The sequence below is a fragment of the Schistocerca americana genome, chromosome 7 (genome assembly GCF_021461395.2).
Source record: "Schistocerca americana isolate TAMUIC-IGC-003095 chromosome 7, iqSchAmer2.1, whole genome shotgun sequence".
In the NCBI taxonomy this organism is placed as follows: Eukaryota; Metazoa; Arthropoda; class Insecta; order Orthoptera; family Acrididae; genus Schistocerca; species Schistocerca americana.
Window position 1 is genome coordinate 287,171,517 of NC_060125.1, and position 144,179 is coordinate 287,315,695.

The 144,179-nt window shown below is 40.3% G+C and overlaps 2 protein-coding genes across 2 annotated transcripts; both read right to left on the bottom strand.

Moving 5' to 3' along the window:
• Positions 1-12,583: 12,583 nt before the first annotated feature.
• Positions 12,584-92,849, bottom strand: LOC124622463 (ubiquitin carboxyl-terminal hydrolase 3-like). The gene is made up of 11 exons (XM_047148166.1): positions 92,631-92,849; positions 92,223-92,370; positions 91,916-92,125; positions 79,592-79,759; positions 79,290-79,517; positions 61,668-61,842; positions 57,662-57,800; positions 40,187-40,305; positions 39,873-40,066; positions 23,289-23,329; positions 12,584-13,093 (listed from the first exon to the last, which is right to left on the bottom strand). Exons 1-11 carry the CDS (start codon positions 92,719-92,721, stop codon positions 12,969-12,971), a joined length of 1,638 nt encoding a protein of 545 aa, XP_047004122.1. The 5' UTR covers positions 92,722-92,849; the 3' UTR covers positions 12,584-12,968.
• Positions 92,850-96,981: 4,132 nt separating this feature from the next.
• LOC124622073 (40S ribosomal protein S17) lies at positions 96,982-106,843 on the bottom strand. Its single transcript, XM_047147647.1, has 4 exons — positions 106,752-106,843; positions 106,418-106,569; positions 98,356-98,527; positions 96,982-97,103 (listed from the first exon to the last, which is right to left on the bottom strand). The coding sequence occupies exons 1-4, from the start codon at positions 106,752-106,754 to the stop codon at positions 97,035-97,037; spliced, it is 396 nt and encodes a 131-aa protein (XP_047003603.1). The 5' UTR covers positions 106,755-106,843; the 3' UTR covers positions 96,982-97,034.
• Positions 106,844-144,179: the final 37,336 nt, after the last annotated feature.

A 144,179-nucleotide genomic window follows, 5' to 3' on the forward strand; every position in this document is an offset into this window, starting at 1 on the left:
CCTTTCCTTAATCTTGCTTCTAAGATAAGTCGTAGGGTCAGTATTGCCTCACGTGTTCCAATATTTCTACAGAATCCAAACTGATCATCCCCGAGGTCCGCTTCTACCAGTTTTTCCATTCGTCTGTAAAGAATTCCTGTTAGTATTTTGCAGCCGTGTCTTATTAAACTGATAGTTCCGTCATTTTCGCATCTGTCAACATCTGCTTTGTTTGGGATTGGCATTATTATATTCTTCTTGAAGTCTGACGGTATTTCGCCGGTCTCATACATCTTGCTCACCAGATGGTAGAGTTTTGTCAGGACTGGCTCTTCCAAGGATGTCAGTAGTTCTAATGGAATGTTGTCTACACCCGGGGCCTTGTTTCGACTCAGGCCTTTCAGTGCTCTGTCAAACTCTTCACGCAGTGTAATATTTCCCATTTCATCTTCATCTACGTCCTCTTCCATTTCCATAATTCTGTCCTCAAGTACATCACCCTTGTACAGACCCTCTGTACACTCCTTCCACCTTTCTGCTTTCCCTCCTTTGCTTAGAACTGGGTTTCCATCTGAGCTCTTGATATTCATACAAGTCCTTCTCTTATCTCCAAAGGTCTCTTTTCTTTTCCTGTAGGCAGTATCTATCTTACCCCTAGTGAGACAAGCCTCTACATCCTTACATTTGTCCTCTAGCCATCCCTGCTTAGCCATTTTGCACTTCCTGTCGATCTCGTTTTTGAGACGTTTATATTCCTTTTTGTGTGCTTCATTTATTGCATTTTTATATTTTCTCCTTTCATCAATTAACTTCAGTATTTCTTCTGTTACACAAGGATTTCTGCCAGCCCTCGTCTTTTTACCTACTTGATCCTCTGCTGCCTTCACTACTTCATCCCTCAGAGCTACCCATTCTTCTTCTACTGTATTTCTTTCCCCTGTTCCTGTCAATTGTTCTCTTATGCTCTCCCTGAAACTCTAGTCAGTTTATCCAGGTCCCATCTCCTTAAATTCCCACGTTTTTGCAGTTCTTCAGTTTTACAGTTCATAACCAATAGATTGTGGTCAGAGTCCACATCTGCCCCTGGAAATCTCTGTCTTACCATTATATAATCTACCTGAAACCTGTCAGTATCTCCAGGCTTCTTCCATGTATACAACCTTCTTTTGTGATTCTTGAACCAAGTGTTAGCTATGATTAAGTTATGCTCTGTGCAAAATTCTACCAGACGACTTCCTCTTTCATTTCTTCACACCAATCCATAACCACCTACCACGTTTCCTTCTCTTCCTTTTCCTACTACCGAATCCCAGTCACCCATGACTATTAAATTTTCGTCTCCCTTCACTATTTTAATAATTTATTTTGTCTTCTCATACATTTCTTCAATTTCTTCGTCATCTGCAGAGCTAGTTGGCATAGAAACTTGTACTACTGTAGTAGGCATGGGATTCGTGTCCTTCTTGGCCACAATAATGCGTTCACTATGCTGTTTGTAGTAGCCTACCCGCACTCCTATTTTTTCATTCATTATTAAACCTACTCCTGCATTACCCCTATTTGATTTTGCATTTATAACCCTGTATTCACCTCACCAAAAGTCTTGTTCCTCTTGCCACCGAATTTCACTAATTCCCACTACATCTAACTTTAACCTATCCATTTCCCTTTTTAAATTTTCTAACCTACCTGCCTGATTAAGGGATCTGACATTCCACACTCCAATCCGTAGAACGCCAGTTTTCTTTCTCCTGATAACGACGTCCCGCCCGGAGATCTGAATGAGGGACTATTTTACCTCCGGAATATTTTACCCAAGAGGACGCCATCATCATTTAATCATACAGTAAAGCTGCATGCCCTCGGGAAAAATTATGGCTGTAGTTTCCACTTGCTTTCAGCCGTTCGCAGTACCAGCGCGGCAAGGTCGTTTTGGTTAGTGTTACAAGGCCAGATCAGTCAATCATCCAGACTGTTGCCCCTGCAACTACTGAAAAGGCTGCTGCTGCCGCCCTTCAGGAACCACACGTTTGTCTGGCCTCTCATCAGGTACCCCTCATTTGTGGTTGCTCCTACGGTACGGCCATCTGTATCGCTGAGGCATGCAAGCCTCCCCACCAACGGCAAGGTCCATGGTTCATGGGGGGGATTGTTTGCAGAGAGAAAAGAAAGAACCTTGTTGCCATACATATCGCTAGTACAACGAGATATTACCTATCAACTATCCTAGCTTTACATCACGAGACGAACACGGTGTCACCGAGCTGATATTTGAAATACATTTCTGTTTTCTCTCTCTGTCTTTCTCTTTTTATTTTTTGAGGAAAGTATTGAGAAGCGCGAGTAATAAGCAAATAGGCATATAATCTATTTACAGTTATTTTCATCGGGATACATAATGCAAAAATATACCTTTTACGTGTATTATTACGTAATTCCAATTTTTGACAGTCAATTCGTGAGCTTGCTCGCATTCAGTGGGGTGAAACCTATCACAGAAGCAAGCAAAACACAAATATTTCTTGCACCATGCGCAACACGCAAACGGAATCTCACTGCACTGACGTGTTATCCGATATATTGCTCGGAAAACATATATGATTCATGTTGCTAAATACAGCTCTATCAGATATCAATTTGGATGCTTACCAAGTGTATAAAAGTATATCTTGAAACACACAGAAAGGCACATAGAGGTATTCAACTGAAACATAGCCATGACCAAGACTGTAACTAGGGCCGACAGCATCGTCGTCTACCACCTTGACAACTCTAACGCTGACAGTGCTCGGCCAGTTACTTACGTTTACTGGTATCAAAGCTACAGCATGAAAACACAAAAATGTTAATAACCCGATGATCATTAACTTTGGGTCCCAGTCATCAGTCGGAAGATTGGTTTTGAACACCGCAGTGCTTTAATAGGCACGACCTTGTTGGAGGTGGTGTGCCATTGCTTTTCTCCGACCTTCGATTTGACTTACCTAGCCAGTTAATAGGGGAACCTACAGTTTCACGTTGCTTTCGGACCACAGTGCAGCTTTGCATTTGTCACATCAAGAAACACTGCCCGAGGGGAAATAAGTGTAAAATGGCACATGAAAATCGTGGGACTGACCAGGGATCGAACCCAAGACCTTTGTATTTGTGGTCTTGCTCTTTACCACTTTGCCTTCTTCTTGGGCTAAAAATTAAGGATGTCTCGTTTGTGCCTGCATTGGCACTTGCGTGTCCCTGCACCAAAGTAAAGAGAACTGAATTGAATGTAGTGCCTTCGAGTTGGCATAAGCAGAAATGGAGAAAAATTAAATCACATAAATGGTCTCTCTCTGATGCCTTTATCGTCATTGCCATTATGCGTCTTATGAGAAAAAACGCACTCTTCATTAAAATAAACATCTTCGTCTTGTTATGCAAATATTTGCGATGTATTTTACATTAAAATTTTACTAAAAAATTTAAAATAGGAGAAGTTTTCCTTTTGTTCACAGCATCTTAATCGCTGAAGAGAAGTTAATCTGAAATTAAACAATATGTGCTTTAAACAAAGTCTTCTTCCTATTAACACAGCAGACTTAGTACCGCGTCCAGTTCCTGTCCTCTTCTACAACTGCATTTAATCGCCGGTGAACAGAGGCAACAAGCTTTCTGATGAATTTGTCACTCTGTGACATCTCTTCCCAAGCAGCTTGAACTGCTTCTGACAACGCTGACTTGGATGTCGGTGCACGTCTTTTGCTCCCAATATTTTTTTCCATCTCTGCCCACACGTTCTCTATAGGATTGAGGTCAACAGCTTTTGGAGGCCATTCCAACAGCTCAATGTCTCCTTTCATCTGAAACCAGTGTCTTACACGATTGGCTGTATGGATTGGGGAACGGTCATGTAGGAAGATAATTCTACCTCCAAGAAATCGCTGACGAACAGAAGGAAGCATAACTGTGACAGACGTCCGGCCACACCTTTGCCTCTGCTGGACATATTTACGGTCGTATCTCGTTCCACTTGGTCGATACACACGGACAGAGCTATTTGGAGCAGTTGAAAATACCTTCTCGTCAGTAAATGTAACTCGGTCTCAGTACGAAAGCGGCTTCCTCTGTAGGCCCGTATGAAATTTAACCTGGCAGCCCTATGTTGCTCTTTCAGCATTTCGTTAACAGCCGATTTCCGTCCATACCTTCCTCCCTCGTAGAGCCGACGAGGTATGGTCGACCTGCTCACTGTTAGCTGCAAGATGTTTTCAATCTCTCTGCAGCTCCTGAAAGAGCCCTCATCACTGAAGCGGAGTATACTCTTGTCCTCAAAAAAATTTAGTGCTGGACTGTGATTCGAAATCGTATTTCCTCTTTCGAGGCTCTGAATCTCTCGGAACAATATAGTTCAATCATTTCGTTCCTTTTCCCAAGACTTCAATCTTCTTTAGGTGTCCTCCAAAGGTAAGTATGTGGGTCCGAATCCTGATCCACTACAAAAATATTCATTATTTCATTTCACGCCCTATCATGTGCACACTGGCCTGCTACTGAAAATTAACGTCATTTTTAATGTCTGTTCATGTGTTGCCAACAATCGCAGTATGTGTCGTTATTTCTGGTCAAACACGCACACTTACTGTTGGTGAGTAAGCAATTGATGCTCATTAAACTATATTCGTGGATGATAAAGAAGGACGATAGGTGTGCGGTTTGATTGTCGCTCAGGCACAAAAATTTGTATCCTTATTTTAGATTCAAATATCTAGCAGCTGGTAAACTTCTCATCATGCGCTTCGTCTTTAAATGCATGCACACTTTGTTACTTCTGAATGGAGGTATATCAGACATCTTTCGTGGTTAGTTAACAGGGACAAAAGGGTCTTGATAGCAGTCCTGGTTTATTACAAAGACTGTCGTCTTTTATTTTCAAGTTTAGATTTGGTTACTGATATTGGCGAAAATTTCGGTAATTCATGACTCTTCATGGGTAGTCAGCAACATGATATAATTAGATTAGATTAGATTTCATTAGACTAATACTTGTTCTATAGATCATGAATACGACATTTTGTAATGATGTGGAACATGTCATTTTAATGAAACATTTCTTTACATACTATGATTCAATTTCTTTACAACAATTTTTTACTCTCTCATTCTTTTGTCTCTCTCTCTCTCTCACACACACACACACACACACACACACACACACACACACACATTCTTTTTTTGTTTTTATTTGTTTGTTGTGTTCGACTATCGGCGAGGCTCGAAAACGACCGGGAATGAGTTTCTTAGTTTTGAGTACACTTACGAACGAAATATAAAAGCTACTATGAGAGTTACTGATTTATGATGCTTAGTTTGCAGTCAGTTCTGAGTGTTATTAGTAACTACGCTCCTGTCCCTAAACCTAGTTACAGAAATGCGAATCAGACGCATTACGTATTCCAGGTCGTAGCAGCCGCGTCTTTGAGAAGCCAGCTATGGTCACTTCCCAGCCTGCTACAGGATTACATCGGTTCGTCTTCCTCCTGCTGGTACTGTAACTGAGATTTGGCAACAAGGCAAGGTATATTTGGCAACTCTGTGATCGATAAGTTACTTCCTAGTGTGCAGGGAAATAAGCCTCAAAGTTTACTTGATTTTTCCTGTCATTTCCATTGAATAATCTGAGTTATTATCGCTTGAGATGTAACAAAAGATTTTTAAACTTACGGTTTTCAGCCCAGGAAAGTTTTTGCACGTGGAAATCGCAACTAATCTCGTCCTTGAAATAGCGGTTTACGAGTTCTTGCCATTATTGGCCTCTTAAGAGGAAGCCAAGCAAAACATCTCTTTGCTATCTCTGTGGTAACGTGCCGACCTGTGAAAAAGCGTCTGTTACGGTTCGCGGTTCCAGACTTGCTGACTGTAAAGTTTTCAACCCTTCTGTGAAAGAGTTATAAGCAGTCAGATCAAACATCGATAAGGAAATCGCAAGAAAATACTTTCGGCTCATAGTGCAACGGTGAAAAACTCACAATACTGCACAACAGATAACGCCTCTTTCCGCTGCTGACAAGCAAATTTTGGGTTTCTAGGAATACATAACTTTATTTATGAAATGCCACATTTGCGTACCTCGTGAGTATGACACAGCATACCAATTAAACACAGACCCAATCGAAATCTAACAAGTAAGTAGTATTTTACTAGTGTAGATAGAGGCAGGCTTGTGTACAGATACTCAGTTTCATTAAAACAGACTTTCGCCATAAGGTTATCGTGGGTACTTTTTATTTCATTTCTTATAATACAGTGCACAATTTGCGTAAGGTTTCTTTTAGAGTTGTTAAAGCAATACTAAACATGAGAGAGATATTAATCATCAATGATATATGCGAATTCTCTGATGTTATCTATAACAGTCTGACAATGCACATGCAGTTTATTGATTATATGAATGTAGAAAACTTGTTCTCGGTTAAATCTGTCAAACAAGGTTTGAAGGAGAATAAAATACCACTATCACACGACAGCTAATGCAGAAATTACTTTTCTGACGTATTTTGGTGCTACGCACTCTCCCCATACATAATACAAAAGTTTCGAGATGCATCTGCTGCCTGGTTGTCTATTAAACTTGAAAAGAACAAAATGTCTCAAAAATTAGCCCTTTTTCCACATATGACTATTTTGGGTTGAGAAGTGAAGGGAATTATGTCCAAAGTTCCATTGGATTGATAACTTCAGCAGACAGCAGAATTGCGGTTTAAAAACTGTAGCAGTCTTATCTATGGTGCACGACGCTTACCGTTACGGTACTAGCTGACACATACCTACAGCAGTTCCACAAGTCAATAACAATTCCTCCAGAACTTCCGCATTCCACAGTGCTGTGAGATAATGCATATGGCCGGATCTAGACTTCTGAGAGACAGACAGTTACCGCTTTTCTTTTGCACTGCACGACGTTTTCAAGAAACAGATAGCGTGACAGAGTAGCTCAAGTGGAAAGGACCACTTCCCATTTAAATATCTGCATCCTATACTGTTGGCAGTTCTGTGTAGGTGGCAGTTACGTGATTTTATTTTGGTGATTACAAAATAGTCGAATGTATGCACTGGGTAGCCGAGGCAGCTAGGTCATGGAAATTCGTTCAACCACGTAAATGAATGTACTCAACATGCTGCAAACCACTACAGGTAGCCTGTGTGTCAGAATTCATATCCAATGTGGCGCAATGGCGTTATGATAGAAAAATGAGTCACAGAGAAGAGGATTTGGTGGTCTGTTGGACTGATGGTAGGTTCATATACTTATGGTCTGGGTTCGATTCCAACTTATGCCAATGATTTTTGATAGGGAGAGACGGATTCTATTCTCTTCTGGCTACCCCAAGTGAAGAAGGTATAATAGCGTTGTGGTCTGAAATTCACATTAAACATGTTACTCCTTCTATACCAAGTAGACGTTACACTTGTATGGATATGGTGTCTGCTCTTACGGACATGTCCGAAAGAATAGACACCATATCCACTTAAGTATAGTATATAGTTCTGGCGATACCGGCCATTACTATCTTCTTCTGTGTGGATGCACACATATTCCCTGAACTCTTATGGGACTTGGTAAGAATGTTGTCCACAAGTAATGAGTGTGTTGGGGTGGGACACTACAAATGTAGTGTGTGGACATACAGGGTGAGAATGTGTTTCTCTCGAGAAGCATGCGTAAGATAGTCCCTGCAGTTGCGCTACCTCCTGTGCCCTCAATGGCTCAGATGGATAGAGTGGCTGCCATGTAAGCTGGGCACACATTTTCACCTGTCCCTGTTGGTATATATCGAAGCCCGTCAGCAGCAGAAGGTAATAACTTAATTCTCATTTCAAGTAGATGTTAGGTTGAACTACAATAAAGTCAGGAGTGGCGACAAGTAGACACTCTATCACCAGTACCTTTTCTTATTTATTTCTTTTGACGAAAAAAAAAAAAAACACTATGTAGGGTTACAGGACACTCATTCCATCTTTTATTTGAGCTTCTCTATGTCGATACAATTGGTTCTGAGCTGGGAATGCAACTCCGATCACCCTTAACGCGGAATTTGATCCCTTCGTGACAATACAGCTCAACTACAATTTGTTGTTTGTTCAAAACTGCAGATTCCACAACATCTCCACGTATTGCATGTCAATGGGTTCGGATCCTGGCCTGACACAAGTTTCATTATGTATTATCAAGCTCTAGCATGAGAACACCTATCTGCTGGTCATTAATAATTTTGATTTTTGATGTATTTTCATTTGTTGTCAACACTAACAATATCTGACTTTTCTGACTCCCAGTGAGACAGAACTATTTGCGAGATCACTGTAAGTTCAAGGATGTTATTCTGAGCTGCTGGTAGAGAAAAAAAGCGGTAGCTGACATCTCATTGTGTGTAGTCATCAATGATATGTGTGGGGTTCACAGTCAGCACTGAACTCTTTGTCATATTATTTCTAGTTCAAACATGCTCACAGGTAGCTGCTGGTGTAACAAACCCATATTTAATGTTCATTTTCTCTAGAATATAACAGAGATAGCGGCCAGGTTGGTGTCCTGGGAAGGGTAAAATTAATGTTTCGTCTCGTCATTTCAGTTAAAACATCTAGCTACTGCTGAGAAAATCCGATATGTCACAGTTGATTGTGCTTCGATATCAATCCAATTAGGTTCTGGTTTCGAATTCCTGTCCAACACAAAGCTTTACCTCACGGCATTTCAAGTACGTTGCTTGAGCAGAAGCAATATTTAACATCTCTCGTAGTTCGTTAACAGGGACAATAGATGCTGGTTAGGAATTTGCGGCCATTAAAAACGTTTACATTATGTAATTTAAAGTTGATATTTGCTAACTGATACTGTTTAAAATTGAGGTACATCACTCTCTGTATGCCTAGTCAGAAATGACTGTTAGTTTCCATCAGTCACAAAGTCTTTGCTTAGTCTGCATGATCTGGGTTTGAATCCATATGCAGAACGAGACAGTTCATCGTGTCATTTTAAGTTCATACACATTCTCAACTAGCTGGTTGTGAATAACTTAAATTTTTACTGTCATTTTGTGTTAAATAATAAGTACGGTATGTTACTTTGAAGAGGAAATTATGAATACGACAAACTTACTACGTGCATTACCTATCTGACGCTATAATGAGAGTGGTAACATTTCAGGTATGTCCTTTATTGTAATAAATGTGAGCTTACAAGTTTTAAGGACAGTCTTATCTCTGATATGGTGTTCTCTGATATTTTTAGTATCATGGTATTACTTTACATCTTAAGTTATTGCAATACAGAGCAGTGTTTTCTAGTGATGACTTGTTAGAACCATTTTCAATAGTCAAACAACTGTACCGAGGAGTGATTAGAGGACCTGCTAGACAGCTGCGTTATGCGGGTTGCATGTGAATCAGACGAAATGCAATTCAGGTCATTCGGATACTTTTGAGCGTGACTGTACAATTGTTGCATATAGTACAACTCATTCTTTGGCACAGCTCAACAGAAATGACTGAAGTTTCCTTGTGTGTTTTCAGGACTTAAAGATTGCACACATGCTATTCCCTTTGAATACTGCACCTCTGTTTATGACTTGGCCTATTCCCCCCAGACTCCCACACTGCAGCATGTTGATATCAGAAGCACTCTCAAGTCTGATTAGGCACACTTTGTAAAAAATGCCTTTAAGACTTCTTAAATATCTCAAGACATTGTGCTCTCATTTCTCAACCTCAGTTACTGCTGTCCAGTGACAGAATGATTTTATGACGCAACAGTTAAATTAGCAAACTCATGGATATCATTTTCCATGAAACTACCTGGCAGTTTAAAACTGTGCTGGATCGAGACACATACTCGGGACATTTACCTTGATATGCAAGTGCTTTACCAAGGAGCCACCCAAGCATAACTTACTACCTAGCCCCTCAGCTTTACTTCTGCCAGTCCCTCTTCTCCTACCTTCCAAACTTCCAGTTGCCTGTGAAGAGAAAGGGCCCGCGATCAAGTCTCAGTCTGGCACATAGTTTTAATCTGCGAAGAAGTTTCATACGAGCGCACAATCCACTGCCGAGTGAAAATTTCATTCTGAATCAGTTTCCATGTCTGAAATACTGGTATTAGTTTACATACACTGCTGGCCATTAATATAGCTACACCAAGAAGAAATGCACATGATAAACGAGTATTCATTGGACAGATATATTATGCTAGAACTGACATCTGATTACATTTTCACGCAATTTGGGTGCATAGATCCTGAGAAATCATTACCCAGAACAACCACCTCTGGCCGTAATAACAGCCTTGATACGACTGGGCATTGAATTAAACAGAGCTTGGATGGCGTGTACAGGTACAGCTGCCCATGCAGCTTCAACACGATACCACACCACAGTTCATCAAGAGTAGTGACTGGCGTATTGTGACGAGCCAGTTGCTCGGCCACAATTGACCAGACGTTTTCAATTGGTGAGAGATCTGGAGAATGTGCTGGACAGGGCAGCAGTCGAACATTTTTTGTATCCAGAAAGGCCCGTACAGGACCTGCAACATGCGGTCGTGCATTATCCTGCTGATATGTAGGGTTTGGCAGGGATCGAATGAAGGGTAGAGCCACGAGTCTTAACACATCTGAATGTAACGTCCACTGTTCAAAGTGCCGTCAATGAGAACAAGAGGTGACCGAGACGTGTAACCAATGGCATCCCATACCATCATGCCGGGTGATACGCCAGTATGGCGATGACGAATACTCGCTTCCAATGTGCGTTCACTGCGATGTCGCCAAACACGGATGCGACCATCAAGACGCTGTGAACAGAACCTGGATTCATCTGAGAAAATAATGTTTTGCCATTCGTGCACCCAGGTTCGTCATTGAGTACACCATCGCAGGCGCTCCTGTCTGTGATGCAGCGTCAAGGGTAACCGCAGCCATGGTCTCCGAGCTGATAGTCTATGCTGTTGCGAACGTCGTCGAACTGTTCGTGCATATGATTGTCGTCTTGCAAACGTCCCCATCTGTTGGGGCTACAATCCGACCTTTATCAAAGTCGGAAACATTATGGTACGCATTTCTCCTCCTTACACGAGGCATCACAACATTGTTTCACCAGGCAACGCCGTTTGTGTATGAGAAATCGGTTGGAAACGTTCCTCATATTAGCATGTTGTAGGTGTCGCCATCAGCGTCAACCTTGTGTGAATGCTCTGAAAAGCTAATCATTTGCGTATCACAGCATCTTCTTCCTGTCAGTTAAATTTCGCGTCTGTAGCACGTCATCTTTGTGATGTAGCAATTTTAATGGCCAGCAGTGTACATAATTCTGTGTATTTCTATGGTGGGTGGAAACAGTTTGGATGTACCTTCAGCTCCTATTTAACATTTGTTGGTTTTGATTTATGTCTGCGATTTGCGTTTCAAAACTGTCTCTCCTCTGCCCCATCTTGTACTAAATAAGTCTTTTCCATTTGTCAAATATTTAGCAATTCTAAGCCGATTTAGAACAAATACAGAGATACAGGACATTGTCATCAACATCCTATGTGGCTGCAAACAGTTTTACACTCTGCAACAAGCATCGATGGAATCACTGGATAGGACATTACACACACCTGCTATCACTTTATCCTCAGGAGTCCACTCTACAGTAGATGGGTATAGAGTAAGCTACACTACCTTTATTGAAGAGAAAATATTCACCCCCCCCCCCCCCCCCCCCCTGCATCACCAAATCCAAGGCTATCACGTCACCCGGTAAATTTGTGTAAGCAATAAAAAGTGAACACAAACTAGAGTGACAGAAAATTTAAGCAAAACAAAACGAATAATTACTGAATTCTATCACAAAAAACTAATCAACTGCTTTTGCTTTTATTTTTCACTATGTACAATTAGTTATGGGCAGATGCCTTGTAGACACCAGTTTTCCATTCACCAGCCTGCTGTGATTATTTTCCAGTAATTTCACTCATTCATCTCTTCTGCCTTAACTTGTTCTTTTTATTCTGAAAGAAGTTTGTGGCCATAAAACTAGAGACTCCTAACTACCTACCTACCTACCTACCTACATATATACACACATATATGGTAAAAACTGAAACATTGTTTGGAATTTATTTTATGGTCAGTATGATGAACATTTAATATGATTAAAAATAGCCTCAGTTTTATGACTGATGGTTTAATATCACATTTCTTTAAAATAGCTTTTTAAAACTAAAACAGTCAATTCCTTTTGGTGTGTTCAAAGACCCAAATAAATAATGTTCTTTAACTTTTTACAAAGAAGGAATTGAAAATTTACAGGTACATACTGTATAGGTGTAAACAGGAGTGTGAAACTCCAGAAAAAAATTCAAATGGGCTAAATACCATCGTCACAGAACATACATCAAAAATACTTCACAACTACGTAAATCCCTCTTCAAATAAGTACATAATTACTTTTAGAAATTCAGTGTACACTTAAATATACATATTTGATGGGATGACAATCAGGAGCATACAATGAAATCTGCAGAACAATAAAGACTGAACTTTTAAATAATGACACCTAAGATACAATCACAATGAGAAATAAGTAGTTTCAATTACGAATGTTTTCTGCAAGTGTATTTTCCTGCAACATCTGAAGAGTAATAGGCAGAGTATTCTAAAAATTCTTATCAGTCTTTAGTCATTTACAGCCTCAGATTCCACACACATTTATACATCATTAACAAATAAATACATTGAAGTTAGATACACAGGAATGTTTATACAGAATATCTGAGCCATAATAAAGCTCTCATAACTTAGGCACAATGAAGCTCTTTCTTAAAGAGCATCATTTCACAAAATAAAACAGAAAAAGCAACACTTCTTGTACTGTATGCCGATATGGTTTCCAGGATAATACTTTTCACAGACAATCCAAGATATTTACTGCAAAGGAGGAGGTTACTGACAGCCAAGCAGCTTCTGAATAGCATTTTGTCACGTGCTCACAGTGGGCAGCCTGAATTCCCGCCTAATATAAAATAATATATAAGGTTTGCACTTTGCGACAACACCACATTCTGTTGGCCTCACTGTACTATCGTTGAAATGGAACCACTGTCCTGTGAACAAAAAAAAATTCATGGTGATTCTCAACTCATTATATACCGAAGTAAAAGACACAAAAGGATCAAAACAGTAATTTTTTATACAATGCTGCTCTCCAACTAACGCATTAGAATGATATAACCACAAAAACTTTTTTATTTATCACTGTTAACCTTTCGGGCAAGGAGCCTGAGTGTATAGTAATGTGCCACACACTTGGTGACCAGTATTAAAGCAGGAGCCTGTTGACTGATACAAAAAGCATACTGGTCTATTATCAACTTGGGAGTGAATTTAGTTTTCTGACGAACTGATGTAAACATATCTTCACACACACAAATAGTGTATTTCACCTCTAAATGATCGTTCACCTCTGAGGAAATGCCTTAAATGCATGAAGCAGTAATTTGCATAGCTTTGCTTCAGAGCAGTTTACTTGAATTTGGAATGAACTTCCCGACAAAAGTGTTAGTATGTGTAACAGTTTTGTCAGTCTGGATAATAACACTGGCAATTTGGCTGAATTGCGGTAGAAACAGTGGCAAGTAAGGATGAGGATAAATATTGTTCTGGAAGTGAAAAGCCAATCAACTCAACTAACTGTAAGAAGTACTTTTAGTGACATATACATCTCATCTCAAATCCAATGAAAGTCTAGTCTTAAAATTATGTTGAACTTCTGAAAATTCACTTGTGCACCTGATCAAGGGTTAAGTCAATTATTATCCACAATTTAGTTATATTTTTTATTATTTTGGTAGTACTGTTGTTTTACATTGATGATGCATGCCTTGTTTATTTGTTGTTATATCTTTGCAATTTTCAAGCTGCTGGGTTAGTTTTGTTATCGCTGCCATGCTGTTAATCATGGCTGCTCCACCGTCCATTTGCACCAAAGAAGAACGACGTTCAGTGATCCATTTTTTTGTGGCTGGAAGGCGTATCAGGGGCAGAAATTCATCGAAGACTTTCGGTACAGTACGAGAACAGTGTTTTGCCACAATGGAGTATCTACGAATGGATTGAAAAATTCCAAAATGGTCGCACAAGTATTATGCACGATGAAGGAGCCGGATGACCGAAACTTACACAAATGAAGAAACCATTGAGTGCTCACGTGAACTGATTCTCTTACACAGATGATTAACTATTGACAAAGTGGCACATCGTCTGCAAATTAGTCACGGTTCTGCCTACGAAATCATCCACAACAGAACTGGGTTTCATAAAGGTTGTGCAAGATGGGTACCAAAACAACTCACACAACTACGTAAACAAACACGCTTAGACATCTGCAAAAACCATTTGGATCAGTATGGTAATGAAGGGGACAACTACTTAGACAGAATCATTACTGGTGACGAAACATGGATCCATCATTATGACCTGGAGAGTAAACGGGAGAGTATGGAATGGAAGAGTAAACGGGAGAGTATGCAACGGAAATGTCCAAATTCGCTGTGCAAAAAAAAGTTCAAGACCCAACTGTCTGCAGGAAAACTGATGCTTACGGTTTTTTAGGACACACAAGGTCCAGTACTAGAACATTATGGGGAAAGGGGTACAACAATGAACAGTGTAAATTACAGTGAGATGCTTACTGCCAAGCTAAGGCCACAATTCGAAGCAAACACCGAGGATTGCTGTCAAAAGGTGTTGTGTTGTTGCACGACGATGCCCGTCCGCATACTGCTGTCCACATTGCTGAAATGCTCCAAAAACTCAAATTTTAAGTATTGTATCATCCTCCATATAGTCCCAATCTAGCCCATTCTGACTATCACTTGTTTGATCCACTCAAACAAGCATTAAGGGGGCGTCGATTTGCCTCAGATGAAGCAATGAAAGAAGCGATGCATTCCTGGCTCACAGCTCAAACGAGAACCTTCTTTTATGAGGGCATCAGGAAGCTTGTACAACAATGGACCAAGTGCTTTGAAACACAAGGAGACTATGTTAAAAAATGATGTAAGTTTCCTATTTGATTAAAAGAACATTTTATAACTACTTTGTGGATAATAACTGACTTATCCTTGTACACCAACAGTTACCAGGACTGATGGACACAATTAATTACAAATCTGGTTTCTGTTGGTCTCCAGGCTTAGACACCTAACTCTTAGAATTATTCATAGACAACCTGTAGTACTCAAATCCTCTTATCACAACAGTCGTAATAATGTTACTTTCATTTGCCTAGTACTGACTGTGAAAACTATGCACTTATTACACGTGAGTTGCCTCTAGCTACTAACCCACAACCTACACGGAAGAGATATTTTAATACTGCTGGGTCAGAAGTAACTAAATCAGAGACCACAGTGCTGCTGAGCCATGGCAATGGCTCCTTATTGATTCTTGCCTGCCTTCCATAGTCGTATGTGTCTATGGTGGCACATTTCCCCTGCGTGTATCAATTCTCCTTGTTAAGCAACACCTCTGGCAGTGCAACAAGGAGGCAGTGGAACATGGTGAGAGCCAGTACGACAAGGGCAAGCAAACAGCTGGGTATGGTGAACCGGAACGACCAGTGGTCTGAACTACCAGCTGCAGCTATGTGTCTCAAGCTCTTGTTTTGGTCATGGCCTTGGTGTTTCTCGCCTGTGGCAATTTTTGGGGAGAAAGCATCCTCCTGTAGGAATTCCATTTATCTTGATGTCATATGTGTCTATGGTGGCACATTTCCCCTGCTTGTATCAATTCTCCTTGTTAGGCAACACCTCTGGCAGTGCAACAAAGAGGCAGTAGAATATGGTGAGAGCCAAGTCGTATACTCCCAGCTTACTTATTTGTTACATAGTTTAATTCTTAATTTCTTTGCGTGTTTTTGGGTACTTGCATTGTTTAATTCAAAAATTTCTGGCGTATTACAGTATTTGAGAGTTGTAGCATCGCGTTTTAGTACCTGAATAGTGTATATTCACGTAGTCGTTTGCCTTCTGTTTTTGTTTTGAACGGCCAGTGTCGGTGGGTCACAGCCAGTGTGCTCCCTGCCGCCATTGGATAAGCAGCTGCCAGCAGCTAGTCGCATACTCCTAGCTCACTTATCTGTTACATAGTTTCGTATAGGAGGTGTAATTTCGAGTTTTAGTTACTGTAATCGTAAATTCAGGCAGATTGTAGCGCAGTTGTTAGGCATTTGTACAGGTTAGTTCATACATTCTTTGCGTGTTTCCCTTGCGTTATTTAGGCACGGACTCGTGTTTCAGTAACTGTTGTTCAACATCAATTCGAATGGACAGGGACTGTGATTGCTGTGTTCAGATGAGGGCTGAGTTGGCATCCTTTCGCTCACAGCTGCAGGCCGTGCTGACCTCGGTCGCGCAGCCTGAGGCTGTTGCCAATGGGCACCACTGTGGGGAGTCGGACTTGGGTATCACGAGGATGTCAAACTCGTCCCGTCTGTCCTCAGATTGGTCTGCCGCTGTGGTTACCCCGGTTGCTGCCCGCAGTGGGGCTGAGCCCTTGTCTGTGGTTGATTGGGAGATCGTTCCAAGGCTCCAGGTGGAGTCATTCCTGATGTAGAAAGGGTTCTTCCGGATGCCATGAAGAGCATAGGGGGCAGCCAGCTGCAGGCGGTGGCACATTTCGGCACTAATGACGTGTGTCGCTTTGGATCTGAGGAAATTCTCTCTGGATTCCAGCGGCTATCTGATTTGGTGAAAGCTGCCGGTCTTGCTTACGAGATGAAGGCAGAGCTCACCATCCGCAGCATCATTGACAGAACCGACTGCGGACCTTTGGTGCAGAGCCAGGTGGAGGGTCTGAATCAGAGGCTCAGACGGTTTTGCGACCGTGTTGGCTGCAGATTCCTTGACTTGCGCCACAGGGTGGTGGGGTTTCGGGTTCCGCTGAATAGGTCAGGAGTTCACTACACTCAGCTGGAGGCTACACGGGTAGCGGAGGCCGTGTGGCGTGGACTACGCGGTTTTTTAGGTTAGAAGGCCTCAGGAAAGTACAGGGTGGGCTGCAATCTCAAAGGGTGCATGGCAAATACAGGACGTGCCTGGATCAAGCAACAGTCGGAATTGTAGTTGTAAATTGTTGCAGTTGTGCTGGGAAATTCCCTGAGCTTCAAGCGCTAATAGAAAGCACAGAAGCTGAAATCGTTATAGGTACAGAAAGCTGGCTAAAGCCTGAAATAAGTTCTGCAGAAATTTTTATGAAGTCTCAGACGGTGTTCAGGAAAGATAGATTAGGCAGATTTGGTGGTGGAATGTTTGTGTCTGTCAGTAGTGGTTTATCTTGTAGTGAAGTCGAAGTAGATATTCCGTGCGAATTGGTACGGGTGGAGGTTATACTTAACAGCCGAACTAAGTTAATAATTGGCTCCTTCTACCGACCCCCAGACTCCGACGATATAGTTACTGAACAGTTCAGAGAAAATTTGAGTCTCGTAACAAATAAATACCCCATTCATACGGTTATAGTTGGTGGGGACTTCAACCTTCCCTCGATATATTGGCAAAAATACTTGTTCAAAACCGGTGGCAGGCAGAAAACATCTTCCGAGATTGTCCTAAATGCTTTCTCCAAAATTATTTCGAGCAGTTAGTCCACGAACCCACGCGAATTGTAAATGGTTGCGAAAACACACTTAACCTCTTAGCCACAAACAATCCAGAGCTAATAGAGAGCATCATGACTGATACAGGGATTAGTGATCACAAGGTCATTGTAGCTAGGCTCAATACCGTTTCTTCCAAATCCACCAGAAACAAATACAAAATAATTTTATTTAAAAAAGCAGATAAAGTGTCACTAGAAGCCTTCCTAAGAGACGATCTCCATTCCTTCCGAACTGACACTGCAAATGTAGACGAGATGTGGCTCAAATTCAAAGATATAGTAGCAACAGCAATTGAGAGATTCATACCTCATAAATTGGTAAGAGATGGAACTGATCCCCCATGGTACACAAAACAGGTCTGAACGCTGTTGCAGAGGCAACGGAAAAAGCATGCAAAGTTCAGAATAACGCAAAATCCCGAAGATTGGCTACAAATTACAGACGTGCGAAATTTGGCACGGACTTCAATGCGAGATGCCTTTAATAGGTTCCACAACGAAACATTGTCTCAAAATTTGGTAGAAAATCGAAGAAATTCTGGTCGTATGTAAAGTACACAAGCGGCAAGACGCAGTCAATACCTTCGCTGCGCAGTGCCCATGGTACTGTTACCGACGACTGTGCCGCTAAAGCGGAGTTATTGAACGCAGTTTTCCAAAATTCCTTCACCAGGGAGGACGAATGGAATATTCCGGAATTTGAAACACGAACAGCTGCTAGCATGAGTTTCTTAGAAGTAGATACCTTAGGGGTTGCGAAGCAACTCAAATCGCTTGATACGGGCAAGTCTTCAGGTCCAGATTGTATACCGATTAGGGTCCTTTCAGATTACGCTGATACAATAGCTCCCTACTTAGCAATCATATACAACCGCTCGCTCACCGACAGATCTGTACCTACAGATTGGAAAATTGCGCAGATCACACCAGTGTTCAAGAAGCGTAGTAGGAGTAATCCATCGAACTACAGACCTATATTATTGACATCGGTTTGCAGTAGGGTTTTGGAGCATATACTGTATTCAAACATTATCAATCACCTCGAAGGGAACGATCTATTGATACGTAATCAGCATAGTTTCAGAAAACATCGTTCTTGTGCAACGCAGCTAGCTCTTTATTCACACGAAGTAATGGCCGCTATCGACAGGGGATCTCAAGTTGATTCCGTATTTCTATATTTCCGGAAAGCTTTTGACACCGTTCCTCACAAGCGACTTCTAATCAAGCTGTGGGCCTATGGGGTATCGTCTCAGTTGTGCGACTGGATTCGTGATTTCCTGTCAGGAAGGTCGCAGTTTGTAGTAATAGACGGCAAATCATCAAGTAAAACTGAAGTGATATCAGGTGTTCCCCAGGGAAGCGTCCTGGGACCTCTGCTCTTCCTGATCTATATAAATGGCCTGGGTGACAATCTGAGCAGTTCTCTTAGGTTGTTCGCAGATGATGCTGTAATTTACCGTCTAGTAAGGTCATCCGAAGACCAGTATCAGTTGCAAAGCGATTTAGAAAAGATCGCTGTATGGTGTGGCAGGTGGCAGTTGACGCTAAATAACGAAAAGTGTGAGGTGATCCACATGAGTTACAAAAGAAATCCATTGGAATTCGATTACTCGATAAATAATACAATTCTCAAGGCTGTCAATTCAACTAAGTACCTGGGTGTAAGAATTACAAACAACTTCAGTTGGAAAGACCACATAGATAATATTGTGGGAAAGGCGAGCCGAAGGTTGCGTTTCATTGTCAGGACATTTAGAAGATTCAACAAGTCCACTAAAGAGACAGCTTACACTACACTCATTCGTCCTCTGTTAGACTACTTCTGCGCAGTGTGGGATCCTTACCAGGTGGGATTGACGGAGGACATCGAAAGGGTGCAAAAAAGGGCAGCTCGTTTTGTATTATCACATAATAGGGGAGAGAGTGTGGCAGATATGATACGCGAGTTGGGATATAAGTCATTAACTTCCGAATGCGAAAATATTTTGTGGAGCCCAACCGACATAGGTAGGAATGATCATCAAAATAAAATAAGAGAAATCAGAGCTTGAACAGAAAGGTTTAGGTGTTAGTTTTTCCCGCGCGCTGTTTGGGAGTGGAATGGTACAGAGATAGTATGATTGTGGTTCGATGAACCCTCTGCCAAGCACTTAAATGTGAATTGCAGAGTAATCACGTAGGTGTAGATGTAGAATTGCCAATGTTCCGACCTGGACTTTCCATTGTTAGTATCATTTTGACACAATGCCAAACTGTAAAAATTCTCAAATTATTTGCTCACTATGCAGCCAAACTACAGAAATGTATGATCACTGGATGACTACCATGAAATGAATGATCTGAACATTATTTCCTCTTGTGTTACTGAACGGATGCTCTCTGGACACATGAATGCAAGAAAATGTTCATAGCAAACAGAAACAAACAAATAACATTAGATTTTTGGTGAACTTCAGGAGCCAGTCACATCATTTAAGTATTTTGCATGTAATACACCATGGCAATAAGAAAGGCAGCAAACATGCCAATGAGTACAAGCAAGGGCATATCTGAATGACACAGTATTGCTTCAGTATTTGGAATCCTCATCAAGTAGGCATGACGGCAGGCACTGAAAGAATTACAAGTGCACAACTAAGATTGTAATAGATAGTTATATACCATACAGAAGGTTAACATAAATACTGAGGAAATAAAAATAAAAATGGCCAGAAAAAAGTTAAGGCTGTTCTTGAGAAACCCTGATTTATACATCTGATATTCCTGGTGCAACAATTCAGTTGGCTCCATCCGATCTCATACATATGAAACTGGAACAGCTCCCATAATCTGATTTATTAATCACTCAATCATACCTAGTTTAATGACTATGAAGTCACATCTTCATGTGAAAAGTGGATGAACCTCAAATTGTGATTAGATTTCCTTGATGGTAAATAATAGATGTCACCTATCTGACTGCTCGAAAGAGACGTATAAAAAAAAAATACACCCACAAGTCATAAAATGACGACCACGAGGCAAGATGTGTTGTGCTGATGTCCTGGACATTTCACCTGGGGTGTCCTCACTCCGCCTTGCTGGGTTTTGTCGTACCTCACGCCCTCTGTCATTTTATGGATGACAAGTGCATTTTTTTTTTGTATGCTAATTTCAAGCAGGATGATGGGCAGTCTATTATTTACCCTCATGGAGATCTAATTACAATTCAGGTTCACCTGTTTTTCCACCTGCAGATGTCATGATGGTCAGTGAACTAGTTACGATTATGGGATTAGTAAATCCATTTCTGGCAGTTGTTGCATTTTTTTTATTACTTGAAATACATTACTGCAGCTGTGGTTGTCCCACATACCATGTTATTTGCAACCAGGAAGTTATCTATCTCAAACATTTGACCGAAGAAAATCAGCCGCTGTGCTGACTAAATCAGAACAGCTGATTTCTGGACACTGTATAGTTGGCAACTAAAAAACTCAAATTTTGTGATAAAGAGAATGTAGACGTGAATTCTGCCACAACATGTGGTTACCTAATAACTGCTGTTACATAGCAAATTGTATTCAGATGAACTATTTTACTTGATATAGTTTGAAACTGCTGCATTTTCCGCATGTAAATATAGAAAATGTAATGTATTTTTGGCTGTAGGTCTGTTGAACATAACCTGGTGAAGCTCAATGTTGGTGCAAGAACATGTCTGCGAAATAGAAAGTGGATGAATGTAAGTATGTACTGGCATGATTGGAGCCTTGTTGATTGTCAATGGCTTAATGGTCTCAATACACATGGTATAACTCAAAGAAGGACTCAGCCATGGGATCTATTATCTTACAAGAAGGAAGGTATGATTGCTGGCTACCTAAAGCTCAAAGTTAGAACTATCACTATGTTCACATGCAACACAACTTCTGAAAGACAAAAACCGAATTTAAGAAACCGTTTCTTGCTGCCATGTTTATACAGGGTGACACAGAGAAACAGGAACATTTCCACAATCCAATAAAACTAGAAGTGATGAAGGAAAGAAATTGCATTCATAGTAATTGAAACCTTACAACTTAGCCATTTATGAAGCATTGATGTCATTTATAATTTTTAAAAATTACATCTTTTACATGGTGTCGCCCTGTATGAATACATTCGTGAACTCTGCTGTTGAGATTCCTAATTGACCGCTGCAACATCTCAGCTGGGATATTGTGAACTGCATCCCGAATTCTCTGTTTTCACTCATCCAGGATTCTTGGTCGAGTCATGTAGGCTTTGCTCCTGAGGTAGCCCCACAAGAAAAAAAAAAAAAAAATCACAAACAGATAAATGTGGCGATCTAATGGGCCAGGGAATGTTACCGAATCGTGAGATCACACAGTTGCCATCCAATTCTTGGAAATATGCCACTGATTGCTGTGCAGTTTGCGATGTCACTTGGTCCTGCTGAAACCAGGCTTCTTGAATGTTTGGGAAGTTGTTCAATGTAGGTGTAACAAAAGTTTGTAATGTCTCCACGTAACGACTGTCATTGACAGTTATTGAGTTTCCCTGTTCATTTGTGAAAAAATACAATCCGACAATCCCATGTAATGAAACATCACACCATACTGCCACTTTACTAGCGTGTGAATGGCGCTCATGAATGTCATTAGGATTTGTGTTTGCCTCAGTAACGGTAGTTCCGTTTATTCACATAACCTGTGAGATGAAAATGTGCCCTCATCTGACATCCACAACTTGTTTAGAAATTCATAGTCATTGTTTATTTTTGTTATCATTTGTTGACAGAATCCTAATCGTAACCAGTAATTGTTGTCCTTCAATTGTCGCACCATCTGTAGTTTGTATGGAAGAAATTTTAAATCAAGATGATGAATTCTGTGAACACTCTCCTAGGACATTCCAACCACTGCTGCTTGCTTACGAACTGAACACCATGGACTCCTTAAGAAAGGTTCGCATACAACATCAAAGTTTGCTGGAGAACACACACTTCTTGGTCGTCCTATTGGTTTCTTCTTGACGGCAGATCCAGTCTCTTCAAAGTTATTACGAAGTTATTAATTCAACATTTTATCGCGTGTTTCGATGGAACGGCATCATGATGAACAGCACCATCCTGAATTATAAAAATGTCGAAACTCCTCTGCACCAACATTTTATAAAACATTTTTATGGCTAACGCATACTGTTGTCCATTCCACTGATCCATAATTACTGAAACGGCGGACTGTTTACTCACTAACTGTCACAAATTCGCAGTGGTGCCACCTGCCCATGGCTGCCACTACCCATTTCAACATTCCCGTTACTCTGTGTCACCCTGTATGTTAAGGACTGAAGCAGTTTTGGTACACTGATAAAATAGTGCATGTGGAAATCTTGAAAGGCTGACATGGCAAGAAGCCACAATTTCTTCACATTAGTATGAAATGTATATTTAAGTTTATAGGCCACAATTTTATTAGCATACACAGGTAGACAAATAAATGTAACTAGTATTTAAATTATAGTTGACTGACCGTTCAGTCCAATTAATCTTTTTAATTTACTGCAAAAATCTTGCTAACCCATTAGCAATAATAAAATGTGAGACATAAGAAAAAAAGGGTAATTCAGTATATTAACAGTAAATGTGCTTACCGTCATTGACTGCAAATGCCGTGTAGTGACCAGAGCCAGCACTGAAATGAAAACACATTATGTAGGTGAACAATTCTATTTACAATTAGCAGAAACTCTAAAACAAATCTTCAACAGCAGAAATCTCAGAGATTATTATATAAATAGTCAGAAGTATCTGTAAAATTCAGCTCCTGTTATTACTCGATCTATGTAAAAATAGCTGCAACTTATTAGTAATCACCCTCATCTTTTTCTAAATTACAACACACAATAACTTTCATTTATGCTGGCTCTATTACTTTATTTAATTCTTCTTTCTTTTGCTAACTGTTTTATGTTATTCTGTCTTTGCTTCCACATTCTCTTTCCTTATATGTGTTAGACACACATTCACACTCCAAATATTTGTAGTATTTCACACGTAAGAGCATTCCTATAACACTGCCCTCAGCTCTTAACAAGTTAACAAGAAACACACACGTAGGATGGTTTGCATGTTTTCACTCTCTCTAAAAAAAGGTTATAGAAGTAAGAAATGTCAAGCATTTTCCAATATAACTCCTAACTCCTTTTTTGCAAGTGAGTTCTTAATCAGCATCAACATACGCTACCTTAGGCATTAATGCCAGTTCTGTAAGTATTGCACCTTTCTTTTGTCTATAAGTTTTTCCATGCAATATACTGAACATTTCCCATTGTGTACGCATTTTGAACTGTACCAAATATTGAGATTCACTGTGACATGTCATTTCAGAACTGAAGACGCCAGTACCTAGGATTTTCACGTACAGGGTGATTATAATTACGGTTAAATTTTCAAAATGCTTTAGAAATAAACATCACTGGTAAGAATGATGTCAAATTACAATGGAATATTATCGGAGAAGGGCGAAAACATATGGCAGAAGAACAAAAAAATAGTGTGAAAATTGATCAATAGACGGTGCTGTATGTGTCAGAATACGTAAATGAAAACACCTGCCATGTGTACAACCCACTGATGTTGGTATAAACACGTCGGGTATGCTACTTTACTTTCATGTTGCGACATTCGCCATGACTGTCTCAATGCAGGACTGCATTCTGCTTGTAAAGCTGTATTACAAGAATGATGACTGTGCACGTATCGCTCTGCTGAAGTTCCGGGCACTGAAGGGTTTGAAAAAAGGCTTTGGTCCAATGACTGCTGTGGGTCTGAAGAAAATGATTCTGAAATTCAAAAACATGGGTTCTTTTGGTGTGCAAACTGGTAGATGGAGGAAACGAATTGATAGTAGATAGTGTCGGAAGTTCCATGCGGCTTTTCGCGGATGATGCTGTAGTATACAGAGAAGTTGCTGCATTAGAAAATTGTAGCGAAATACAGGAAGATCTGCAGCGGATAGGCACTTGGTGCAGGGAGTGGCAACTGACCCTTAACATAGACAAATGTAATGTATTGCGAATACATAGAAAGAAGGATCCTTTATTGTATGATTATATGATAGCGGAACAAACACTGGTAGCAGTTACTTCTGTAAAATATCTGGGAGTATGCGTACGGAACGATTTGAAGTGGAATGATAATATAAAATTAATTGTTGGTAAGGCGGGTACCAAGTTGAGATTCATTGGGAGAGTGCTTAGAAAATGTAGTCCATCAACAAAGGAGGTGGCTTACAAAACACTCGTTCGACCTATACTTGAGTATTGCTCATCAGTGTGGGATCCGTACCAGGTCGGGTTGACGGAGGAGATAGAAAAGATCCAAAGAAGAGCGGCGCGTTTCGTCACCGGGTTATTTGGTAACCGTGATAGCGTTACGGAGATGTTTAATAAACTCAAGTGGCAGACTCTGCAAGAGAGGCGCTCTGCATCGCGGTGTAGCTTGCTCGCCAGGTTTCGAGAGGGTGCGTTTCTGGATGAGGTATCGAATATATTGCTTCCCCCTACCTATACCTCCCGAGGAGATCACGAATGTAAAATTAGAGAGATTAGAGCGCGCACGGAGGCTTTCAGACAGTCGTTCTTCCCGCGAACCATACGCGACTGGAACAGGAAAGGGAGGTAATGACAGTGGCACGTAAAGTGCCCTCCGCCACACACCGTTGGGTGGCTTGCGGAGTATCAATGTAGATGTAGATGTAGATGTAGTGGAAGCACTGGCCACAGCAAAGTAGGAGGAGACAAGTGGTTGTATGCAAACGTGTAGTACACGATGAACTGCCTGAACATTAGACATACCTGTGAACATGGTGCGTAAAACCCTACGAAACATCCTCCTTTGCTATCCATTCGGAATTACCCATGTGCAGAAGTTGCTTTCTGCTGACCTCCCAGCAAGAGAGACCTTTGCTTTAGAATTTCTTTCTCACATGGAAGTGGACAATAATTGGCCGTGGAAGATTTTGTGGACAGACAGAGCCCACTTCTATCTGACAGAATATGTCAATACGCAGAACTGTCGAATATGGGCAACGGAAAATCCACAAGTGAATCAACCAGTATCACTTCATCCTGAAAAGGTCCCTGTGTGGAGTGGGTTTATGGCATAATTTATCATAGGGTGATATTTTTTCGAAGAGACAGATGCTTCCGGTCCTGTTACCTGTATTGTCACTGGTAAGTGCTATGAGTGTCTTTTGCACAGCCACGTCATTCCAGCTCTCCAACAGTGTGGACAGTATCATTTTAATGCAAGATGGTGCACCTCCGCACATCGCACATCCAGTTAAGCAGCTGCTGAAGCAGCCCTTTGGAAATGCTTGAATTATCAGCCGCCATTTCCCTATAGTCTCGCCGTCCTGATTACCTGATCTTGATCCATGTCACTTCTGGCTGTGGGCCTATCTGAAAGATGTGTTCAGTGTTCCGATTGCAAACTTAGCTGCATTTAAGGCACGCATTGCGCAACACATTCTGAACGTGACCCCGGAACACTTCGATTAGTTGTGGAGCTTACTGTTTCTCAATTTCAACTTGTTGCAAAATATGGTGGACAGGATATTAAAAATGTTTTGTGCCAGTCACATGGAAATTAATAATCCGATCTGATTTTGACTGATGCTTTTTACGCGGTTTTTGGTCCCAGGACAATTAAAAGCCAATGTGAGTGATATTTTTTATGCTGTTTTTGGCCTCAGGACAATTAAAAACTGATTTTCCCATCTGATGTAATATGATCTTGCCATGGTGGATGGGCTTATGTAACTAACAGTATCACACCAGTACATCCATGCACACTGAGTGGTACAGTTTGTTTAATGTCAAATGTACACCTTAGGCATTGTTGTATGATTCATCATCTGTAGTTGATCGCTATTAAATTACGATGCTTACAGCCCATTGGGGCTGCCCTCCAGTACCAAATTGGTGATCCCTTGATGCCTCAGAACATCTCCTACCAACCGATCCCTTCTTCTAGTCAAGTTGTGCCACAAACTCCTCTTCTCCCCAATTCTATTCAATACCTCCTCATTAGTTATGTGATCTACCCAACTAATCTTCAGCATTCTTCTGTAGCACCACATTTCGAGATCTTCTATTCTCTTCTTGTCCAAACTAGTTATCGTCCATGTTTCACTTCCATACATGGCTACACTCCATACATATACAGGGTGTATACATGGACAAAGAAAAAAAATTCCCGGATTTTTCCCGGATTTCCCGGTTAAAAATACACTTTCTCCCGGGTGAAAATAAACTATTCCAGTGTTCCTAAGTTACTGTATACTTTTCCTCGGCACTGTAAAACTTATCAGTCATTTGAATGTTTGTGGTTTTATACGCCGATGAAAACAAAACTCGTGGGAGGGGGGGGACACGTTTTGGAAAGATCTTTGATGTGCAGCAACATGTACACTGCATATTTTCGTGTTACCAAGGTATGAATGGGAATTCCGCCAAACACTCCATGTCACTTTCCAAGGAATTGCAATCAAGATTGCGACATGCTTTTGTAAGCCAGTCATAGTTCATGTCACGTGAGCTCGACAGCTGATGACAGTGTAGGACACGTGATGTAGTCAGCCAATAGCAAGATCACTCTTAAGTAGTGCGAACACACAAATAAGAAAAGTTAATGGTTTAAATTAATATACATAGTGTTGCTACAAGAAAAACAAAGGTTTTACATATAATCGTGATCTCTAAGATCAATAAGCTGTAAGAGAAGCTAAGCTTCCACATATAATGTTGATCTTTTTGCGCGTGTTACACTTTGAGATATATCACACTAATGTGTACTACTAAAATTTTTAGTAACGACGTAAGTGTCTGATCTTCTGAGCTCGAAATTCTTCTAGATAGTCTTACTCAAAGAGTTGATTTTTAATTGAGAGTTAAACGCTCTGTGATTTAAGAAATTCATAATACATTATCGCACATAGTTCATCTTATGTAAAAGGAAATTTAAGAACCTTCAACACAATCGAGGCGGGTTTTTAGTTTTTTAATATAATTTAAAGGAAATTTACTTTGAAAGTAACGCTTTTCAAACCACCATATTTTCCCGTGACCTGTTAGAAACTGATTCGTTTCAGCAGTTGCCAGAGAGCGCCATGTAACAGGCGCCACTGCTCTTGGGCAGCTACGATGACGCAGGAAGCTATTACATTCGTACGTGTAAAACATTAAAAGATCTGCAATATGTTACAAAAGAAACAAGGCATCAGAGGATACTTCAAGAGCATCGGAATTTCGTGAACCATACTAAAATACATAATTCGGCTGAATGTACACATTCGTATGTCCAGTTTCGGATGGTAATTTTCTTGATTACCAGTACTGTATTATCTCATGTTTGATTCTTTATTATGACATAATACCATGCGAGCTAGGAGATGGAAAATGTGCACTTGAAATGCAGCGAATAGTTTAAACTAGCCAACAGTGCGAAATGAAACACTTCATTTCAAATAAATTGACTGCCTCAGCGCTAAAGATTAATAAAAGCCAAATCTCTTTAGCAAACCGACAAAAATAAGTTCATTGTTGTGCAAGGTGATTAATGCTTGACTGTCAGAAAGATGGAAATAAAACCTGAAACTAATAACATATTTTAGTTTCCGTAATTATGCGAATGTATTTTAATTCATTTGATAGCTCCAAACCACAGAAATCCGTTTTGTTTTCATTTAATGTGAGGGCAATAAATGAAGAGGAAACAGCAAAATCACTAAACGTAAACACGGGTTACACGGAGACTACCCACCTCCCCACTACAGCTCAGATTTATCTGCGCATCAGCCCCGTATCTACGATATTTCTGAACCGGGACAATAGTAGATAGCGCCACCCAGCCACACATCCATAGGCAGAAGCGGGTGAAGTTACTACCCATACGTGACACAACTGCGCATGCACAAGAGCCCGCCCGCAATTACTCAAACGAGTCTAATGTACACAGCTGTCACGTCACGCTCATCGAAGGCAATTTGTTGTTAGGAGGCATTGCATAGTCTTCCTAAAGCCTTTGACACACTTTGCTGTTGGCAGACGCTTGTATGAGCACTATGTTTTGCTGTTGTATATGGCGCATTTACTGTGCTACTTACGTTTTATTTTCATTATTTTTTTTCTCGTTCATGTTTTGTTGCTGCAGTATTATTCTGCAGAAGCGGGGTACAGTAAAATTATTTGTTGGAGAATTGGTTCTTACCAGGCAAATTCACAAAAATTTCACTGAAAACTAAAACAAAGAAAAATTCCCGGAATTCACAAAAATTCCCGGGTTTTTCCCGGTTTTCTCCCGGATGAAAAAATTCCCGGGTTTTTCCTGGATCTCCTGGTTGTCCCGGGTCGTATACACCCTGATATACTTTCAGAAACGACTTCCTGACACTTAAATCTATACTCGATGTTAACAAATTTCTATTCTTCAGAAACGCTTTCCTTGCCATTGCCAGTCTACATTTTATATCCTCTCTACTTCGACCATCATCAGTTATTTTGCTCCCCAAATAGCAAAACTCCTTTACTACTTTAAGTGTCTCATTTCCTAATCTAATTCCCTCAGCATCTCCCGACTCAATTCAAAATGTTATATAATATTGAAAAAGCTGTTAATACGAATAATACCCAAGACTGGTGTGGTTTCTCGATCGGATTACATCTATTTTGTCACTGTCAGCTATATAAAACAAAATACGCCTTTCTAATATTGCAGCAATTTTGTAACACACATCAAATAAACGAGGCTGTTCTGGCACAGATGGTCATTTTTATAACACGACAAAATATAATTCACGAAGTACCAATATCATATGCCCGTAAGGTCTACTACAAGAGAAAAGCTTTATATTAGGAAATAGTTTCACATTTCATTCACACGCACCAGTTTCTCAAGCAAGAGATCGAAGAGTAGTATTAGAAAATTTTTATATAAATTTTGAATAGTCTTATTCTTTCGTAATCAGTGTGATGTTCCTGTTTCTTCTACTTCCTCGCCTAACAATCTTGTCATCAAGAATTCTCTAGCTATTCCTGCTATTGTCAAAATTTGTTTGCCAATTAACTTCACAAACCCTGCCAGAAGCACAGGTTTAGTTATCTCACGATTATTCTCCGGTTAGGCGTTGTTACGTATTCATGCAACACATTTTTCGCGTTACTTGTACACTATAAGCGTATTCAATAATCAACTTATGAGCCATTCAGAAATCAACTTAAAATGTGTTCAGAAACCTACAGGGATGCATTTCAAAGTCATATGAATAATATATTAAAAACAAAGATTCCATGACTTACCAAACAGGAAAGCGCTGGTAGATAGACACAATAAAAAAACACACACACACAAAATTTCAAGCTTTCGCAACCAACGGTTGCTTCGTAAGGAAAGAGGGAAGGAGAGGGAAAGACGAAAGGATGTGGGTTTTAAGGGAGAGGGTAAGGAGTCATTCCAATCCCGGGAGCGGAAAGACTTACCTTAGGGGGAAAAAAGGACAGGTACACACACACACACACACACACACACACACACACACACACATATATATATACAGACACAAGCAGACATATTTAAAGGCAAGGAGTTTGGGCAGAGATGTCAGTCGAGGCGGAAGTGCAGAGGCAAAGATGATGTTGAATGACAGGTGAGGTATGAGTGGCGGCAACTTGAAATTAGCGGAGGTTGAGGCCTGGTGGATAATGGGAAGAGAGGATATATTGAAGGACGAGTTCCCATCTCCGGAGTTCTGATAGGTTGATGTTAGTGGGTAGTATCCAGATAATCCGGACGGTGTAACACTGTGCCAAGATGTGCTGGCTGTGCACCAAGGCATGTTTAGCTACAGGGTGATCCTCATTACCAACAAACACTGTCTGTCTGTGTCCATTCATGTGAATGGACAGTTTGTTGCTGGTCATTCCCACATAGAAAGCGTCACAGTGTAGGCAGGTCAGTTGGTAAATCACGTGGGTGCTTTCACACGTGGCTCTGCCTTTGATCGTGTACACCTTCCGGGTTACAGGAATGGAGTAGGTTGTGGTGGGAGGGTGCATGGGACAGGTTCTACACCGGGGGCGGTTACAAGGGTAGGAGCCAGAGGGTAGGGAAGGTGGTTTGGGGATTTCATAGGGATGAACCAAGAGGTTACGAAGGTTAGGTGGACAGCGGAAAGACACTCTTGGTGGAGTGAGGAGGATTTCATGAAGGATGGATCTCATTTCGGGGCAGGATTTGAGGAAGTCGTATCCCTGCTGGAGAGCCACATTCAGAGAGTGATCCAGTCCCGGGAAGTATCCTGTCACAAGTGGGGCACTTTTGGGGTTCTTCTGTGAGAGGTTCTGGGTTTGAGGGGATGAGGAAGTGGCTCCGGTTATTTGCTTCTGTACCAGATCGGGAGGGTAGTTGTGGGATGCGAAAGCTGTTTTCAGGTGGTTGGTGTAATGGTTCAGGGATTCAGGACTGGAGCAGATTCGTTTGCCACGAAGGCCTAGGCTGTAGGGAAGGGACCGTTTGATATGGAATGGGTGGCAGCTGTCATAATGGAGGTACTGTTGCTTAATTTACCAACTGACCTGCCTACATTGTGACGCTTTCTATGTGGGTATGACCAGCAACAAACCGTCCATTCACATGAATGGACACAGGCAGACAGTGTTTGTTGGTAATGAGGATCACCCTGTGGCTGAACATGCCTTGGTGCACGGCCAGCACATCTTGGCACAGTGTTACACCGTCCGGGTTATCTGGATACTACCCACTAACACCAACCTATCAGAACTCCGGAGATGGGAACTCGCCCTTCAATATATCCTCTCTCCCCTTATCCACCAGGCCTCAACCTCCGCTAATTTCAAGTTGCCGCCACTCATACCTCACCTGTCATTCAACATCATCTTTGCCTCTGCACTTCCGCCTCGACTGACATCTCTGCCCAAACTCTTTGCTTTAAATATGTCTGCTTGTGTCTGTATATGTGTGTGTGTGTGTGTGTGTGTGTGTGTGTGTGTGTGTGTGTGTGTGTACCTGTCCTTTTTTTCCCCCTAAGATAAGTCTTTCCGCTCCCGGGATTGGAATGTCTCCTTACCCTCTCCCTTAAAACCCACATCCTTTCGTCTTTCCCTCTCCTTCCCTCTTTCCTAACGAAGCAACCGTTGGTTGCGAAAGCTTGAAATTTTGTGTGTGTGTTTTTTTATTGTGTCGATCTACCAGCGCTTTCCTGTTTGGTAAGTCACGGGATCTTTGTTTTTAATATATTTTTCCCATGTGGAATGTTTCTTTCTATTTTATTCATATGAATAATAGATAGACCAATGTGCACTGGATGCTAGGCACTTTGTGAAACAAGGTTTTTCCCCTCAAGAATATGAATTTGGCGCCCCCTTTTCCCAGTAGCATCTGGCTGCTTGCTCCGACCTCTCGCATAGCCAACAGCCACAGCCACATTCCTGTAGCCAGAAGCGGGAGAATCTACTACTCTAACGCGACTCAACTGTGCATGTGCAAGAGCCCCCTCTTAACTGCTAAAACAAATCTAATGTAAATAGTCGTGAAGTGACGCTCATCGGAGGCAATTCATTGGTATGAAGCATTGCATAGTCTTCCTAAAGCCTTTGACACATTTTGCTGTTGGCAGAAGCTTGCATGAGCACTGCAAGTCGTCGTACTGCGGCTTGTATGACATTCATTACGCCAGAGATTGCAATTGTGTGCAGCAAATGATGGCCACCACATTGAACATCTATTGGCCTGACATGTCGGGACACACTCTATTCCACTCCGGAAATGAAAACGGAAACCACGTGTCTACATGTACCTCGCCCCTCATGGTAATGTACATGTGCGTCAGTGAAAAAGACCAATGAAAAGGTGTCAGCATGTGGATGTGATGTGCTGTTCCAGTCTCTTCTGTACCTAAGGGCCATCACCATTCCCTTTGGATCCCTACGTAATTCGGTGCTCTCCGATACACACAATCGAACAGCGCAGGAGTGGTACTCAAGCGTCAACTTTAGGTTACAATATCTCCGGATGTAATTAACATTTTACAATGCAACAAACGGCACTGATTACGTATTTGTTTATATTTTCAGATGTGCTAACAAAACTAACGGGGTTCCATTTAAAAAAATGTAGGTTTGTGTTAAAAAACATACTTCCGTGCATTTTTTTATGGTTTATATTAACCAATTACACTAGCCCCTCTCCTCACGTTCAGTCTGTGGAATCGATTCGTCAGTATTTGATGTGGTTTACGAAATACATCCAGCGGCAATGTTAGGTGTGACACCCTGTATAACAAGTTCTTAGCTATGAACAATTGTGTATGGTGTATCTTTCACTAGTATAGTCACATAAAGAATTTAAGTATAGTGATATGCGATAGTAAAGTGTACAAATACTCATCCTTCAAAAGACGGCAGCAAGGATTCTATGCCATCTCACAAGTAACGAATTATGCAAAGGGGTAGTCAAGAGTAACAAATTATGTATACTGCCACCACTAGTATGGTGCAACAAGCACACCACTTTGTCCCCCAAAGGAACATGCATGGAAAAGTTGTGTGAACTTCATTACTTTCTCAAAGATGCACAGAAAAAAAATGTGAAGGTGTCAATGAATTCAATGGCACTTAAGATGATGTAAACAAACTTCAAAAATATTCCATTATCTCTTTGACAAAACATAAGCGATAATAGAACAAATTTGAACAAGAAAATGAAGTCCCAAATATTCTGATTATGTTCAGGCACTATCAGTAGAGACGTACAGCAGAACTGTTTAATAAGGATACCATATGTCAATCAGATTTTTGTAATTTTTTATATTTATAGCACACCGCCCTGTGGCTCTGTAGCACAACTGTTGCCTGCCATGTGGGTATCCTTTGTCCACTTCCCAGCCAAGGCAAATTTTTAAACAAGGTGTATGCTCTACAAGCCTTTGCACAATGCATTAAAATACATAAGCAAGCAAAAAATAGTAATAAAAAATAAATAACACAATTTAAAAAAAATCAATATCATCAGAGATGGGTAATCGCTGGTCTGAGTTTACTATGGGTCATTAGAATACCGAAGTCATTTAAATATAAAATTCCATCAAATATGTGCTAACATGTTTCTTAAGTGTCATATTTATGAAAATTGCTTGTGAGGGAACACAATAAAAATGCAGTATTTGTTCAGTGTGCTCAATGCCATAAAATTATTGTTTCATGTGTTTTTATGTTGCTCATCGTTGGACCACATGATACCACATCTGTGCTACAAAACATTAACGCAGTCCAAATAAACAGCAATTGATTTTTCATTTTTGTCCTAATTTTTTTAGGATAGTTTGACTATTTAAACACTCTCCATTAACAGCCTTTTATAAAAGATTGGTAATCAGCAATGGGTATGTGCAATGAAATCTGAAATTTTGCATACAATATGTAACTAGAAATAAGATGATACGCATTTTTCATAGATGATGACAACTAGGTGTTAATTAGCATATATTTGATGAATTTTACATTTGAATCATGTAGGTATATAACTGAATGAGAGAAAAAGGGGGGGGGGGGGGGGGCAAAAACAAGACTTGAAATAGCAAGCACCAGTGTCAAGTGATATCTGTGGTTTTTTTTTTAAATATATCTTGCATTTCACAGCAATGTTTAAAAATCCCCACTGGCAGGAACTGAACCCAGGCCATCCCAGGGACAAGCAAGCATTCTACCAAAAAGTCGCAAGGCCCCCCTACTATTTGTCTTAGCTTTAGTGAAATAAAGACAATTTAAAAACTTGAAAGTCAATTTTTTAGAGTTGCATGAACCCGCTTTGAATAACTAAATCAATATTATGAAAAGGGAAGTTGCTACTCACCATACAGAGGAGATGCTGAGTTGCAGATAGGCGCAACAAAAAGACTGTCCCAAATAAAAATTTTGGCCATTAAGGCCTTTGTCAACAATAGACACACACACACACACACACACACACACACACACACACACACACACACACACAGAGCTGCAGTCTCAGGCAACTGAAACCACACACAGTCCTGCGTGCGAGTTGCGTTTGCATTTGTGCACACACGTGTGTGTGTGTGTGTGTGTGTGTGTGTGTGTGTGTTTTGACAAAGGCCTTAATGGCCGAAAGCTTTATTTGCGACAGTCTTTTTGTTGTGCCTATCTGCGACTCAGCACCTCCACTATATTGTAAGTAGTTACTTTCCTTTTCGTAACAGTGTTACATTCCATCCTGAATTTTCCATTGCTTTGGGTAACTAAAATGTAAATGTAAATGTCGCGTGAATAGAGTCTCCCATCGGGTAGACCGTTCGCCGGGGGCAAGTCTTTCTATTTGACGCCACTTCGACGACTTGTGCATCAATGGGGATGAAATTATGATTATTAGGACAACACAATACCCAGTCCCTGAGCGGAGAAAAATCTCCGACCCAGCCGGAAATCAAACCTGGGCCCTTAGGATTGGCATTCCGTTGCACTGACCACACAGCTACCATGGGCGGACTTTGGGTAACTGATAGTTCTGAACATCACGTACTGCAAATATAAAAAGTTACAGACATCCTTTTTCCAGTTGGTCCTGTAAGAAACAACTGGCAGATTCATATTCCCACCTAAACCTTAGGATTTAGCAGTACAGTAGTTTCTACCAATTTAATACTTTATTGAGAAAAAAAATAAATAAATAAATAATAAAAAAAAAAAATCTTTAATGTGCTGGTCCCTGAAATGGGACTATTTCGTAGCACTAAATACAGAACATAAGCTACAAAACATTAATATGGTGGCTGTTCATTTCAGCCACTAATACGACAGCATTTTGCTCAAATTCGTAACACACTGCAAAAATCTTATGTGAGTTTCTATGTATTACATAATTAGTATGCTCCAAAATGTGGATGGTTAGGTTAGGCTAGTGTTGTTTAACGGCCCGTCGACAACGAGGTCATTAGAGACGGAGCGCAAGCTCGGGTTAGGGAAGGATGGGGAAGGAAGTCGGCCGTGCCCTTTCAAAGGAACCATCCCGGCATTTGCCTGAAATGATTTAGGGAAATCACGGAAAACCTAAATCAGGATGGCTGGAGACGGGAGTGAACCGCCGTCCTCCCGAATGAGAGTCCAGTGTGCTAACCACTGCGCCACCACCCAAAATGTGGAATTCTATGTTATGATTCAAAGAACATGTCCCACACCTTGTTCATGTCCTATGTGAGGATGGCTTATGCCAATATTACACATTAAAAGATCTGTTTGTCAAATCTAGGATGACACTCCAACTACTGACAGTAAAGCTGTTATGAATCCCAAGGTTGGTTTGAGCAACACACTGCTTTACTAAACTTGATCCTATTAGAGGTGCTATGCTGCTCTCTTATTTAAATAGTATTACTTTTTGAATCTAGGGCCTACAGTTTAACATGGACTCCAAACCACAGTGCATCTCTACATTTTTTCATATTAACAATCATTGTCAGAGGTGAAAAAAGTGATAGGTGACAGAAAAATCCTTCAGCCACTCATGCTGGAAAAAAAGGCAACAAATGTTAGCCAAAGAACCCAAGACAGAGGCCAACAGGCAACATAACCACAGCCTATTTAAGATACTGTCAAACTACTGCAGTTCACAAGCAAAGATTTTACCTAGTTAGTGTATAAACTCTTTTTTTTTCACGTTATATAGCTCTCAACAAATATGCATACAATAACTTGAACAAAATTGTGCATATTTCTAACACCAGGAGAGACTGGGACTGCCATTTGGCTAAGTGTTTCTCTTAAGTTGTAGATAATAGCCTCATTAGTGGGGATCAAACTGTATAAAAAAATTGGCTTGTTATTTATGGGGAGCTACTTTGAGGTACGATTTAACTAAGTCCTTTCAAGTAAGTATGTTATCTCATCAGTTTTTTCATATCAGAATAAATAATTCATACCTAATTTATGATTGTTATTTCATGGAGTGTCCACTAGTTTTTTGTGACAAATTAAATATATGGCCATAATCCAAAACACCTCGTGTTGGTATTGTGTTATCCAAGGACAAACCAAACATACAACATATACAGTAACCATAGCAGAGAGTGTCACCTGAACAGACCCATACCTACATCTATACTCTGCAAACCACCATAAAGCGTATAGTAGACAGTACGTCCCGTTGTACCAGTGATTAGAGTTTATACCCGTTCCATTCACGTATGGAGCACTGGAAGAATAAATGACTGAATGCCTCTATGCATGCTACAATTATTCAAATCTTATCCTCACGATCCCTTTGTGAGTGATATGTAAGGGATTGTAGTATATTCCTAGAGTTGTCATTTAAAGCCAGTTCTTGAAACTTTGTTTGTAGACTTTCTTGGGATAGTTTATGTCTAAATAGATAAGGAAGTAACTAGGACTCAAAAGTCAACCTTTGTGATGGACTAAAATATAATGCGGATTTGTGTCACCGGAAGTTGTCGTTTAAAGTGATTAAGCATCGATCTTGAGAGCTGAGTGAAACTGAGTTTCCCGATTTTCTTATGTATACTCACAAACTCCTGTATACTTTATAACAGAGTAACAGACTGATCTCTTATGACTCCCATTTTATGGCAGCTTCCATCCAGGAGGTGGTGAGATCCTCCTTACTCGTCTTTGCATAGGCCACAGCCATATAACGCTTGGCTTTATGCTCTAGCAAGAAGACCCTCCAATGTTTTGTGCTTGTGGTGTACAGATTACGGTGCACCACATTTTACTAGACTGTTTTATTTTCAGACTGAGTGGCAGCAGCTGAACTGCCAAAAAATTTGCCTTGTATTTTAAATGACAATTGAATGTGGTATGGCTTTCAAGGCTTTGGAAATTGTCCTCACTGCTTCCTAAAAGTTTAGGGCAATGTTTTTAATGTGGTATCTGGGTAGCTTGCTCATCCATGCCATTTTTGTAACTGATTAGCCAACCAGATACTCCTGCAAATCTGCCTTAGCTTTCCTCTCGTCTTACTTAGACTTAGTTAACAGTTTTAAAACATCTGAACACCATCTTCTGTGATGTGAGAAAGTGTGACTGTGGGTGATCATGGGAGATATTTTATCTCAAATTGCTTTTCATCTCTTTCCTCACATTTTCTCCATTTTAACTACATGTTTTTCTACTAATTTTGTGTGTGTGTGTGTGTGTGTGTGTGTGTGTGTGTGCGCGCGCGCGCGAGCGCGCGTGCGCAAGCATGCGTGCATTTGTTGATAACCCCATCATTGGGATGAAAATCTGCGAAGCTTTCAGTTTTGTCTATATGAATTTTGACAACTTTTACTCCTTAAATTATTTACTTCCACCAGCATTTTTCAATACTATATTTACATGGAAGTAACAAATGGTTGAATGTTTCATAATACTATCTTACTGGCATGTTTGTTCCTCAACAACAGTACTACTGCTACAAATTCCAACAGCACACCGCAACACTGACTACATACTTTACTATAATATTACACTTTCCATGTCATTAGTGTTATACACTGTTTGCAATGGGCATACGCAATATAATAATGGCCCAAAACCTTCTGCATACTACATACTACTAAAGATTCAGAATGTTAATTTTGAGTAAATAGATACCCCAAAGTTGATCGACAGTAATTTCAGATAATAAGCTTCCACCAACAGAGAAATCCAATGCGCCAATGACGAATCTGCACAGGACGACATTTATGAGAGCTGCACCACGCACAGGCAGGAGGAAATCTGACGATACGACCCGCCAAGGAAGGTCCGACTTACACTCGCAAATTCCGGATGGAAATACTGACCAGTTGTACTGTACGTCACATATACCACCCTCTACGGACTCGTGGCTAAGCTGAGTAATAACAGTATCAGTTTAGAAGTGAGGGGATCTTGCAACATGGCGTGTTCATGTTTATATTTACTATATTTCTTGGCTTTTGTAGTACCACTCGATAAGAGCGCTAAATATGGATCGAGCCATGATTTTCTTGATGCGCAAGGAATCTATCACTTGAAAACTGGGTTTACTTCGTAGGAAAACGATGTATGGATGTTTTCCTACCTGCCTGTGACTGGTGCTGCCTTCTGTTGTCAATTTATACAATTATTGCCAAAGGAACATTAGCAAACGTAACAGCTGTTGTCACCAATGGCTGAGCCGGTACGTGATAACACTAACATAATTTCACGCATTTACTTATTCAGTTTCAGTTTCCCAGTGTGCTGTAATTCTGCTGCAACGTCACTTTTGTCATGCAATTTATCGAATGACCAAGAAATTTAGGATGCTCAAGAGAAAGAAATTGCTCAATAACTCACCTCACCCATTTTCTTGAAGAATAATTGTACAATACCACGATTTTAAAATACACGATCTATTAAATAACTAAAGTAAATATGAAAACTAAATCTATACTCCCAGTCTTTTATCAGTATGTATTACTCTTGAAGATATACCACTTACACATGTACCAGTGAAACTTTAAATAAAGGCTTAAATGGCCGTTTTATATGTCTGCCATGCTTCTAAGTGGTCAGTTTTCAAAGTGTTAAAAAGATCTTCAACATGAAGTTCCAAACAACTCACTACAATAACAAATAATTCACACAGAAAATCTGTACACCGAATCTACAACCAAGTAAGAATGGAACATTACATAGCACGTAACAGAAACAAAGTAGAGAATTATATGAAACATTGAAGAACAGTAAATAATTGATCACTATACAGTACTGTTAGAAATGGATCATACTTTGTCAAAATGTGACAGAAAGAGAGAGGAAGGAAGATGTGAGGGCAGAAGACAGAAGAAAATAGGAGAGTTTGCTCAACAGTCAGGTATAAGCTGAAGTAAGGAATTACTTTTGTAACTTTAAAACTCTTGTTGTGTGTGTCATGTTCCCATCTACGAAGACATTTGAAGATTCATACTTCTGCAAAATCATTATTCCAATGTTTCCCTTACTTCTTTGTTTTCAATCAACCTTTAAGATCCTAAACATGAATATTTGTCATTTGCCGATGTAGAAAATTGTCAAATCTGTTTCCTATTTCCTGTTTGAAACATTCATAATTCTCAAAGAAATCCAATATAGAAGTCTTATGTCATGAAAGATAACCCAAAAAAATTACTACTGAGGATGTTTCATTGTAATACTCACCCAGATCCATGATGGACAATAACAGCAGCCAAATCATATAAGTTGCTACCACTTCCTGATCTACGGGTATCGTGCAGATTGCTCAGCACATACTGTGACATGTCTAACGCAGTAACAGGAAATGATATATTTGTATCTATTTTCGTTCTGAAAAAGTTATGCCATCTGAATCTCTTCAAATGAAGACACAACACCTGGAAAACATATATGCACTTTCTGTAAAATCAAACTGTTATTCATTTTAACGTAAATTTATTTTTTCAGTAAGATAAACAAACAGCAAAGACAAATGAAAAAATTGCTCCTACACTTACATTTGGTAGCCGATGAATCCAGAAGCGTTTTGTTGACCGTTGTTTGCTCTTGCAAGTGCTACAGTAATACAGCTCAGTTTCAGCCAGTTCTTCAACTTCTATAAAACTTGTTAAACAATCTGAAATAAAAACAACCTCTTCAATATTAGAATCGTAAAAACAGAAAACAAAATGGACAAGTCCAATAAAATTTTTCGTTAAGATGATTGTTAACTTTTCATCCACTTAATAAAGCATGTAGAGACCTTAGCAAGTCTTGCAAATGATTGCTTACATCTCTTTTCATTTATTTAATGTGTGGGTTTACCATTTATGTGATATATTAGCAACAAGTGTAATGCAGCACACATTTCATTATGGGGATGTTGAAGATTATTACTCTGCAGTGTGGAATTATTGTGGCTGGATCTTAGTGAGGAGTGACCTAGGGACCTGTTTTAATAATGACATTCCAGAACTTACACTCATTGAGTACAAAGTGTCACACAAAGGTTTTGCGGCGCGGCACGCTCCTTTCTACCGCCCTGCCAGTGTCCAGCTATGTTCATTTGTCTAGCTAAAAGCTGTAGTAGAAAATACTAGAGCACTACTGTCTATTGCAGGTCGCAACATACATGGAATTGTCCGGTAAATGGGATGTGGCTAGCTACCGAAATAAAATTTTTAACTTGGCAATGTAAATTTTCAGGTGTATTTTTACGATAAAGATCACAGTTAACACTGCCAAACCCGTACTAAGTGGCAACACGCACACCACAATCACACACGTAGCCAGTTTATGGTATTTACACCCGTTACTGAAGTTAATGGAGTTCACCGGATCGTTTAGTTATGAAAATGCTCGCTCAAATGTTGTGCACTCTGCTCTACACGTAATACCTGTTCCAGTCTTAGTTAAAACCACGTGGCGTGTTGTGCGATCTAACAGTCAAAAGCAATAATTTTGATATTCCGTCCGAAATTCCACACAACTTCCACTATACCGTTCACTTAAATACACTTTGTACTACTTCACGAACTAGTAATTAGCATTTTTCCATGATTTTACAGCACTTTCGTCGAAGCTGCTTTCAATGAGATGTTACTAGTTCGAACCCTCAGCCCCGACCCCCCCCTAGATCACACCAAAGGCTTTGTTCCCAGCATAGATTGACACGAGCCTGCATTTTTCTGATTGGCTGATATCACAAACAGCAAATCAGGTTGCAGTATTATCCCGCGCTAACCCGTGCTTTACTTCAATGACCAATCATAGTAAAACATTTCTTTCTATGGCAATTGCTAAATAAATAAATTTAGAAAAGTATCAATTACAAAATTACTCCTCCTGAAATTATCAATTCATTTGTGTTCTACTCACAATTTATTAGTACCATAAACTGACTGCACATTTAACTATCGTAAATCCCCTGTATAGTTTAACTGGTACTTCGTAAATAAACAAAACAATTTTCATTTACTTCTGTTCTTCTTCACTCGTACAACACTCACACTGCTAATTACTACACATATAAAACAATTATAATTATGCAAATACATTAAATATTAATCGAACATAACTTTACAACATTGTTTTGACTGCGACTGCTAGCACTGTCCGTCAACTGTTGACCTCTGCCGCCTACCAGTACAACTACGTGCAGCTCTGTAACTCAGGTCCATGTCAGTTGGTGACATCTGTCGATGACTCATGCCTATAACGATATCGTCCTAACAAGTGACAGGAGGGATGCGAAGGCGCTACGCCTCAGTTTGTCTTCCGAAAGAGATCAATCACAATAAAAATCACAATAAGAAAATTGATTTTTTGCACTTTTTCTAAGGCATACAGTAACCACAATGTTTCAGTGTATTTATCATCCTTCATAATTTGTCTTCACAATTACAGATAAAATAACCCATTCTGTAAACAGATACAAGCTACCTCCACCGGATAATCTTATTGTGGATTTGTAACAATGTGCAGAATGTTGAAATGAATACTGTAGTTTCTCGTATCCCAGCCCAGTGCGTTGAAAGGCATGGACCTTGATAACAGCCACTACACAGTGCTGCTATAATTTGCGAGCACAGCTGTAGCCACTTCAGTGCTGTCTAGAGCTGTCCTACCAGACTATCAGCACTGCCCTTTAAAGCCAGCAGCACAGTGCTCAGTCAGTCAGTCAGTTGTGATTTCACAGTACTCTAGTACTGATCTTGCTACAAATCACTGTGTCTGGTTCTGGATTCACTATGTCTTAAGTTTCAATCTTGGTTTACTCGTTGGACTCCACTGTGTCACATGGTTATTTCTCCTTCTCTGTTGTTGTCTTTCAGTTTACTTTTAGAAAATTGCTGGTGATGCCCTCAGCCAGTCAACCAGTCCCTGCAGATTCCCAAGTTGTTCCTGGTCTTGACAGATTCTGGTCACTACAGCTGGCAACAAGATAAAAGGACAGCAGTGTCCCTTGAGTACCAAACTTGTGGAGCAGCAACAGCTGCTACTGCAGCAGCAACTGCAACAAGAACAGCATCAGCAGCTGCAGCAAGAGCAAAATGCATTTCTCCTTCTCAATCAGGAAACTCAGCTTTTGAAGGATCAACTGCAGGTTCCATAAAATGGTGGTTGCTCCTCAGGCAGAGCCACCCACCTGTGTTTCCATCTATTAACGAGACCTACGAGTATTAGGACGTGTATTTGCGACAACAGAAACAGCACTTTGCTATTTTCCAGAGTGCAGATGGTGCTCTCCAATGGTTGCTTGCTCTACCCTTCCTGGGCTTCCCCAGAGAAGTTTTTCTCAGTAAAGAAGTTGGTTCAACTCTCTAATCCTGCTGCAACAATTTTTGAGGATATATGTTCCTTGCTTTCAAATTATTGTTTACAACAATTTCATGTGGTCACTCCGTGCCTCGAATTTTGATTTCACTTGTGTAAACCTGGCTTGCAAAACTTCATAGTTACTTCTTTGATTCATGATGCAGTGGTCCAAGCGGCTCCTGATCTGGAAGTATCCACAGAAGCCTTGAAACTGGAAAACCATTCCTTGGATGATTTTTTGAAAACCGCGTACTCTTCTGAGATAATACAGGCAGTAAATTAACAAGTCATGACATGAACCCACATAGGAACTGTCTAGCTGTCGCCTCAGGGGCAGAACACCCTTAAGTCCTTTTCCCGATGGCAGCATCACAATTCATCAATTCCAGACCTGACAATAGCCTCTGAACAGCCACTCACACCCTGTCAGCATAAGCAGTAGGGCCTCCCATCATGTCTGACAGCTTCACATCAATCCGTGTGCAAACTGTACAGATTGTTAGGTGCACCCCACATGTTGTGGGGAAGATGGACATTTCTGGTCAGTCTGTCTAAAACAATTGTGACAGTCTGATCCTGTTCCCTATATGCATCAAAGAACAGTAAACCAACTTCATGCAGTTGTTCCCCAGGGCAATTCTTCCACTACCAAGTTGTTTATCTACCTCACGACTGTGGATGACTGTTTCCAGGTGAACACAAGAGCTAATGTTTCCTTGATAAACCTCCGTATGCTTTTCTGGGGTTCCCTGGCTTGACGCCACCCTACCGTACATTGGTGACATATGGTGATAGTTTATGTCGCCTCCATAGTCGATTCACAATCACTGCTGCATACAAAAAGGTCACTCTACTGTCAATAGTCACTTGGCTGGTAATGTTTTCAGTCCAGATGCCTTCTACCTGTTTGGATTCTGCAAAACTTACGAGACCTCATCTCAGACACGGCTCCCTTCCAGGAACTCAATGACCTCTGTGCCACCTTTGTGCATCTATTCGCGCCTGGCCTGGGATGCACTACAGACAGATTTCCAGGCTTGTACCTCCTGATGTCCAGACGAGATAGCATGTTTCTGCCAGGCACATCCTCTTCCTCTCTCCTTGTGGACAGCCATGAAGCACTAACTCAATTGCCTCCACAAGGCTGGAGTGATTGAAACTGTTAAAACCAGAGTTTGGGCCATACCACAGGTAAGACGATCAAAGTCCAGGCACAGGTGTAAAGCTACTCCATTCCACGTCAAGAGACTCCTCACGAATCTAGTTGGAAGTGAATATTTTTCTGAGATAGACCTTGCCAACAGGTATATACAGGCATCGCTGCATAAGGAATCGCCAACACATTATGGCCATTAACATCCCCTTTGGCTTATATTAATACAAGTGCTTGGCTTTTGGGATCTCTTCTGCTCCTGCAGTCTCCCAGAGGTACTTGGAAGGAACAGTTAACCATGTACATTCCCACTTGTACGGGAGGACTACCTGTGCAAACTTTGTACCCTCTTTACTAAGACGAGTGATGTGGGGCTCAAGTGCCACTTTCACAAATGGCAGGTTTTTCAGGAGCAAGTTGAGTACTTTGGGCACTTGCTAACAAAGACAGGATCCAGCCCTCTGACTGCAAATTTTCTGCTATTCAGTCTTGACACTGCTCCCAAAACTTAGAGGAACTGCAGCCTGATTTTGGGGATGGTTAATTATTATTCCATGTTCCTCTCACAAGTGCCTCACATATGTGTCATCTCAACCAGCTGCAGAAGAAGGGCATTTAAGTACAGGTGGTCAGTTGCCTATGAGCACATTTTCTCACAGCTGAAATGCGCACTGCACTCAGTGCCCCACTCTATGCCCTTTTCTCCATTACATCCCCTGGTTTTTCCCACTGATACTTCTTCCTGTGGCACTGGTGCATAGGAATATTGATGTTACTGAGCAAAGACACTGGCACCCACTCAAAAGAACTACTTGCATACATAAAAATAAGCATTGGTCATTACCTTTGCCATTAAGAAGTACCATGTTTACCTATTTGGAACAAAGTTAACACTCATTACTTATCACTAAGCACTGGTCGCACCCTTTGGGCTATACTCCAGAGGGGTGGCACAACAGTTCCAGCATTGTGGACTTTTCAACTCCTGCAATTATACCATTAGATACAAGCCCACAGAACCACACAAAAATGTGTATGCCCTCTCTCATCTGCCCTCAGGACCCAACCTGGGATTGGACCAACAGGACATCTGTTTCCACATCGACATGGAACAGCAGCATGTCTTTGACAGGTTTCCCATTACTCTAATGCTGCTGTACATGTTGTGACCCCATCTTACAGCAGGTCATGCGCTATGAGCTCCATAGGTGGCACACGTATTTTTTGAAGATCATCAATCCACAACATCCGGCCTGAGCTAGCCTCTCCCTGACCATTTGTCAGTTTTCTCCTATATTCACCTGCTTGACGCGGATGTTGATAACTCACCATCTACCCTGTGCCCTTATGTTTTTAATTCCTTCATTGTGGACATTGGGGTATGTCGCAGATGAAACCCCTTATGCATGGCGACATGCCTAATGGCCAGGACTGAACACAGACGTGGAGGCCATGGAGTGCAGCTGTTCTGCTTGCGTCCGGAACCAGTCTACGCCTCTCCAGTCTCTCAACCCTTGGCCCAGACCCCTGCCGCTCCTGGGACTGCGTTCACCACCTCAACTTTGTTGGCCCTCCTCCTCTTTCTGGGGGGGAGGGGGGGGGAGGGGAGTTACCCCAGCCCGTTAAGTTGGAAAGTACGCCGAAAGGATGGACATTGATGACAACAACAGCCACTAGATGGCACTTCTATGTCCAGCGGGTGCTGCTGCCACTGCTGCGGCAAAAAATGTAGAGAAATGCCCATCCTAGCAGCCTATCAGCACTCCCGAGTGCCCTTTCAAGCCAGCAACGCAGACACTCAGTCAACCAGTCGTGATTTCATTGTGGTTGAGTACTGATCTCATTACACATTGCTGTCTGTTTTTGGATTTCCTGTGTCTTAGGTTCTGATCTTGTCTCATTCTTTGAACTCTCTCTTCCACCATGTCATCAATGTTGTTTGTCCTTCACAGCTGTTGTCTTTCCGTTTGCTCTCAGCAACTCAATTTTGACACCTTCGGGTTGCTGGCCAGTCCCAGCAGAGTCAAGAGTCGTTCCCAGTCTTAATAGATTCCAGTCACAATATAGCTGCCACTAGTTATAATAGAGAACGAATATACCCAAAAAACAAAGATGCTGTGACTTACCAAATGAGACACTGGTAGATAGACACAATAAAAAACACACAAACACATACACAAATTTCAAGTTTTCGCAACCCACAGTTGCTTCATCAGGAAAGAGGGAAGTAGAGGGAAAGACGAAAGGATGTGGGTTTTAAGAGAGGGGGTAAGGAGTCATTCCAATCCCGGGAGCGGAAAGACTTACCTTAGGGGGATAAAGGGACAGGTATACACACACACACACACACACACACACACACACACACACACACACACACACATATATCCATCCGCACATATACAGACACAGGCAGACATATGTAAAGGCCAGTGCTTTCTTGTTTGCTAAGTCACAGCATCTTTGTTTTTTGAATATTTGTTTTCCCATGTGGAATGTTTCTTTCTATTTTATTCAGAACAAATATACCGTTACATTATTGCTTCCTCTCTTCAATAAAATAAAGTTTGTGATGAAGTGAAGAATATTAGAGTTTAACATCCTGTCAATGTCAAGATCGGAGACTGAGCATACACCCAGATGGAGCAATGATGCAGAAGGAAATGTGACACCATCGCATCTTGCGGTTAATGGCAGGAACTCTAATTGCTCTGCATGACATTGAGGTATGGCATTGAAAAAACAATACATACTGTCTGTGTACTCACATCTAGTACCCATTCCCATTGAACAGTCATCACAGTTTAATGTAATGAAATAAACTATGAAATTATCTGCTCAGAAACACAACCCAAAAATAACTGAAAATTGTGGAGTTTTTCTTAATTCTAATCTTACATTATGCCACAAATAGTCATTCACAGCACATCATGGCAGTTTCCTGTCCCTCCTCACAAATCGTTAACTAGATCGTTACAGTAAAACGTAACAGAACAGATCTAAACAATATGTTTGCATAGTCATGTGGGAGTGTGGTCACAGTTACAAAAAGGTAAAAGATAACACGAGGGAATGTGAGGAATTAGCAATACCTTATTAATCAACTCTACGAACAAGGAACAAGAAAGTGAAAGAGGACGATTCAACAGTAGTCATGCACTATGAGAAGGAGAACAACGGGAGCATAAAAACACATAGTAGAAAGTGAAATCAACTGAGTCACCATTTCATGGATGAAGTAGCACTGTATCTAGAATTAGTTCGATTCATTTGTATATATCACTATGTTCTTCAGATCAAATAAGTAGATTCAAGGCACACACATTAACCATGAAGCAGTAGTTAGAAACAGAACTCTGTACACTATACCAAAGATAAACTATCACTACACTAAGTTTGGGATATATTTTATTAATAATACTCTAAATTTAGTACCAATCTTTTTTTTTTTTTTTCTCGTTACTGTTGAAGCATTTCGGGGCTACAACTCCAGTTTCAAGGATTGTACACACATAATACAAGTTAGATCTGATGCTGTTTTTCACTCAACAGCAACAGGAGGACACAGTTGTTTGTTTTACAAGGAAGATGTCTCAGGCAGGATTAAAGAAAGAAATATAACACAGTCCCGTAACAAATTGTCTGTATTTGACGTCCTAACATCTGTCTTCTGCACTGCTGAAGCACCTCCACATTTGCACTTCCATCTTGAAAGATTTAGCATGTTTATGACAGTACTATATGAAGCAAGCAATAAATATTTAACTTATGTTACTCAATTATTATTATTCCCTTTTCTACAGATGGACAAACTAAAATTTAAAAAATTTAGAGGAGTGACAGTTATTTTTTTGGTTCACATTCACATTCAGAATGGTGCCGAAGTATGATTGGTACCTCGCAACAAAACCACAGAAGAGTACAGTGACACCAGAACGGCTCATCTACTTGTGGCTGTGCAGATAGCAGTCAACAATCAAGACGAAACTTCCTGGCAGATTAAAACTGTGTGCCAGACTGACACACAAACTCAGGACCTTTTCCTTTCATGGGCAACAATCAAGATGACAGCATCACCTTAGATAGGCCACCAGTGCACTAAATGTTTAGGCAGACATTAATGTGAACATAATGTCAGTTATTCTTCAAGAGAAGTGTCTTGTACATTAGTCTGTGTAAAGTGAGACTTAAACATTCAGAGACAGTTGGAATTTCTCATAACATTCTTGTGGATTTTGATTATACAAAGTTGAGTAAATCTTTGTGTCTATATTGTATTAAAGTGAATCAACATTTTACATGTTCTGGTTCTGCTCAATCTTCTCTTGGAGTAGAATCACCATTGCGCCAGTGAGTGTATTTTTATACAGCACAACACAGAGTAACTTAAAATATTCATTACAATTTACTGCTACCATTGCTAAGTGTAATTTATACTTGCCAAGAATGTAACCTATTAAGTATAAGGGGCGTTCAAAACAAAATGAGCCGGAGGCATAATTATAGAAACCAGTACCTGTATGTTACAAGTATTGACCCTGGCTGTTGAGACACTTGTCCCACTGTGACGCAAGGCGGTGAACGGCTGGCTCATAAAATTCCTGGGGCTGCGATGTCAACAGTTCCAAGTGTACAGAGGACGTCGTAGTCTGAGGTGAATCGATTGCCTCTAAGAGCTTTTTTAAGGGGACCACAAATGGCCCCCTTCTGATTCACTTCCTGCAGCAAGGGACAACAGTGAATGTCCAGCATTACTCACATACCTTGACCACAAAGCCTCATACAGCCAACACAGTCGTAGCACTCCTGCAGAAATTCAAATGGGAGTTTGTTGGCCACCCTCCCTACGGTCCGGACATCCCTCCCTGTGATTATGCCATTTTTGTGTCACAGTGGGACAAGTGTCTCAACAGCCAGGATCAATACTTCTAACACAAAGGCACTGGTTTCTGTAATTATACCTCTGGCTTGTTTCTTTTTGAATGCCCCTTATACCTCACATTATTTAAGTTTATACATACAAATGAAATGAAGTAAGCTACATTGTGAGTACAACATGAAGGCTAGCGAGAGGGAAGGAGGGGCGCACGCACACGCACGCACACACACACACACACACACACACACACACACACACACACACACACACACACACAGAGAGAGAGAGAGAGAGAGAGAGAGAGAGAGAGAGAGAGACTAGAGTAAGTGAAATGGGATGGAGTGCTTATATTTGAGGCTGAGATAAGGGAATTATGTTTATTAGTTCACATGAGGCTGTTGTATTAAGGTAGTCACTACTGAATCTAGAGAATAATCTTTTGTACTTACTGTCTGTCTCTCTCTGTTTATTCAAAACGTCAGTGGATTGGAAAACCTGTCTGTGTGTTTCTAGAGTCTGTTGAGATTTTTGTGCCTGAGAGTACTATATATGGCAGAGTGAGAGACCTTTATTGATGTTTGGAATACTGGTTGCTGTAATGAAGACGAGTTGCCATTTTATATTTATGACGCCAATTTACAGACAAGGCTGACGTATTTTCAGGTATGGTAAATCATGTCCCTATGAAAGAAACTTTGACAGTCTGGGCATATGATATTGTAAACACCTGGTTCCTTATGTGTATCGAGTTTGTTAAAACTGCAAGGAAGGACATGGTTTATTTTAATTTTTGTGTAATAGCTCATTTTAATACCATATCTTTTTAATTGACTAGAAATTTTATGTTTTCCAATGAATGGAACAACAACAGTTTTCCTCTTCAGTTGGCCAGGAGTGGTTTACAAGCAGTCTTCATGTCTTTGCTAGTATCATTCTTCCCTCAAAGCTATATCTCAACTGACTCCTGTCGTTACTACATACTTCACTTTGTCCAGACATCTCTTTCTTGATCCTCTTACTAGTCCTTCTACCAATCACATCTGGGTATAGTCTCTTTCTTTTCACCCCTTTGTTAGTCGTGGCCAAACCATCTCAAAGAGGCTATTGTCAGTTTTTCTTTCAAGGATTGCACACTCCCGCTTTTTCTGTTTATTTTTTCATTTCCTGAACAATCGCTGATAAGAACAGTTCTGCTGTTCACTGTTTGTACTCTACCTACTTGATTGTTATGCAGGTTTCTTGGCAGGAATGGAATACTAAAATATTGTTTTAGTGTCAGTTGGTAACAAATGCATTGTTTTTATTTCTACTTGTTTCCTTTTTCACATTATTAAGGAGGCTATCAATTGTGTGTGGTAAATATTAATTATTTGTGACTATTTGTCAATTAATACAATTTCATTATGAAAATCATGTTGTGCCATTGGGATGTTCACAGCCTTATTAACCACACTTCTGATCCCACTAGTTTATTCTATCTATAATTGTATTCTTTCCTTATAGAATGAAAATAGGTGTTTTTGTGTGTGGAGAGGGGGGGGGGGGGGGTTCCTATACCTGATAAAGGCAATGCAACTGTTGGAATGTTGAGGTGATTGACTATTTACAAAAAACAGATTTTTCCACAGTTTCCACACAGTGTTTCCTAAAGCAGAACAAAGAAACAATGAAGAACAAAATTTTCCTCTTCACAGCTCAAGAAACTAAAGCACCTTTGTTTTGATAGACCAACCCAAATCGTATAAAGAAGGAGTCCATATTAGACTTGTAGAATTTTCCGGAACAAGCTCAACATTCCCATAAAAACTGTTCTACAATGAAGAAGAGCTACACCTTTGGACACAGTAGATCCACCAAAAACAACAGAGAATTCACTCGTATAACATCCCGTCCGTTGTCTGCCTTGAGCCGGGGCTCGGGATGACTTTCTGAACTCTACCCCTTTTCCTGAACTTCTCCAGTCCTTTTCCTTCACTTCCTCTTCCTTTCCCTTCAACCCTTTTACCAGATGAAGGGGCACTGGCTCTGAAAACTTGTATAACCCAAACCCTTTTTTACAAGATCTCCTGCCACCACTTAGAGAGGAAATTTTTTTAACTATCCAATTATGTAATATATTTTGACAGACGAAATAGATCAACCAGGAGATTCTGATAAACGGGCTTCACGAAATGAGAAACACTGATCACGAACCAATGCAATCGCAAGGATACAGAATTTACAAGGGAATACCAGGGAAAAGAGCAATTAAGCAATGCCTGCAATTCGAAACAGGATTCGTGGTCAACCTCAAAATGATAGATTCCATAATACAATTCAATGCACTATTTCCTAGGCTCTCAACTTTAACTATAAAAGTGGCAAATATAATGTAGTAACACTGTTCACGTTTACGTCGCACTTCACTTAGCGTAGACTGGGACTGTGTCCTAGGCATGCCCGATGTTGACTGACTGGGCATGGCCCGTGCTGTCTGAGTTGTTGTTGTTGTTACGCCGGCAGAGGTCGCGTCCGAATTCTCGCGTGCCCTCTGGTGAACAGGACTCTACTTGCGGCAATTACCGTCCGTGACGCGCCGTGCCGATGTGCGCCTCCCGCAATCTTTCTGGTGGCTACTGCATATAACATACACAATAATAAATGCCCACGCCCCAACTAATGACAAAAATAATAGAAAAGACCGCAGAGAAGATGTGGATGGATTTTGCGAGCTTTTAAATCAGACGTCAACAAAAATCACACCAAAATTTTAATTGGAGACTTTAATGCCCAATTAGGAAGCAAAAAGAAATACAGAGATGTAATTGGGAAATGGCCAGCACAACGAAGAACACACCAGAATGGCATGAGATTGGTGGATTCTGTAGAAACAAGTGACATGATCTCAAAATCAACATACTTCATGAGAAGACCAAATAAACTTAAAACCTGGAAACACCCAGACTGGGCAAAAGGAGAAAGGCAGTTGGATCATGTCTGCATGGATAAGAACTAGCACAAGGAAATCCTGAATGGAACTGACACCGGATTAGATCATAACTTGATAAAAATAAAAATTAAATTCACCCCATGGAGAGAGAAAAAATCCCACCCACAAAAGAAGAGAACCTATGACCCTCATAAATTGATAAATAACAAGGCATATGAAGAACAAACTAAGAATATAAAAATAACAGATGATCTGGATGAAACAATTCACGAATTGAAACAAATAGCTGAACAAGTAGCTCCAATAAATCCTAGGAAAAAACATCAGTGGTGGAATGACAAATGTGATAAAACAGATGAAGATAGACCCCATATCTGGTTAAGGTATCAGAATCAAAGACAGAAGAATCTTACTTGGAACTCACAAAACAAAGAAAGATGATTCAAAAAATATTAAGGAGGGTTAAACCTCAATATAAAAAAATATACTTTCTATGACAGAAGCAAATAGTAAGAACTCAAACTCATGAGATTACTACAAAACATTTAGCAAACAACACTAAAGATATGATCCCCCAACACTAATGCTAAAAGATAAAAACAATACAATGGCCCATAGTGATAGAAGAAACACAGACATTTTAGCATAAACATTTAACGAATTACTAAATTCGAAGGATCCTCCTGAGCTTCTTGAAATAAACACAGAAACTCCAACAAAAACACCCCACTGACAATTCAGGAAGTCGGTGAAGCTTTGAGTGAGCTCGAGAACTATGAAGCAAGTGGAGAAGATCAAACATTTGCAGAACTCTGGAAATACACAGCAGAACCCCTGAAGATATCATTACATCAATGCATAGTTAAAATCTGGGTCGGAGATGAGCTGCCAGACCAATGGACTACATCTGTCATAGACTCATTACACAAAAAGGAGAAAAACCAAATCCGCACAACTACAGAGGCATTTTCTTATTGGATTGCACACACAAAATATTGTCAAGAATTCTCAACAATCACTGTAAAGATCAACTTGAAAAGAAGCTAGGAGAATATCAAGGAGCATTTAGACCCTGGAGAAGCTGCCCAGAACAGATCATCACATTAAAACAAATAATGGATGCCTACAAAAGGAGACAGAAGCACTTAGTCATAACCTTTGTAGACTTCAAAAAAGCTTATGATTGCATCCACAGAGCTTCTATGCTGGACATATTAAAAAATTTTGGACTTCATGCCAAATTAATAAAATTGATAAAATTAATCCTTACAAACACCAAGTCCAAAGTAAAATTCAGAGAGAACTATCTGAGCCATTTATGATTAAAACAGGGTTAAGACAAGGACATGATCTAACACCACTGCTCTTCCACTGTGCTCTTGAATACTTGATGAGAGAATGGTACCAAGAGAATCCTAAAACCTAACAATTGGAACTAAGAAAGATGATATAAACCTAAATTGTTTGGGAATCGCAGATGACTTGGCATTACTAGCTAATACTGTACAAGACGCTAGAAATCAAACAATGAGCCTGCAAAATATTGCACAAAAAGTAGGACTATAAATATCTTTCGAAAAGACTGAGATGATGGTACCAGGCCCACTAGTAATACACCACGAACAGTAGACAACAGAAAAATTAAAACAGTGAAGCAATTTAAATATCTTGGAGAGATTATAACACACAACTTGGATGAAAAACCTGCTGGGCAAGAAATAACCAATAAAATGATAAAAGATCAAAAACTAATATTTTCTGCATACAATAAGAAATGTCTATCAATTCAAACAAAATTAAAACACTACACGATGGTGGTTCAGCCAGAGGTAACATACGCAAGCGAGACTCTTTTTGAAGTCACTAAGAAAAACAGAGTCAACAAAATACTAAAAGTAGAGAGAAGAATAGCTAGAACATGCATAAATAAAAAATACCAAAAGGATGGACAATGGTGGATAGTGCCGAATGAAGCAGTGTACAGAGAACTGGAGCCCATCACAGATATTATACATAGAAAGAGGATTTCTTTCTTTGGCCACATAATAAGGACACCAAAAACCAGATTAGCAAGAAAAATTTTGCAGAAACTGTGGAATCTGAAGCAACAAGTAGGATGGACCAAGGAAATTAAAGAGGATGTGGGAGAACTATATATAACCTTCGATCTGCAAAACAAGACAGAAAATCTCAAGAAACTGAAAGATAAGAAAATAGGATTTAAACCAAAAGTAGACAAACGACACACAATGAAAAGGGTATTTCCCGATGAGGAAAGACAGGAAACAGCAGAACAAATGAAAAGATACTGGGCAGTTAAGAAAGAACGAAACATGGGCTTACTGAAGAAGAGGACCACGAAATGATTGACTAAAGTGGTCCAATGAGGCCATAAAAGCACATAATAACAACAACAATAATAATAATAATGTCAGAGAATTCATTCAGTTAGTCAAAGCCTGGTAGATATTAAATGAAGCTAGACTAGCGTCATTTGATATTTTAAATCTGAATGCAAATGCCCCAGTAAAAATTAGGCATCACCAACAAAAATTTAAATAAATTTAAGACAATTGCAGCAACACAAGTTACGGAAATCCAAGCACTTTTGTTGCAACGTCATAATTTTCAGTTTAATAACAAATTGTATGAACTGCCACTTCTTTTGGCCACGGGATTACGCCTTTTTGGATTGTTAACTGACATTTATATTGATCATTTACAAAAATGCCTTGTTAAAATCATGTATTTGTTAATGAAATAATTTACTTTTATAGGTATGTCGATGACATCATAATACTTTTCCATGGCAATGAAACTGAAGCAGTTCCATTCCAACATCAAATTCACCATCGACCATGAGGTACACATGACATTAAATTTCCTACACCTTAATAGTTTGCACAAAAAACAATACGCACCTTCACTTTACACAAAAAGGAAACAGCTACAGCAGAGGGCACTATTCACAACAGCTTTTTCCATCCCACTCCCAACAAACTAGCAGCATACGGAAGTATGATTAATAGTGCAGCGAACGTACCAATGGCACAATATGATCACGGTGATGAAATAGTATCGATCAAACAAATAAGAACTAATAATGGATATTTAGCACCCACGACTGATCACGCTTGATAGTATTCCATTCACTGGAGGAGCCTCTTAAAAACTGTTGATCACCTCACATAATATGACATTAAAATGAGATGTTACATGAAAAATAAAACAAAGCATGTCCTTCCTCAAAGTTCCAACAAACAGGACAAACACAAGAAACCAGATTTTACTATATTATATGTCCATGTATCACTTTTTATGTAGGTAGGAAGGTACATCATTTGCCATACAATATAATGAACATTGGTCAGCCCTACATTTAAAGATGTATCACAAATCTGAAATGGCAACTACCTTGATGACAGCAAACACAACCTGCTATAGGTAACCCCCTCAGGCACAAAATTCAATATACTACAGGCACTAGAAATATATACACAACAGATTTTTCAACTCACTGACATGCTGAATGATACGTCTCAAACACACCCTCTTATCCTATTCTCATACTCACTGTCACTTTGCAATAGGTTATTTCAATTCATTTTTGTAAATGAACTTAAATAATAAGGGCTCTAAATATTTTTTAATTTTATTTCCTCAATCTATGTAATTGAAATAGTATTAAATTCAGTCCAACACGTCACTGTAATATGAGGTAGATATGTTTCATTTGAGTCATGTGGTCTGCCAAATGTGCTGAATCATTTTGAACTTAAGAGAAAATGTGGAAATTTGTCATAAATGCATGACAAATGTTATGTGGTCATACATAGCAATTTGTTAGAATGCTTTACTATATTTTTCTCATTAACCCCACCTGAGACAGTGTTCCTGTAAAACTAACAACTGTGTCATTGTGTTACTGTTAGTTGAAAGGCAGTGGCAGAGTTAGTACCCATTATGTATACACATTCTTGAAAGTAAAGTTATAGCTCTGAAATTTGTTGGACAGTAATAAGAAAATAAAAATATTGCCACTGAAGGCATAATATCAGAAGTAAAACAAATCCCTCTAGCAGTTAGTCACAGACTACTTAATCTCTATCAATAGCATATCAAAACACTTTTATACACCATTTGTGCTTACACAAACTGAAATGAACACAATGGGACTAGGATGAAAAACAATGCACATTAAGAAGTCATCAGCTGTGACCTTTCTACAAAAAAGAAAGAAGAAAACATAGGATACATACACCAATAATTATTGAAGAACAATAGTTGATTGCATGCTACAAAACTGAAGATCTGTTTACAAGAAAATATTTTACTTGCACTGTCAATGGCAAATTTCAATTTTTAAATCTAGATCATTATGTAATGTGACAAAAAGTTAACAAGAAACTTTTTAATTTTCATTAACCCTTTCGTGGTTGATGGATCATATATGTCCCATAACTTTGAGCGCCAGTTCGAGTGTCGGGATATATGTTACCCAGCTCTGCACGGTGCTGCCATCTACGGACAACTGTACCGAACCTAAGAAAAAAATCGGGACTGCGCTGCAAAGGCAACAGAGTAGCGGTGACTACTTTTGTTGACTGGTGTGTATATATGGCCGCTGCAACGCCACTTATTTGTGTCATTCTTCAGTTTTCATCATTTCTCACTTTCCAGCGATGTCTGAAGTAAGTAATTCATCTTATAAATAACTTAATAATCATTTTTTAGTACAAATACAGTGTGGAATGTACTTCTCAGCGACTGTACTATCTTATAATCGAAATAAAATTAGTTGGACATATGTGTCCCAGCAGACATTATTTGTAAAGATTAGCAAGACAATTGATTAATGGGTATTTATCCAGGAAAAAGAGGGAATCAATGCCCACTTTCTTCCTAGCAAAGAGAGGAGTCTCTAGTGTGCCAGATGACGTCCGGCTCGTGAACGTAGGCAAACATGTACCGAAAGACAGTGGCACTAGGAAGCGATGCAGATTCTGCAGCATAAACTCTAAAGAGAGGAGAACAAAAGTTGTTTGCACTGCTTGTGGTGTACCACTCTGCGCCACACCATGTTTTTCTAAGTTTCATGGCATGTAAAGTTTTGTAAGTATTGATCATGTATCATGAAAACTGAAATGTAATGAATATTTTTTACACTGGCTCTACACAAATAAAAAGATTACATGCATGTATAATTTGTAGTTATTTTATTCTCTGCAAAATCTTGTTTATGGCTAAAAAAATAAAATTACAAAATCAGTTAGTCAGCAGAAAAGGTATCCTGCGAAGGTTCACGGGATATGTGTGTCCCACTTCCTGTTGTGAAAAAATGAAGAACTTAAAAAATATTTTGGTGGTGAAAATATAATAATGGGACTGAAAAGAAACTGTTATCACCTTAATATTTTAAAAATCTGTAAAAAATGAATTTTATCCACGAAAGGGTTAATCCCTATGTCTTGTTGTGGGCATTTCCTAATGTAACTGAGGTAACACTAATGCACCAATGAATGGTTACCGTGAGTGCTTTAAGGACATTTTTGTGTACGGTCATCTTCCTGACAATACATTTCATTATGTGATTGTTTACCTCATGTGTTATAATTAGGTATTCATGTTGTCATTATGAAGGATTTATTTGGCACAAGTAAAGTTTTCCTCTCTTTACAATAATAAAACGAAAAGAATAAATATGATCCACCTGCCTGATATGTTACATGGAGGAATGCCACCCTCATGGTCTTTATACTTTCTGCTGAGCTGAAATTTGTCTGGTATGTCAAGAGAAAGGTCCAGAAAAGGGTCATGTTTCTTTGATTCTGTACTGCAGTTAAGACACCGTACCTGAAACAATTACAGTAATTAATTTCTCTACATTGCACAGCACACACACACACACACACACACACACACACACACACACACACAGAGAGAGAGAGAGAGAGAGAGAGAGAGAGAGAGAGAGCGGGGGCGGGCGAGGGGGGGGGGGGGGGGTATTACCCTGTTTGCCTCCTTCCTTCTATTTCTGTTGCACTTATCATCATTGTATTCTTAAGTTTTTCTGTCATTGCCCATTGTCATATAATCACTTATTCATCGCACTTATGCTAAACATTCTCTGTTCCTTTCGACTTGTGCAGAACAGATTGTTTAACTGGAAGCAATCGAATGTAGTGAAATTATGTTAAAAATCTCATTCAACATCTGAATACAATGTGTTGACTGAAAATTCACTATGATTGAGCTGACCACATGCATAACTTACAGGATCATAAATTCCCCCACTGGTGAATAGTTACCACTTGTATCCATGCATGCCAATTTAATTTTCCCAGTCCACCAATACATCGAAGTCCAAGCCTTCATAAATATTGGGCTTTGAGCCACTGCTGCACTTCCATCAACAATGGACAATAGTAACAACAACTTTAACTCACAGCACAAAGTTTTGAAGAACATGGGTATTACACACAAACGGTGCACGTTTACTGCACATATATCATGTTCAATCAAGGAAATCAGCTGTGGCTGAACACCACGTTTCCAATGACCACACAACGACCTATGAATATCTTCCAGTTCTGTCCACAGTATAACCATTTGTTGATACGGTGGTCGAGCATACTGTAGACATGGCAGGTGACAATATAAACAGCAAGAAAGAGGTATTACCTTTTAAACGCGTCATGGGTATCACTCTTTGCTCTCAGATGAATCCGTAAAACCATGTTTTCTCTTCTTAGCATTCAGATACCTGCCACCAGTTTGTGCATATTTGTACAAGGCACTATTGCAATTTAGTTTACACTACACAAATTTTCTTGTTACACTACACAAATTTTATCCTAGGGATTTGTCGCATCAACTATGTTATCAGTGACAAATGTGTCTCAGTCTTAACAGTGTAATTTATGTCATGTCTGTGTGCCAGTATCAGTTATATGAAGCCAACACAACAATAACACTGATTTAATGGTTACTTTAGATTTGTAAGTTGTGTTCGTGGGTTTTTGCATAGAGAGAGAGGAAGTACAATATCATTCAGACAGTCACTTTTCGCTTCTGGATGAGAATTACGAGATAAAAGCAGAATTTCATGCAGTTTATGATAACCCTTTGAGTACTGACTGTCAAATGAAAATGCGTGAAGCAGTAAAAGCCGTAGGCACATTGATGGGAATGGCGATGTATTTTACACTGGCAATGGAAATATCATAAGTTTGATATGTACTGTCAGCCCTATGCATGCCACGATTGCTGACAGTAGTTGCAGTACCCTACTGTGTTGTTTTTGGGTCAAATTAAGAGAGATGCAAAGGAGTTTTTTGTATCAACACCTTCCCTGTGCTTCAGCTCCTATGGGTCCTGATGCAATTCTTTCCACCCCCATCGGCATGAATTATGGCAACTTCTCAAAACTGCAGAAACAATTATTACGTCAAATTCAAAGCGGTAAAAGGCTCAAAGGTATATACATTTACTCAAATACAATTATGTTATTGCTTGCGTTAAGACCTGATAGCATTTTTTCGTCCTGTTTTCAATCATTTGGGTCTGATGCTGCCCTCGTTTAGTGCCAAACATTACAGAAAATAGGTCACTCATTATTAGTTAGCAGGGTAAAATGTCCCTCAAAAATAACAAAATCAAGAGACAACAAAAATAAGAATGATTTTTCAAGACTCAAGTTGTTGAAAAGTGCAAAATTCATGTAAAAATGATTTTTTAAATTGTTTCCATCAGATGTGTGTTTACCAAAAAAATGTCCGGGGGGTGGGGAGGGGGGGGGGGGGGGGGGAACAAAAAGAAGTTGTTTAGGGGTCAATTCAGGGGCGTCTGGCTGGCCACTACTTCAGCAGTTGCAGAAGTAAGTCACCTTTGCTATTTATAATCCAGCAAGCACCTTGGTGGTCAACTGACATCATACAGAGGTATAATTACACATGCAGGGTTCGCAACAATGGTGAACCCTAGCTGAATTTCAGCTAAGTTTTCGTCAGGTCACCTGTGAGCTGACATGCACGGCACGCGCGACAACAAATCTTCCTCTGCAGGATACGCGTTTTGTTGTCATTATCAATGAAATCTGTATTCTTCATAAGAACCCAGAAACCAAGCAACAATCAAAATAATAGCTTCCTCCTGTTGAGTCCATTCTGAAGAAGGCTATGATTGTTCCATAGGTCAGAGAAGTTATGGTAGCAGTTTTTTGGTAGGTGAAGGGCCTGACGCTCCTAGACTTCTTTGTAAGAAGACATTTGTTCCCAGGAGAATACCACAACAAATAAATAATCAAAATGTGGAACTATGTTTGTAGAATTTAGCACTCTCTTTGATGGAAATAATAGCATTCTGCCTGTTGATTTTAACTAAATATAAGGAAACCAAATCCTGATTCTGTGCAAATTTATACATTTGTTTACACAAATACAAAGTGTTTTACTTCTGTCATCTATTAAGAAGTGTTGACCATCTCATCTTCAGCAAAAACAAACTGCATGTGAATTATCAAACAATGGAAAGTCCTATCTACTATACACAGAAATTTTATGCTTCTGAAATGTGCTTTCCAGACTTAATTAACATCATAATAGGAATGTGTGCAGCACAAGATGGATGAAAATTCCACTTATTAGAGCATTATGAAATGTAGACAACTGCCAAACATTATGAAGAAATACCAGTCCTGGCTAACAAAAGGAGTGCTGAGGACACACTGCAATTCACTGAAGACTATATCATGAATCTTAAGCTTACAAACATACAACAGAAGGCAGAGGAAAATTTGTAGAAACGTCTTATACCTTAACTGAAGTACCTACAGGATATCTGCAAAATAAATGTATTTTCTCAAACAAATGTGTGCACCCTATTTGTTTCTTTAATGGATAGGTCCAATGAACACTGCCTCCATAGTTCAAATGGCTCTGAGCACTATGGGACTTAACATCTGAGGTCATCAGTCCCCTAGCACTTAGAACTACTTAAACGTAACTAACCTAAGGACATCACACACATCCATGCCCGAGGAAGGATTCGAACCTGGGGTCGCGCGGTTGCAGACTGAAGCGCCTAGAACCGCTCGGCCACTCCGGCCAGCACCTTCATAGTGGCTAGTGGCAGACTGTCAGATGGGCAACACAGAATGCATTCAATTTTTATCAGACATTATTCAAAAAAATTCTTTAAATTTGTATGTATATTCAACACAATCTTAAACTGCAGTCATAGAAATTAAACTCAAGGTGCAGAACAGATATGCATTTAATAAGCACAGAACAACAGAATATCTACATTAAGGCTTACAGCATATTCTACTGAACATTTGGGGGCACCTTTCATAATTCTCTCAGTCCCCTTACTGTTGATTTAATTTAATCTCCAATTAGTGATAAATAAGAATGAACTGTACAGAGCTTTTGCAGCTCCACAAAATTACACAACCAGTCACACCAACTGCCATTAACATTGGCAGCTGCTGCCAAATGAGGCTTAATTTCCACCAAAACAGTGTATCTCCACAACACATTTATCTGAGGTGTTTAACAAAAGAAAATTAAAGCATTATAAATACACAATGAAACATACAACCAAACAACACTGTATGCAATACACCCGAAGAATAGGTAACCAATGTAAACTGAGGCAGAATAAACAACAGAATTTATTACCATTTAATAATTATATATATTATATATTGCAGCAACTTACTTCACTCTGCAGTGTTCCCCCAAACACACTGGTGACGATTGATGTACGCCCTTTCTGTAGGGAGATATAAGGGCTCTCCTTCAGAGAAAAGTCGGGCAAAAGGTGCAGCAGTTCCGTGTGTAAGCGATCTAGCATGTATCTTAGAAACTCGTGTGCATCTTGTTGTTGGTAACCCCTAAAAATCAAAACATATTCATGAAGGATGCTACACTACTTGGTGAAAGAATATTACACATATAAATTTTAATGAACTAGGCTGTCACTAACATCTCAGCGTTTGGTTTCCGCATATTGTTGATCGCTACATATCGTCTTCCCACTAAGTATACACAATGGCTAGGACAAAATTCCAAGTTTGGGTTTGAAAATACTGAATTATTTAACTATGTCAGTATCATTCCTGACATATGAAAACCCTGTCTCAGACCAGAAGTCAAACCAGGAACCCTGCCGTTTGCAGGCAACACCCTTACCAAATGAGCTATCCAAGAACGACCCGCAACCTATCTTCACACTTTCTATTCTGTAAACACCTCCCCTTCTTCTTTCCTTACTTCCTAGTTCTCCACCGTAACTTATGTTGACTAGTACTATTGGAACAAAGAAGTTTTTATCCCCTAAGGTATGCAGAAGACCTTTTGTGAAGTTTGGAAAGCAGGAAAGAGACCAGCAGAAGTGAAGCTTTGAGAATATGTCTTGAGCCATGGCTAAATACATTTGTCAATAAGGGCATTGACCATGGAAGGCAAGTTCTGGGTTCAAATCCCAGAAAGGCAAAAAGTGTATTATGCAAGAAAGTTTCAAAGTAGTGCATACCCCAGTGCAGAATGAAAACTTTTTTCTATTATCGGAGGCTATAGCTCGAACAATAAGGGGTGTATCAAAAAGAATCATCCAATTTAACGCATCTACATTTCTGAAACCAATACACACATACAATGAATTTTTTTATTAACAAACACTCAAAAAGTTTTTTTCTCATATCTTTTCATAGGTGTTCAATATGCCCCCCATTGAGATGCATGGAATACGTCAATGCAGTAATCAAATTTTGCGACACTAGCATGTCTTGAGTCACAGCTTCCACAGCTGATGTTATGAGATGTCTCAGTTCATTCATTGCTGTTGGTAATGGAGGCACACAAACAGAGTCTTTTATAAATCCCCACTAGTAATAATCACAGACAGACAGGTCCGGTGACCTTGAAGGCCACTTTTATAAGGCCAAATCATTTGGTCCAGTGTGACCAATCCACTGTTCAGTAATCCTTTGATATAAAAATTCACCCACTTCCATATGCCAGTGTGGCGATGCCCCAGCCTGTTTAAGTTCTCAAGTACATTGAGATATTGTACGGTGGATGTGTTCGACATCTGTGTCCAACAATGGGGGACATGGTCTGCCTGGCAATTTGCTTTTGTGCAAACAGTTTGTTTCTCGGAATTCTTCATGCCAGCGTCTAACGCTCTGTGCTGTACAAGGATCCAAGCTATACCTACTACGAAAGTAATGCTCAACAGTTATCACTGACCCACAATGCACAAACTTTAGAACACAAAACGTTTTCTGTTGTCCAGACATCATTTTTACTAGAACTGAAATGGGCGCACACTGTTGCTACCTAGTGGGAACCAAGTAAAACTCAAGAGTTTGCTCTTTCCAACCATATGCTGTTCATGCACATATCTCAATTAACATAATAGTATGATTTTTGTAAAACCGGATGACTCTTTTTTTATATACCTCGTATAACTCTGTGACTGGTAGAATGCAGTGCAAGGTAATCAGTGTTGCTGGCATGCAGCCACTGGTGCTTCACAAGGCTCTGCACATACTCATTCAAGGAGAGTTCACAATAAACATGTGGCACTCGGAAAGAACTGCAAATGACTGGCAGAAGGCCCATCAAAAATATTAGAACATAAATTGAAGTACAGTAACATGTCCCAGCATGTTTGTGGCCTAATTTTAACACAGAGCTCTAGTTGAGAATCGAGATGGTTGGCAATGCAAGCTGTGTAACATTTTATTAGTGGTGATACTGACACCTTTCAAAGTTGTTTGGAATTTTCATCATTTTTTGGAACAAGAAGGAAGAGATTGTGATTGCAATGATACATTACAGTTCAGTTAATACTGCCAACGTCAAAGAGTGTTGCACTGTAGTTGCTACTTATTTTAAAATACGCTACACATGCGTATGTCATGATTAGGTTGTAACCTGATGAGTTAGCTTAAATTGCAACCACCATAAATGACCATGGCTCCAATACTTTATTAATACATAAGAGAATTTCTTCTTCTGCACTTCAAGGCTAAGGTACTTGTGTCTGGTCCATCTTGACTGCCACCAAATTCTGAGACTTCCTACATCCCTTCTTCTTCTTACCTGGTACAGCATGACCAGATGAGGGATTCTCTCTACCTCTCACTTTGCTAAGAAATCTCACTGCATATTGATTGATGTTTGTTGAGATTATTTTCTACATTGTTGTCCATGTCATAGCTTATGTTCCATCCTAAAAAAGTGGAGCTGGAGTGTTGCTGAAATGGTGTATTATCATTAATTTTAAGTGAGGGAGGGGGTATTCCCCATGGTGAGCCATGATTTTAGTTTTCTTTGTTGACATTCGCTGATTGATGCAATTTATTCAATGCTTTTTGTAGTTCATCTTCACCTTCTACCAAAATGGTAACATCATCTGCACAAATAAGGACATCAACATACTTATTTATATCACACTCTATACCCAGATTTACTTCCTGTCTCCAGTTCTTAATCATCAAGTCAATTTTATATATTATTCTTTTTCTTCACACTGTTGGAAGCTTTTTCTAAGTCAATAAAAGCTACATGTATGTCTGAATTGAATTCTCATCCCCCCGCCCCTCCTCGACCCACCCACTTCCTGAACGGCTTTTCCAGAATCCACCTTGTTCTTCTAATACAAGTGTATCCGATAGGTCCTTAAACATTAATTACTTTTGTACATATTTTACAAGCAGAGTTTATGAGGCTATTTCTTCTGTAATTTTCACAACTGTTTCTTTGATATTTTTTGAAAATTTATATTACTTCTTATATTTTCCAAGTGTTTCGGATTTTACAATGGTGTCAATATTCATTAAATAAATGTAATAATCTAAAATCACAAAAGTGACCGGCTTATTTTAAAAGTTCTATATTAATACAATCTGGTCCACAGGCTTTCCTCTTTTCCATACAAAAAACTACTTGCAGCTCTATTTTGACTGAATCCACTCCACTATTATGTGATGTGATCCCCTTCTCCCCCAATTCTGGATCTTCTATTTGCCACAATTTTTTGAAGAATTCTTTCCACTGACCTTCGGTACTTGTATTTAACCATGCAATAGCTTTCTCTGTTTTACTGAAGTGTGTCATTAGTTCACAGGCAATCCCGTGTATATCTTGTTCTACTTTTGTCACAAAAATATCGCATGACTCTTGGTGGGCTAGCCTGGTTATTTGTTTGGTGTGGTTCCACTTTTGCTGACACTCCAGTTTCTGGTGTTTTATTCTGGAGGCATTTTTGTGGACTCTATCTTCTCCTTCAATAGCCTTTGAGAAGCTTTCATTCTATTCTATCGCTTAAGCCTTGTCCCGCAGTTACACAGGGTCAGCCATCGTTAATCGGATTTGGCATGTTAATGCTGAAGGGGTGGCATTGATAATACTTCTCCAGTGGATAGCTAAAGATATCGATTCGAGACGCAGTCCAGTACATAGTAGTTTTAACCTCACAGAAAGTTTTAACACAGCGGACACTATAGGGGGGGATCTGTAATACTCAACACCATACATTTCACTAATTCCAGATGCTACTGCACTGGAAAGTTTCGAGCTGAAATGGCCAACAGCTGATTTCCTCTCTCTAAGCGATCTTTCCAGTGGAAGTACGTTGCTACACACTTTTACCACGAAAGTGGGAAGAGGATTTATGCTGGAACCACAACCGATCTTTATCATCTTTCCAACCGCAGTTAGTTGACAGTGAATGTTACATGACATGGTCCATTCAGACGGCAAAGTGTTGAAGTTTTCTGGTGAAACCTGTAGCACATTTCATAGGATAATCATATGAAACAACAACTGATAGTAAAAAGTGAAATGGTGACATTACTTCTGGGATATAGCTATTGCTATACTAACAGTAATATTTATATTAAGGTGACACAATTAGCTATAAAAAAACCAAGCTATGAAAAGCAAGTAAATATGAGCTGCAGTTTCACTAGCAGCAAACTGATTGAGATTCTGTTAGCTCCTGCCGCCACCCCATACCCCCCGGGACGGAATTAGTGTACCCCAACTGTCTGCGTCGAGTGTAATCCATGGAATAGTGTGAAAGTGTTCAGATGTCTGCGAGCCGTGTAACTGAGGCGGTACATGGGGACCAGCCTGGTATTCACCTAACGAGATGTGGAAAACCGCCTAAAAACCACATCCAGGCAGGCCGGCACATCGGCCCTCGTCATTAACCCGCCAGGTGGATTCGATCTGGGGCCAGCGCGCCTACCCAAGTCCAGGAAGCAGCGCGTTAGCGCTCTCGGGTACCCTGGCGGTTCCTTTGAGAAGCTTTCATTCCAAACCCTTAATCCTTTCTTTTCCCAAATGCCTTATACCTGTATGCCACTCCCTCTACACATTCTTTAATATTTTGCCATTCTTTCTATGTATCCTGAACAGCTGGAGTGCCTAGCAGATATTTCTATAGCCAACTTTGATGAAATTTCCTATCACTGTCTTGTTGCAGAAGGTACACTTAAAGACACCCTCAAAAGCTTTGTCTGTCTTCTTGGCCTAATTTTCTTTCACTTAGCAGTCATTGTAACTGTTGTGAAGATTAAATAGTGATCAGAACACTTGCCACTTCCTCAGTGTACATGTTCATCTTCAACCTAATCACTATCATTTGCGATTAAGTGTTCTATTAATCATCTTTAAGCCTCACGACTCCATGTAAACTTATGTACCTCTATTTCTTCAAAATGTGTTAATGATATTGAAATCTGTAAAGTCTCTAAGTTCTTTACCATTTTCATTGATGTGTTGTTTTCTGAATGTATCCACAACTCCCAAGATAGCATTTAAGTCTCCACAGATGAGGATCTGGTATCTCTTATTTATGTTGTTTTAGGACCACTTGCAGGTCATCATTGAAGAGTTTTTTGTGTACACAAACCTAAACTGACTACCGTTTTTACTCGAATCTAAGCCGCACTCGAATCTAAGCCACACCTGAAAAATGAGACTCGAAATAAAGGAAAAAAAAAAAATTCCCGAATCTAAGCCGCACGTGAAATTTGAGACTCGAAATTCAAGGGGAGAGAGAAGTTTTAGTCCGCACCTCCAAATCGAAACAAAGTTGGTCCATTGTAATATGAGAGACAATTTAGGTCGGATGAATGATGATACAGCTACAGTTGTTTGGTTCAAGTCATAAGCTTAGCAGTTAAGCTTTATCAGGTAGCCATTGCTATGCGTCAGGCGCTCCGTCTGTATTTATACGGGTACCCTTCCTTTTTCGCCTGCTTCATCTGGTTTGAATTGATTGCTTATTTTTCTTTGATCTGATAAGTGCCATTCTCTTTGTTATAGGTGTCTAAGTCACTCTAAGCTGAAAATGCATTACTGTACTGTGTCATGCATTGCTTGTCGCATTCTGATAATGAGAGTTTACGACCTGTCGCCGCTTGCGGCATGACCTGCTTTTGTGCGCGCTACTGCCACTTACAAATTTAAAAAAATAGAGAGGAATCGTTTCATTGGCGAAACGATGGCAAGAGACTCCTATTTGCTGTTACTTACACTGCTGCTTTCTTTGATAATGATCACCAAGAACCAAATAATAGACTGCGTATGATAGAAGATGTTCTGAACGAGAGTTTAGCAAAAATTTTTCTCCGTTTGAAAATCTTTGCATACGCCTCTTTAGTACATTACATTCTGCACGGAATTTAGAGACATCTTAGATTTAAAAATCTAGTCAGTTGCCGTGCTTCATTTCTGGCTGTATAACTATTAAGCATAAGAATAATACGAATATAAACATGACATGATATGTATATTCTTCAGCGTTTGCTGTTGTCTCACTCTAGTTTCGTAGTTTATTAGGCAGACAGGATTTAAATGAGATAGCAGCAAACACGAAAGGATACATGGGAAAATGTTTATATTCATATTATTCTTATGGTAAAGAGAATACTGCACGTGATTCACAATTAATAAAAGTTACTATTAGCAACCATCTCTTCTCACAGGTAGGAAAAAATTCAGAATGTGGAGTTGGCCATATTGACAAACATCCCGAACAGTCTTGAAAGTCGGATTTTCGTAGTACATTGAAATGCTACTACATTCGAAGACGAACAATACGGAATTTGTCTTTACTTTGTTGGATAATGTATGAAAATGCAGTGGCCGAAACTGGGGGCGGAGAAAAAAGCTCGTCTTCCACCTTTTTTTTTTTAAATTATTTACTGACGCAGAGGTTTTGGTGGCAGTATTTATCTATGTGCCTGCAAAGCATGCCTGTGTAGCGCTGCATATATTCAATGGCATAAGTAGTTGTGGTGGCACCTACAAACATTTTTTAGAACTTCCGCCTACTTTGCACTCGATTCTAAGCCGCAGGCGGATTTTAGGATTACAAAAACTGGAAAAAAAAAAAAGGCTTAGATTCGAGTAAATACGGTAAATAACCTCTATCAGTTTTACATTTACATGTGACTGTTCTTTCACTGATACAAGACTACACTACGTTATAGTTCTTCTAATTTTTCTTTTCCACTTGTTATTCATCAAGATTATCACCTCACATCTCATTCATGTTTTGAGATACTTTTGTATATCATCATGTAAAAAATTCTTTATTTCATTAGTTTGTGTATCTCGTAGAATGTCACATAGGGCCAATGGACGTGGGGAGGTTTTTCAGTTGAATACTTGTTGATACACACATCTTCATTTATATGTCATAAGCCACCCTATTTTGCATCTGTGCGCGAGTGTGGCGGGGGGTCGACTTCTTCTTCTTCTTCTTCTTCTTCCTCTTCTTCATTTCTGAGACTGGTTTGATGCAGTTCCCCACACCACTCTATCCTGCGTGAGCCTAAATAACTACTGCAGCCTACGCTCATTTGAACCCACTTACTGTATCATTTGAAACCACTTACTGTATTTGCCTCATCATCTCCCTCTCCAATTTTTATTCCCACAATTCCCTCCAATGCTAAACTGATGATTCCTTGATGTTCCACAATGTGTCATTCCTTGATGTTCCACAATGTGTCCCATCAACCGATCAAATTCTTTTAGACAAGTTATGCCAAAAAATTATTTTCTTCCCAATAATATTCAGTACCACATCATTAGTTACAAGACCTACCCATATTATCTTTAGTTTTTTCCTGTAGTACCACCATATCAAAAACTTCTATTCTCTTCTTGTCTGAGATCTTTATCATCCACATTTCATTTCACTTCAGTACATGGTTTTACTCCTGACAAATAGCTTGAGCAATGATTCCCTAACACTTAAATCTGTATTCAATGTTAACAATTTTCTCTTTTTAAGAAATGCTTTTCTTGCCATTGCCAATCTTCCTTTCATATTCTCTCTATTTCAGCCAACATAAGTTATTTTATTGCAAACAGCAAAACTCACCAACTACTTTTAGTGGCGTATTTCCTCATCTAATTCCCCCCTTTATCATCATCTGATTTAATTCAACAACTCTCCATTACCCCTGTATTGCTTCTGTCAATGATGATCTGATATATTCCTTTCAAAACGCTGTCTATACCATTTAACAACTCTACTAAGTCCTTTGCTGCCTCTGACAGAAATACATCATTAGCAAACACTAAAATTTTCATTTTTCCCCCTGAACGTTAAATTCCTTCCCGTTTTTTCTTTGCTTTCTTCTACTGATTGTTCAACATAAAGACTGAATGACATCATGGACATGCTATAAACCCGTCTGTCCTTTCTTAACTGCCACTTCCCTTTCATGCACTTTTAAGTCTTTTAACTGCTGTTTGGTTTCTGTACAAACTGTAGATAACATTTTGCTCCTTGTGTTTTACTCCTGCTACCTTCAGAATTTCAAACAGTGTATTCCGGTAAATATTGTTAAAACTTTCTCTAAGTCTACAAATGCTATAAACACAGGTTTGCCTTCTCTTAACCCACACTCTAAAACAAGTCATACGGTCAGTATTGTCTCACACGTTCTTACATTTCTCCAGACCCAAACTGTTCTTCCCTAAGGTCTGCTTTTACCAGTTTTTCCATTCTTCTGCAAATATTTTTTGTCAATATTTTGCAACCATGACTTAGTAAACTGATGGTTTGGTAATATTCACACATCACCACTTGCCTTTTTTGAAATGTTAATTATTGTGCATTTCCTAAAGCCTAAGGTATTTCTCCTGTCTCTTACATCTTGCACCTTATGTGGAACAGTTTTGTCATGTCTGGGTCTCAGAAGGGTATCAGTAATTTTAAGGGATGTCATTTACTCTAGGAGCCTTGTTCTACTTAGCTCTTTCAGTGCTCTGTCATTCTTCCCCATCAACGAAATTAAGAAAAAATTGAATACATCCAAAAATAAAGAAAAATGCCTTGCAACTGTAATAATCTAATGTAGATCCCTTGTACAAAAGACCGTGACCAGCAGTTGACAGAAAGCACAGGTAAAACTGATCTACAAGGAGGGTTGCAGAATTGATCCTCAAAACTACTACCCAATATCCTCGACATCCATTTGTAGTAGAATTCTAGAAAATATTCTGAGCTCATGCATAATGAGGTATCTCTAAAAGAATGACCTCTTCCATACCAACCAGCATGGGTTGCAAAAACACCAAATATGTGAAAGCCCAAGTTGCACTTTTCTCACATGACATCCTGCAAGCAACAGATCAAGGCAGTCATGTGGAAGAAGTATTTCCCGAAAGCAGGATTTCTTGACCTCCAAAAAGCTTTTGACTTAGTACCACACCCCAGCTTCTTATCGAAACTAAGATCATATGGGGGGTATAAAGTGAAATTTTTGATTGGATTGAGGATTTCTTGGTAGAGAGAATACATCATGTTATCTTGGATGGAGATATTAATGACGTTGGTTGGTCGACTGTGGGTAAGGGAGTTAACAGTTATGTTACGAGTCCCTCGCCAAAAGATCCAGAAATGTAAAGTAAGAAAGGCTAGAATGTAATGGACATCAGTTGAATCATCAATAATAAAACAACATGAGAGAAATACTTGAAGCCGCATACAGGCATGCCCGGGACTCTGCACACAGTTCCCCCACAGCTGTCCCACCCCTGATCCATTATAGACAAAGTGTTAAAGATGAGGATAACACCCATAAGTCAACTGAGTGCTACTCCTAAAATGGAAAAAAGCAAGAAATATGATTACGCTCAATGGGAAGGTGAACAGCAGGTATCACAGGGTGATGATAGTAACATGACAATACCATGGAGATTGCTCACAGAGTCATTACATATTAAAACATGGTCAAGGGAGGTCTGTTTAATAAAACAGAGCGTGCAGTTAGGGGTTTTCTGCTCTGCAATTAAAAACACACGTTCCCGGCAACGAATAATGTTCCTAACCAATGGGTGATATGAAAGCATAAACCGTCCTACCCACGCTTTTAGTCATCAACTGGTTGGTTGGTTGGTTTGTTTAAAGAGGGGAGGGGGGATCAAACTACTAGGTCATCAGTCCAGAGTCATCAGTGTGAAGCATAATAGCACCCTGATACTACTGAAAAACTGAAAGGAACACATATGCTGAAGCATAGGTCCTTGAAATTGATTAGTCCTAATTTGTGGCCTGGGTACCAACCAAGGAGAAAAGGGCAAGCGATGGTGCAAGAAAGCAGGGGAACACATTCTGAGGAGAATACACAGAGGTCATGGCAGAGGGCTGCAAGGCACATTCAATGTGGTAACCCCACCTGACGGCAAGCACCAGAGGTTCAAAGACCCTCTTATGCAAAAAGAATGGGATACATTTTAAGATTGGGCATTGTCGAATGGCAATTGCATAGAGAACAAAGAGTTGGTTCCATTCGAACTGAAGATGGAAGATTCCCACTTTGCGAAGAGGACTGTCTACCGGATTAGTCTGGAAAGCACCAGTCGCAAGTCACACAATATGAAGATTGACGGGGTCTAACAATTTCAAAACTGAAGGTGCTGCAGAGTCATAAACCTGGCAACCATAATCCACTCAAGACAACATCAGGAACAGCAAATACGGAGAACAGTAGAACGATCACACCCCAAGATGTGTGGGCAAGTAAGCAGAGAGCGTTAAGCTTCCGTGTGCAGCTAGTCTTTAGCCACGTCAGCTTCTTGTCAAAAAGGAGTCCCAAAGCAGCATCTCAGTGATGCGTACCCAAGAAGTGTTCCGGATCAGAGTCAGCCATGGTATGTTGAAAAAAATGTACAACCCTGATTTTTGCAGCAGACAACTGGAAACACTGGGAAAGGGTGAAAGCAGAGGCTCATCAAATGGCACCTTGTAGCCGGCATTCAGCCAAGGCTACTGAGTGGGAGCTGTACCAAATGCAAAACTCACCAACACACAGCGCAGGGATTAACAGCTGCCCAACAGGGGTGAGCTGAGAGAAGTACTGAATCTAACCCAGAACAACTGGTGGGATAAATATTGACTAATATAAATTGGAAGGTGCCTTTGAAGCCCCAGTCACGGGCACCAAGTAAAAAGTGATGGCCTCATGCAGTGTCATATACCCTTTCTGGTTCAAAAAGGACTGCAACGAAGTGATGACATTTAGAAAAAGCCCACTGGACTGCCATTTCCAACCTAACCAGATGAATGGTTATGGGTTGTCCCTCCCAGAAAACACAGTGATGGGAACAAAAGGCCACGATATTCAAGAACCCAGCATAATCAGTAGGTGACAATCCTTTCAAGCACTTTTCCGAGCACATTAGTAATGCTAATTGGTCAGTAACTGTTGACAAATCTTGGGTTTTTTTCTCGTTTGGGGACTGAAATGAGAATACCACCTTGCAATCACAAAGGGAAGATATCGTAGTGCCAAATAAGGTTGAAGACCTTGAGGAGATGGAGCTGTTGAGTAACATTTAGACGCTGTACAACCAGACAGTGAATGGAATTAGGGTCCAGGACCATATTGTGAACGGACATGCATTCAAGTCATCACTTACACGTCTGGAAGGAAGCTACGGATGAAGAGGCTGCCGGCACCGACACAAGGTGTTCAGTAAGAACTGACATGTCAGTACAAAAACCACCCTGAAGGTAAATATCTGGTATAGCTGTGGCTCTTTGGCACTCCTAAATACTATGGAACTCGGCCGATACCTTTGATGAAGAGGCATACATTCAAAGGGAGGAGACATAGCAGTCCAAGCATTCCTTCAAACTTTGTTGCATTAGACACCGAGCATTAGCACAAAGTTGTTTAAAAGTGATAAGGTTGTTCTGTTACTTGAAACATTGATGATCATGAACAGCTATTGCAATGTCTTTGTTCCACCATGGCATGCTTGGCAATGGAGAGGACATGTAGAAAAGGGAATAGCGGTTCCAGCAGCTGGTGTGATCCGTGTCGTGGACATCTTGCACCAGTGGTATCTGACTAAAGGTGTAAAGGAAACAACAAAGGCATACAACTGTCAGCTGGTTCTTCGAAGCGCCTAATGTAGTAGATGGTCCATCTAGTAGTGGCAAGGAAGTGATAGGATCACCACATCTTGGTCACTGTCACAAAGACTGTCATTTAGTGACCAACATAGCGGAGCCATCAGATTAGTGGAAAAACATCATTAGGTCGATAGCTAGAAAAAAACCCAAATGCTACACTGAAAAAAATGAGCAGGAACCATCACAGAGCAGACACAGTTCACAGTCAATAAGAAGCGGTCAATTAAAAAGCCCCTACCAGAGGAAGTGGTCCTCCTCTACAAGGGGCAGTGTGCACTGAGGACTCCAAATAGAACAAATGAGGAGGAAAGTTTTTGGATTAAAGTGGTAAACTCAATGCATGTTTAACTGGCATACCAGGAGGTAAATAAATACTGCAAATGGTGATTGCTGAGGTATTTTTCCCCCGCTCTGCTTTGCTTCTAATGTGGTATGAAGAGAAATCCACTGACTGACGACATCTGTGCAGATCCTCCTCCTGCCCTCTCAGGGGCCAGCACAGTTCCACCAGAATACACTTTAAACAGACCATTGAGAAATGGTCATAAGCGAACCACGTTTCTTGTGGAGCGACGCAAATTCCAAAAGTGGAGGAAATAAAGTGGTGCAGTTCCAGCAGGTGACAGTAATATAAATTACAATTCCATTGACTGACCATCTCACTGGCGTCCAGGTTACAAGAGAAGGGGACAGGCAGATCAGCCATGCCCCAAGATGACTAATGTGGATGATACCACCTCCCCCTCCTTCACATCTTTGGTGGCTAAGATTCTTGCGAAAGACCTATCCGCAATGTGCTTAGCGATGGATGAAGACGTGCAGCGCTGGAACGCACAGGCCACAGTTCCGCCAGTCACTGGCTGGTGTTAGGTCAAGAAGAGAGATCTCGAGAGGGAGCCCTGTCACCATTTGACACCAGAGGAGGAAGCTGCTTCTCCAGCCTAGAGCAGGAAGTGTTCTCAACGATGGTGCTGAAGGAACCACAGAGAATAATACGATGGAAGAACTGGTTTGGAAAAAATTGACACCTTTCGTGCCTCAGTATACACCTCACCTGTCCACCTTAACTTTTTCGGGGGGGACATTCATTTCAAGGGCTAATATAAAGGCATCTGCATCTAATCTATTACCCTTGGACCACTTTGGATGCACTGTGCAAAAAGTATGCTGCTCTGCTCAAGATTAGCCCACAGCTCCTCGCGTAAAGCATCAGATCTCTGTGGAAAATGTTTCCCTAGACCATAAGCAAAGTTTTGTATTAAGCAGTGGTCAGTGATACGGCACCCAGACGACCACATAACTGAAGAGCTACAGTCTGTGATGCTGAGAAAGCTTTAATAATGATCCTTTAATAATTATCCGCTGCATATTTTTCCCACTGACTGAAACTTCTCCAAATTGATCTTCAATATGCTTAACAAAAAATAATAGCTTTGTTACAATGAAAATATCCCCATCAGTTCCAGAAAATCCTCCATATTGGAAAAAATTTTTCACTTTCATACACCTGGCTTGTCCTTCTTCCCATGGGGTAGCCAGAATACGCAAAGCAGTGGAGTTGTAAGTGGGTACACTGAAATGCCTAGGCCTGTCTGATGAGATGGCTGGATCAGAACAGCCATTATTTTCATGTAATTTAAAATGCTTCATGTGGAAAATGTCTGCCATGATGCCAACCATGCCAATCAATGGTTCTCCCTCACAGGCACAATCCAGCCACAGAAAAGGCTATCTATTAAGACGGCCGTTACCATGTATCCTGATGCCGCAGGACGACGGGCATTTACTCATGGCATGCATGGGTAGCTAGGAGCTCAGGAATTAGCGGTGTAATACCTGTGTTGTCATGGGGCTCAACCAAAAAGGTACATAATTGCGCCAAAATGTTGGAAAGGCTACCGCATTGGCTTTAAAGTGCAGGCAAGTCGATGTGGGTATCGCACACAGATGATCTCTAACAACGAACACAGTACATGCCATTTAAATTGTCCTTCCTCAGATGGCCTACACAACAAGAAAATTTGAAAAATGAAGGTAAAACCCAGAAGGAAACCAAAAATTACTTCAGCCGAAAAGTAATGTAAAGTAATGAGATGCATCCTGAGAAAGGAAAGCAGAACCCAAGGAATATCTGGATTAATGTCAAAGGTTGTCACCTTGGGAAAGAGATTAAGAAAAGGAAGGATAGTCAAAGGTCAATGATTCCAGCACAGAAAAGGAAATAGTGCTGTAACAGCTTGGAGACCCGAGATTTCACACATGTCCTCACAAAAAAGCTGGGAGTCCTCTGACAGAAATTAGTGATGTTGCAGATGATACTAACAGTAACCGCAGACTTTTTGCAAGTGATGAAGTTGTCGACAACAAGGTACAGTCTGAAAAAAAGGTACAAATATTTAGCCCCATTTTGATGAGATTTCAAAGGGGTGTAAAGATGGCAACTTGCTTAAATGTTCTGAAACAGAAAAATGTCCACTTTACAAAATCAATAAACATAGTATCCTGGGACTAAAATATCATAGTTGGAACTGGTCAACTTTTACTGATATAATCTGTCGGCATACTCACGAGTGAGCAGCGCTCTTGGAGAGGGAGTGCCCTTTCCACGAAGGACATTGCAACTGCAAACCCAAAATCAGTTCCCGTTTGCTGTCCTGAAGTGCTGTACAATGTGCAGTGGTTTATGTTGATCCTGCTCATGCAATTTTCGTTACTGATATCAGCTAATTCACTCTGTGTATTTTGAAATGTACTTTGTCATTCAGAAGTGATGGATAAGTTTACGTCTCAAGAAAATGTGCACAATACAAAGAGTAATTATTTTTGAGAAAAAGTGTTCAATTGTCTCTAACATAATTTCAGCTTGTATTAAATAGTTGAAACAAAAGGAACTGTTGGTTACTGTTGTCAGTCCCATACTGCAATTCGTACAAAAGTCAGCACAGCCGCAACAGGATGCATGAGAAAGAAGCATGAAAATAAACCACATGGTTTACTCGAACTGCTAAGACATATGAATTTTGGGAGGTAACTCATCCTTACAGATAGTTATACGAAATTTGAGAAAATGACGGAGGACTTCTTTGTCAAACAAAAACATGTTGTCGACATTATGCAAATTTCCTATTGAAATACAACAACAACAAAATTATTTTCCTTGGCAGACAGTTGTTTTGCACAAGATAATGTGTAAAGAGAGTATTCTCTGGAGAAGATCTGAAGAAGTGAGATTCTGGTAGAGAGAACTGATGTGACTCACCGGCAGTGCAGATACTTTGTTAGAGGTAAGGAAATTAAGAGAGCAAGGTAAAAAGTTCTTTTATATTGACAAAATTGGGTGCACAACATTTCTTGTTGTCTGGGTCCTGGCATTCATGGCATCATGGACAATGTTCCTGGAGGCAACAGGCTTATTGCGGTGAACAGTGCATCTAATAATAGCTTTAATTATTAGTCTCCATCCATGTTATTCTCTTCAAAATATTCCCTGTTACACACTACACACCGATGTCAGTGCATTTTCCGAAGTCCAAAACATTTGTGGTACTATCTTTCAGAGAGCTTTTTATCCTCTCACTGACAAAGTTTTAATTTCATCTAGGCTTGTGAAAGAGTGCCCTAAGTTTTCTTTATTTTGGGGAACAAACAGAAGTCACATGGAGCCAATATGGGAGCTACGGTATCATTAAAATACTGTTTTTCTACGAACATTCACCAACAATGCAACGAAATACAAGCTGTTGCATTATCATGATGCACAATTTCATCTCTATCTTGTGTTTCAGAAGAAGGCATCATTTTTTGTATTCCGCATGGTGTTTACACATTTATCTAAAAATAAATGCTCATCTGCACAATGCATAGCCACAGATTTTAAAATGTGCACCATGGCAGGGCCATTACAACTTCATGAAATAGGCTGTAGAAATGCCTTGTGATGTAGCTGAGTGGGCAGAGTGGGGATTGATTCTCTCATAAGTTTACACACGGACTATACTTGTTGTAACAATTTGTTGGGATATGAAATGCGATGATCACGAATGCTCTATTATAGGTAAAGTAGGTGGCAGACTTCGGTTCACTGTTATAATATTAGGGAAACTCAACCAATTTACACATGGGATACTTACTTACCACTTACGCATCACAACTTACATAACACTTATGCATCACACCCTAAAATATTTCTCGTGTGTGGGACCTGTATCAAAAGAACTGTAAATTCATCAAGGAAGGTGAAGGTGCAAGAAGAAATATTGGCACATTCGAGAAGCAAGAGTGAAGATCTTCCAGGCAATGTAATGAGAAGGGCAGTGGACTTTTAGAAGATTTACAATTTAGTAGAACCTATCTAGCTAACTACGATTGTGATTCAGTTTGAGTTAATGGGAAACAAAGCTCGCAAGGAGGAGAACATACTCCTGAGCAATTTGAAATAAATGTTTCTTGCCATCACAACAGAAATGGAAATAAAGTCAAATTATCAAAATTTTGTGACTTGCATACAAAATTATGTACAGAAGGTTCACTCAATTTGTGCACACAATACATTTTTATGTAATGCGATTGGTGGTGGTAAAGACACAATGAAAGCCAAAAGTTTGATCCTTACCTGAAATGATGCCAAAACGAAAATAGGTGTTTCTGGTCTACTCACATGTACCCTTTTAAGTCATATTAACAACTGCAAATCAGAGGTACAGATTTATAAAAAATGTGTCAAAGAAGGGCACATTTGAAACACTTCTAATTTTTGCTGACTTTAAATGCTGATAATGTAGTGAAAACATTCGTAGCAAATATCAGAACTCAATTATTCTGTGACAGGCAAACAGACAATAAAATGACCAGCAATCATGTTTCTCGTGGCCTTCACCTACTACTTACTGCTTTTTACAGTACAAGGAACATTATTATGACAAAATTTTGAAGCAAGTTTGAAAAGAAACTGTGCCATAGGCACTGCCACTGCTTTGCAAACTTCATTTATGTTACCTCTAAGTTCTGCATAAAAAGCTGTACCAGGATGGCAAAAGCTGCAAAACTCTACCCACGCTAGGTCTAGAACAATGGCTTTCCATATTTGAGGATTTTGCAGAGAAAGTTATAACTTGGAACATATTCAAACGGGTCCTTTGTGGCTCATTCGGAACAAATTGCAACAAAATTAAAGACTGACAGGCTAGAGCACCTTCACGATTGTGTCAACTGGCACAGAATCACCTACAGATCAAAGTCCTGACACACTAATGTCCATATTTAAGCAAGCAATCTATAAAGTAGCCACTGATTTTACTACAATAATGCGAAGTAACAATACAATGTCATACTACAACAAACCTCAAGTTTTACTATTTTTATTCTAAAACTCTGTTCTGCAGATATGGCTGGGGAAGAGAGAGTAACACTCCCATATCCTTCTGCTTACTTTGTTTTCCATACCACTGAAAAGATTAGATTCACTCACTCACTCACTGGCCTGTCCTGCCCATACATAAGTTCATTCTATTTATTATTGTTTCAGTGTAGCTTCAGCTGCCACTGCAGTTTGTGGTGTGTGTGTGTGTGTGTGTGTGTGTGTGTGTGTGTGTGTGTGTGTGTGTGTGTGTGCGCGCGCGTGTGTGTGTGTGTGTGTGTGTGTGTGTTCTTAGACAAAGGCCTTGGAAGCTTATATTGTGATCGTCTTTTGTTGTGCCTATCTGCGGCTCAGCATCTCCACTATATGGTGAGTAACAACCTTCCTTTTCATAATACTGTTATTCATTCATTGATTTTTAACGACTTGTTGGTTTTTATGCCAATCAGCAAATGTATGTCAACTAAATTTGAGATCTATCATGCATGCAAATATTCTTCAAAGGTCTAGGAACCACCCCATCTTACCTGAAACGAGGTACCACCTTCCATATCACAAGAAACAGGGACTCAGGTGAAATGGCGCCCTTAGTGCCACCTTGTGTTAAACTTACAAGAACTTTTCTCAACTCCTCTGCCATTATTGCATCATTCATTTCTCTAAGTGTTCTAGACTGATAAACGCGTCTGCCATTTTGCTTAGTTTTTTCTAGTGATGGCAACTGCTTGAAGTAGCAACAAAATTCTTGAATGTTGCTGAAATGAAAAAGACAATAAAATACTACTCATGTCTCATTACTAAAATTATTAGCAGGAATTTAAAAACTCACCTCAAAGACTGTAGTACTGCATTCATGAAACAGGTATTACCTAAGTTTCTTATACCAACAACTTTCTTCTCCCTCCTTAATTTGGCATTATTATTTTTTGGTTTGTCAACTTTTTCTATATGCTGTTTTTTGTACTTCACTTCACCGTTAACATCTGATGTGGAATACCTATTTAAAATATTGTCTGTATTTCAATCATTAGTGGGTTCAAGTAATAACATTCTTCTTACAATCTGTGTTGTACAAATGAAACTATTAAGTTATTGCTTACCCTCCAACGTTACAAATCCTGTAATAACAATATACATTAATTCAGAATCAACACCACACTGCAAAGCCAACTTTAATCCAGTATACTAACCAAAAATTATACATTGTTCATTAAATTAATTTGAAACAATGGAGAAAATGAACGCATAACATGAATATAATATCATTTAAGGTCTGAAGACCAATTTCTTCTGTAGATTTGTAGATTCAATCCTCTTTTTTGTTCCAGTCATCCATTCTAAGAAGAAATTCAGTGAACTAGTCGGCTGGAGTAGCAATTTCGTAGAAATCTAAATATGTTGACTGGTTTTGAATACATCCGGATTGCTACCAACTTAAGCCATCAGAACTCTGTGTTTAATGCATCCAACATGTCAATAAATGATATTTTATACATTCAACACAGGAAACAATCAAGTGTTCATTAACAGAGTTTTGTGGAAGCATATGCTATGCATACATTGTTGTCTCCTTATTAACAATGGTAGTGTCTACATAGGAATCAATACTGCCCCATGTCATTAGATTTCTCAAAATCAAATACTTCCACCTACCTTTCTCTGAGTGCACAAACAGTTCCTGAACAACAGAGTAAATACCATCACAGTTTCCAAGCTAAATTAGAAGTCTAATTACACTGAAAGTTATTCGACAGTGATCTTGTCAAAAGTCATCCTCTGGGTTGCCCCACACATCTTTCAACGTACTCTCAACATATATTTTCACATAATGAATAAAACCTCAACAACACACAAAATCTCCTTGGAACATTGGTTTGTAAGAGCTGAAAAATTTTCCACCTGGAAGTCAAACCCTTGTTGACTGTAGTCCTTATTAACATCATAAGAACATAAATTTTAGGTGAAGTTTATAACTTAGACTAACAACTTATTAAAGAACCTCACTCTTAAATTTTGCAATTTGTAGATTTGTGTATTACAACAAAATAAAATACAAATTGCTGGTACAGCACAAGCATGAACAGACAGTTTTTAACACAGTGGTAAAATTAACTTGAAGGGGGCTTAGCAATGTTTCAACGCATTTAAATATGCCTTAGACAGTGCTTCAAGTTCTACGAAATATCTGTTACCAGGAAAATATAAGTTATCATAATAGCAATAAAAAAATAAATCCTTTAATGTCCTGTGCCAATTATGAATGAAATTTCTGTTATCAAATGTCACCCAGCAATGGACTCTGAAGCTGAAGCTGAAAGGCAGTTTAGATAAAAATATCAGATGAACATTAAAACAAAATTGTAACTGTGGATATAATGGAAATACCTCTGCTGCACACTCAGAAGCACACCATTAACCAATCACACCTAGAAAACCTGAGAGATCACACGCTTGTATCTAAGTTTTTTACAGGCTTCTATCAAGCAAGTTCATCTTCAGTCTTACACCAGGTATTTACTTGCACGTCTGAATGGATAGATATTAGTAACGATTGACAGCCATCTGAAATTCTAAATTATTTCGCTGAACACAATTGTCTTGGCATTAACATTAAAATTTGTGCCAGGCCAGGACTCGAATCTTGATTTCCCGCTCATCGCAAGCAGTCACCTTAACCACTTCGGCTACCTGTGTATGTCTCTCTGACTGACCCAAACTTCCGTTTATTGCACTGTCTACATCCCTTCACCACAGTCCCCTACTTTCATCATTTAATGCTCAAAGCATTACTCTGAACTCTGCCCCGGTGACAAGACTGAGGAACCAAGACCCATGTTATTATAGTCTTGCGAATGCCCTGGAATTTAATATTTACTTGCATTTCTGGATCTATATATGTTCAATAACAGACAGTATGTCTATAAGTAACACAATTGATGCCAAGATATTTCCATTCAGCAAATTTATTTCAAATTAGAGCATGCAGAAGACATCAACAGAGAAAATTATGGTGTATTCATTACGAGCTCTTGGGCTTTGGGTGATCACTGGTTGGTTGGTTTGGGGGAAGGGACCAAACAGCGAGGTCATCGGTCCCATTTGATTAGGGAAGGATAGGAAAGGAAGTTGGTCGTGCCCTTTAAAAGGGACCATCCCAGCATTTTCTTGAAGTGATTTAGGGAAACCACGGAAAACCTAAATCAGGATGGCCAATCGTGGGATTGAACCAACGTCCGTCCGTCCTGAATGCGAGTCCAGCATGCTAACCACTGCGTCACCTCACTCGATGGGTTATCATTATTGTCAGAAGGTAAAGCTGAAGACATGCTAGGAGAAACCTACTGAAGGACCTCATGGAAAAATAAATTACACACTTTTTCCAAGGGATTGGCACGTCATATATATATGGAGTACAATGCAGATTTTAAGTTCTATAAATTTTGCACATGGTTTAAATTTTGAGGAGAAATTTCCAAAACATGCCATTCCAACAGCAGCAGCTAAAGAAAATAGATAAATAACTGTAGGTTCTAGACATTCCTCACAAACAACTGAATTTATCAGCTCTCAGGCCATTCCACATTAAGTGGACCAGGGGTCTCAGTTCGGCTATTTCCAAATATAATGAAATTTAATAGGAAGGTTCCACAATATCTCAGATGAGAAGAGAAAGTTTCAGCTCGGTATCTCCTTTGATTGCATCTTTACAGCCTCTTGCAGATAAGAGTACCAAGTTTGCATGATCTACGTGCATGCTATAGTGCCAACTTCAGATTACTTCTATGAAAGGTACTTTCAATTTAGAAGGCCCTACTTTTGTATACCAGTACCTAAACAACTTTCTCTGCTTAATAAAAATATATTACTGATTATTATTCTTAATACATCTGGCGACCCCCATATCTTCAGAAATGTCAGAAAATTCATACAATGAGAGCCCATTATTAACTAGCCATTAATCACCATTTTATGGGTGGATTCAGCTAAGAATTTGTAATATGACACTCAGCCATGCTGTGTTCTTGCACTTCTTGTACAACAGCCTCTGTCCTCCTCGATCAAAATATGCGTACCTTTGAAATTCATGAGAATGTTTTTGGTGGACAATTTTAGGTATTTTTGGGGAACCATGTCCTACGAAACTGTCTGTTCTTTAATCTTTTTTTCTTTCTGTATTTACAAAGTACATTCTTTAAGCTTCCGAAGCTACAGAGTTTACACCACACCAACTTACAGATGAAAAACATTCCTCAAAATTATGCTAGAATGCCCATGAGTATACAGAAATTAAAATCTCTGAAAAACATTTTTTGTCAATAAAAATAAAAGTGTAGTTATGTACGAATCAATACCAGCAACAAGCAGCAATAAAACAAAAGAAAATGCAGAATGTTAGAACTTTCAACACACTACACAACTAGAATAACTCTTTCACATTTTAGACTGAATAAATTGCCCATGTTGTCTTGCTCTGATTGTGAGTAAATGTATTGCCTCCCTCCAGATGATATTGGTGGTGATTTTGTGACTTTTAAATATATATGCTGCTCGGAAATCCAGCTCGATGGATGGTAGAAGCAATGTGCAGGACCATGGAGATGAACACAGTTGACAACGCATCATTTTATTGTAATGGAACTTCAGATACACTTCTCACCCAACAAGCACAGTCATACACACATTTACATCTATTCTCTGCAATCCATCATGAAGTGCATGGTGGCAGGCAGTATCATTGTACCAGTTATAACTGTTTCTTTCCGTTCCATTCATGTATGGTGCACAGGAAGAGTGGTTGTCCGAATGATTCTGTGCATGCTGTAATTACTCTAATCTTGTCCTCACAAACCCTATGTGAGTGATAAGTAGGGGGTTTCTGCACATTTCTGAGTTGTCATTTAAAGCCAGTTCTTGAAATTTTGTTGGTGGACTTTCTTGGAATAGTTTATATCTATATTCAAGAGTCTGCCAGTTCAGTTTCTTCAGCATCTGTGTGACACCCCCATGTGCCAAACAAACCTGTGACCATTTGTGCATTCATGACCATACCAGCTACATACTGCTTGCATTTTAATGTTTAAATTGAAACAACTAGAACTTCATCACCTACATTAACTGTAACTGCTGCAGTATCATTGCAAACTCTGCTTACTCTGACATTGTTTAAACAAATGGGCTTGAAACCAGGGATTCTCTCTCGTCCCGGCAATTGTGTGGCCTTTGGCAAACAATCTTTCCTGATCGAACTGAATTTGTTATCTTTCTTCCTGTGTAACAAAAGAAAGTTGGTGCCTAAAATATTACACTTGTAGAATTTAAAGGCATTAAGAAGTGACAACATATGTTTATCTAAATGTTTCTGCAAACTAGTATGAGACGCAAGTATTTTACCTGTTTCTTCAATTCCATCACAAGGAGATTTTCTGTGGCTGGTTGCAAAGACAGCAGGTATACCCATGTCTTTTTCTTGCAGACATATACTGAAAAAAATTCTTATACTGACAGCATATCCACCACTAAAGTAGTAAATGTGCTCAATTTCTCATACTGTTGACTTCATATATTTAATCAGTCTCGTTATGACCACATTAACTGCATGGTATCATGATGAAAGCAATCACAATTAACAGAAATGCTGATGTCCTGTAGTTCTTTACCACCACAGTAAACTACAGAGGAATGCAATGTGGCTGGGCTTTTCTCCCAATGAAACCCTTGAACAACACCTTTAAAAACAAATCGAAACATCACCTCACCATCTTCAATATTTTGTTTCAGGTGCGTCAGATACGGAATTTGATGTTTTGAAATGAAATGTTAGGTTGTCAGGTCATGAATTTTTAGAACCAGTTCATCCATGAACTCTTCTGCAGTTGCATGTCAGGTATCTAGTGTACCCCTGTCACTATGAATCCATTGTTCATCTTTTATCACTTTTGGCACATATTCTTTGAACACATCTGCCACATAAGTTTCCAGTTCAGTTTTTCCATGGCGCTGTTTACAGCATTGCAGCATGAGCTTTCAATTCCGGTAACAGCACGTTTTCTTGATTAGTTCCTTGTAATCACCAACTTTTGTAAGCGTTGCAGCCAACATCAGTTTGGCATGCCGACGCGTTAGAAATACACAAATAGTTTATTTACCAGCAGCACCAACTTGGATACACCACTTTGGCCTGAATTCATTAAATTTTGAGAAGCCTAAATCACTGTGATATTGGTTACAGATAGGTTATGAACATTTCCTTGAAGTTACAAAGTAGGAGCCCTTCTACTCACAAATTTTTTCACCGCCCACTCTCACTTCTATACGTAATTATATTTGCCTCTGCATAGCCAAGACAATTCACCACCTTCACAGTACCTGATGAGAGGATGCTAATCTTATTGATGTTTTTTTCCTTCCCCATCTGCTGGTATTGCCATGACGCCAGCCTCCGTTCTTAATTTCCTTGCCTGTTTCAGCTTTCTTGAAGAAACACTAAATTCTTTTTCTGTTTGTTCTACACTCCAGCTGCTAGGAGCCATAACTGAAATTTCCACCACATGTAACCTATTTACTTCCTTCTGCCTAAACATTTAACGGATACAGATATTACATGACAGCATTAGAGGATTTCAACTAACCTATTTGTTACAATCAGTCAGTAAGGGGCTGCAAGATTCTTAAGAAAATGTGTATTGGTGACAATTGGTTCACTCTGTAAGAGCCAAAAATAATACGTGATAAAGTTGGTGAATACACCAGCCATACGTTTAAGAATTAAGTGTTAAGAAAAGGAAACTGTCCTAGACTATAGTATTCCTTATAGTCCTCAACTAAATGGGAATGCAGAGAGACTATATATGACAATAATGAACAAGGCTACATGAGGGGGGAAAAAAAAAAGAAGAGGATTGCCAAAATGTAAAAAGAACACCTGAGATACCTACAAGTACCAATAATTATGGCATTTTCTTTAAAAAGAAGAAGAAGAAGAAGACGAAGATGACACTATTCATCTAAATGTATATTGTGATGCTGATCATGCGCAAGATTTAAGAGACAGGAAGAGTAGATGTGCACACATTGTTCTCCATAATAGTTTTCACGTCAGCTGGTGTTCCAAGAAGCGAAGTGTAACAGCTACTTCATCAATGAAGCAGAATAAATTTCAGCAGCAGAATGCACTAAAGAAATAAAACACATCAAGATCCCATCACAAGAGTTGTCAAGAAGAAATGTGAAGATCATACCTCATGCAGATAATGTGCTATCCGAACAGTCATATCAGGATAGTTAGACGAATCTAACATATAGACGTGAAATTTGACTACGTCAATGGATAGTACAGTGAAGACTGGTTTGGAATGAAGTGCAACAGTACAAAGCAACAATTAAGCATACTGACCAAAGCTCTGCAAAGATCAAAGTTTGAGAAATTCTGGAATGCTACTGCAAATCAATTACGATAACTTACTAGTTTTACAACAATGTTAAGTGACAACTGTTTAGTGTTTGATTAACTGAAATTGTGAAACTCATGATTTAAATTTATTGAAAACAAACATTGTATTTTATTGGGAGGTTTAAAGTGTTAAAGAACAAATAAAAACATTGTTTGCTGTGTTTTTAAGCGCTGGCAATCATAAAAAAATAATGTGGTATCTAAGAGTTTATATATGAGAACAATATCTGTGTGGTCATTTGTTGTAACAACATAGTAACTTCTGCCATTTCTAATCATATTGTGTGTATTATTACATTTCCAATAAAGTGAACACATTGTTGCTGTTGTGGTCTTCAGTCCTGAGACTGGTTTGATGCAGCTCTCCATGCTGCTCTATCCCGTGCAAGCTTCATCATCTCCCAGTACCTATTGCAACCTACATCCTTCTGAATCTGCATAGGGTATTCATCTCTTGGTCTCCCTTTACGATTTTTACCCTCCACGTTGCCCTCCAATACTAAATTGGTGATCCCTTGATGCCTCAGAACATGTCCTACCAACCGATCCCTTCTTCTTGTCAAGTTGTGCCACAAACTCTTCTTCTCCCCAATCCTATTCAATACTTCCTCATTAGTTACGTGATCTACCCATCTAACCTTCAGCATTCTTCTGTAGCACCAAATTTCAAAAGCTTCTATTCTCTTCTTGTCCAAACTATTTATCGTCCATGTTTCACTTCCATACATGGCTACACTCCATACATATACTTTCAGAAATGACTCCCTGACATTCGAATCTATACTCGATGTCAACAAATTTCTCTTCTTCAGAAACGCTTTCCTTGCCATTGCCATTCTACATTTTATATCCTCTCTACTTCGACCATCATCAGTTATTTTGCTCCCCAAATAGCAAAACTCCTTTACTACTTTAAGTGTCTCATTTCCTAATCTAATTCCCTCAGCATTGCCCGACTTAATTCGACTACATTCCATTATCCTCATTTTGCTTTTGTTGATGTTCATCCTATAACCTCCCTTCAAGACACTGTCCATTCCATTCAACTGCTCTTCCAAGTCCTTTGCTGTCTCTGACAGAATTACAATGTCATCGGCGAACCTCAAAGTTTTTATTTCTTCTCCATGGATTTTAATACCTACTCCGAATTTTTCTTTTGTTTCCTTTACTGCTTGCTCAATATACAGATTGAATAACATCGCGAAGAGGCTATAACCCTGTCTCACTCCCTTCCCAACCACTGCTTCCCTTTCATGTCCCTCGACTCTTATAACTGCCATCTGGTTTCTGTACAAATTGTAAATAGCCTTTCGCTCCCTGCATTTTACCCCCGCCACCTTCAGAATTTGAAAGAGATTATTCCAGTCAACATTGTCAAAAGCTTTCTCCCAAGTCTACAAATGCTATAAGCGTAGGTTTGCCTTTCCCTAATCTTTCTTCTAAGGTAAGTCATAGTGTCAGTATTGCTTCACGTTTCCATATTTCTATGGAATCCAAGCTGATCTTCCCCGAGGTCGGCTTCTACCAGTTTTTCCATTTGTCTGTACAGAATTCGCGTTAGTATTTTGCAGCCGTGACTTATTAAACTGACAGTTCGGTAATTTTGACATCTGTTAACGCCTGCTTTCTTTGGGATTGGAGTTATTATATTCTTCTTGAAGTCTGAGGGCATTTCGCCTGTCTGATGCATTTTGCTCACCAGATGGTAGAGTTTTGTTAGGACTCGCTCTCCCAAGGCTGTCAGTAGTTCTAATGGAATGTTGTCTACTCCCGGGGCCTTGTAATGACTTAGGTCTTTCAGTGCTCTATCAAATTCTTCACGCAGTATCACATCTCCCATTTCATCTTCATCTACATCCTCTTCCATTTCCATAATATTGTCCTCAAGAACATCGCCCTTGTATAGTCCCTCTACATACTCCTTCCACCCTTCTCCTTTCCCTTCTTTGCTTAGAACTGGGTTTCCATCTGAGCCCTTGATATTCATACAAGTGGTTCTCTTATCTCCAAAGGTCTCTTTAATTTTCCTGTAGGCAGTATCTATCCTCCCCCTCTTGAGATAAGCCTCTACATCCTTACATTTGTCCTCTAGCCATCAATGCTTCGCCATTTTGCACTTCCTGTCGATCTCATTTTTGAGACGTTTGTATTCCTTTTTGCCTGCTTCCTTTACTGCATTTTTATATTTTCTCCTTTCATCAATTAAATTCAGTATTTCTTCTATCACCCAAGGATCTCTACTAGCCCTCATCTTTTTACCTACTTGATCCTCTGCTGCCTTCACCACTTCATCCCTCAAAGCTATCCATTCTTCTACTGTATTTCTTTCCCCCATTCTTGTCAATTGTTCCTTTATGCTCTTCCTGAAACTCTCTACAACCTCTGGTTCTTTCAGTTTATCCAGGTCCCATCTCCTTAAATTCCCACCTTTTTGCAGTTTCTTCAGCTTTAATCTACAGTTTGTAACCAATAGATTGTGGTCAGAGTCCACATCTGCCCCTGGAATGTCTTACAATTTAAAACTTGATTCCTAAATCTGTCTTACCATTATATAATCTATCTGAAACCTGTCAGTATCTCCAGGCTTCTTCCATGTATACAACCTCCTTTTATGATTCTTGAACCAAGTGTTAGCTATGATTAAGTTGTGCTCTGTGCAAAATTCTACCAGGCGGCTTCCTCTTTCATTTCTTAGCTCCAATCCATATTCACCTAATACGTTTCCTTCTCTTCCTTTTCCTACTATTGAATTCCAGTCACCCATGACTATTAAATTTTCGTCTCCCTTCACTATCTGAATAATTTCTTTTATCTCATCATACATTTCTTCAATTTCTTCGTCATCTGCAGAGCTAGTTGGCATATAGACTTGTACTACTGTTGTAGGCGTGGGCTTTGTGTCTATCTTGGCAAAGGACTGTTAAAAAAAAAATCCACTGGGTACTCTTACCGCACCAAGTAAGTACATCTACTCATCAGTTATGCATATCATGGGAAACATTACGAAGTACTTCACAAATACTCCTAAACATAATTATGTAACAAGAGCCAGTTGGATTTCCACTGACCAAAGAAAAACAAATAAACTCAAAACTGCATTTTTTTAAAATCAGGAATAAAATTGTCTAACAAACTGCCCAAAGGAATGGTAAAGATTACTGAAATACCTCTGTTAAAATAGGCAGCTAATACATTCTTCAGAAGTTAAGATAATTTAGAGTACTCTGAGCAGTGGTTAATAATGAAAGGGGACAACTGCAGCATCCTATCACATTATAACGCATGATCACAATGTAATGATTTTCAAGAGAATCATGTGTCAAAACTTTAGCAGCTTATTCAACACGGGGGAGGGGGTGAGCTGACTCAGTTTGTAAGGGGAATGAGGGGAGGGCATTCAGATGTGCATGGGGCATAGTTGCATCGATCAGAGTTAGTGTAATGGGCATTAGAAGCACTGCTGCATGCTCTTAGTCCTGCAATCAACATCAGGTGTCCTTAGTGTGTGCAGCAATGAAAGGCAAAGCTATGTTTTATATTACAAATTATATGCAGCAAACAGTGTATGAATCAAAGAAATCTGTACAATAGGAAGCAATTGAATGAGGTAGTGGAGTTGTCAAAATGCTGACTTCATATTCAGGAGGATGAACTTTACTCTGTTCAGCCATCCTGATTTACATTTTCTGTGGTTTTCTCACAAAAATGTCAGGATGGTCCCTTCATCAAGGCCATGGAGAACCACATGCCATATCCTCACGAAAACATACTTTGACATTCACTGTGTATGTATATTTTGAGCTATATACTTTCATTCTGTTTCCAAATCCTGTATCATTGTGAAGTCATTTGCGGATGAATAAATAAACAACTAAATAAAAATAAAATTTCGTCAGCTACAGACACCATTCAACAGTAACCTAGGTTTAAATGACCAACAGATAGGCTATAAAGTTCCAGAACAAAATAACTGGCAACAGGTTCTCCTCTGTAATTATATATAACTGAATTACAATTCAATGAATGGTGTTTTTTTGTGTGAAAAGTAAAAGCTTACTTCTGTTTTTAATAGCACAATTTTGTTACTCAATGTAAGCTGAGGTAAATAACATGAATTCACACAATTAACTTCGAGGTAGGGTAGCATTCAATACTGTTCAAATCATTGTCTAGCCCACCTAAGTAACTTATTTTGGCAATAATACACCACTACATGTTTTCTTTTAGACTTGGGTAAATGGTGTGAACTTGCAAAAAGAAATTAGTGAGAAGAAAAAAATATCAATTTGAAAAGCACTGTTCTGCTTTATTTGATAAATTAAGTAAAAGTAATATGGTGGATATTAAGCCAATTCAACAAATTTTCATAGCAGATGAAGAATATAAGCCTTATGATCACATCCATCCATGCATTTCTCTCTCTCTCTCTCTCTCTCTCTCTCTCTCTCTCTCTCTCATTTACAACCTGGCTGCTGTGTAGTTGGTTCTTTCCACATTGACGAGAACTACCCAACTCAACGGGAACCAAGCACAAACAAATAAGGTTCAGTTGTTTTGAGGTGGAGCCCTAGCATCACAACAGAGAAGAAACCTGTAAGCTGAAAACAAGCCCAAGTGAAGTACACCTGAACACACAGATGTCTCGTCTTTTGCGAGGACAGCAGCAAAAAGTCAAACTGGATGAGGAAAATAGGGGAAATCATCAATATCACCTAAAAAAAATTAATGTGAAAATGAAACCCTCAAAGATTGGAAGAAAGCGAAGAGTGGATTTACAGAAAATGAAATCTGAAATACAAACACAAAATTCAACACTAGGCTGAAAGAAAAATTATACTGGACCAGTCTTGTGATAGCAAACCTCTTTCATAACATAAATCTGATTGTGAAAATGTGGAGTTAAAGAATTATTTAATGACTACAAATGAACTATTTAGAAGATGCAAAGCTTACAGGAAAGAACAACAAAGTCTTACGTTAGGGCTAATAGAACAAAAAGTACAAACGAATATTTGTGCAGCAAACTATATTTTGTTATCTAGGTGTTAAAAGCTACCCCCCCCCCAGCCTTATTTGGAAAGTGCCCCATGGTATAAGTGGTCTCCAAAAAACATACGCTTCAGCTGAAATGTAGAACTGAACATTTTGTTTATTGTTAGGAGCTATGATAAATATTTACACACTGTTGTGGCGAATACTGTTCATTACAAAAAATAAATAAATAAAATAACGAACATGTCATTTTCTACAGGAAAAATTAATAAAATTTTTTTGAAATGTGCCCCTATCTATCAGGTCAGGTCACCTTATTTGAGAACAAAAGTGCAACAGGAAAGTCAGGGCCTACCTTACATGCCACACTGTTCATTCTCAACAGAACAAGTTAATATCAAAAAAATCCAAGTGAACAAACGGCGATGAAATAGATTACTACCCACACATCAAAAAAAGATTATTCTGGCGATGAAATGAAAATATGTCTACCCAATATAAACAACAGGGTCTCTTCAAATGAGACAAAACTGTCAGTCTTTAACACCTTTTCACTATGCTCAACTTGGAAAATCGAGTTTTAGTACACATGCTATAAATGTATTTTCCCTCATTTCATGGAATCATTACGAACTTACGTTTTCCCCCTTTTTCAACTACTTCAACCTTGGACCGGGGTTCCTGATGAATTCTAATAGAGGCATAAAATACCTTTTGCGCGACCTAGGCCGCAAAATCCGGACGTTTTCTTGACTGTCTCTGGGCGTGAGGGACCGAGACTTCCAAGGCTTCCGGTCATTTTCTGCAGTACGACATTCATTTTCTTCATTCGTCTTTGCATCTAATTTGTGAAACAATCGACGAATTCCCTGTAGGACATCTGACTGCGTATCATTCGTTATAAATTCATCACATGTGTAGCTGAAAATTAGATGTACCGAATGACAGTAATGCTGCAGCTTCTAATTTCACCGTAACTCACTGACAACCGTCAAGAGGGTCACTGACCACTACTCACCAAAAAACTGCTAGGGTCTCACAGTCCATACTGAGTGTATGATCACTATGCTGTTCTGAATGATGCTTCGCATGCCCATTAATATAGCGACCGCAATTTATCGTTCCGCAATATAAGCACAGCCACGGACTTTCTGAAGATGAGCATACTGAAAAAAATGTATTGCAACATTACAGGATAGTTTGGTCTCACTATTAGCAAAAAAACATTGCGCACTATTTGTTTTTGTGAGAAAGGGCAAGTTTGCTATTCACACCAATTTTCACTAATAGTTCCCAAAAATATGTGGCATTTTAATTTCAGCGAATATTTTGTTCGTATACGATATCAAAAAATTACAAAGCAGTGCGATAATCACACAATGCAGTCCAGGAGAATTTTATTTCAAAAATAGGAACCCAACCTCACCTGCACATTGCCAATCTCTTATTCCGTCAGAGCTACTTTCATATGCAGATACATGAAATTTCACACTGGATAACAGATGTGGACACTCCATCCTGCGGTTAACAAGAGCCTACATCTGCAGTCAGTCCTTGCCTTTCGCAAATGACACTTCCTCATGAACCAAGTGCGACAACCGCTCCATCGTTAGAACCCAAAGTGCTACGCCAGAGATCTCAAGATTTTGTATCCTTGCGCGGCACCCAAATTACACGGTGGGAGCAATATTTTGTATCTCGCGATAATTTCATGAAATAAAGGAGTAGTTGAGCCTCTTATCAGCTCGAAATATTTTCTAGAGCTGCTTTACTTTCATTATGGAGGCTCTAAACGTAAAACAATAATGACAGCCTGAGAACAAAGAATCAATAATTTTTAAACAGTTCTGAGCGCATTATTTAACACATACAGTCGATACTGACGTAGAAAATCGTTTTCATTACTTAAATTCAACATAAATTCGACAAAATTTTCAGGCAAGGTGAAAATATAGTTTTCGAATCCTTGATTAAAGAAACCATATGGAACAACTTGTACAAGCACAAATGCTCAATAAAAGTTCTCAGTTCCTCACCTCCTTCGAAAATAATTTATTTATAAATAGATACAACACAACAAATACGAACAGCTGCAAATACAGTTATCGTTTTCGTGAGCAACTCACTCTCGCTCAAATGCTGTTGTGCAATTACGACAATGTCTTCGTTGCCTCCAAACAATGAAAGGTGTGTCGTCTTGCCGAAATCAACTATCCCACGCATGGCTCAAAGGGCGATACTCAGTTTTAGAGTAATGCCACTATTTGGTTTCTTTCATGTGAGATTACTATTTGCTTCACAGCATTCGGAAGAGAAAAATATGTCGTTGTGGCTCTGCGGTTGCGTGTGTGGTAACCGCTTCATCGGCATTAAGGGCTTTCGACGCTTCGCTACTTAAAGTTTCGCTTTTCGCCAAACCAGAAATCGGCTAACAGTACTACAGCAATAACAGTGATCGCACCAATTATGAGACAAAGGCAGGTCCTTCTTAAATAAATATGCTTTAGATGAAAATAACTAACAAATCCCACACAACTCTCTCGTAACACTGGACACTACCATTACGTTCGTGGACCACTACCTTCAGTCTCTAGATATGCCATATGTTTCTTGCTACTGCCAGTATTTTATATCCTCTTACGTCAGTTATATTGCTGCCCAAATAATACAGCACATGTACTACTTTTAGTGTCATTTTCTAATCTAATTTCCTCACAGCCAGTTGATTTAACTCTTATACTTCCTCTAATACTAGTTTTGATTTTGTTTATCTTATTCTCTCTTTTCAAAACGCCAGTTCCACTCATTTGCCTTTCTGACGTAATTAGTATCATAGGGAAACAATATATTTTTTCTTCTCCACCTAGAACATAAATTCCCATTTCCTTTGCTGCTTGGTCAGTGTGCAGTGAGCAACACAGGGAATATGCCACAATCCTGTCTCACTCCCTTCTCAACCACTTGCTTATCTATCATATAATTTGGCACCTCTGGTTTCTCCACGTTTTAATTTACCTTCCACTGCTGGTGTTTTATCCCGTATCTTCAAAATTTTGAAAATTTAGTCCAGCTATCACTCCCTGCCTCAATGTAGTCTTAGAGGTTTCATAATTTGACTTCTGTGCTCATAAGAGCAATTTCAAGTTTATTTACACAACACACAATGGGAAAATTTAATATCAACTTTGTTGCTAATGCTGTACCAATAGTTTTGGTAACTGAACAAACCTTACTTAAAATTCAAGAACATTAGTATGAATGCAAATGCTCCCTGGAGTTCACACACAATTAAATAAAAAAAATACTAACACAGCTGGACAGTCTAGAGTCCGAACTGGATAAGTCAATAAATAAGTATGATGACAACTGGTATCTAACCTTGCGAATACTGAGCTATATAACAATTTAGGTACAGAAATAAGCAGGAAAAAAATATTTGACACAAAGTCACTGAAATAACATCTTGAAAAAATGGAGACACTCTCAGAAGTACTGCACAATAGTTCAACACACCCCCCCCCCCCCACCCAAAAAAAAGAAGTGTGCACGAGATATAGGAACAGATGCTTTTATTCCTTTTTGTTCAAACTCAAGTTGCTGATTTTCATATTCCTAGCAACCATATGAGCAGTAAAGGCATAAATTATTGTGCTGAAATCTGTAAATACAAGCATCTCAGTTCTCATAGAACTTCCCACAAATAACACTGACAAGATGAACATCAAGTAATGTTCCCCAATAGTCTTACAGGTCTTTAACCATATTGTGCATCACAAGACTACAACTACTTCAGTTACGAATCTATCATGAAACCACTGTCACCTACATGAAAACATTTAGATGCTGTAGAACAACAGTACTTGGTTGTAACTTGTTATACAAGGCCTTCACTTAATTTCTACAGACAAAATTATTACATTTCAGACAAATTATTACCACATTAAGATACACAGTGAGCAGTCACATTATGTTCTGGTTCAGGAGTTGCACTGCAATGCAAAAGCCGATATGTCACAGCCAAGTCTGGCAAACTTTTTAAACCTGTTGTCAAATGCATGATCAAAATCAGCTCTACCATGTGAAACTGCTGGATCCCGAGTAATTCACAACCCATACCAAACTTGGTTAACTTTTACACAGTGGTTCTCTGTCAATCAGTGAAACTTACTTATGTTTATTACCCTTTAAGTAAATAGATAAAAATAGCAAACTAAAAGAAACACCACTAAAGCCTTCAACCAGATTCTTCCTAAACCCAACATTTATATGCCAATAACACGCAGCTGCAACATTGCAATTAAAACTAATAGAAATATTCTTAGCATCCCCAACAAAATGACTCATTGACTGTAGTGGTAAGAGCAGTGTTGCCAACATGCAGCCAGCCACACTAGACAACACACAGGGTGCACCTACAGAAGAACTGAGACTGCTTCCAGTAGTCAAGGAACTACCACTGGCTGCCTGGATCCTACGAATCAATTCACTTAAATGTCGACTATCACTTATCTAAACGTATAAACAGAGACCATTGCAATTTGCTCCTCTACATTACAGTTACTATCATAAACTACATTGGGTACTGCACTGGGGTTGTAAGGCCAAGCAGAAGAGTAACTGTAGTAATTCCTCAGACTGTAATCTGTCCTGGCTATTTCACTTTCTGCTAAGTTGTAATATAATATTCAACAATAAAAGCACTGAATAGTCAATACACACTCCACCACAATTAAGTGGACCCTAACTGACCACATTACTGCATACCCCATTACTACACTTCAGAGATTGTCCTAGTTTCTGATATTGTGCATTCACAGTAACTGAAAACATACTTCTAGTCAAACAAGTGCTACATGTACTGGTTAATTAATACAAAATTTCACAATGTATTTTGACTTTTTCAAAGAAAAACCAAATTTGAATACTGAACAATAGCATTGCCACCTTAAGTCACAACACTGCAAATAATAGGTATCCCCATTACATTAAATGTGCATTTCTTCAGTTTTTATACTTATATGTCGTCATTATTCCGAATTCCACTGCTATTTATATTTTAACTTACTCTACTGAGTATTTCAAGCATGAATTGGACTTTGCAAAACCTTAAAATCACTAATATTAATTACGATCTACTCTTACAGAACAGCAAAAAAGATGGAATATGTCAATACTCCCCCACTCTACCACTTGATAAATACAACAGCCTCTTCACCATTTGCATGTGCACATTAACTTTCAGCATTTTATTTTGTTTAGTTCCATTTATTTCAGGCCACCTGGTTACAGCAAGACTGCAGTTGGTACAATACACACAGTAGTTGTAGATTAGTTGGGAAAAAAACCTAGCAACACGAGGAGGATTCACTTTACGAAAACGCGGTGGCAAAACAATTTATTTTTAAACCCATTGCATTGTTGCTCTCGTGTATTTTACACATATTGGGTTTGTCAAGGCTAAGATGATAAGAATATGAAGTAATCTGAAATAGTAGGGACTTGGTGTCCTGTCGCTGATGTAGGGACACAGGACAACTATAGAAAAGGTCGAATAATCCCAACAAAAATATAGGCAGGTAGAAATCCTACTTAAGAATTGGTTTTAAGAATTCTGCAAAATGTTACCTACACACTAAAAATTTCCTGCCTTCTTTTCCATCTATAACAACTTATTTTCCTTGTGCCAGCATGTAGTTGGATAGACTTCTTTTCCCCTTAATGAATCACTGCAAATTTTGGGAAATCAAAAGGTCAGCATTTTTATAAATCAATAAAAGTTTCATTATTTGTAAGCTTTATTGATACATAAGCAAATGCAAGTAACAAAAGTTCACGGGCGTCTGCCAAATCCTTGTGTTGCTGGCTGAGTAAGTTGAAGTCCTGTGATGTTGTTGAAGTCCTGTAACAAAATAGATGTTTTAGCTTTTTCCAAGTGTTTGCATTTATAACTGATCAATCCATATTCTACTAAAAACAGTATGAAGACTAATTCCACAGATTAATTTTCTACAATACTAAATCAATCAATCCTAAAAGGAGCCCACCTCAAGATACAATGACAACCAATACAGTAGCGTGCAAATTAATTGGGACAAGCTCATGTCTTACAAGAAATTGAAGTTAGTTAGCTGTAAATTTTATCCGCCAAACTGTTTTACTCTGAGAACTACTACTGTCTTGACTATGAACGATTTCAGGTCCCCTCCAGTTTAGTTAAGTACTCATATACTTAGCAACAGCGTGTGTTATTTCCGTGTGCTCAACACGAAAACTTAGTGTTAAAATGGACATATTGCCTAAGTAACGCAATTAGCAGTTGTCTACAGCAATAAGATAAATTGCCTCTATTGGTGTGGTAAAATCTGATGTTTGACGACTTATTACGGCACATGGTGATACTGCCTCAATGTCCCTGAAGAAGAAAAGCAGATGCGAACGATAATGAAAAACCTCCCCCAACAACTGACAAAACATTACTTAGAGCACATTTCATACTCGCAAGACAAAAGAGAAGCAGGGACCATCAGAGTGATATGTTAGCTACTCAGGTTGAAATTGATGCTTCAACAATATGGCGTAGTGTTCTTGATAGCGGACAGAACACACAAAATCAAATGAAAAGGTTCCAGTTAACAGCATACTGAAATCCAATCAACTATTTGGAATTCCTTTACTCAAGAGTGAATCATTCCTACAGACTTCTGCAAATGGAGGAGGAATATTTCAACACGATCTGGACCCATGTCGCACTTCTAAAGTGGTCAAGACCAACACATTCATGGAAGGAAACAACATTAATGTGTTTCCGTGGCCTGGTAATGCATCATACTTAAATTCCTTAGAGAATCTGTGGAGCATTGTGGAAAGGCATATCCGTTAAATGGACTGTTCTACAAAAGAATGCATGTTAGTAAATGTGGTGAAAGTTTGGTTTCATGGTGAACTACGAAATACTTGCTCTAGCCCGACCTAGTCTATGCCACACATTCAGCTCATTAAAACAAAAGGAGGAGAACACATTAGTTAGTAATATTCAGCAAAGCTACTAATTGTTGCATCTGTATAGTAATAAATGTGCACCATTAGAGCTTAGTCATCTTGTCCCAACTATACTCCACACAACTGTAAGATGTGCAACAAATATTACTCACCAACATCTTCAACATGTCTTTTGTTTCTGGGTCAACTTCAATAATATCCTGCTCCAAAGCAGACACCTCTGGAACATAATTATCACGCCTTTCACGTTCTTCTTCCTGTAGTTTGATTGAAATACCTCTGACTTGGCTATGTCTCAATCGCTTCATGAGATGTGTCACAAATCTGTAACAAGTTAGTGCGCACATGAAATTCTGATGAAAAGCATTCTACTTTCCAGTAAAGCGTATATAAAGCATCAACACACCACAAAAGTAACAACACACCAAACTGGGATAGCATGTATTTCCTATTACGATCCCAAATCGAACAGGATAAAAGAACACACATTACTAAAGACACAAAGTTTAAACTTTGCAACCTTTTTAAGCAACTGAAATATTAGCGTTCTATGTACATGGAATAAGGTTACATGCTCGTACAACATTTGTGTGTCACCTGTGGTGGCTGCTATGCAAGAGCGCACAAGACCATGTGTGTATCCTAATTTTCGTCACCTTGTGGACTGACGTTATTTTTTGTTTGAATGCTGTTAACCATAACACAGATGCTGCAATCTGAAAGATACGGCACTTAAATCTACCGTGCTACAACTCCTCTACACTCGTTGAAACTTGGAATCAGGGTCACAAGCATACTTCAGTTATGTATGTTTTAAGGAGCTCTTGCGCATGTGCAACTCATGTGACGTAATTGCCTCAAAGGCCACACACATGGATTTGATAAATAACAAGCATTGATCACGATGTGCCCTAACAGCCCTTGCCAATCAACTCTTCAGAATACGTCAGTGTCACTAGGTGGTAGCACACTGTGGCAGACTTTTGTTCCCGTTGCTAGGCATAAATCGTACTAGATATGCTAATTCATTCACTATATACTGTAGTAAAATTAGAGCTGACTTCAGTATATGTTAAAGTTGTACTGACAGTGAACTTATTTTGTGGTTTTCTGAATGAGTTATGTTTAACAAGTTACGAGGTTTATCACACATCAATCCTTTTGAGGCACTGAGAATCAAAAGCACATCACCATCAATTGTGAGACTGTAGCACTTAGTCATGCTTCTGGAATCTGCTGATCGTATGGTGAGTCATGTTTATCAATGCTGTAGACCCAAAGTGTATACATGAAAATTAATGAAAAGCTGTATCACTTGTTTTTCTGATATTCACTTAAATGTGGGATTAACAGTGTGCTTTAGGCTCTTATGAACCTCAGTGCTTCATTTCCACTCTGTTCAAGTAACCATGCTGGTAGACGTTACTACTCGAGTTTAAACATTTCCGCAAACTGCACTCTGTTTAGAGTCGGTTGTTTACTGAGTGGGATCAACTTTCGTGTGCAGAGTAAACATGAATTGTGTTGAATCTTTTTTAAATGCTAACAGGAAAGTATAGCTGTAAGGCTGGATCGTAAGTCATGCTTGGGTAGCTCAGTCTGTAGAGTACTTGCTGGCGAAAGGCAAATATGCCAAGTTCAAGTCTTGGTCCGACACACAGCTTTAATCTCCCATGAAGTTTCATACCAGCACACACTATTCTGCAGAATCCCACACTGGGATTAGAAAAGAAAATTACCAGGAAAAGTCAGCCGCAAAGGAACTACGCCCTCTCTGAGCACGCATCCTTTGATTGAGTGACAAAACCAAATAAGCTTGACGACAAGCAAACATTTAACTAAGAAGTGTACAGTTAGCCCACGTTGGGTGGGTGCAGTGTAAGAATATCTGATTTTCTGCCCAGAATTAAATTCATGAGCTAAGTCTACATCTGTTAGGGATGAAAGCACGAAAACTCCCACTTAGACAAAAATGAGAAACAGAGTTGCGAAAGCTTACTAATAATTTCATTATTGCCCTAAACTGTACTTAATTACATACAAAACAACAAAATTTCACCAAGACAACTCTTTCTTTTGTCAGATTCACATTATTATTATTATTATTATTATGTTACTCTTCAGGCTTTCCCGGCAATCTAATGACATCTTGGGTTGTTGGGTGTCCTCCTGGATGTCAGTGTCATACTCGCACGATATTGTGGTAATTTAGCGTGTAACCTTTAGATGCAACTTGAGACTGCTTCTAATGTGGAACTGGTCCAATATTTATGTTTGTAGCACTTCACCAGCAGTTGCAGGCATTCCCTCTGCGGTCTACGCCCACTCACTGCGATCTTCTGGAATGTTGCTGTTCCATTTTTTGTCCGCTGCGGATCTGGATGCTCCTTCTGTAACCTGCATCGACCAGACCCACTCCTGGGTGTTCCATCTTCAGTCTGGTGCATTTGGAATTCTGTCTGAGAACAGGATTTCCCCCTGCGGTCTTCAGTGGGAACACCAAAAACCGCAGCGGATGGAAGAGATAACAGCAACACTCCAGAAGATCACAGAGAGCGGACGCGAACTGCAGAGGGAACACCTGCAACTGCTAGTGGATGGGTAAGGCCACAGGTCCACGCGAGGAGCAGTCTCAAGTTGCACCTGATGAAGGTTATGAGCTACATTACCGAAATATTGTACAAGTACAATGGTGATACCCGGGCCAAGTTATTATTATTATTGCTGGCTGTAGATGTATGGACTCATTAGTAAGCATAAGAATTGTATAGCAGACACTATTAATTTCACACTTAAATTTTTCTGAATCTAAAGATTCATGAACACCTAGAAAGTATACTCTCAAGCCGCCGCTGTGCATCGCACAACTTAGTTGTTGAGCAGTGTGTGGTTACAGTCCACTTCTGAACGTCTCACGACCAAAGTTATTAAAATTTCAACTATGTAGCATGCCTGTCAGCATGTAACTTTGGAAGAGTGTTAAAAACCACCATTTAACCTTGTTTTCATTTGCCGTGCTGTGTTGAGTAAGTTACTGAAACATGATCCAACCCTAACACTCCACAGATAGTATTGAACAAAATTCAAATGGCTCTGAGCACTATGGGACTCAACTGCTGAGGTCATCAGTCCCCTAGAACTTAGAACTGGTTAAACCTAACTAACCTAAGGACATCACAAACATCCATGCCCAAGGCAGGAAGTATTGAACAGCAGTTGAAAATACTGCACACGTCTTCTGAAGGGTATCAAAAAATATTGTGGAGGCAATAAACCCTCAATAACAATAAACACAGCCCCTACAGTAGTAGAACTAACTACTTCAATTACAAGATATACTTTTGATAGACACATCTGTTGCATTTGCTTGTATTAGATTCCTGCTACAGCCACCTTTTAGTCACTTTTTTTTTAAAAAAATATCCAATATTTTGATTTGCATACTAAAGATTTTATGAAAATGGAAAAGTTAAAGTACATATTTCATAAGAAAGAGTCTGGTTTGAACATTTTTTTAGTATTTTGTTTTCTGAAAACTATCAGGAATTTTAAACATCAGTTTAGAGATTATCTATTGAGTATGAGAATTTCAAGCAGATCTGTCCTCCTTAACACTTTCAAAAATATAATGTAATGTTAATTTATTAATGCAGTACAGATAACTATTGCATGTACATCACTGGTTAAGGTGAAACAGGATATGAATAATTTAAGAGTAAAGGTAACAAATTCATCGGCATTAGAGGCCTCTAGTCAGTAACGGGCACATAAATAAGAATGAACTCTTTGCTAGCTTTCAGACAAATTGTTTTTCACGATGGAACATGTACGCACGTGCACACACTCTTCTCTATGGATACACTGTGGCAGCTGACTACAAGTGTATTAGGAGTAGTTGCTGCTACTGAAATTATTTACTATGTATCTAATTTGTTTCTCTAAAATTGCTGCATCATCTTTTCCTCATTACATAAAAAACTAACAGGTTAGTTCTTGTATCATTTGCAAAAAATACATCAGATTTTTCTGTTTACAAGCCTGAAAAACTTTTCATCAGTTCCAGAAGTAATTTCTTTTCTTTTCTTTCAAATCCAGCAGTAATCAACAACTGCTTATTAAGCTGAATGTATTATGCTGGGCTTTTTAATATTCAAATACACGCACAACTAGAATCAGTAACTTAGTTTAGGAGTCTTTAGTGCATTTCAGAGCACTGTACTATTGCCCGTCCCCCCCCCCCCCCCCAAGGTTAGGCCAGGCATGTGAACTGGTAAACGGATGGTACTTACCACAAGCATTTCATTACTTGTTTTATGGATACTCAAGATGCTCTCATGCAACACACCCCTTACCCTCCGACAGTGACCTAATCTATATCAGGTGGACGATGAATAACTTCTTGTACTTCCTCTGAGAAATTGTTTGGGTGAGACATGACCCCTGCCTTTCAGCAGTAGTTGTGTCACAGAACTGACACCATGACAGGCAGTCAACATCGAGGGGTTGGCATTAGCTCTTGCGACAGCCCTGACAACCCACGACCAACTTTAAGAGAGAGAGAGACACTGCTGTATGTGTGAGTAGCAACACCACTGTGCTGACAATACACAACACCAAGGCCAGACCAATCAGATATTGGGGTTCACTCTGTGCATTTGAAGCATACTGGTCAGTCTAAACTCTTGTGTTATTATCTATGACAAACTTTCTTGAGCTGCTGACCCACAATCAAATATGTATTCCGAGTGTTCTCATTATTTTGCTCTAATTCTCAAGACCCACCTATTTCTCAGCATCTGTTCCTAGATAAACCCAATAGTAGTCACATTCTCTTCATCACATTAGGCCGCATTACAAAAACATTAATGCTATACACAATTTTTAAAAATTTTCTACCCAGTGAGACAATGGCTAGCTTGCAAAAAAACTGTGAACATTACCTGGAACAACCATTTGGAGATTACCACTCCAGAACATGACATCCACCAACATAATAAAAGTACCAATTCTAGAAATTAATGATTTGGGATTAATGAGGGGAGGTGAAAACATTAGTATTCGGTCATAAAGGAAACGGAACTGTAGTAGCACAAAAACTACAGGTTGCGATCGTTGCTTGGCACAATTTCCCACCACGCAATTTGATAAATTTTGGTAGAATTTCACATACAGCGTCTATTTAAATAAAGTCTTAGGCAGAACTTTAAATGAAGATTGCCCCCTTTTAGTAATGAGAGTTATTTGATATACACATTGCAGTGTACTTCTCACAATAATGTCAAGTACAATTTGCATTCAAAAACATTTTAGGGGAAGAATACAATGTGCTAGTCACCACACTGTATAGAGTCAACATACACAACATTAAGAACTGTGAGGCTGACACGAAAAGTGAAGACTTCATATTCTATCTTGCAAAGAATGACACGAGTGCATCAACAACAAGAAGTGCGTCACAAGACATGGTTAAGTTCTTATCACAAACTCTTGGCAAACTGCAAAAGCAACAGAAATTTAAAGGAAACCTTTTACTTGAAATCCTAGGTATTTAATATCAGTTTAAAAACAATATTCCTAATTACTAGTGACTACACTGGCAGGAAGGTGCTGACAGAGGAGTGAGCTGCTGTAGCTATACATAGCTCTTAGTATCAAATCAGCGGAGGCACTGTGTAGGGCACTCGGGATAGTTGCAGCGAGGGGCTCAAAGTACTACCAAGGTCCTTGCCCTCGGATGGCAAGTTGTTGTCCACCAGGTAGTGATTGCTCAAGAGCTAGAAGCAAAATTTATTTTTGAGGTACTCCCTCTCAGACAGAACTGGTGGTGGCATTCAATACATCTGAACTCTTCCCTATCTTTGTAATACGTAAGAAGTTAATAATAGGAATTTCCACTTCCCAATCAGTTGTAAGTTTCAAAGTACTTGAAGATGTAAGTTAACTAAAATGATGAATGTAACACGCACGTGCCAAGCTGTTTTAGTTGATGCCACCCACTCCAGTAATGAGGATGAAACGGCAGAGAAAATCTCCAGCTAGCCAGGAATCGAGCCCAGGCCTTTTGCATGACATCCTTCTGCACTGACCACTCAGCTATGGAAGCTGGCTGTTTATAATATTAATAAAAGCAAATAAGCTTCATTTTATGTACACATACAGGCCTACAACACGACCTACCTCTGTCACTAGGTAGAAGGTCAAACTTAAAATCATTATCAATGTAAACTCAAGTAACACTTCTCATCTACATTTTATAAATGCTTGTATGTATGCAGTTCCACTTTTGCTAAAACTCCACAGTTAATATTGCAAAGGGGAGTTCATCAAGAAACTATCAAGTAGCCTATATTATTAATCCGGTAATATGGCAGTATGAACTGGGTTTTAATGGAAAAAGATAAACAATGAACAGCAGGAAATGAACTGAGCTTGATACATCAAACACGGTATAGATAACAGACACTAAACTTGAGATTCTGAGGGTCACACTGCCAGACTAACAATCCATTACAGCATATATTAACTGATAAACCTGTGTGATATTACCCATCACCAATGATGTCTCATCAAGATGGCACACAATTTCTAAATGACAACCAATAACATTACAAATTGCCATGGCATGAAAATATAGTCAAGTCAAAAAGGATTCTTACAAATTTTTCGCAATAAAACTTGTGGAACAATCACAGGAAATCGGATAGGACAAATTAAAATCTATATGGACACATAATAATAATAGTATAATCTACTAAACAAAACAAGCAGAGGAACACTATGAAACAGTTTCAAAATTTTAAGAAATTAGTGCACACGAACTGTAAGTGGTATCAAAAACATCACTCGTGCTATGCAAATTTAGTTTAAAGACAACCTGAAGGCGATGGCAGTACAGAAAGCCAAAAGCTGGTAACAACACAATAGCAACAGATCTCGTGAACTAACAGAAGATGGGATTACAGAAGCATCCAATTCCACCCGTCTGCTTTGAACCACAACATCACCAATACGGAGGAAATGACCATTCCCAATGTCTCAAGTATGGTGCCTATGACATCATTAAATAAACACAACAAACATGAAAATACCTATAAAACCAACAAACCCATCTCCCTCCATAAATATAATTGAACTAACGGGAAGGAATTGGGGGTTTTCGGGTGGGGACGAACTAAATATAAACACACACACACACACACACACACACACACACACACACACACACACACACACACACAAATTAGTAATAAATATATACATTGGAAGTCACATAATATTAACAGGGAGTCTGTGGGGACTCATTTGGGAAAATCAATATAATGTGGAAAACATCAGGAGAAATGAAACAATGATCGCTGGGACAAATCACACTTATCTTCACTCTCTTATGAAATTGGGCATGGTAGATGATTGGGGCTAGCCGAAATGATACAGATAGAAGGTACTCTAATGGCATGGGCAGCTGTTACTCACTGCCAACCTAGACCAATTTCAACAAGCAACACAGAGTTTCAGCTTCTGTACATGAAACATCTAAAAAACGCGAAAATACAAACTACACTTAGAAACGGTAAGGTAACAGAATGGCAACAATTCCAGCACATACTTTATTGTACAATCAAGGCCTCACACAAATTCGCTTCCCAATTGTACCCTATAAACTGTGACCACAGTAAGTGCTCTATAGATAATTCCATCAGTACATACAGCCTGAAACGTACTTTGGAAAATTACAATATCAATTTGTTTGGCATTCATATATGACTAAAACATATTGTGCAGCACACACCTACACATGTCTGTTTACACGCAACTAACCTATCATGAACGACAACACTCAAGACGAAACTGCACGTATTTCCACTTCAATTCTCATAGCTTTTACGTATCTCTTCCTATTCCCATACCAACACACTGCTTCAACGGGTCAAACATTAACGAATGAAAACTAGTGGTCCAAATTACAGATTTTAAAGTTCAAAAACACAACCGAATCACATCAATTATCAAGGAAATCCATTTAATCGGTGGTTTAGTTTAACCAAAAATATGAGATCTGATCCAAGGCGCTACGTATACATTAATATGGTTTAACTTACAATTTACGCAAATATTCAAATTTCGTTTTAATTGAGAATACATGTTCTTTTATCACTGCAATGCGCAAATAAGAAACACCGCACTGAATGGTGTCAGTTGTCTCCATTAACTCACCCCGCAATTTTATTTCTTAGTGGCTTGCTGGGGATAATCGCAATTTCCTCGCATATCCGTTTGTTTGTGTGAAAGTCAAGCGTTAGCTTAGTGTAATATTTCTCGATTATAACACGAGCTGCTTTCTTCACAGTTTTCGTCCTCACACGACCCTAAAACAAAACGTGTATAATGTTAATTCACTTCGTTCTGCAGCAACATTAACCACACAATACAGCAATAAAATAAATAAAAATACTTGTTCTCATGGAACTATTATTAAATAAATATCAACACAGGCTTGATTTACAATTAGATATTCGATTATTTCACGCTATCAACCACAATAACTCACCATGTTGCGAAGCTTTCCGGAAAGACCGACTCGAAAGTATGGCTGACGTTACATCCGCTTCCAATGATACTCAGTACTCGCACTTCAATGTGTTTCAGAGATAATGTAAAGAAAAACCAAGGATTGTAGACCCGACATATATTTTATTTTCGTAGTAAAACATTTTATTTTTAAAACTAATATATAAATTTCTAAAGCAAAAAAGAAAGATAACATTTACTTTTACGAGCCCAAGAAATAATATTTAATGAATCTGTGACGTCACTTTATTTTTTAAAATCAACTTTTACAGAAGAAGAATAATCTGTGTAGCAAACTAAATTTAATGTGGCTGGTTTATTATTAGTTCTTTATGCATCCTTAACCCAGCTGACAGTCCAGCTGGCTTTTCGAAATGATATGAGTGAAGGCAATGATTGTGGTTTCGTTGGTAGACCTGCGTGTGAATGTCAGAAGCATTTGTCCATCAGCGTAGTGATGTGATGCAGTTGGGTTGTGGAGGTTGGTGTGTTCGGTGGTAAGAAATTGTAAGAGGAGAGTGGGTTGCGTGTGTACGTTTCGATATTTCTGAACAATGTCAACATGTTGTTGAGGACAAAAAGATAACGAAATCTGTGAAGCTGTCACTGCACAAGCCATACGGCATTAATGTAAATTTCGTCACTCTAGAGACAGTGCTTTACAAAACAGTGGACAGCTGATTAACATTTTCGGCTGTCTGATTAAAATTTTCAGTATACAGAAGAGGAGGCAAGTATTATGAAACTTGATGCTGATAGTTGTTCAGTTTTAAACACAGCGCTGACGAGAGACAAGTTACATAATGTGTTTGTATACATAATTACAATGTCATTATTCTGTTTTTCAGATTTTAAAACATACTGTTTGAACTGTTAACGACACAACAGTTGAAATGAGGTTTCAGTGGTGTTTAGTGTGTTTGTGTTGTGTGGCAAGCTTTACGTTTGTACGAAGCCGTCAGCAGCCAGTATACATGAACCAGTTTGCTGTGCACGTACCAAGTGGATCCGAAGCTGCAGATGCGGTTGCCGAAAAGCACGGTTTCAGAAATTTGGGACAGGCAAGTATAAATAAATTTTGAGAGAATTACTTAAAATGAAAATGTTAAAAAGAGCCGCTGAAGAGCGAACAATTAGTATTGTTCATGTGCCTGTGAATTTCTGCTATTATCTATTCCATCGTTGATGTCAAGTCACGAATTTCTTGTAGAACATTTTGCGTTGCTGTAGTCACTGTTTCGTGTGATAACACAGATTTAATTCAGTATAATTCTTAGTCGCAATCTCATTGCGTGATTGAAACATGCATTTTATCCCGCCACAAAACTAAGTAAACTTTAGGAGACAACAGCCCAGTGAGCAGCCACCAGTGCGACCAGCTGTTCCCTTTCAAGTCTCTTTAAAGCAGTTGGCATTATGCCAAGCCCGGAGTTCGTACCGAAGGCTTACAGAGGTCAGTTGAGGCAGCGCCCAAACGTGTTTTGCACGTCGTACAACGAAGTGTGTTAGCTTTTATAGCACAGCATTTAAAACATATGCGCTGACATCGAGCTAGTTTTCATCTTCAAAACAAGACGATCAAGTCTTATTGTTAAGAGTACGCAGTTTTCGTTGTTCAATATCAAGTCGACATGTATGTAGCTATAATCAAAGCAGTATTGCTACATCATTCGTTACCTATTCCTGAAAACGTTGTCCTAGAGTAGCCTAAGTCCTGATCAGCGCTGTCAATTCTCTATGCTGAAAAGATTCGCTGGCACTTACCGGTAGTTCGTATTAAAGTATCGAATGTTAAAAAAAACCATTTGCTTGTTTTTTCCTCCTTTGCCACTGTTCACTTGTTTTGTCAGCTGCCGAACAAAGCTGTAGAAAGGTAAATACACGTAGTAAACAGAAAAAATAATTTTGTCTCCTGTGCAGTAGTTACAGATGAAGACTTGCATGGAATATAATTACATCAAACCAGCCTTCGGTCTGAAGATCGCCTTACCTAATTCAAGGTTTTGTGTTTTTTCAGTAGAGTTAACCGGAATAATACGTGGGCATGTAAATAATGAATTAATGTTTCATGTAACTGTGCGTCATTTGACTCGTAATAATAAATTTCTGTACTGTATGTTGTCGATACCGAAAAATCTCTAGTTCGTTGTCTGGCATGTCATGTTAGTTCTTCCGTATTGCCTTGTTTACATAGTTGCGCTCTACACTGAAAACTACTCGACGTGTAAAGCTGAGTTCCTTCGTTTACCAGCTGTCACAGGGATACAAGGCTCCGCGTTACATTCAGAACAAACGTTTGTAATAAGTAACGTTGGTAGCATCATGCTGTATGTCCCAGAGGAAGATAAAGAATATTTATTAAAATGCCCCGTCGCCATAGTATTGATTACTTTTGGGGGGGGGGGGGGGGGCAATTTTAAGAAGGCATGTCATTTCAGGCTTATAATGTATGGAAATTATGGCCGATCACAGCACTGTGGCGAACTGGTACAAGGGTCCTACGTTCGGTTCCCGATGCGGCACATACTTTTGATCCGCCAGGAAGTTTCGTATTGTAGCATTCTTCACTGCCGAGTGAGAATTCATTCTTGTGACAACTTATCACTTGTTTACGTATAATCAGTGTCAAAAACTAATTAGGCTACTTCACTCGAACCTGTTTCGAAATAGTTTGTACGTTACTCGTATTCATGGACGTCCACATTAATTTGTGAAATTTTACGCGGGGATGGGGCACAAGAATCTGAAATTGTCGTTTTTGCTGTAAATGAGTTTGTTTAGAGACGTGCCTTGCCACAATTCCTAGATTTTAATGGTTACACAAAAGAACGTAGGTCCCAGAGAACAGCGTATACACTCATTTACAGAACTGCGTGAGAATAATGCAATGAATAAAAACTCTGTACTCCGGATTGCAGGAGGGAAAGGCGGGCAAATGCCCCCTCTTGCTGCCTCCCACCCCGCCAGTACCACCACCTAGCAGTCGCCTATAATCGAACATGCAGTAATTAGTTCGTTTAGTGAGCACTTGTGATCGCAATTACATATGAACATTTTTGACGTGATAAGCGAAACCATAAAGATGGTGTAGATTTTTTGCAAATAAACATTAAGCATTTTTACGTAGGAGCAGGAAGTTTTTCTCCACCTTAATAAGTGGATTAATGAAAATATTTTGCTTATATGAAGTGAAAGCGCGTTATTCATTAGAAATTTTCCGATCTGTATACTGCGGGATTAATTACAAACCCACATTAAGAAGTATGACAACAGTAATTCGGTGTATTTTCACTGTAATAGCTTGCTCCATAATGCACTAGATCAAGAATGGAAGAGTTAGTTTCCTGGAATTAATAACCTATATATATGGGTGAGAGCACTAATCGACAACGGAGGAAGATGATAGTGTTGTTTACACGCCCGTTTATATTCTTCCTTGTTGACACAGATTATATTAAATACAGCGTACACAGAGGCATTCAGGCAATCGTTCTTCGCGCAGTCCGTACGGAAATACGTGGTGTGCTTCGTATTACCATCTGCCATACATTTCAGAACTTCGCAGAGTTTAGATGAAACTTCGATTTTGTACCTGAGAGCCTGCTCGAAAGCAATATAGTGTGATCCATACAAACAGATTCTTACCGTTGCTAATAATTTTGGCTATAAAGCATTCTAGACCACCACCACCACCTTACTTCTGCACACAGGTAGCACCTTATGTAAGCCCACAACCAGTTCTGTAATAAGTCGTCAGTTGTGAAGTCATTCTTTTTCCTCGTATCATTCGTGCGACGTCCTTGGTTGTTGTTGTGAGCCTTCATGTAAATGAACAATATATAATAATGTTATTAGGAAAATAATTGTTGGACATATGTAATAACACGAGAAATTTTGTGACATTGCTGGAAATAATCACGAACTGCTACTGCAACTGAAGCACTAATCCACGGGTGTCAGAATAGCTCAGTAATTTAAAAGCTATAGTTCATCAAAAGAACGCCCTGTTTTGTAAAAGGCGGAGCTAAAAACGTAACACGTATTCATACCAGAAGCCCTTTTATGTGACCAGTCTCGCTTTACAACTGAAATTTACTGTCGTAATTTGTTTAAAGGACAGCAGCAGTACAGAACAGCGATAAATTAATCGGTGATTAATGGATCTTGTTGCAGGTGTTAGTAGTTACCATTAATTTATTCACATTGAGGGGGCAGAAGTTATTTTTCAGAACAGTCGGCAGACCGGTATGGAGCTGTTGTTTCTCCTGAAACGATACGCATTGTTCTTCCCCTGTAGTTAGACGCGTTTTTATAATTAAAGCGTGTCCATTCAGTTACTGAAGTTGCACTTCATGTAATTGGATCCTCCTCCTCATTATTATTATTATTATTATTATTATTATTATTATTATTTAGAAACATGCAGCGCTCTTCGTCTCGACTAACATTGCGTACTAAGATATGAAGGGATCAAATACGAGGAACTGGTTCAATTTGAATTTGTCGAGCACCTTGGGTTCCCGGCGCCTTTCAGTTCTGTTTTATGACTATCACCTCTGTGGCGGGCTGTCCATAAATCGCAATCATCGGTTGACTGTTTCACATTAATTGCAGAGTGAGCAGAATGGTAGTCGTAATGCTAGTATTAGTCAGGTAAATCGCTAGTGGTACACACATGCGGGCTGGAATTACAGGCCTTAGAATATGGGTATAAGGGACTAATTAGTTCTGCAGGAGCTCAGTAGTAAACAGTAGTCACGCATCGTCGGGTTGGTGGAGCATCGTCGTCGGCGGCGGTGTCCTGTTGCCTCGTTTATTGACAAATTATTTCGTCACTCATCGTCGGGTTCGTCTGCGGCGTCGGCCTCGTCACCTCGTTTGTTAACGAAATTATTTTGTTTAGTAATATACTACAGGCAGCGTTTTTTCTGTGGGTCGTTTGCTTAGTCACCGGACTCCAGTTACCTTGTTTATTCCTGTTATCCTTAATGCTGTCGGCTTTGCTACGTAACGGTGGCTGAAGGAGGAAGTACCGTTCCCTCGCCACTGTGCCTTTTATCCTTGTACCAAGACCCAAGGACAACTGCGGAGTTGAACTAGTGCTCAGCTGCACGTGCTGTTGGCGCTAACGGGACTCCGTCTGTCCAGCGGCCATTGCGAGTCCGGGGAAAGTAAGCGACTTGCAGCAATCCGGGTCGCGCCGGGTCCAACTTCGTGCTTGCAGACTCGGCTTGCTATGCTGCTCCAGCTCGCGTAACCGAATTTCTCTCCCACAGAGTGAGATCAGTCAGATATTCGTACAGCCGGCCATCGTAGATCGTTCACATGAGCGATTTCCTGCATCCATTTGTTTCTCGCGTGGAGGTGTGTGGCGAAGGCAGTTCTCATACGTTGTGGTGTCAACATGTTTGAACAATTGCAAAGAATAAGTTTTATTTCTCTTACGCATTTTTCACTGGTAAGTACAGTTAACCTAAAATTTGAGCATAAATTGCATCTGTAGGCCCATAAGGTTCTGGATGAGATAAATGGTACAAATGGTTAAGTCCAAACCGTATAGCAACAGAAATTGTCCGAAACGTTATTACTGAAGCAGTCAGTAATATAAAAGAACTGATACCAAGGAGTTAATATTTGCATTTATGTGGAATCCTGGTACGATGCACTACCGACTACGGAGGAAATAAGCATGTATATTAAAGGTCTTAGTGGGTGAATGCTAGCGTGTTACTCCTCTGTGTATGATTATATAACTCGGCCGACGGGTGTACTCTGCCCGGGGACTGGGTGTTTGTGTTGTCCTCTTCATTGCACCATTCGTGACAGTGGCTAGATTGGCTTGTGTAAAAATTGGGACTTTATACGGGCGCTGACGACCGCGCAGTTGAACGCCCCAGAAGTCGTCATCGACCAGTGTAGCGGTCACTGTCGGCTGGAGGTGATCCCTCTGCTGTGGGTGCTAACCATATCACCAGCAGCGAAAGTTGGGAAGTTTAGTGAAGGATCAGTCCAACAGTATACTTTCAATTACATTTTCGTACACTTACTGAAGTGTCAGCGAAGTACTCCAGCACGGTCAATTTCTTTTAGCTTTCTTAGAATTTCAACTGCACTTAATTAGCCAAAAATCGATTTTTATCCCTCATAAACAAACATTCTGGTTGAACAAAACATTGTGAATTGTTGCGTGTATGCGAATTTTTTCCTGCTGGAGGTGGCGCACCACCTTAGGAACACGGTAAGGTGGTTGCGGGAAGGAGCAAAACAACTAAGCAGACATCAATACAATACGTACAGAGATCAGTCATGAGATAGCCATATGCGCATAAACATATTCCTGTAGTATCGCTTACACAAAGTATAAAATGGTAGTGCATTGGCGAAGCTCGCATTTGTATTCAGGTGATTCACGTGAGAAGGTTTTCGACGATATTATGGCCGCAAGACGGAATTAACAATTTTCAACATGGTATGTTGATCTGAGCTAGAAGCATTGGACGTTACTTTTCGGAAATCATTAGGGAATTCAATATTCAGAGATCTACAGTGTCAAGTGTGAGCCGAGAATACCAAATTTCAGACATTACTTGTCGCCACGGACAATGCAGTGGCCAATGGACTTCACTTAACGACCGACAGCATCGTTTGCGCAGAGTTGTCAGTGCTAACAAACAAGCAATACTGCTTGAAATAACCGCAGAAATCAATGTGGGGCGTACGGCGAGCGTATCCGTTAGGACAGTGCGACGAAACTGGATGTTTCGGACTATGGTAGCCAACGACCGTTGCGAGTGCCTTTGCTAACAGCACGACATCGCCTGCAGCCTCACTCCTGGGATCGTGACCATTATCGGTTGGACCCTACACGGATACAAAACGGTGTCGAGGTCAGATGGGTCCAGATTTCAGCTAGTTACAGCTGATGGTAGTGTTCCTCTGTCGTAGACCACACGAATCCAAGGACCTACGTGGTCAACGAGGCACTGTGCAATCTGGTGGTGGTTCCATAATGGTGTGGGCTGTGTTTACATGGAATAGACTAGGTCCTCTGGTCCAACGAAACCGATAATTGAATTGAAATTTTTATGCTTTGCTACCTGGAGACCATTTGCAGCCATTCATGAATTTTATGTTGCCAAACAACGATGCGCAATGTTACGGGCCAATGTTACCGGGCCACAGTTTCCTGTGATGGGTTTGAAGAACATGCTGGAGAGCTCGAGGGAATGGTTTGGCCACCTAGATCGCCCGAGATGAATCCCATCGAACATTTCTGGGGCACAACCGAGAGGTCAGTCTGTGCACAAAAACCTGCATCGACGACACATCGGCAATTACAGACGGCTGTAGAGGCAGCGTGGCTAAATATTTCTGCACGGGACTTCCAAGGACTTCATGAGCCCATGGCATATCGAGATGGGCTAGGCAAAAGGAGGTCTTGAATGGGGGGGGGGGGGGGGGGGGGGTTCGCTTAAAGTAAACGCAAGGATGGTTTCTTTGAAAAGGACGTGGTTGATTTTCTTCCGCTTCAATGTATTATCTGCGCTTGTGCTCCATTTCTAATGACTTTGGTGTCGCCAAGTCGTCGAAGCATAAACTTCATTCCTTTCTATTCTAGTTTCCCTATTGTGACAACAGTATCTCCGGTAGTGGAGAGAGTTACTGTCAATGAGCCATTTCATCTTCAACTCCCTTTAAAGTATCTGAATAACGTAGAGCGGCGGTCTCTATTCAAGCACTGAAGACTTAAATAGGAAAAATTTCTAAGCACAAACATACTGACATATTGCGCCCGGTCATTTCTAAAACTGAAGTATACCGATGAGAAGCGGATTCGAATCTATTTTGTTGTATATACAATATTTTGTATTAGTAATTCTATTATGTTTATCCCCATTTCCTGCGGTGTACCTAGTGTACTTCAATTCAAGGAGTTCAAAGTCATAAGATCTCTTACGGAGTAAATTTTCCACTCACTGGCTTGTAGCTGTAAATTATTTTCTTTGATGACCTCTCTTCCATCCTATCTGTGTGGTCTTTCCCCTTCCTTCCGTCGTGTTTTACTTTTTCACTGATGCCGAAAACTAAAATCTCTTGTCTAAAAGTAAGTTCATTGTTTCTTATCGCGCATTGTGTATCATCTGATCTAAAGAACCCCACATATGAGCGACGCCTACAATCAGTCCCTCGGTTAGACACCGCCACACACGGCAGATTCACCTTGCAGTATTTAAACCAGTAAATCGAACGCCAGTGCGTCGTACGGTTCCGCTGTGGGAAATTACACGGCGTGCTAAAGTAACGCCTCCGATTTTTTACGTGAATATCTGAGCTGTTCAGATAAAACAAACGTAATTAAAATACTTTACTCTTCATGTCTACATATGTATTTCTCAAGTCACACTGGCGACGAACGCGTTTCTCCCAACGAGAGCTCAGTTTGTTGATACAGTCACTGTAGAATGTTAGACTGCGTGGACGGAGCAACCAGCTCACCTCTACTTGTACCACTTCATCATTATGAAAGAAGTCCTCGAAGGTATTCATTAAGTTTCGGAAAAGACGAAAATCGGATGGGCCAAGTCCAGACCGTATAGAGGATGATCGATGACAGTGAACCCAAGGCTTCGGATTGTTGCAAATGTTGAGCGCTCATCAGTAGTCTGACATTTTCATGTTGGAGAGGCTGCTCCATATGTGGAGACGAACTCTGTCCTGCTTTCGGTTTTTCTGTGGGTGTCGCAATACCTTGCAGAGTTCACGGCGGTGCCTTTTGGTATGAATTGCACATGCGTCACATCCCGAACATCCCAGAACACAGTGAGTACGATTTTTCCTGATGATGGGATAGTCTTGAACTTTGCTCCGGTCATCCTTTGTGGCGGAACACCATTGATGGTGAACCCAGCTTTCGTTACCTGTCACATTGTTGCTAAGGAGCCCATCACAAACGCTCAAAAAGCGGAAGAAAGTTGACATGTGCGATCCCCACTGTCAGGTGTGAACATTCGGGGCACCCACCAGGCATAGTTTTCTGCACCGGCGTTCTGCAGTGACGGCATGTACACGCTCTCGTGATAGTCTTATTTACCCGAAAGATGTTTGAGTTACCCGGCGATTTCTCTGATGTCATCAGCCCGATTCCGACGAGTCTTGTTGGTTGCCGTACGCGATCGTCCACTCAGAGCTCCGTCACACACGTAGTGGTTAGCACAACCGTTTATTTCAGTACAACCCAACGTTGCATATTACTGATATCGATACAATCAAGTACATACAACCATACGTCCATACAACCATCAGATTTTTCATTCTGCTATGGATTCCTATTGGAGACATGTTTCATGGGCTTAGAAACTCGATTACAACTCGCTGTTCCTCGCGCACCGGCTATACACCGCGACAATTCTGGGCCCCCTAGGGGCAGAGCGTTGCAGTTGGCGTCAGGGAAGCAGGAAAGTCTACAGAGTAATATGCATGCCATACAATATTTCAGCCAATATTGAGAACAGAATAAAAAATTCGGAGACGACATTCAACCACCTTCTTCCTTAATCCAGTATATTTCATACTTCGTATTTCACAAAGGACTTCGGAGTGTGCTTGAACGGAGTGGACATAATCTTGAAAGGAGGGTATAAAAACTTAACAAAACAAAGGTAATGGGATGTAATCGAATTAAATCGGGCAATGCTGAGGAATTCAGAATAGGAAGAGATATTAAAAGTAATAGACGACTTATGCTATTTGACTAGTAAAACAACTTACCTTGGCCGATCTAGAGAGGATATAAAATTTATAATAGACAATACCAAGAAAAGTTTCTGAAGAGAAATTTATTAACATTGGGTATAGATTTGTCAGGGAGCCCTTTCTGGAAGTATTTCGTATAGTGTGTAGCCCTGTATGGAAGTGAAACATGGACGATAAACAGTTTAGACAAGAGAATGGAACCTTTTGAAATGTGGTGCTACAGAAGAATGCTGAAGATTAGATGGGTGGATCGCGTAACTAACGAGGAAGTACAGATGAGAAATTGGTTCACCAAACTGACGAGAAGAAGGAATCCGTTGATAAGGAACCATTCTAGACATCATGGAATCGTCAATTGAGTATGGGAGGAGCGTGTGTGCGGTAAAATCAGCAGAGGGAGACAAGGGCGAGTACTGTAAACAGGTTCCAATGAATGTGGGTTGCAGAAGTAAATCGGAGATCAAGTGGCTTCCAGAGGATGGAGTAGCGTAGAGAGCTGCACCAAGTAAGTTCTGACCGAAAACAATAACAGCATTCCTAATTTAGTAATTTCCCTTTTCCGTTGTCAGTATTCTAGTTACTTTTTCTTTAGCCACATATGAATTCCTTTAGTTTCAAAAGAGTAAGAACAGCCATGGTTATTAATTTTTTTTAAATTTATGTCGTCCCTAATGTTAGTAAAATGAAGGAATCGTATTTTATTTCCAGCGTCCATTTCTTGGAAACATAAAATGTTTCCTAGGAAATGGCGATTTTCTAAACTGAGATTCTGGTTCGTTAATTGCTATGAATGCAGTATTAGTTGTCATTACAAGAAAGAAGTGGGGTTTATTTTCCAGAGCAAATTTAGGGAAGAATTTGCGTGGCGTACCCAAGACGAATATTTAGACCCTTAAATAACGCACTGATTTGCGATCTGCGCTAGAATCAGAGCTGCAGTAGCAAGAGTACTGGAGAATTTAGGTAAGCAGAGGAACTGCACCGGGATTTTTCGCTTCCCTCTCCCTTGGCGTGGCAGGTCACAAAATACTACGGCGAAAGGCGGCCAGGGCGGGCCATCTGGCAGCCGCCGTTGTCGCCGCTCAGTAGAGCCGCTGCCACAGGCCACTTTCATGCCTCGCCTGTTCGCTTTCTAATGTACGAAAATCAGAAAATGTGCGCTGACCTTGATATCATCAATGTATAATGTGGTTATAATTTGTTACAGGATTTCACCTGGAACGGAACTCAGCTGTTTACCCTCATCTCAAAGGGGAATGTTGGAAGTTTTCACTTAGGCCTTATACTGTCTGATCAAAAGTATTCCGAATCCCCTGTGAGATGAAGAATTGGCCACTAGATGTCTGAGGCGGACCCGCAAGCATACAAGGAGGCGGGGAATGTTTGTGTTGTCAGCGGAGAAGCAGTAACAACAGACTGGATACCAGAATGAGATTTCCACTCTGCAGCGGAGTGTGCGTTGATACGAAACTTCCTGGCAGATTAAAACTGTGCCGGACCGAGACTCGAACTCGGGACCCGAGCTAGTCTCGGTCCGGCACGTAGTTTTAATCTGCCGGGAAGTTTCAACAGACTGGATAGGTTAGGAGAACTGTGACTTCGAACATGGACTAATCATCATCGGATTTCACTGGAGTGAGGGGCATACCTACTCGTCTAAAGCTGCCAGATCGACTGTTGAAGATGGGATTGCGAAGGAGAAAGGCGGAGGAACAATCACAGATATACGAAGACCAGACTGAGATGTATTGACGGACGGGGACCGTGGATCATTGCGGAGAGTGTTTGCAAAAAATAGCATGAACTAACGCATAGAATCGTTCCGGCTTTCTTAAGAGGTACCAGCAGTCAAAGAGCGAGAGTCTACATATGCATACCTATCCCTCAAGCAACCGTACGGTGCGTGGCGGAGGATACACCCGTACGACTACTAGTCATTTCCTGAATCAGCAAACAGAGCTAGGGAAAAGACTGTCTATCTCTGTATGAGCCCAAATTCCTCATCTTGTATCATCGTTGTCCTTACGCGAAATGTATGTTGGCAGCAGTAGAATCGGTCAGCAGTGGTTTCAAATCCCAGTTCTCCAAATTTTCTTAGTAGTGTTACTCGAAAATACTTCGTTCCCTCCAGGGTTTCCCATTTGAGTTCCCGAAGCGTCTCTGTTAAGACTTGTCTGTTGTTCGAACTTACCGGTAACAAAGGTAGCAGCCCGCCTCTGAATTGCTTCGATGTCTTCGTTTAATTCGACCTGGTACAGACGTAAATTACACGAGCCGTGCCAAAGAACAGGTCGCACATGCGGTATCCTTTACATTCGAACTAAACTTTCCCAAAATTCTTCCAATAAACCTCGTTCGCCTTTCCTACCACAATCCTCACACGATCGTTCAATTTCATTCCGCTTTGCAAAGTTACACCCATATATAAACGATGGGATTGTGTCAAACAGGACACTACTAATGCTATACCCGAGCATCACGGGTTTGTTTTTCCTACTCATCCGCTTTAACGGAAATTTTTCTGCTTTAGAAGCCAGCTGATACTTAACACACCGATTAGAAGTTGTGACTGTCATCTTTTATCTCCCTACAGTCGCTTATCTTACACATTGCGGTACACATCATCATCAGCGAACAACTGCAGATTGCTGCCCAAACTGTCGAGCAGGTCGTTTACGCATATAGTAAATAATAGTGGTCCTATCACAGTTCACTAGAGCATTCCTGACCATACCCTTGTCTCTGATGAACACTCGGCGCCGAGGACAACATACTGGGTTCTATGACTTTAGTCGTCTTCAAGTCACTCAAATATCTGGGAACCTATGTCGGACACTCTTACCCTCGTTAACGGTCTGCGGTGGGCTTTCCGGAAAGCTAGAAATACGGAGTCTGCCTGTGGCCCTTTAGGCATAGTTCGCAGTATACCAAGTGAGAAAAGGGCAACACAGTTCTGCGCGAGTGATGCTTTATAAAACAGTGCTGATTCTTGGGCATAAGCTCCTAAATTTCAAAAAAACTTATTTTATTCGAACTGAGAACATGGTAAAGGATTTGCTGCAAACCGATGCTAGGGATATTGGCCTGTAATTTTTCTGGTCCGTTCTTTTGCCCTTCTCATATGCCGGAGTTAGTTGCGTTCTTTTCAGTCGCTTGGGACTTCGCGCAGGGCGAGAAGTTCGCGATCAACGCAAGCTAGGTAAATATAATCGAATTGGGATTGCATCCGGACCCGGCGACTTATTTGGGTCACAAGCGACAGTGGAGGACTGGAAACAAGTGATATATCACGCTATTCCCTGTGGCAATCCGATGAAAGGTTTTGGGACTGACGAATGCGAGCAGAATGTTACTTTCCACCATGTGCAATGCCAGCAGTTAAGTACGGAGGAGATGGTGTCAAGATATTGGCGTGTTTTTCGTTGTCGGCATATGGACCCGTTATTACGCTTAAGAAAACGCTAAATATAGAAGGATGTTAACACATCTCAAAGTATTGTGTACTACTTACAGTAGAACAGCTTGGAGCGGTGATCGTACCACCGCGACAGTGTACTGTCATAAAATAACATATCTGAGGCAATGGTTTATGGTAAGTAACATTGCTGGTATGGACAGACATGGAAAATTCATGATCTGAAACGAATGGAACACCTTTCGGATGAATTAGAACGTCAACTTCGCTCTACATCCTAGCGGCCAACATTACTACCTTCTACGGTTTCCGCTCATGTCCAATAAACTGCTTTTCCTCCAGACATGCAGACACGTTGTTGAAAGTGTCCCCAGCAGATTTCAAGCCCCCGTAGAAACGAAAAGTGGACACCCTACATATTAACGTCCATTAATAGCTGTCGCTGCAGCAACAAATAAATAACCAAAAGTAAAAAGTACACGCAGCTAGAACCTTGTCGACGGCAGGTTGCACAAACTGTCCCAAGCAGCTACATACAATTTTAGCCGGAGTAACTGACCAGAGGCTGTTCGGACGAAAAATACTTGTGGGGCCTAAACTCCAATTCTGCTTCTGCGTCACGCTTCCAACAGCAAGAACGATATCACTCGAGGCGTCTGCAGCATGTGCGGCTTACATAAATTACACAAAATATAAAACAGATTTGCAAATAAAATAACAATAAAACTCATTGTCTAAAAGTCACGTGCTATTCATAATCTAAAATCCAAAAGGAGAAAATTTATAGCAAGTAAAAACCCTCACAAATATGAATAACATCCTAATCACAATGCAGTTTAGGAATGCAAAGGGTTATTTAGGTACCAGGTACGTTCAATAAGTAATGCAACACATTTTTTCTCGGCCACGTTTGGTTGCTAAAACGCGGAATTTTTTTATGGGACATAGTGGAATATTCTCGCTTTAGCCCCTGTAGTTTCAGGAAATTACGATAGGTGGCGACGCTGTACGTAGCTTCCAAAATCGCGTCTGTTTAAGGAGGTGGGTTCCAAGTAGAAGAGCTGTAAGTTCCTTTTGGCCAAAAATTAGAGCATTAGAGATTCATAGGCGCTTGCAGAATGTCTACGGAAACCCGCCAGTGATAAAAACCACGGTGAGTCGTTGGGCGAAGCGTGTGTCATCGCAACAAGGTCGCACAACCAAGTCTACTATTCCGCGTGCCTGCAGACCGCACACACATGCGACTCCTGCAATGTTTGAACGTGCGGGCACTTCATTTTAAACACATATCTGTTCAGCTGTAAGACTATGGTGGTAGTGCTGACACACTGGTGCACGAGTGCCCGCTGTATTTCTCGCCGCCTAACAAAAGACCATAATAGAGCAACAAAGGACCCTCTGTGCGGAATTGCTTGCTCGTTAAGAGACGGATGGTAACAGTTTTTGTCGAACATCGTCACAGGCGTTCAAACATGGGCCCGTCACTTCGAACCGGAAACAAAATAGCAATCCGTTGAGCTGCTCCACGCCACTTCTCAGCCTGTAAAGACATGGCGACAGTCTTCTGGGATTATGAAGGGATTATAATGTTTGTCGTCCTCCCTCACTGTGCAGCGATTCTCTTAAGTGTACTGTGCTACTCTCAGGAAACTGGAGAAGCGACTTCAGCGTGCGCGTAGCCACAAAAATGCAAACGAACTTCTTATCTGACAACGCAAGGGCTCACACAAGCTTGCGCACCCGTGAAGAACACAGGAAACTTCAGTGGATTGTTCTTCCTCATCCACCCTACAGCCCGGATCTCGCACCTTCCGATGCCGTCTGTTGGGCCCAGTGGAGTTTACAGTCCGTGGGAAACAGCACGTGGGTGGTGGGGAGGTTACTGGTGTAGCAAGACGTTGGCGCCGACGTCGACGATTGTAGTAATACCACGCGGTCATACAGTCCCCAGTAAAACGATGTAAGGTCGTCGCATTGAACGGAGGTAATGTTGAAAAATAGGATTGTGTAGCCATTGCGTCGCAGAAATTAGAAATTTTGCTCAAAGGTACCTAAAACGATCCTCTGCGATAGTGAAAAGCATGGCGCTCGGCAGCGCTTCAAACAGCAAGGTGTCGACACGTGCGAAAAAACCACTGCTTAATTTGTGAGTTGTAAGACGGCTTAACGATGTCACATTGGCACCACATTTCTGTTCAACGCCATCGTGGACGTCTCACTCAGTGGGAAGGTCGTCATACCCACATTTCACATCTTTTGATGCTTCTGCGATAGTGGTCAGAACCACGACGCCCAGCGTTGAAACCACGCTGTTTACTTACGTGTGACAGACGGAAGCATTTCAGACACCCAACTGCCCAGAATCGACACGAAAAGTACTCATGAGGTGGCATAAAGGGCGTCAACGGAACCATTCCTTCCCTTGGGGCGTTGATTCTCATACTTTTGACCGTTGAAAACTACTGTTTTGATATCCTTGGCAACGTGCGCGACATTGCCGGCACCCCCCCCCCTCCCCCCCTCCCCCTCCCCCTCTCCCCGTCGGATGATTCAATTCTTCCCAGCTCCTAATCTGTGGGCCTGTGGCCTTTCATTCGAATGTGTCGACATCTTGGTGTTGGAAGCGTCACCGACAAGAGGGTGACGTCGCAGGGCTTTTGCACCATTACAAGGGAAGGTTATAGGCACCTTTGACCCAAATTTCAAACTTATGTTTTGGTGGGAGGCAATTATGGGGGCTTTGAAAAAAGTGATGCGATTTTTCTCGCAGTGTAGATCAAATTTTGATGCAGGCTCTTGTTAACTGTACTTGAGCAAAGTCAGATTCTTGCCGTGACAGCACACAGACGAAACACGAGGAAGTCGCCCGCCATGTCCTCCATACCAGACCAGCAGGTCAGGAGGAAACACCTAACACGTCCCTCGAGTCCGGCATTGTTAATGTTTGCGGTCAAGACAAGTCAGTAAAAGTATTTTTGAATATTCCACCGTATGCTCCGTAAACAACGTATAGCTCCTTGCTCCTTGACGTCTGACATTAGTCTGGCGTGGCGTTTCTCAGCACTGACTTTGTCGCTGGAAGTTCATGGGAGTTGGGGGGGGGGGGGGGGGTTTGTAAACTTCGGGCGCAAGATGAAACTATACATAGGGACATCTGGTAAGGTGTCTGTACATGCACATGTGCAGGTGTCAGTTCAGATACCGCGAGCACAGTTCTGTCATCGGAAACCTTTACTTTTCAATATAGCTAAGGCTTTACACAGCTAGTGTTATTTGTACAGACGCTGCCAACCTTGCTATCGTGTGACTATGTAATGCAGAATAATTCCAGTAGTTATCGGTAGATACTGTGTTCATTTTGCTGAGTAGCATTTGAATTATTGGAGGCTAGTGGAGCGGCTTCTCTTACATTGCAAGCGCTGACTCCTTGTGTCGTTTCTCCTTTCTTTTCTAGGCGCTCAGTCGGGAACCGCGCGACTGCTACGGTCGCAGGTTCGAATCCTGCCTCGGGCATGGATGTGTGTGATGTCCTTAGGTTAGTTAGGTTTAAGTAGTTCTAAGTTCTAGGGGACTGATGACCACAGATGTTAAGTCCCATAGTGCTCAGAGCCATTTTCTCCTTTCTTGGTTACTTATATTAAAATCAGAATAGCAGATTGACAGGTATTTACAAGACAGCTACTTTAGCAGCAACCAGAGAATGAGGTGCGTCACACCGTAAACGTAATAGCTGTGATTTGTCTGGATTGTTCATTTTACGCTACAGAATTTCCTAAAGTAGTTGCGAAAGTACGCAGAAAAGTTATGCTAAGCAAACTTAATAATGCACGTTAACTGTTAGGGTGTGTATGTATCCATAACGGAAACGGTCACTCGTTACTGTCACAGCAGTATTGTGTGCTCAAACAAACCGGGACCGACAACATATTCCGCTGTCGTGCTCGACTCCAAATAACTTTTTTATCGAGGTGTAGTGGTAAGCATAAAACGTGAGCTCAGTGGAGGCGCTGCGTAAGACAGGCGGAGTTCGCAATATTTGCACCGCTCTTCTACATGCAGCTATCTACGTGAGGTTATTTCCTTGGTTCCCTCCCTCCCCCGAGCCCCATCCCATAAATCAACAATCCGTTAATAGGGTGAAACGGCAAATGGCCTGAACAATGACCGCTGTATAAAAAAGTTATACAACGACGAGAAATATTAATTCGACCGATAAATGTGTTTGTGAAACTATCTTGGAAATAAATAGTCCTTACCCTCAGAGGCTTTCCAGAAAATACACCCTTTATCTCAAGTCTTTCAGAGCAAGCGCTTATGAAACATCAAAGTAGAATTCAGTGTGTTTGGGGAGGGGGGGGGGGGGGGGGAGAGGAGAGAAAGAGGCGAGAAACAGATGGTCGGTGTCAGCGCGTGCTGATCATTAGTGCACGATGCTTGCTACTCCCACTTCACGTGTTAAGGATACAGTGTTCCCACAATTGGGGAAAATCATCGCCGGTCAAATGCTGTGAGCAATAATGTGTTGATGATGTGGGTCGTCGATGACTATTACTGATCCTAACAACTTACATATGGATTAAAATGCTGAACAGCACCGAACGAGGTGGTGCAGTGATAAGACAGAAGACTCATTATTGGGACGAAGACACTCTATATCTAGATTTTCCGATGTCAAGCTAAACACTTCAGACTAATGGCGGGACTGCTTCTTTGAAAAGGACACGGTTTACTTCCTCCTGTATCATTCACCCAATGAAACGCGCCGTCTCTTAATGACCTCGTGATCGATAGGACGTGAAACTCTAGTCTTCGTTTCTTCCTTGAACAACGGATTAACTGCGATACCGCAAGAACAAACACTAAGCGGATTTCTTTACAGATGCACGTCACTCTCTCCCAGAAGCCTTCCACAAATCAAAGTCGAGGTACCGGTAATGGGTTCCTCAGCCGTCAATTCCTTTAGTAGTATCACTCCTAGATACTACTAAAGAAGCTTCGCATTAAAATTGTAATTGGGTAACTTAAAGTAGAGTTCTTCCTCTGCCATACGCATTGGAGATACAAATACAGGGTAACCCGAAAGTTCGTTAATATTTGAAAATTCAATAAGTCACGATGTAATATAGGTGGAGACGTAAAAATGACAACTGGTTGAAATGACATGCGGTTTTATTGGAACCAAGAAAGGAGCACAAAATCAGCAACAGATGTCGCTTCATATGATGATAAACAGTAATTAGCATAAAAATAGATTTTTAGCAAAGACTATGTTCTTTACAACAAATGTTCATTTCGTCGGCCGTCATTCAACAATATTGGGAGTCGAGAGACAAGTTTTGAACAGTGTATCAGTAGGTATGATTAGAAAATGTCGTTGGATGTTCTTTTAACATCCCTAATACGGTCGGACGATCGCTGTAGATTTGTGTCTTCAGGTAATCGCACGGACTGATGTTTTGGAGAACTGGGAGGCCAAGCATGACTGAAATGACGGCTCAGCACTTGATCTTCACCAAGCCATGTTCGCAGGAGATCTTTCGCACGTGTAGCAATATGGGGTGTAGTGCCATCCTGCACAAGTCGTACTTTTCAGCAGATCTGTATCAGCCAGGCTAGGGACGATGCGACTCTGTAACATACCGGCGTACCTCGCAACCTGCTCGCTGACACTTTGAAAAGCAGCACTGTGCATTTCCTCTAAGAAAAAGTGTATGATCACAATTGATGTGCCAAATTCATACTGTACCGTGACTCTTTCGTCATGCAGTGGGGTTACACCACCGTTCTGATTTTCAGCAGCCCAAATTCTGCAGTCGACCGTGTTGACAGACCCTCGGAGTGTGAAATATCTGAGGGTAATCCCAAAAGTAAGGTCTCTTATTTTTTTTACAAGTACATAGACCGGTTTATTTCTACAGTGGTTTACATCACTTTACAGCTTGAACATTTAGCTATTTTTTGACATAATCACCATTTTTGTGGATGCTGTGGCAGTTTTTGTATGCCCATGTCATACCGGCTCGCCGCCATGCTGTTCAGAAAGTTTTGAACCTCTTCTTTCACCTCGTCGTCGGAGCTGAATCGCTTTGCGGCCAAATGTTCTTTTAACCTAGGGAACAGGTGATAGTCACTCGGCGCTAGGTCAGGACTATAGGGTGGGTGGGTGGGTGGGTGATAGTTCCACTGAAACTGTTGCAGGAGAGCATCGGTTTGCCGAGCGATGTATGGGCGAGCGTTGTTATGGAAATGTTTACGCCCTTGCTCAACATTCTTCTTCTCCGGTTCTGAATTGCCCGTTTGAGTTTTTTCAGTGTGTCGCAGTACCTGTCAGCGTTAATTGTGGTCCCAGCGATTCAGCTCAGACGACGAGGTGAAAGAAGAGGTTCATAACTTTCTGAACAGCATGGCGGCGAGCTGATATGACATGGGCATACAAAAACTGCCACAGCGTCTACAAAAATGCATCGACAGAAATGGTGATTATGTCGAAAAATAGCTAAATGTCCTAGCTGTAAACTGATGTAAACCATTGTAGAAATAAATAGGTCTTTGTATTTATAAAAAAAGAGACCTTTTGGGATAACCCTCGTGCTCCGTCGGTCCGCCACACGTTAGACAACCAATCGTCATGTTTCCCTATTTTTTTCAAGTGCCCACACCGCAAATGCTCTCAGCGTCACAAAATTTGTAGCGAACAGTTAATTATGACACTGGATTTTGCACGGATAGCGATGGAGGGTACGCCTCAGTGCTCTGCAAAGCGGCTGGCCGGCCACTGCGGAGCCATCATCTAAACAACGCGTGGCCGCGACGTGACGATAATTTCCTTCACAGCGGCACTTACCACAGGACTTTTACTCCTTCGAATATCGTTTTTATGGCGATAGGGTAGTAAAGCTGCAGTAGCAGATTATCCATTCTGGTAGTAAATCTTCGCTAATAGTGCCATTTCCGGTAAAGTCAACATCCCACGATCGCTGACGCATATGACTCTCACTACAGCACATTTCATACGCGATTGTCATGCGGCTACTGACGCTGCTGTCCATTGCCATCAGTTGGCCGGTTTTTGCATTAGTTTTTGGTTTCAATAAAATCCCATCTCATCTCAGGCATGTGTTTCAGCTCTACTTACCTACCTACCTACCTACATTATCCCGTGAATTAGCGCATTTTCAAATGTTCACGGACTTGGGGATCACCCTGTATAATTGTAGTAACAAATCTGAAAAACTGGACACAGTGTTGGAAAAAAGTGTGAAAGAAGCCCTGGAACGATTCTGCATCTACACTGGCACTTCGCAAGGCACCTTAGTGTGTGCCGGAGGATACTTTGTGTACCACTTCCACTCCCCGAACCCTTTCCTTTTTCAGTCGCGAATAGTTCCCGGTAACAAAGATTATTGGAAAGCCTCCGTGTGAGCGAATTTCTGTGCTCTTAACTTCTTAGTCTCTTCGCGAGATACACGCTGAAGGAAGCAATATATTAGCTGACACTTTTAGAAACATGTCCTCTCGGAATTTAAATAGTAAAAAACATAGTGATGCAGGACGCATCTGCTGCAGCATCTATATAATCCGTTCATCATAAGAGTAAAACTGATGTAAACAAACACAAACGCGATGATTGGTCAGAAGCCGTAGCACATGTACGCCGGTGGTGTTACGCTCTTGGAAGTAGGTCCTACTTATGTGTTCGATATCTTACTACAAAGTTAGGTTAAATGAAAATTTAATACATTAAAATGTATAACCTGCCATCAACGTTTTTCTTAACCCCGCTTCAGCTACGTAGTTCTAATTTCAAAAATCGTATAGTCACAGCCTCTGTACCGTTGTGCTCTGATCGTCGCGCTGTTAATGCGCATTATGAGAAGGGCTGAGGCTGATTTCTGTTTCGTTGTGAAACACGCGAGGAACACGATTAAAAATGCCGAGGAATACGCTGTTCTTAATGTTTTTCATAAATTTACGGAGATTATTGGCTTTGAAGTTTTCCCAGCGTTGTATATTATGCACTTAGTTGATGAAGTAACCTACATTGAACGTGTAGCGCAGTGGGTAGCGTTATGGTAAATGAACAATGTGCGGTCATTCGTGCATCGTTTTTAATCTCCCCAGTATCATTTTTTCTCGTTCAATTTGAAATACCTACATCTCGGAATTATAGAACTCATTTTTTATTAATAGTATACGTCGTCTAGTTTCTAATCACATATTGAACGCGAAATTCCTGTTTCCATTTCAAATACAAATTCTTAATCATCGATGTTTTATGAAAGACTGTTCATAAAAGTTTTTTAAATTAAGAAAACATAATTCAATTTTTTAAGTTAAAAATGAAAAATCAAATCTTTATTTGGACTATGTCCATAGTTTTATACCACAGTGGCAGAGAACTATCGTAGAAATACGAAAAACGATTTTCACAGCATGGAGCACGTCATACAAATGCTGCATTTTTGCATTTGGTATTGTACCATTACAATATGAACCCAACGGAACTGATTTGTAGCCAAGTTGCGGGATTTGGCCCGAGAAGTAACAAGACTGTTAAGCTGCCAGACGTACTGGAACTAACGCACGCAGCTTTTTCACAAGTCACTGCAGAACGCTGGCGTGATGTCATAAAAGGAGAGAAAATTATGCGGCTGGTTGGTTTCGTGGATTCTGTTGTTGATAGGCTCGTTATCAACGTAACAGGTGACACTTGAACTGAACTGTATTTCTCGGATTCGGATAAGGAAGGAGCTAAGAGATTACCAGACGACTAAGTGGCTTCAATATTTAGCTGTACGGTGAAATCCTTAAATACTCTTACGTTACATACAGCTTATCCAGAAAAATTACCATGTTGCTTAGTCACGAATTTTCATCATTCTTGTTTTTAATTGCAATAGTGAGTTAGCTAAAAACGATAACGTGTTTCGGTTTTCGTCGAAGGATCGTATTGCGGGAGATTTGCAGTGTATTATTTCATTTTCCTTGCAAATTAAATGACATTCGAAGCTGTATTGCTGTATTGCTCTTATTACGTGTGAACTGCAGCTGGCCAAGTCACTGCAGGCTATCTGTACCAGCTGACCGGCCAGTGCTGTCATTTTCAAATGCGCCGGTAAAGCTGTTGTCCGTATTATCGCTAAGACGATGTGCGCGTAACGCACAGCACAAAACGTACCGTTACTATCGTACTTCACAGTACTCAGGACAGCTTGGCTGCAGTCCAACGTGAAACAGAAATCCAATGAGGTTCCAACAAACACGGAATAATACATGGTGCAATGTTTACGTCAGGTTTATTCTTATGATGAACAGATTATACCACTGTAATTGGCAGAGCATTTCCGTGACTCTTACATGCTTACCAAATGAGCCTACAACCGGATGCGCCGCCGCTACTCTTAGGAACTTACCTGTTTCCTCTATCCGTCCTACCTGTCACGAATCACAGATTGGCGAGCATTATTAAAATAATTGTCGAACGAGAATTTTGTACCCTCTTACGTGTGTGGGCTACACAACCTGGGATCACTACAGTGAATCTGTCTGAATCTGCCTTACCTGCAATTCGCTTCATGTTGTCGTGCCATTTTAAATTGCTCTGTACGCAGGCCTAGATATGCAATGGATTTGACTGCTTGCAGTGTTGTGCACTCCTGTAATCAGTTCATTCTTTCAGTAATCTTTCTTTCTGCCCATTCATGTGGAAAACAGGTTTATTGAACGGCTTATGTTTGACATCGGAGTAATTGCTGATACGTTAGTGAAAATCAGTGCCTATATGCTAAAACATACCAGCAGAAGATGAAAGAAGGGAAAGCAGAACTTGCAGTGGGAGAAAAAGTATAATATGGGAACTAATGTGACAATGTTCTCGGTTTGAAATGTATGTGGCCTTCTCTTCCGGCCGCTTATCGTCTGGCTGGCAGTGTAGGCTTCCGCTTTCCTTTACAACTGCGATCTGAGCGAAGATGGACAGCAAAACATTTTACACTCCATTCAAACGAAAGTATAACTCTTCAATCTGTTGTACTACCGTGACATTTGCCAATGCATAGGGGCGGAAGCCCAAGTACAGTGCACATTTCTGCTACTGAGTGCGTTGCTACAGTACCACTTTGCCGTAGTCGTGAATTCCATCAATTAAGTTACTCCATCATTCATGACAGTATGAACAGATAACTAGAAATTTGGTCTAAGAGCGGTGAGTAGTATTAACCCAATTGTTCATGAGGGTACCATGTGCTGAGCTTTAAGCATCGCCAATATTGGTGTTTCAGGAGTGGCTTCATTTCGTCAGGTGACTAAATAAACGCAAATAATTACTCTGGCTCGTAGATTTCGCCATTTCTCTGTTGGCACATGGTCAGTACAGACTGAGAAAATACCATTATTGACAAACACATCTCGCCCTTATTCACACAAAGAATAACTGCTATCGATAGAAATCTCAGACTGATACGTCATTTCTCGGTTTGAAAAGGGGTTTTGCCGCCGTTCCTCACAATCCTATTCTAATCGATCTACGTGCCAATGGAGTACCGTCAAGGTTGTCTGCGACTGAATTCGTGATTTCGTGTCAGAAAGGAGAACGTTCATAGTGAGGGATGCCATTGAGTGAAACAGAAGAGACAACTAGCGTTTCACAAGGATTTGTTAAGTTGCCAAAAGATTTGGGAGACAAAGTGAACAGCTTCCTTCGACTTTTCGTAGACGATGTTGTCGTGAACCGTCTTGTAAAGTCATCAGATAACAAAAGCCAATAGCAAAATAATGTAGAGAAAATATCGGTATCGTGCGAAAAGTGACAACTGACTTTGAAAAGTGAACTGTCTGGTCTTCCACATGAGAACTAAAAAGGATCCGTTAAATTTCCATTGCGCAATAATGAATGTAAATTTCAGCGTCGTCCATTCATTGAAATTACAGTTAACTCCAACTGGACCATATTAAAAATCCTGTGGAGACGATCAACAAAGACGGCATTTTTAGGAAAACACGTACAAGAAGCACCAAATCTACTAAACAGACTTCCTACACCATCGTCTTCTGTCTTCTGCTGTAGCATTGCTGTGCGGTATCATTACCATTTACGACTGCTGGAGGACATCGAAAACTTCAAGAAAGGGCAACTTGTTCTGTATTATCACGAAGTAGGGGGATTGTCAAATGATACGCGCACTTGATTGGCAATATCGAAAACTAAATTGTACAATCCTGGAAATTGAAATAAGAACACCGTGAATTCATTGTCCCAGGAAGGGGAAACTTTGACACATTCCTGGGGTCAGATACATCACATGATCACACTGACAGAACCACAGGCACATAGACACAGGCAACAGAGCATGCACAATGTCGGCACTAGTACAGTGTATATCCACCTTTCGCAGCAATGCAGGCTGCTATTCTCCCATGGAGACGATCGTAGAGATGCTGGATGTAGTCCTGTGGAACGGCTTGCCATGCCATTTCCACCTGGCGCCTCAGTTGGACCAGCGTTCGTGCTGGACGTGCAGACCGCGTGAGACGACGCTTCATCCAGTCCCAAACATGCTCAATGGGGGACAGATCCGGAGATCTTGCTGGCCCGGGTAGTTGACTTACACCTTCTAGAGCACGTTGGGTGGCACGGGATACATGCGGACGTGCATTGTCCTGTTGGAACAGCAAGTTCCCTAGCCGGTTTAGGAATGGTAGAACGATGGGTTCGATGACGGTTTGGATGTACCGTGCACTATTCAGTGTCCCCTCGACGATCACCAGTGGTGTACGGCCAGCGTAGGAGATCGCTCCCCACACCATGATGCCGGGTGTTGGCCCTGTGTGCCTCGGTCGTATGCAGTCCTGATTGTGGCGCTCACCTGCACGGCGCCAAACACGCATACGACCATCATTGGCACCAAGGCAGAAGCGACTCTCATCGCTGAAGACGACACGTCTCCATTCGTCCCTCCATTCACGCCTGTCGCGACACCACTGGAGGTGGGCTGCACGATGTTGGGGCGTGAGCGGAATACGGCCTAACGGTGTGCAGGACCGTAGCCCAGCTTCATGGAGACGGTTGCGAATGGTCCTCGCCGATACCCCAGGAGCAACAGTGTCCCTAATCTGCTGGGAAGTGGCGGTGCGGTCCCCTACGGCACTGCGTGGGACGTCGTTGCGGTCCGGTCCCAGGTCGACGGGCACGTGCACCTTCCGCCGACCACTGGCGACAATATCGATGTACTGTGGAGACCTCACGCCCCACGTGTTGAGCAATTCGGCGGTACGTCCACCCGGCCTCCCGCATGCCCACTGTACGCCCTCGCTCAAAGTCCGTCAACTGCACATACGGTTCACGTCCACGCTGTCGCGGCATGCTACCAGTGTTAAAGACTGCGATGGAGCTCCGTATGCCACGGCAAACTGGCTGACACTGACGGCGGCGGTGCACAAATGCTGCGCAGCTAGCGCCATTCGACGGCCAACACCGCGGTTCCTGGTGTGTCCGCTGTGCCGTGCGTGTGATCATTGCTTGTACAGCCCTCTCGCAGTGTCCGGAGCAAGTATGGGGGGTCTGACATACCGGTGTCAATGTGTTCTTTTTTCCATTTCCAGGAGTGTATTTCGTTGAGTGAGATATTTTCACAAAATTTTGATCACTTTCTCCTCAGACTGCGAAAATGTTTTGTTGACTTCCACGTACATAGGAAGAAAAACCGCCCTAATAAAAAAAGATAAATAAGAAATCGCACGGAGAGAGTTAGGTGTTCATTTCTCTCGGGTGCTACTGAAGGGTGAAACGGTCGAGAAATAGCCTGAAAGGGGTTCTGTGACCCATCTACCAAGCATTTGGATGTGAATTGCATAGTAGTAGATGTAGAATGAAATGTCGATGTTCTCAGCACTGACGAAAACTGACGGTGGGCTAGCGAATCCGGGTGGGGGTTGGGGTAGCGTTAAATTTGCTGTACTTTCGCATACGCTGTAATAGCATAAAAGATAGATAAACCGTAAACCGATAGGAGGTGAGACAAATTTACTGTTTTACGGGGCCGTACTGTTAACAGATTGGGCGAGTCAGGGTGTATGGTTGTCAGTAGTTGTTGAGCTGCTTTAGCTTTCCTTTGGGTTTGTTTTTGGTGACCATATTTGGTTTGTTGAAACTAAAGCACATCCTTTGCGATGCAATAAATTGGATTAAAGACTGCTTGTAAGATCAACTGAGGCTGATGTTGAACTAGTATAGCCTCTGTGCTTCGAAGATTGGTCTTCTCCAGAACGCTCCTGAAGTAAGGGGCACTGAAAGTGGCATACCCTATCCATCTCCAGTGTGCGAAGCCTGCTTTGGCGCATCCAGCCTTTAGTATTGGAAAATTTATTCGGATGTTAATAATTCTTAGTTCACTCATGACATACTTTGTAGAATCTTATGTTTCACACACAAATCCACAAAACAAGTAATTAGTCATTAAGTATACAAAATAACAGAATTATACTTGGATACAAAACTAGAGGACGAAAGCAACTTCTGCATGATGTGTCGCTTACAAGTAACTCATCTCGATGAAACTTGGACCATACCTAGAAAGAACTGTTACTGTATAGTACAGAAAGTAACTGAAAGAAATACGAAGGAAGACGAGCAGAAATCATGCTTCTATTCAGACAATAGTAATCATGTTCGACAATGCTTTGGTACTCTGACACGGGTTGCACCGAGGAACATAGTCCGACATGATAGTTTTGGTGATCAAAGTGTTACGGTGTGTGAAGGCATAATTTTTCATTGGCATACTGACCTCCAGATATTTGACCAAGGGGTACGCTCACTGGACAACGTTACTGTTCGCTGTATTCATATCCCATCTGCATCTTTATGTGGGCGCGTTCGGCCCTGGCTTGATTTTCGTGGATACAATGCACGATCCCATCGAACAGCGAGGAGGAGGAGAAGGTCTTAGAACGAGAGGTTACTCGGCGGATGGACTGGCCTGCCAGTTCTCTATGGTTAAATACCACCGAGCACATGTGGGATGCGACTGGGAGCTATTGCTGCGTGTCCACATCCACCGACGACCCAGCAGTTGTCAACCGGGCTGGTGGCGGAATGGGACGCCCTTCCACAAGAACTCCGTACGATCATACGGCCAGCACGGGAGCACTGCCGTACGTAGTGGTCACACATGGTTTTCTAATTTCCAGGGGACCGTCATATATTACGGTGTCTTTTAATAAATCTGTAATTTCTGTTAGTCTCATAGCGTATTTGTTACCTACTGTACTACACGGGGGTAGCAGTTCTTTCTCGGTATAGTCCAAGTGCCACCAAGCTGTGTTACTTGGCAGTGACATAGCATGCCAAAGCTACTTCCGCCCTTAAGGTTTGCACGCCAGTCCCCAGCGTGGGAACTTCCAAAATCCTTCACGTGATCATAAATGTTCAGAAACCGTAAAAGCGGACATTTTAGGTTGGGCTTTACCATGACTGTTATTCGTATCGAATGAAACAAGTTAACTGTTACCAGTCGATGTTTGTCTTTCCACAACGCGTTTCGAAGTGGATTTACATGTGTTGGTACATGAGTGTTGTTACGACGGCAGGTAACTTGTGGCACTATCTCCGGTGGTACAGGCTCATTTCACTCTCGTAACATAACGCACAAACTGGCATACTTTGTAAACAGTATCCAGACACCATCTTTGTTTGCAATGTGTGACAGTTTGTGTCGTGTGTATTAAGACAGAGAAGGGAGCCTTTTGTTACCGGAGACAGTGCCACAAGTTAAAGCCAAGTCTTAACACAACACACTCACGTCCAGCATAAGCAAATCTACTTGATGGAGGTGCAACCCTTCGAAACAAGTTACGGATAGAAATAAACAGTGACTGGTTAAAGTAAACGTGTTGGCTCATTCGAATTCAGAAACGTCTCTCTCAAAACCAGAAAACGGACGTCTCGCCTTTGTTTATTTGTAAAACAGAGTAACATAGTGCTTTGGGTACAAATGAATGTTATAGTGGTGGATGACGTGATGCAATTCTGGGTACGGGCTCTTTGGTGATGGATTTGCATTTCGAAAGATCCTGGGATTTATCTCAAGCATTTTAATGTGGTGTATGTAAGTTGCCCGTGTCTCAAAGGCTCTGCCATATACAGATTCCACTCGAACTCTAGCGACAAAGTTCGGACTTTCTTCAGGGATATTTCCTGAGCATTTTATTTTAGGGTCTCGTGGTCTCATGTGCCTCTTCAGAGTAATTCCATTTGGTTTGGTTGTTACCCCATTTATTTTTGTTTCTGTGTTAGACTCAAAAGATAGGAACAACAGTGCAAATGTCAACGGTATGTTCCGCGTGTCTCGTTTGGAGCTAAGTATGTTCTATTCATTTCTTCATTCGCATTCCTCTTTCTTAGTAGAAGTTACGTTGTTAAGCGTATTAGTACAGAGCGGTATTTTAGTATGCTCCTGTCAACTTGCACGCAAAAGAAAATTTTCTGGAACTTCCGGATACCACCTCATAGTTTCGGCACAAAGCGGACAGCAAACAAATAACGCTGTGCTCTAATTCGTTTCTTCAAAAATGTCGAAATGGTCACCCTATTCGTTTGCGTTCATAATAAAATTTCAACATAAATCGCAAATTGAAAGGGATACTGACCGCCACCTGGCCCTCATTACGAGGGGTGCCTCGTAATCGACATGGAAAGTAGTGCTGCTATCCAGTCAACTGAACCTTCGTCCCGTAACGTTCTGGTGTGTTACGTCATAGAGCACAAACCGAAAGAGAACAGAAAATTGTCGATATTTGTTTTGTATATTAGTTTTTCGATTGTAAGTTGTGGTGACACACTGGCCTGTACAGCATCCCGACGTCCACGTTAGTCCGAAAGGACAGCAGGGTAGCGCAGTGGTTAGCACACGGGACTAGCATTCGGGAGGACGACGGTTCAAACACGCGTCCAGCCATCCTGATCAAGGTTTTCCGTGATTCCCCTAAATCGCTTAAGGCAATGCCGGGACGGTTCCACCGGAAGGGCACGGTGCCTTTCCTTCTTCATCCTTCTCTAATAAGAGCTTCTGCTCCATCTCGAATGACTTCGTAGTCGACGAGACGTTAAACACTAATTTCCTCCTCCTCCTCCGGTTGAACGGTGACAACTGTTGTCAGGTGGCGAAGCGATTTCGAACACTTCATTTAATCCATCGAATGTTCTGCATCAGTTATTTTCATTTTCCGCGTGTTGCCTGCAGAACATTACTTAACTATTACATAGTGTCGTTTCATTGCTCTCCCGTTTACATGTTTTCCTTCTTTAGATCATTCGACGTATGTTCTTCTTTGTCTCGTTCAGTGCATCCTTCGAAAAGTTCACCAGAATTAACCGATGCTGTGCTTGCTTGACTTCATTAACAACGAACTAAATTTCTTTCTACTCAAGTATTTGCAGGATATTCGATGTTTTGTTCATACAGATTACGCTTTTTGCTCACTGAACATACTTTGTGTGGCTCTTTAGCCGTCTGATTCGCTAAAAAATGTGATATTTAGTTGTTTCTGTAATTGCCTCTATATTTTCGCATTTCTGCCACAAGTGAAGTCAAGAACAATTTAAGATGGCACAGAAATGATGAAATTTGTTTGACTAAGAAGTAAAAAATTCTGAAACCGGGAAGACACCTTCTCTTTTTCTCTTAGTAACATTATTCAACGCTGAAGTCCTGAAATCCCCTTTCTTTTCCGTTCCTCGCTTCTAACACACATTTTCCAATGGAAATCGCTAAGCTTTTGTTCAGTTGCATCCCAGTGGTTTGACATTAAAGATGTGGTTTGATTAACGGGCGTGCATTGTAATATTACGCAACATGCAGAAAAGAGGTAAACACGCTTACTGCGGAAAGCGGCATTGTGTGGAAGTGCTAATGTGACGTCTGAGTGCTGTGAGGATTATCGTGCTGTGTACGGAACGAGGGGCCCATGGGATGGTGGTGGAATAATAATAATAATAATAATAATAATAATAATAATAATAATAATAATAATAATAATAATAATAATAATAATACTGGAACAGAACCATTATAACAGATAAAACACCATATAACAAACCTGACATCATACTCACCAATAAAAAGAAGAAATTAACACAACTAATCGAAATATCCATACCCAAAACAACAAATATAAAAAAGAAAACAGGAGAAAAAATTGAAAAATACATCCAACTGGCTGACGAAGTCCAGGACATGTGGTATCAGGATAAAGTTGACATTATACCAATTATACTATAAACTACAGGAGTCACACCACACAATATCCACCAGTACATCAATGCAATACAGCTACATCCAAACTTATATATACAACTACAGAAATCTGTAATTATTGACACTTGTTCAATTACCCGAAAGTTCCTAAATGCAATGTAACATATACCGTACAGTTAATAGGAAGTCACGCTTGATCAAGGTCCGCGTCACCTTCCATTTTTAACCAGACATAACGTCTGAGACAAGAAAGAAATAATAATATCACGCACTCTTCAATTGATGTATGCGATAATTCGAACTTATGTAGCAGAATATCGTCGAATATTGACCAATAGCACACTATTCACAGGAACGAAATGTAGGCATACACTACCGGATGAGCCTGAAGGGGTGGATGTAGTCTTTGGCCAATAAAAGAGCACGTATCTGCTTATACAGGATGTTTACTTGATATCAGTGTTACGTCATAGGGTAAAACAGGCTCTGCTCAATCATTGTCATGTGAAATAAATCCTGTTTTCATGTTCTTAACATATTTCCAGTAGTCTCCTGTCTGATAAGAATTTTTGAGCTGATTTTAAACTAACTTCCATATCAGATAGAGACTTGAAATTTCATGCGTATCTCGAAACTTGTAATGTAAAATCTCATCAGAATGTTTAAAAATCCATTGAGAAATATCATGCACACAAGAGTAATAGGCATAAATAATACAAATGAAAATTTCAATATAAAACGTTTTAAACTGAACTGAAAAGAACAAATATTCTCCTGGCCCCTTACAGATTCATAAGCCCATCCACATAGTCCTGGAAATTTGTGCTTGTGGCTGTGCAATAATAATTACAATACATGTAAAATTTATAACTAAGAACGTGGGGAACATCCAATAGACATTAGTTCGGTGACTTATTCATTTATGTATTGCTCATGCCCCCACAGTTCTCGTTGTAAATCTTAGTTACGAACATTAAAAAGCACAAATTTTCTGGACCGTCGTTTGGGGCTAGGAGATGTTTTATACCCTTTGAAACATCCCCTTAAAAAAATTATAAATGACTGTGCTGGTAAACTTCTACGTTATTTGATAGTAAGACAGCTGAGTAAAACTGAAGGTACTCAGACATTTCTCTCTTTACTTATTCTGATCAACACTAAACTGGCATACAATATTTTTAGCGTAACGAAACCTGACTCAATAATCCCTACAAAAGAATGGCCCTGACTAACAATAACCTATACCTTTCATGAATCACTTACCTCACAAAAATCTTCGTTACTCGAACTACTGCAATAAATCGAGCGCCAATACTGCCAGCTAAATAAAAGATTCTAACAAGTGAAGGCACTAACTACTGATAGGGATAGTTAGCAAATGAAAGATTTTGATAGAGAAAAAACAATGTATTTACATTAATAATGTTCAAATGTCATAAGTTCATGATATCCAATATTACAAATTTACTCTTCCTGATGGACACACGTCGAGATCGTCCGCTCTCAAAATGCTGCCATTTCCCCCCCGCCCCCCCCCCCCCCCCCCCCATCCACCACTGCTGGCAGCTCACCTCAAACTGTGCAACGCTACGCGCTGTTCACATCCAGCTGCCCAACACTGTTGTTGTGGTCTTCAGTCCTGAGACTGGTTTGATGCAGCTCTTCATGCTACTCCATCCTGTGCAAGCTTCATCATCTCCCAGTACCTATTGCAACCTACATCCTTCTGAATCTGCATAGTGTATTCATCTCATGGTCTCCCTCTACGATTTTTACCCGCCACGCTGCCCTCAAATACTAAACTGGTGATCCTTCGATGCCTCAGAACATATCCTACCAACCGATCCCTTCTTCTTGTCAAGTTGTGCCACAAACTTCTCTTCTCCCCAATCTTATTCAATACTTCCTCATTAGTTATGTGATTTACCCATCTAATCTTCAGCATTCTTCTGTAGCACCAAATTTCAAAAGCTTCTATTCTCTTCTTGTCCAAACTATTTATCGTCCATGTTTCACTTCCATACATGGCTACACTCCATACAAATACTTTCAGAAATGACTTCCTGACTCTTAAATCTGTACTCGATGTTAACAAATTTCTCTTCTTCAGAAACGCTTTCCTTGCCATTGCCATTCTACATTTTACTCGTATAGCCTCTCTACTTCGACCCTCATCAGTTATTTTGCTCCCCAAATAGCAAAACTCCTTTACTACTTTAAGTGTCTCATTTCCTAATCTAATTCCCTCTGCGTCACCCGACTTCATTCGACTACATTCCATTATCCTCGTTTTGCTTTTGTTGATGTTATCTTATACCCTCCTTTCAAGACACTGTCCATTCCGTTCAACTGCTCTTCCAAGTCCTTTGCTGTCTCTGACAGAATGTAAAATGTCATCGGCGAACCTCATCGTTTTTATTTCTTCTCCATGGATTTTAATACCTACTCCGAATTTTTCTTTTGTTTTCTTTACTGCTTGCTCAATATAGACATTGAATAACATCGGGGAGAGGCTACAACCCCGTCCCACTCCCTTCCCAACCACTGCTTCCCTTTCGAGTCCCTCGACTCTTATAACTGCCGTCTGGTTTCTGTACAAATTGTAAATAGCTTTTCGCTCCCTGTATTTTACCCCAGCCACCTTCAGAATTTGAAAGAGAGTATTCCAGTCAACATTGTCAAACGCTTTCTCTAAGTCTACAAATGCTAGAAACGTAGGTTTGCCTTTCCTTAATCTAGCTTCTAAGATAAGTCGTCGGGTTAGTATTGCCTCACGTGTTCCGATATTTCTACGGAATCCAAATTGATCTTCGCCGACGTCCGCTTCTACTAGTTTTTCCATTCGTCTGTAAAGAATTCGGGTTAGTATTTTGCAGCCCAACACTACCATACCAAATATTCCAACAATGCAAACCAGCTACAGACAGCACAGTCGGTGATTTTCATACAGAGCGCTGCGTGGCGTTACCAACCTAACAGCCTACTTACACTTTGTCAGATTCACAAACGTCTTACACTAAAAATTTATTTGTATTTTCATGACTGTTCTTGGTTGTTACTTTCAACGGGGACTGTTAACGGCGTGTGCCGTTTTTAAGATCATTGATACCTTATCGAAGTATGTACCAGCGTTTTAAAGATTTTTAAAAAGGACCCAATTGTAACATGACAAACGTTGACAAATGGTCGGTTGCTTGTAAGTTAATTGTTAGTGTTGTTGTTTGTAACTCGTATAGTAATCATGGGTACAAATAAAGAATACAAAGAGCGATGACGTAGTCATCCCGCTTGTCGTGCGCTGATGTAATCAGTAGATTTTTGCCCTCTATGACCACTTGAAAGGTATACCTCCTCCCCCTATCCGTCTTGTGTGCGCGTGTGCGCCACGTAGTTGCACGGACTTCTCCCCGTGTACCTCGAAAACGTGAAGTATAACTCTGTTTCTATGTGCTCCACCAGTATACAGCAGCCAATGATAACGTTACAATGAACAGTAGCTCCCACAGATAACAACGGTAGGCGAACGTTTTGAAATTTGTTATCTAAATTGTGAGCCTTCAAAGAGAACGTAATATTTACCCGGCTTTCCAACAAGTGAAAACGGAACATGCTGTGCATGCAGCACCACTGCAATAATCGTCTACATTTTTCCATTTTTGACAAAATATAGCACAATCGTGTGCCTTTTTATAATGTTCTCAGTACTCACAGCTGAAGAGCGACGCCAGATACTAACACCTCCATTAGCAATTAAAAAAAGACGCGAAAAAAGGGACGAGAATAACTACATTCGCGTGCCTGCAGCTGTCGAACATTCCAAAGATTTCTGAAATAATGCTGTTGCAGATACAATTCAAATACGAATCTCGGGCAGTAACGTAAATGCAGAAGAGGCATACATTTCAGTAGTTCTTGATTCACTTCGGCGAGTTCAAAGCTGAAGCCGGATCACAAAATTTTTGTGTGGGAGGGGTGGGGAGGAGGAGGAGGAGGAGGAGGAGGAGGAGGAGGAGGAAGAAGAGGGTGTGATAACACTAAATGAGGAGCACGAGCTTTTCGAAAAGAACAAAAGATGAATTCAAAAAGTAACGTACTGCAAGGAAAGAAAAGGAAAATACATTGACATACTAAAAAATTAAAATTCACATAGTTAAATAATGCACAGAGCATTTGAAAATAAACATTCTAGTACTAAATTAAAATATTTATTAATTCTTGGTCACTCCAATGAGTCTGGCGTACATAGCAGTTTTTCGAAGGAGAGTTTCATATTAGAAACGTACTGTCCTTTTTATATGTTTAGCTGAGACCTGTCTCCGTTTTCAAAGCAGCCAGCGGTAGTGTGTAAGAGTAACAGATAAAAATTGGTTTTGGTTTCGCCAATGTAATGGATAGAAGTTGCGAAAAAGAAAATTTACCGATTCTTGGTAATTTGTGAGACATGCAACTTTTGCATCAAACTCCTAGGAAAACATGTTACTTTTGTATGAGGAAATTCTGTTAAAAATTATATCGCGAATAGTGGGCGGTTGAGAAACGCCGCTGTAGGCGGAAGACAGATGTTGGAAATGTGCCCATAAAAAAAGCTCATGGGGAAAACGGTGCGTCTAATGATAAATCGCTTGTGTGTAAAAATACCCTTGAAGAGGCCTTGAGTTTAATCGGGTGTTGAGTCGAAATCTTCGTTGCGCAGACAGCCTAAGTAAGCGTCACACTTACCGTCTTCCCTAATTCAGATACGCGAAATCCTTTAAATATGTAGGCTTAATATTGTGAATAAATTTGAATTGGGATGATCAGACACAAGAAGTATACGGGGAAAGCGAAGGGAGAAGTGTTCTGAGAAAGTGAGGAGCATCGGCATAGAAAACAGGAGCAAATACTTGAGTACAGGTCCAGCGTTTGGAAACCTTATCAAGTAAACATATCAGCAGGCGCCAAGCGAGTTGCTATAAGCGTCCCTAGAATCGTAACAGATTGGTATAGCTATACAAATGTGTAAAAGATGCTTCCGGAACTTCAGATGATCTTTAGAAGGAACGCAACGTCATTCTCGTAACACGCTGTTAGGTTAATTTGGAGAATCTGTGTTCGAGGAAGATAGGACAATTACGATAGTATCTCCTCCTAGAGGATCTTGGAAATTAATCGAGACACATAAAAGCGTGTAACAGGCGTTTCGTCACACCTCTCTCTCTCTCTCTCTCTCTCTCTCTCTCTCTCTCTCTCTCTCTCTCTCTCTCTCTGAATGAAATGATAAAAGTACTGGTTCGAAGTACATTAGCTTGAGGATTTTGCAGAACCATCTGACTCCAGATCGTAATAAGCTTCGGGCAACTACACGAAGGTACTCGAGGAAAGGGAGCAAACTCGGAAGGGCCGGAGGATGATTTGAACCTGTGTCCTTCCAGATAAAAGTTCTCTGTCTTCCTTGAAAATAGTTCCACTTCTAAGAAACACTTTTTCTTCCAGTGTCTTAGCTTTCAGCTGTTAACACTGAACACAGAATAGTGCACTTTCACCTACGATAACTCGTCTAGATGATTATTCAGATACTATTTACAAAGATAAATGTCTGACATTAATAGTATAGGTTAGCTCACTCTCAAGCGCAGAATTTCACTCCAAAAATCTGATACCGATTTCCAGCGAACGCAGTTCACATAAGCACTCTTCAGCTGAAATTCCACGGTTTCGAATATTCACGTGCAGGGAATGTTTCCTTGGGATTATTTGTTTCCGGGAGTTTCAATACTTTTTCTGTTCAAAACAGATGAGTGGCATTCCATCACAGCTGGCGCTTTGATATCTCAAAGGGGCGGACGCTGTTATATGCTTTCACTGCCAGATGCCAAACAGATATTTGTAACGTGAATCCTGATGGCTTCGTATTGCCTTTGTTTTATCCCATTCGCAAAATTCACCTTTAATAAAGCTTTTTTTTCTGAGTTGTGCATCATGCCTCTTCCTCAGACTAAAACCTGAGTTCGTCCAGTGACAGTATTTCTACGTATTTCTACGTATTTTAAGTATGAAATTCATTTCAATTCAAGTGGGTGTAATTGTTCACTTAGAGAACATATTAAATGTCTATATGATTGATGTCATTTTCGTGATACAAGTAACTGTTCCAACTGTTCCAGAAGTATCTCCACCAAAGCTTGAAGACGGCGCATTGAAGATTTAAAAATATTAATTCGAGGCAATGTCGTACAGGGAAACATCGATCACAGTGTTTCCTGTAATGCTGAGGAAGCATATGCTAAGGCTTTTACGGTTTCGCGATTGTCATTAAAAACATCTACATCTCTAGATGCAGACAGCTTAGAGAGGAACGGTAGATCAGCTGAGGGAGCGTACGCATGTTAGCGGCGAAGTACTTCTGTTATTTCCAGTAGAATGGTTCCTTATGCTCCTAGTGGTGTTGGAATTGTAGTTTACTCGGCGTCGTCGTTCAGTACATACTTGAAATTTCGGCCCCATTGTACCTTATTTTGTTCGGAATGTCAGAACGCATAAGCCCGCAGATGAGAATTTCCAAAACGAATTCGGTGCGAATTGTGCACTGTAGTGAAACGTTTTATTATAACCTACACTTCGCTGTGTAGGGTGAAAGGCAAACTATGGAAACAGCCCGACACCGCATCAATTTTCCCAGGAGCAAAAGACCTGAAACAACGCTTTACAGCGCATGTGTAGTAGGACAGGAAGGCTTAGTCAGGCGGGAGGCGTGCGTGGGTGTTAGATTTCTTTCAAGCGTTACCTGCGACAGCTGAGGTTCCGGATTAGTCAGTCCGTCGCACGATGTAAATTTGTGACATTACATGAGAAAATTAACATCTTTCTAGCAACAGATTGTGTCGGGTATACCGTGTGACACACCATCGCTGAACAAAACATCGTGAAATCGTGAAGATTCTCTCTCTCTCTCTCTCTCTCTCTCTCTCTCTCTCTCTCTCTGTGTGCGTGTGTGTGTGTGTGTGTGTGT

Excerpts from the sequence above, each read along its gene's own strand:
- LOC124622463 (XM_047148166.1), bottom strand. The coding sequence starts at position 92,721 with ATGGAGTGTCCACATCTGTTATCCAGTGTGAAATTTCATGTATCTGCA. Across the intron at positions 61,843-79,289 it reads AAGGTGGTACCTCGTTTCAG|GGGTTACCAACAACAAGATG; the intron begins GTAAGATGGGGT and ends TTTGATTTTTAG. Across the intron at positions 40,067-40,186 it reads GGATTCATCGGCTACCAAAT|GTGTTGTGTCTTCATTTGAA; the intron begins GTAAGTGTAGGA and ends TATGTTTTCCAG.
- LOC124622073 (XM_047147647.1), bottom strand. Across the intron at positions 98,528-106,417 it reads CTAAGAAATAAAATTGCGGG|ATTTGTGACACATCTCATGA; the intron begins GTGAGTTAATGG and ends AACTTGTTACAG. Across the intron at positions 97,104-98,355 it reads AAGACATGTTGAAGATGTTG|GACTTCAACAACATCACAGG; the intron begins GTGAGTAATATT and ends ATTTTGTTACAG.